General features: G+C 36.7%; 1 long non-coding RNA gene across 1 annotated transcript; it reads right to left on the minus strand.

Moving 5' to 3' along the window:
* Nucleotides 1–3,682: 3,682 nt before the first annotated feature.
* Nucleotides 3,683–82,751, minus strand: LOC122901701. Its single transcript, XR_006383661.1, has 3 exons — nt 82,712–82,751; nt 7,890–8,026; nt 3,683–3,740 (listed from the first exon to the last, which is right to left on the minus strand). It is a non-coding gene; the product is annotated as an uncharacterized LOC122901701 (long non-coding RNA).
* Between the last annotated feature and the right edge of the window lie 61,428 nt (nt 82,752–144,179).

The raw sequence follows: 144,179 nt of genomic DNA on the forward strand, positions 1-144,179 counted from the left end.
ATCAGTGTTTGATTTCATTAATGTGGTTTGGCTATATAAGAAAATGTTTTGTTTTTAGAAAACAATCTAAATGAAGGGGTTGTAGGTGTTTTTTGTACTATTCATCCAATCTGTCTCTGGGTTTGAAATTATTCAAGATAAAATGTTGGAAGACACAGAATTTTCCAATGCTTGGTATTTTGAATCTTTATGACCTGCCTAAATAATGATTCTAAGACTTCTCTCTCTCTCTCTCTTTTTTTTTTTTGATGAAATTTACTACCTAATTCACATTGAACTAACTGAAATGCACATATGGTATCGCTGCTAAATGTTAGTGGCAGCATGGTACAAGGGAAAAAAATGGCCTAGGAAAGAGAATCTAATCCAAGCTCTGCTGTTAATGTATTTTACCAGTTCAGACAAATTACTTCCCATCACTGAGACTCTGTGACCCTATCTGTATAATGGAGAGTTTTCAAGTTGTATCCTTAAGGATTTTCCAAACTGAGTCTTACTGTAACAGACCACCTGCAAATTCTGATAACACTTATATTTTTCAGGAAATAGTTCACATGCACTCTCTCTCTGTGAAGGGCTGGTTAATGAGCAGTATTTTGTCCATATAATGCTGGCTTCTCAGAATTGCTAGGTGATTAATGTACAGGGAAAGGAGTTTTGAGTGTCACAGTGAAAACAAATCATACTGACTGATGATTTTTATTTAATTTGAAGTGCATGGGGCACCTGGGTGGATTGGTCGGTTAAATGTCTGACTCTTGCTTTTAGCTCTGGTCATGGTCTCAGGGTGGTAAGTTTGAGCTCTGGGTCAGGATAAGCACTCAGGGAGGAATCTGTTTGAGAGTCTCTTCTGTGCCCTTCCGCCCCTGTATCGCCTTCTCTTTCTCTCACAAATAAATAAATAAATAAAAGATCAATCAATCAATCAATCAGTCAATCAATCTTTGAAGTGCAGCTGCCTGGCTCACTTATTCTTTCAATTCATGTAGTCTACAAAATCTAGAGTTGTTCTTCAAGGCAGGAAATGCTGGAGGGTGGGGAGTTCACATTTAGGCACTTTTAAGGAGTCACCAACTCTCTCACAGTGTTCAATTAGGAAACCCACCTGATACATATAGGTATGTTTCTATGGAAGGACAGTATAATAAATGGCTTCTAAAAGTAATCATCAGAGATCTAGGTTAAAACAGCATTGAAAACACACATGTAAATTTTACTCTTTCACCAAAATAACAACAACAAAAATATACTATCTCAGGGGCACCTGGGTGGATCAGTGGGTTAAAGCCTCTGCCTTCAGCTCAGGTCATGATCCCAGGGTCCTGGGATCGAGCCCCGCATCGGGCTCTCTGCTCAGCGGGGAACCTGCCTCCCCCCACCCCCGCCTCCCTCACTGCCTACTTGTGATCTCTGTCAAATAAATAAATAAAATCTTTAAAAAAAATACTATCTCAAATATGGGAGAAAAGCAGCTACTAAGGTACTAATTAAAAAATTCAGATTAAGCAGAAACTTTCAGATAACTGCAAGTCATCCAGTCTCAGATTACTCCTCCAATTTTTCACTGGCATCTGAAATTCCACAAGGGTTACTTCATTCTTGGCCACAATGCTAATATTAAGAAGAAATAGAGAATGACTCTTTGTCAGTTTAATCATCAGTAACCTTCATTTCACAGGGCATTTCTTAGGAAACTCAGGGATGAAGAGATAAGAATCAGACAGCATTTGGGAGATGTTGGGATAAATGACAGAAGGTAAAAAAAGCCCAGACAAAGGATGATGGGAGGCAGTGTAGACAAACCAGTCAGTCACAGCTCTGCTGTCTGGAGGCCTTTCTATGTATATAAAAACCTTAAGAGATGCCTGAGGGAAAAGCCAGTCTGAGCAAGAGACAAAGCAAGGTTCTTTAACTAACCCTGGACAACCAAGAAGAGCAGACCAAGAAGAGCAGATTACATGATGAAAGGTATAGGTTGTTTTCTTTTTCCTTCCAAACGTCACCAGCCTGGAATTAGTCAGAAATTTTCTATGACTGTTAGAAATAAATTCCCCCTGTCACAAACAACCTTGATGTACATAAAAGCACAAAATACTGTGGTAGATATGGGTTAAAATATGTCTCCAAGTGGCATAATCTATCTTCCTGTGCTCTAAATATTCTAAATACTCTATCAAAATGTATGTGGCTCCTGGGAGCAAACAGTCCTTCAAAAGTGCCTTTTATCTCCCTTCAGGGGCCAACTGGCCAGATCTTCAGGAACAACACTCACAGAAAAGGAGGACTGATAAGACACAGTATATAGCCTAGTGGCTTCTACTGAAGGACCACATGAATCCGTAATGCATCTTTAAAAAGAGTTTCATCATGATGAACCATGCTTTGCTGATACTTCATAAGCCCAGAATGAACCTATAAATGGATCCTCATGTTAGGTTTCTCTGTGCAGAGATATGCCCTCAGAGCCCACTTCAAATATGCCAACAGCGTACACCCTGCAAATGGCAGACACCCCACCAGCACATCTGTGAGAAAGGATCTTGTTCTGTGTGGGATAGTTGGCTTGCAAACTAGAATCTAGATCATTCACTCTCTCTCTCTGTGCTGGCAGATGTGACTGATCCTTAGAGAGGTATCAGAAACAGGAAGCAGTGGGATAAGCCTTCTGTTGGAGCTGATGAGTAGTTGGACAGCTGATTATATTGGACCTGAGTGGTAACAATTATAGCCTCTCTACCTCTCAGGCTTTTTAATGGGTTTCAGAAAGTCTGAATGCCATGGAAACCTCTCATTTGAAAGCTGCAAGGGGATATGGAAAGTTTATTTTCTACAGTCAGTGATTCAGTGAACTCAATATGGAATTAAAAAAGAGAAGCACTTTGGGGCCTGTACTAATGTGGAATCCATTTAGGCAAAAGTAGTAAAATAGATCAAGTCCTCTTTCGCTGGGGTACCTACTGGCATACTACTTCTTAAAAGAAGGCCAATTAGCAATGAACAGGAAGGAATTTTCAATATCCTTAGAGTTTATTACCATTTTGTCACCCGCAAACAAACACATTTTCTGAGTTTTGATTCATTCGATTAACTTCTTTTACACCATTTTTGTGTAAATGAGTTTCAGTATGTGGCCCGTTAACTCTCAGGATTATAGTTTTATTTATTTATTTTTTATCCCAAGAACATGTTTGACACAAGTTCTGTTCTCTAAATAAATGGAATATTAAACAATAGATTCTGAGACTTACTGGAGATTCACTAGATTTTATTATCTCTGTTCATAGCATTCTTCTGGGCCTACTCCCTGAGAGAATGTAAGTATTTCTTAATAATGTCCATCAGTTTTCATAATAAAATTGCATCTTCCTTTTTACCAAAGAATGTATATAGGGGAATATAAGTCACTTTAAACCTTCTCTGCTCATCTAAGAGAAAAATAAATGGCTTATAAAAGCAATCATCAGAGATCCAGGTTAAAATAGCATTGAAAACACACATCTAAATTTTACTCTTTCACCAAAATAACAACAACAAAAATATACTATCTCAAATATGGGAGAAAAGCAGCTGCTAATGTACTAATTTAAAAAATCAGATTAAGTATATGGTCACTGATAAAGTAGATCTAATACAACCAAATTCCTAAACCAGCCGTAGAGAATAGCTGGAAACAATCTGACTTACCCTGGGGAATCCTCGAAAGTCTTAGAAGCTGGAAACACCAGGGGCTTCTGGTATTCCTGGAAATGAGAATGAAAGGTTGAGAAAAGAATAAAATGAAGGCTATATGGCAAAAACTGATTGAGAATCTTTTAAAACACTACATGCCCTCCTACACTCCACAACATGGAGTAACTGTCCTCCCAACTCCGCCCTAATAGAAGAATGAAAGATTACTCTTCAGAATAGTTTCAAATGGAGGATCTCTGGGCTGGCCATTCTAAGCAAAGTTGTGAGCCAGGGTGACTTACTAAAAAAGGGGCACTAAGTGGAATATAAATAGTGAATCCTGAAGGCTGGAACCCCCACCTTTCTCTATACCCCGAACTCTGGCAGTCAAATCTCTACCCTCTAGTCTGGGGACTGGGAAACCTTTATTTGGGACACCTGATCAGCTCAGAAAGAAATATATACAGATACTGACATCTGGAGCTTGGTGGCTGAAGGTCTGTCAAGACCCACCCTACTGTGAAATCTTCAAGCCCCATTCCCATACTCAGAACATTCAGTCAGTTTTTATTAAGTCACTCTAGAAGCAGAGAAGAATGAATCCATAAACATCTAAGGAAAGTCTATAACAGGAAGGTAGCAATCAAAACAAATAATCAGGGGCACCTGGGTGGCTTGGTGGGTTAAAGCCTCTGTCTTTGGCTCAGGTCATGATCTCAGGGTCCTGGAATCGAGCCCCGCATCCGGCTCTCTGCTCAGCAGGGGGCCTGCTTCCCTTCCTCTCTCTCTGCTTGCCTCTCTGCCTACTTGTGATCTCTCTGTCAAATAAATAAATAAATAAAATCTTTAAAAAACAACAACCAAAAAACCCCCCAAAAAACGCCCCACAAATAATCACAATCCACAAGGGGAAAAAAGTCACTTGGAAGACAATGTCTGTGTGAAAGAAGAAAATAAAAAGAAAGCAACTATTGGGACGCCTGGGTGGCTCAGTTGGTTGGACGACTGCCTTCGGCTCAGGGCGTGATCCTGGAGTCCCGGGATCGAGTCCCACATCAGGCTCCCAGCTCCATGGGGGAGTCTGCTTCGCTCTCTGACCTTCTCCTCGCTCATGCTCTCTCTCACTGTCTCACTCTCTCAAACAGATGAGTGAAATCTTTAAAAAAAAAAAAAAGAAAGCAACTATTATCGATACTTTCTCAAATATAAAAGAAGGCATGATATCCATGATCAGGTCAGGAAATAATAAGAAATAAATAATTAAAGAAAAGTAGTTCTTGGGACGCCTGGGTGGCTCAGTCTGTTAAGTGTCTGCCTTTGGCTCCGATCATGATCCCAGGGTCCTCTGATCAAGTCCTGCATCAGGCTCCTTGCTCAGTGGGGAGCCTGCTTGTCCCTCTGCCTGCCACTCTCCCTGCTTGTGCTCTCCCCACCATCTAACAAATAAATAAAAACTCTTAAAAAAAAAAAGGGGGGTGAGCAAGATCTAACTAAAAAAAAAAAAAAAAAAAAGGAAAAATAAAGAAAAGTAGTTCGTAAAAAAAAATGATGGCAGAAATGAAAGATATCAATGGAGGGGTTAGAAGATTAATTTGTCATAGAAAATAGGGCAAAAGGAAAAAGAGATACAAAGAAGACAAAGAAGGAGGGAAAGTTAAGAAAAAAAAAAAAGGAGCAATCTAGGAGGTTCCACATGTAAAAAATGGCAGCTTACTTGGAAACTTACTGAGAAAACAGAAGAAAGTCACGCATGAAATAATTCAAGGAAACTTCCCAGCATTAAAAAGGAGACTGAAAGTTCCACTGGGTGCCAAACACAATGGATGAAAACAGATTCATGCTAAAATACAACAATGAGAAATTTTAGAACCTTAAAGGAAAAAAAGAAGACTTTAAAACTCTGAATAGAGAGAGAATAAAAATCATAAATCAAAATGAACTATTTGTAGAATAACAGAGAAAATGGAATAACTTCAAAACTCTGGAGGGAAATTATTTCCCAGCTAGAATTCCATGCCTAATCAAACTAACCATCAACAGAGACGCTTTGAAACAAGCACAAATGAAAACAATGAAATGATCTCCAGCACACTCTTTTATGCTCAACCAAAATGAGGAAGCAGATTAAGAAAGCAGTCTACAAGGCACATAGCAGAAGGCAGAGGAATGGCAAGTTGTCTCCTGAGAACCAGGTATGGAGCTGTATTAGTTAATATATGGGACAAGCTCTGTAATAAACTGGTCTAACAAATATAGTGGCTTAAAGAGGCAGAAATCTATTTTTATCTCATGTAACACCCCCAAGGAAAGCAAGGAGGTTGTTGGGACATCTGTGCTTCACACAATCACTCAGGGACCCAGGTTCCTTTCATCTTGTTGCTCATCTGGATTATTGGACTATTCTGCATACTCAAAACTTGAGGATGTATCTATCTACAACGCCTGTGGAGAAAGGATGCACATAAATCCAGAGTAAAAATTAAAGTAGTTTCTACACCGAACTTCCACTCTGGTACCATCAGTGATAACTTAGTCACATGATCACACCTACCAGAAGGGAGCTTATGTAATACAGCTCCTAACTATACAATCGTATCCAGCTTAAATTCTCTCATTACAGAAGACAGAAAAAGTAGATTTTGTGACATAGTACAGTCTCTGCCATAGAGAGCCATCAGCTCAGATTGGATCATGTTTTAAAAACGTGTGGGACCAGAACACTGCAGCTCCCTATATCCATGGCCATCCCTCCCTACAGAGTGAATAGAAAGACAAAATGAAAATCAGCTGAATCACATGCTTTAAAAATAACATCTTTCATAATTCTGATATGTGGCAGGTACTAAATAAGAAAACTATATAGAAGTGTGTTCCTAACATGAACAGTGACATAATAGCTAGAGTCTTTAGGCCCTCCTAAGTGCAATGAAGAAGAAAACATAACTACTCACAGATAAGAGAAATCCCCTCTCACTTAACATACACATATATTTGTATTTGCATAGAATATCTCTGTTAAGGATCTATAAGGAGCAGCTAGCTGTGATTACTTATCAAAAGGAGAACTGGTAATATTTTCACTGTTTTCCTTTTGAATTATATATTATGTACGTTTTTTTTTTTTAAGATTTTATTTATTTATTTGACAGAGAGAGATCACAAGTAGGCAGAGAGGCAGGCAGAGAGAGAAAGAGAGAGGAGGAAGCAGGCTCCCTGCTGAGCAGAGAGCCTGATGCGGGACTCGATCCCAGGACCCTGAGATCATGACCTGAGCCGAAGGCAGCGGCTTAACCCACTGAGCCACCCAGGCGCCCTATTATGTACGTTTATATATGTTTACATCTCATCCAAGAATGAGAGCAGAATTTGTATTCGATCTAAGAATAAAATAAAATACAGTCCCTAAAATAAATAAATAAATAAATAAATAAAAGTACATACACCCTCTCGACCAGCAATGCCAGGAATAAGTTCTAGGAATTTATCCTAAAGATACACCAGTACAACACTTTTTATAGTTAAAAAAGAAAAGAAACCTAAATAGTCAACCGTGGGAGACAGTGTGGAATTAACTAAGCACATCTACACAAGAGAATACAACAAAGCCTCAAAAAGGCATAAATTTTGGAAATTAACAAAAACCAAAATATAAATTGTGATAAGCAACTACATGAATGATTAAATGAATGCAATCTTTGGCTCTGCTTCACAGCCTAATTTAAAAAACATTTAAAATGCATGGCATAACATGAAACTTAAAGCACCTATGAATGTACAGTTGTTCACCTACATCTGTGACTCAATAGCTGCTCAAATCACACTTTTGTTTAAAATAGCAATTGCAATCATACTGTTGACTCAGAAAAGTATTATGGTAAGTCAGCAAAAACACTGGATTTGGTGTTTTTGATTTGGGTCAGTGCTCAGCTCTTTCATTTATTGTCTTATAACCAATGCTGTAACAGACATAAAAGGTCCAAAACTTAGTGCTCAATGAGGTTGCACGGGGAGAAAGGAGGAGAGAAGATACAGCACCACGATTCCTGAGGGGCAATAAAGTTAGTTACCATGGAAATTCAGCTGGGGGTGAGGTGGGGGGATGGGTGGAGGGGAGTCCAGAATCAGAAATAGGGTAGGAATCAGAAATAACAAAGATAAAAATTGGGGTCCAGGGTGAGAAAAGATACAGGCTGATAAAACTAGTGTTGATCCTCTAGTACCTGGTGTTTTCGGTAAGCTCTCTGGACAAGGCAGTCTGGCTCTTTTTCATAAGCTGTCTCCAAGGTGTTGGTTGATGTTTCTGTGATCTAGGCAAAGGTGCTTCATTCCTAGAAGCATCAATTTCCTTATGTGTGATCTGTAAATAAAAAGACATAATCTGAAATGATGGATTTGCAAGGACTCTTACAGATGTAAAATAGTATTAATTTATTTACTACTGTTGTTCAGGGCAACTACATTGAGCTAGAATAAGAGTTAGCAGGACTCAATCCACGGCCATATGCACAGAACAACTGTGGAATCCAGTCTATTGCTGATTGTCAGCATTTTACTGTGATGTCTTCTTTCCTGAGGCTGTGTTTCATGATGTCCTGAAAACTTTCCTAACTCAGGCCTATGTTGAGAGTCCCTTCAAGCTTATTCCTGAAATAAGTTTGTTGCTTATTGTCTGATTTTTCTATCCTAAGCTATTAACTTCACAAGACTAACCCAGAGAATGTGTGACAGATGTAACATCTTAGAATTCTCTTGCAAAAGTTCCTGTGCAATTAGGGAAAAGAATGGTTCTTCAGAATTTTCTGTGGTAGGTGCAACTGTAAAATTATTCCACGATTTAGTTAGAAAATCCATAGTTCACTGGCTCATGCTCTGCTTGCATTCCACCAATGTACATGGTAACTGTTAGCATTCATAATGCCTATTTATTAAATTATCATAGGTCACCTCGTTTTGTTCCTAGTATGATGCAGATGATCTTAAGTAAAAACACATAGCTAAATGTCTGTGGTGTGCAACAAACAGAGTTTAAATATCCTGAATAGAAATCACTGTATTTTCCCAACACCATTTGTTGAAGAGACGTCTTTCTCCTATTGGATATTCTTTCCTATTTTGGGAGATTAAATGACCATTCAGTGGTCAATTTCTGGGCTTTCTATTCTGCTCCATTGATCTATGTGGCCATTTTTGTACCAGTACCATACTTTTTTTTGATCACTACAGCTTTGTAATATAACTTGAAATCCAGAATTGTGATGCCTCCAGCTTTGCTTTTCTTTTTCAAGATTGCTTTGGCTAATCGGCACTTTTGCACTTCCCTACATATTTTAGGATTGTTTGTTCTATCTGTGTGAAAAATGTTATTGGTATTTTGAAAGGGGTTGCATTAAATGTGTAGATCGCCTTGGGTAGTATAGACATTTTAACAATATTGATTCTTGCCATTCATGAACATGGAATGGCTTTCCATTTCTTTGTGTCCTCTTCAATTTTTTCATCAGTGTTCTACAGTTTTCAGCATACGCGCCTTTATCTCTTTGGTTAGGTTTATTCCTAGGTATCTTTTATTGTTTTTGGTAAGTTGTAAATGGGATTGATTCCTTAATTTCTCTTTCTGCTACTTCATTATTGGTGTACAGAAATGCAACCAATTTCTGTACATTAATTTTGTATCCTACTTCACTAAATTTGCTATCTGTTCTAGCAGTTTTTTGGTGAAGTCTTTTGAGTTTTCTATAGAGAGTATCATGTCATCTTCAAATAGTGAAAGTTTAGCTTCTTCCTTGCTGATTTGGATGCTTTTTAATTCTTTTTGTTGTCTGGCTACTATGGCTAGGACTTCCAGTACTATGTTAAATAATAGCCGTGAGAGTGGACTGACTGTAGAGGAAAAGCTCTGTTTCTCCCCACTGAGGATGATATTAGCTGTGGGTTTGGGAAAACTGAGCAGCAACATGCAAAAGAATAAAACTGGAATGCTTTCTTACACCTTCTTACACAACACAAAAATAAATTTAAGATGGATTAAAGACATAAATGGGAGACAGCAAATCATCAAAATCTTAGAGCAGAACACAGGCTGTAACCTTTTTCATGCTGGCTATAGCAACTTCTTTCTAGTATGTCTCCTGAGGCAAGGGAAATAAAAGCAAAAATAAACTATTGGGATTTCATCAAAATAAAAAGCTTCTGCACAGGGAAGGAGACAATCAATAAAATTAAAAGGCAACCTGTGGAATGGGAGAAAATAAATGCAAATGACATATCTGATAATGGGTTAGTATCTAAAAATCTATAAAGAACTTACACAACTCAACATAAAAAATAAACAATCCAGTTTAAAAATGGGCAGAATATGTGAATAAACGTTTTTCCAAAGAAGACATATAAATGGCCAACAGACACATGAAAAGATGCTCAACAACACTTATCATCAGGGAAATACAAATCAAAACTACAATGAGTTATCACTTCACACCTGTCAGAATGGCTAAAATCATCAACAAAAGAAGTAACACGTGTTGGTGAGGATATGGAGAAAAGGGACCACTCTTGCACAGTTAGTAGGAATGCAAACTGGTGCAACGGCTCTGGAAAACAATATGGATATTCCTCAAAACGTTAAAAAGTTACAATCCAGAAACTGCATTACTAGGTATTTACCCAAAGAATACAGTAATATTAATTCAGAGATACATGCATCCTGATGTTTATAGCATGCATTATCTATAATAACCAAACTATGGAAACAGCCAAGTGTCCTTTGACTAATGAATGGATAAAGATGTGGTATGTATATACAATTCTCTCAAAAGAGAATGAAATCTTGCCATTTGCAAGGACATGGATTGAGCTAGAGAGTACTATGTTAAGAAAAATAAGTCAGAGAAAGACAAATGCCATATAATTTCATTCATATGTAAGATTTAAAAAACAGAACGAATGAGCAAAGGAAAAAAGAAGAGAGAGAGTAAGAGAGAGAGAGAGAGGCAAACCAAACAAGTGATAGTTACCAAAGGGGAGATGGGTGGGGGGATGGGTGAAATAGGTGATGGGGATTAAGGAGTGCATTTGTTGTGATGAGCACTGGGTACTGTGTGTAAGTGCTGAATCACTATATTGTAAACCTGAAACATTACACTAACTGGAATTTAAATAAAAACTGAAAAAAAGAAAAGCTGGGGGAAAAAACCAAATCATTGAATTTTGAACAAGCATGTCTTACAGATGATTAACTTGGCAAGAAGTACCTATGCTGGACAAGTATATAGCACCTTATGATGTGTACCTATAATAATCGCTACAATCTGAAAAAATGAACATGTTGAATTAACAGAAATTTAGGTTAGGAAAAAGTAAACATTTTATAGAGCCATAAATTCAGGAGTGAAACACAGAGATTTACCACCATGGCAGAAATGGTTAATTGCTTCCCAATCCCCATTCTCCTTTTCTGTTCATCTATTTGTGCAGTTTGCCACCCAGCTAAAAGTCTGTGTTCTCCAGTCTCCCTGACTGTGTGGCAATTCCTTGCCTCAAATCCCCTATAAAATGTAATGAGGGATGAATAAATACACATGAAAAAAAAAAGTAAGTTAATTATTTGTCGCAATAGCCTGGGAGTATGATAAACCTTGTCTTTCAGCTAAGCGCCTCCCTAACCTAACCTGTGAAGGAGGGGTGATGAGAGTTGACAAAGTAATTAAGTTTGTTTGATCTGAACATATGTGTACGTGGCCATTTCTTATGGTAAATCACAACCAAAAGATGAAAAAAAGCAAACAAATCTGGAAGGACATACATAATTCTAACAATGATCTTCTGCTATTTTAGCACACTTGACAAAAGATAACCATGTTCCTCCGAGACTCAGGAGAAAGAACTAAGAAAGCATGTGGATTTAGAAAAGGATCAGACACACATATTGAGAGAATTGTATCTCTTGTCAATTCTGATCTCGGATCTTATTTCAGACACCAAAATTCTTTTGATTATCTGGGTTCCCCAAATCTCAGCTCAGTGTAAGCTCTTGGCCCTATCCTTTGGGTAATTTATCCCCAAGACTCCTAATTCCTGCTTCAGAACTCCTATAGTTCAAAAAGTCACTGATCTGCTATGCAACTACATGAAATAACGAAGTTGGAGTGTCCTTAAATAATGATATGGCATCTTTTCATGAAGCTGTATATTGTAATAAAAAAATCTGGATCTAGATAACAACAAATCAAATCTTTAGGTGTCAATGTACTGCCATTTTCAATTTTACAAAAGAAGCACAGAAAGATTAAGGGACTTGTCAAAGACCACTTCACTTGTTTGCTAAGAAAAGACCAGAACCAGGTAATCTCTTGTCTCCTAAAAGTTGTTCTTTTCTATACTTAATGGAAGGAGGTCACTTGGGTTCCTACCAAAGGAAAGAATACATTGCAGGAATTTCTTTAATGTTACTTACCACTAAGGGTAGTCATGATGTATCAGTGAGATATTGCCAAAATAATGTGTAACATACTACCCAAAATTCAGGGGCTTAAAACAATAGTCACTATTCTCACAGTTCTGCAGTCAGTTAGGATGGGTCTGCATCAGGTTCTGGTCACTGGGATAGACTAGGCAGCTCTGCTTCACTTCTCTCACCCTTTTCCCAGGACCAGAAAACTAACTGAAGAAATAACATGAGTCCATTGGTAATGGTAATGACCAATGGTAATGACTGAGGCATGAGAGAGCAAGTAGAAACATATGATGCCTTTTTAATGCTTTCCTTGGCCAAAACAAGTTTCATGGTCAATCTCAACATCACTAGGAATAGGAAATTCTACTCCTTCCATCCATGATGGGAGGGGGTAGTGCAAATAATATGGCAAAATACGTGGAGGTATAATCCTCTCGGGAAGAGTTGGCTGGCATTGGGAGCAGGAGTGGGGGTAATGTTAGGTGAAGAGTTGGAATAATAATTAAGTCTACCATAATGTATTGGAAGAAATGGGAGTTTTCACAAAGGCATATTATTTGCAACCAATGCCTATCACAGATGAAGTTGAAAACAAACTGTTTCACAGTTTATAATTCTTTTAAGTGATTATATTTTCTAAAGGAGCCAAATGTATACCAAAGCACAGATTTTTTTTAGGAAACTGATAAAGAAGACAAAGAACTTTACTGATGAAAACTGACTGCCAGCACTGCTTTTAAAAAATATCTTATATGGGGCACCTGGGTGGCTCAGGCAGTTAAGTATCTGACTATTGATTACGGATCGGGTCATGATCTCAGGATTGTGAGACGGAGTAAGATGTCAGACTCTGTGCTGGTTGTGGAGCCTGCTTGAGAGTCTCTTTCCTGCTCCCTTTGCCCCTCTGATCTTCCTTGCTTTAAAAAAATTCTCTTTTAAGTAGCAGATAAATGTTTATTATGTAAACAAAAAAAGAAATATGAAGTGAGTGAAATTGGATGAATACTCGGAGTTTTAAAATGTTGGTTCAATTAACAAAATGTGTTCCTCACCAAGTTATATTTGTGTGTGTGTATAATGGGTGTTTCTTTCATTCTGCATCATCCAGTTAATAATGACTTTTAACCAAGTAATTGTTATAAGATACCAGGCACAAAATCTATTTCCTCATTATTCTTTAAGAAGTCAATGGAGAAAGCTGAGAAAGCTGAGAGGTTTTCTTTTCATTTGTTTTGTATTTGTTTATTTTTATTTTATTTATTTATTTTAAGATTTTATTTATTTATTTGACAGACAGAGATCACAAGCAGGCAGAGAGGCAGGGAGAGAGAGAGGGGGAAGCAGGCTCCCTGATGAGCAGAGCAAGGACCCTGGGATCACGACCTGGGCCAAAGGCAAAGGTTTTAACCCACTGAGCCACCCAGGCGTCCCAATATTACCTGACTTAAATTGACAAGTAGCATACCTGCTTCTACAATCATAGCTTCGTGTTGTACTAGTACTGAGTAAATGTGCTTACTATAAAACTGTCAAGAATCTGAATTTAATTTATTGTTCAGCCTTGCTGGGAAAAGATCTGTGGGCCTTCTCTGGAGTCAACTAGTACTTGATTTATAACTAGTTGTTCAGAACATACTAATACCAGAAAAAAAAAAAAGTCAAGTATGTTTTCCTCATTTGATCAAAAATTTAAAAAAAAAAATTAAAAAATAAAAGTGAGGCCTGCTCTCCTATTCATTGTTAGCTGAAGTAACACATATTAAAGAAATGAATGTTAAATTATTCACTTTTGATACCTCAAAGGTACCAAATTCTTAGCACATCTGATCATAGTGCAGAATACATTTGCAGTCATTCAGGCTTTCTGTTTGGAGATATCACTGAATGTTAAGAATTGACTCAATGAGAAATAACCACTCTTTCAGATTTGATTTATGGAGGTACTCAAATAGGCTAAAGAATATCACAGTGAAGGTCATTTACAAACTCTGCAATGAATCAAAGTTTTGTCTTTTTTTTTTTTTTTTTTTTTTTGCAGCCAGTTTGTTGCTATCACAAGCAGTCTCTTTGGAGCCCAAATCATGGACACTTCAACCACTCCCTTCGAGTAAGGTAACTAAAACTACCCTTCTGTGGCCTGCCTCCATGATGCCTCTGTAGTTTTGACCTGATTACCTTTTCTTCTCAAAGGGGGACATTCTTAAGCATTAAAAAAAAAAAAAAAAAAAGATTTTATTTATTTATGTGAAGGGGGAGGGGGAGAGGGAGAGGGCAAAGCAGGCTCCCTGCTGATAAGGAATCTGACACAGGGCTTGATCTCAGGACCCTGGGATCATGACCTGAGCTGAAGGCAGATGCTTAACCAACTGGACCACCCAGGCACCCCCTCTTAAGCATTTCTGAGGAACAACTAAATATGAATGTAGAGCTTATTAGGAATGTTTACATTTGGTCCAACAATTCTAAAAAATTCCAAAATATATAGACCATTTCTGTTTGTATTCTCTTTTACTACAGGTACTTAATACAATCCTGGAATATTGTGTGTGCTCTGTTAAGATTTGTTGAATAAACTAATGAAACATTACTAATGACAAGACCAAAAAATTTTAGGGGGCACACAAAGGACATGGATTTTCACAAATGGCCCCCTAACGATGATATTACATGAATAAAAATAAAGAGTAGCCTTTTATCTATGATATCAGTAGAAACCATTTTCCTTTGTTGCAGTCAAAATGGGCAAAAAACAATGATTAATCTCCATTAATTGCTCTTAAAAACACCATTTTTTTCCAAATCAATGGAATATTATCCTTACTGCTTAAAGTGGCTTGAATGTTCAACAATACACACATTTTTTGTAGTTGCTCACAAAATCACAATCTCAGTATGTTCTTCATTTTATGGAGAATCAACAGTGGAAAACACAGACTTCAAGACCCCCAACTGCCTCAATGATTACTGACTATAGGATTTATTTTAATCATTACTTCTTTATTTCTAATTTTAGTATAATTGTTTCTAGTCTTTTATCTAGACTTATCTTTATGGAGTGAATAAAATATTTTATAAACAAAAAAGCTATCATTGTTTTTGAAATTTAAATTTACAGTGCAAAATTTTCCCTATGCTATCAAAACCTTTGTAAGTCATATCTTTTTTTTTTTTTTGGCCGGGGGTCAGGAGGCAACATAGAGCCCAATGTGAGACTTAAACTCACAACTCTGAAATCAAGACCCGAGATGAGATCAAGAGACAGGTGCTTAATGGATTGAGCCACCCAGACACTCCTGTAAGTCATTCTAATAGTACCTAATAATCAATTAGTTATATATACTAAATCCTATATGTCTACTCCTTAGTCATTAAGTTTACTCTACTACCTCCATTTTAAATCATTATATACAAGATTGTCATGTGCGTATCTACACATATTATGGTTTTAGGCATTCCAGATTATTTTCTTAGGCTAAATTCAATAAGTAAAATTATTGGGCCAAATAATGAGGAAATTTTGAGATATTTTATTCAGATTTTCCAATCTCTTTTAAAAAACTTGATCACAGAAAGTGCTGCCACTAATTTCACATTTGAGGGATAGCCTCATTTCCATCTCACCAGTGTTTAGCTTGGTCTTATTTTAAAGGATACCTTGTTAATTTGTAAGATGAAAATGACATTATTATTGCTTTAAATCCACAACACTTTCATTACTAGTAAAGTTAATTCACTTGTCTTAATGACTGTTTGTATAAGGACAATGTCCAATGTCTGACTGATTTCTACAGTTAAATACTTACCACATACCACTATTCCCCTGGCAACCAGAACTAGGTAGCACCTATGCCCTTCTCTGGCTGCACCTTTCTCTACAAGGCAAGGAATCCATGGGGCCAAGGGGACATGCTACCTGAAGCTAGCTGTGCCCTCTTGCTACCACAATCTAGGTACCCAGTACCTGAAATTTCCTGTATGGATGGTTCCAATTCTATTTCAGGGGTGGCCTGGGCCCCTTTCATAACTTCCTCCTCCTGAGGGCGTCCATCTGTAGGCTTGCCCTAGACATCAATGTTATGACTCTTCTATATGTTACATATTGAGTATACTGTTTCTAAACTAACTCACAAAATTAATCCCTGGAACTTTTATGTTCAGGTTCAGCAAGCTGCAGGGCCAAGTTATTAAACACACAAGATTTGGAGTTGACATATCTTTTCAAATTTTTGAATCCTAGCTCTGCCATTTACTAGTTTTGAGATGTTAAGCAACCTAATGACTCTAACCTCATGGAGCCTCATATCAGAATATAGATACTTTCTAATATTAGCATTATGGAATTCTTTAGTGTATATAGTGTGTGACATAAAATAATCACTTGATAAATTATAGTCTTCACTGTGAGAAGAAATAATCAAGTATTAGGAAAAAAGATGCATTCTCTACATCTTCTGAGTATGTATTCAGGCAGAAGGTGTGCTGTGATCTTCTTGTATATGTGTATGTATTCACAAATATGATCACAGAGAAACTGGTTAAAACTGAAAATGGAATGTTAAAGATTGACTGAGTTTGGCTTGAAAGGTGAAGTAGTAGTAAAAACATATTCAATCTACATTGTTTGAAATCACAACATGTTGTATTATAAGGAGAATCAAACAGAAAATCAGCAAGTCTTACATTCTTACTATACTCGTAGGAAATTAAATACTCTGAATTACAATTTCCCTATCTATAAAATAGCAAAAATGATATTTCACATGATAGTATAATTTGATATATTTATGTTTACTTATTTTATGTTTATATGAATATGTAGATATAAATTATAAAATGTTATTCATCTTTAATATTAGTAGTAAGAGTAGTATCTCGGGTAGTTATATGTGTTTCTGTGCTAGGTTTACATTCGCTACTCTAGTTAGAATATTTTCACCCAAAAAGTACATATATTCATTTTGGCTTTCATGGTGTCTTGTTGAATTAGCATCAAAAATTAAACGAAAAAAATGGGGCGCCTGGGTGGCTCAGTGGGTTAAGTCTCTGCCTTCAGCTCAGATCAGGATCTCAGGGTCCTGGGATCAAGCCCTGCATTGGGCTCTCTGCTTGGCAGGGATCCTGTTTCCCCCCCCCTCTCTCTTTGCCCGCCTCTCTGACTACTTGTGATCTCTGTCTGTCAAATAAATACATAAAATCTTAAAAAAAAATTAAATGAAAAGTAAACATACTCAATGAGACAAAAAGAAACGAAGTAGATCTAAAACTTTTAACTCTGGGGACATGAGATTGAATTTAACCTAATCCAATTATGGTTAAAAAAACCTTCAGATAAGAAAATGAAAGTGATATACCTCATTATTTGTGTGTGTCAGCAAGAGAAAGAGAGAGAGAGAGGGAGAGAAAGAGAGAGAGAGACAGTAGGCCATGCCTTACAGAAAGAGTGGTAGAAACTCATGATTCATTCATTCTCTGTATATAAAAAAAAAACTCTAAACCTAAGAAACATAAATAGAGTAACAGGTTAAAAACAAATTGTAGAGGGAGAAGGAAGAACTGTCACAACCCTAACTTAATATTAACACTCTAAGTATGGATATTGGTGTCTTATCCTTCAAAAGTGAAGTACAATGGCCCTACTGGGTTCATGTGGTCTTCTCCTTCCCATCATCCTGGCTAGAATTTAAGTTGGAAATCAATGATGGACTATGTTTTTATTTTCTTTCCATTAATCCTAGTTTTTTCTTTTTTTAATAAAAATAACCTTTTCCAAGATATTTGATATTTGGTTACCCTTCATATCTGTCTTGCCTCATCTCATAAAATTCTCTCCTGTTTCTCAAAAGTGCTCTTAATGTTGATCTTTGTGTGACAACCCTTCTGAGATTATATATATATATATATATATATATATATTTATTTATTTATTAATGACTGAAAGTATTTTCATTTTACATCCTCCTCTGAATGGTAATTTAGCTGGACATAAAATTATAGGTCAAAGTTCATTTCCTTTTATACTTTAAAAATATTACTTCATTATCTTCTTTCTTCTAGTATTACTAGTGAAAACTACAAAGTTACAGTTTTTTCCCTGTAGGTACTCTTTTAAAATTATATAGTATTCTATCTTCGTTTCTGATATTCCTAAATTTCTCTACACATTTCAGGTGTGAATTTTTCTTCTTTATATCTTTTCTTGATGCTCTATAAACCCATTTTATCTGAAACTTACTTTTTAATACTGGGAAATTTATTTCCATTATTTCTTCAAATATTTTCTTCACTTCATTTTTACCTTTTTTTTCCCCCTGAACATTCCATTATGTCTTCTATTCCTATCCTTCATATCTCTTTACCTTTTCTTTTTATATTTTAAAACTCTTTATTATTTCCTGATAACTCTGGAGGATCACCCAGTGTGATTTTCCAATTCAACTAAATTTGTCTTTAGGTGCATTCAACAGATAATTCATTTTATATATTAGGTTCCATATTTCAAATAATTTTTTATACCTAATACTTCCACTTGTTTATTCTTTATGACTCTAGCTGTGTTTCACATTGCTAATATCATTCATTATCTCATTAAAGTTAGCATGTTTATTTCATTGGTTCAAGTACTAGTCAGAATAGATTATGATGTAGAAACAAAGGAAATCTCCTAAACTCAGTGGTTTCGTGCAAAGTTCACTACACATCCAGGCAATGCTTTGGGGCAACATATGTAGTATCTCAGGAATCACATGGTTGCAGGTTCCACCATCATATTTTCAAACCATGTGGAGAATGCAATCCATTTGGCCAACACAGTAGGATAAAAGCTCTGGAGAATCTTGTATTGGTAATTAAAAGCATCACTCAGAAATAATAAATCATAACTTTGATTCATAAAAAAAGACCTAGTACTAGTCACATGTTCTGCTTAACTGCAAAGGTGGAAAAGTATAACCCTCTTACTTTCCTGGAAGGAGAGAAGAATATGATATGGATGAACTTTCTAAATCACTAGGTCCCTCTGTTCTAGTACTTCTGCTTCAGGTTACATATACTGTTCTGTTTATTAATTTTCTTTAGGGGTAATTGAACTTAGCTGTAAAGGAAGAGTCACCATCATAACGGTTATTGTGTCAACTTGGTAGGCCATGGTACCCAGATATTTGGTCAAACATTAATCTAGATGTTGCTGTGATAAAATTTAGAATAAATTTAATTTAGATAAATTTAACATTTAAATCAGTAGACTCTAAATAAAGTAGACCACAGTATGAATGAACCTCACCCAAATAGCTGAAGTTCTTGTTAGAAAAACACTGACCTCTATAGGAAGATAGAATTCTGCCAGCAGACTCTCTTTGGGCTAGAATTACAACACTAACTCTTCTCTGGGTCTGTAGGCTACTCTGCAGATTATGGATGTGCCAACCTCCATTATCAAGGGAGCCAATTCCTTAAACCAAATGTCTCTATCTATGAAGTATTTCCTACTGGTTTTGTTTCTTTGGAAAATCCTATTACAGTATAAAGCTTGAGAGTCATGGACTCTCACTAGCAAATGGTTGTGTACTTTTGTACATATGCAAAAGTAAGAAACTTACATGCAATCAGTAACACTGCTGTATCTTTCTACTCCATTTCCATTCCAATATATATGTTTTGCAGCAACTTCTGAGTATGTTTAAGTTATTACTAGCTGTACTTGTGTAAAAATATCTTCTAGGAATAGAACACAATTCATCCTGCATCATGACATCAAACAGGTCATATTGTAATATGAAATAATATGAAATATTGTGAAAACGTTCTACAGTGGCCAGCATTGAGAATATGAAGGAATGCACAAAGCCAGAAAATGATATGTAGAAAATGATTACAATCATCAGATATGGAAAACTGTAAGAGAAGAAGTTGTTTCTCATTGACCCCTACTCAAAATGAAAGTTCTTTCCTTTTAGAAATATGATACAAAATTGAAAATATAAAAAATTTCAAATGCAACATAAAATTTTTCCTTTTAGATACAAATCATGCAAAATAGGATTGACCAGATGTCCTGTGAGCTGCACAAAGCAGAAAAACTATAGAAATATTAAAAATACATCAGTGTGTGAAGCACATGTAAAAATACATCAGTGTGTGAAGCACAGTGATACAGATATCAGTAACAAAAACAGAATTCAATCAATCATAATATAGGAAAATCTAAAATAATCTTTCCCTTTAAAAAAAAAAAAAGATTTATTTATTTATTTGAGAGAGAGAACACTACCAGGGAGAGAGGTAGAGGGAGAAGCATACTATCCACTGAGCTGGGAGCCTGACACAGGGCTTCATCCCAGGACCTGGAGATCATGACCAGAGCCAGAGGCAGATACTTAACCACCTGAGCCACTCAGGCTCCCCTCTTTCCTTTTTTTAAACTGTAATTATCTTTGATAATTTTGGGGGCACCTGGGTGGTTCAGTTGGTTAAGGGTCTGACTCTTGATCTCAGCTCAGTTAAGGGTCTGACTCTTGACGTCAGAATCATGAGTTCAAGCCTTGCACTGGGCTCCATGCTGGGCAATGAACCTACTTTAAAAAAAATAAAATACAATTATTGAAAGATGAAGAGGTGACCAAAAAAAAAAAAGGTAAAGACTTCTCTAAGGATATGTCAGCTAGTAAATAATAAAAGTTATTTTCCTAGATTTAGTGATCTTTGTGATATTTGTCAGGTGGTTAGCATGTATATTTTATTGTGATTTCTTCTATCATCCTAAGCATTCATCTTTGTATCTGATTTTGTATTTGTAATTTTGTTTTTCTTTTTTATAAGATAAAAAATTATATAATTTTCAGGCTTCAGATTTCTGGATTCATCCTTCTCAGAGTTTTGTTCTCTGTCATTCAAATTCCCAGTGGTTAAGCCCCGCAGATTCCCCTGAAATCCCTCTGGTATGAGACCAGAGCAGGGGTCCCACAAAGTTACCCACGATGCTGGGGTTGCTTGTTGTGCCCCTAGGCTCTCTTTTCCCATTGAAGGAACCAACCAGAGTCTCAGTAGAGACCTTTCTGTGTGCTGCTGTGCTGGCTTGGGGAAAGGGCAATGTGCTCCCTTACATAGCTGCTCCTCTTAGCCTTAGGAGGAGGAGCCTCCTCCTCCTCCCTACATAGCTGCCTCCGCCTCCGTGCAAGGGGTGCTGCAGCCCAGCCCCCCTGTGTTCTAGGAATCTCTCAGTAGTATCTTTTCCATGACAAGTTGTTAGTTGTTGTTCTTGTGAGGGGAAGCAAAGTCAGGAACAACCTGTGTCGCCATCTTGATAACATCACTTTCCAGGGGTCTCATTCTCATGTCTGATGAACACATATCTTCTTGGGGGTATCAACTATTCTATCTGGCTAATGTTTATTTATTTTTTAAAAAGATTTATTTATTTATTTATTTGACAGAGAGAAATCACAAGTAGATGGAGAGGCAGGCAGAGAGAGAGAGGGAAGTAGGCTCCCTGCCGAGCAAAGAGCCCAATGCAGGACTCGATCCCAGGACCCTGAGATCATGACCTGAGCCGAAGGCAGCGGCTTAACCCACTGAGCCACCCAGGTGCCCCTGGCTAATGTTTAATGGCACCAGATTAAACACTGATTTGGATCAGTCCAGGTTAGTTTGGGAGGCAGAGATAAGGCTATAGTATCTTGGGCTCCACAGAATCCTTGGTGACTTTTTGGCTAACCCTCCAGCAGGCAGCTACTCTACTCAGAGTTTCTTTAAAGCCTGAGGTGAATCAACAAAAGCGGGTACACTCTATTCCCTATGCTGTAACCTGAATATTTTGGTTGAGAAATAAATCCTGGAGAGCAGCTGGTCAGTTTAAACTAATGTTGGTAACTTTCTGTCCAAGCAGGATTTTTTATGCACTGCTATAATAATCCGCCCACTAGCAACCGCACTGTTAAGCTTCACTGAGCTTCTGGAGAGAGGCAGGTATCTGTAGAAATGCTTGCAGGTCATGACTGTTCCAGGGCAAAGCAAGAAAAAGGCAAGTGAGGCTTAAAAAAACTTTCTCTTCTTAAACTTTAGCATATATCAGAATTATCAGAACAGCTTACAGAACATAGATTTCTGGGTCCTGCTTTAAGTTTTTGACTCAGCAGATCTGGGGTTAGCCACTAATTTGTATTTCTAATATGTTCTGATGTCTAACAATGCTACTGGTCTGAGGACCATACCTGAGAACCACTGTTGTAACCCATTCTTCCATTTGCTGCTGCCTCTGGCTTTGCTCTGCCCCAGGCTGCTATTATTCAACTGTCCTGGGCAAACCACTTCTCAGATGGCCTTCTACCTGGAAGAAGGGCTGGGGAGGGCAAGGGATGGGGTTTCTCCTTTGACAGTTCCTTAAAACCATACTTCCCTTTTGCTTCTATAATCTCCCAGGGCTCATTTTGGAGGACAGAGCCTGAAACCTATTATTTCACCATCTTGGCAAAACCGGAACCCATACCTCTTCTACCCTCCTCCTGTCTTCTTAGTTTAATATTTACCTAAACTCTTGGTGATGAATCACCCTAGTCTTACCAGATTAAAATGAAGTAATATAGAAATGCCTCGTTAAACTGACTATTCTTATTCAATTAAGTAACAACATAAAGTACACCAAGACTTCAAAATTGTCATCTGAAAGCATGTCCAACAGCAGACTGCGTCTATCATAGCAAGTTCCCTCTGGAATAAAACATTAAAAAAAAAGGTCAGCTTGATGAAGAAGGGGGTGGCAAAAGATCATGAAAAGAAAGCAGAGCAGGGCAGAAAGTTTCTAAAACCGGTGATTGTGAGCGCAAAGTTACAGTTATATGAATTTTAGACCAAGACTTTTTAAACTATCCAATGTTTGCCTTAAGTTGGAAATAAAAGTCTTTAGAATCTTGATCATGCAGCAGTATTTTAATTATATATGTAGAGGTTTTTTAATCTATTGCCATTTAAAGAATATGTCTAATAACTTAAAGTAATAGTTTATAGTCAATGACTCACTACAAAGGAAAATGCTGGACATTTTTTAAATGAAGGAAAACAAAGAGGAATAATAGAAGAAAAAATTATATATTATGAAAACTCTATATAGTGAGACTGGGATCTTATCAAAGGCAAGCTATTGATCTTTATTTGAATATCACACACACACACACACACACTCACACACATACAAATAATACATTTCTTGTCTCTAAGTGTCTAATTTGTACTCTGTTTTCCAGAGGAGTCCTTTGATTGCCCTAAGCATGCCAGCTACAGGATGAAGACTAAACTGTAGATTTCTACCTAAACAAAACTAAGAAGAGATCTTTTATTTTTATTTTTTGGAAATGATTTTAAAATGTTAGAAAAAGTTGTATATATGTTATAGAGTATATGAACAATTTTTCATGGAATTACTCTCCTGGTACTTTCTTTCTTCCTACTTTACTGTATCAACAAATAGAACAATAAAGAGCACTCTGAAAAATCCTGCCCTAGCTTATCAAAAAATCTGAAATCAACAATGGCGCAGATTTAAAAGTAGAGTTTTTCTGTTTAAGCTGGGAAAAGTTGAGGATAATTTCGTAGGCCTCAGAGGCAGAGCCACAAACACCGGACTCAGTACCTGAGCCTGGCTGTCTTCGCCCATCCTACTCTCCAGAGGAAGCCCCCTTGCCTGTGATCCAGCTCTCCCTGAAGAATGACAATGAAAGATCAGTGCCAAATTACAGTAATTTAAGACTTTTTAACAATTTTCTATTAGCAGAAAATAATCCACATGCATCTGAGGAGTGGAGTGAGGTTAACAATTCAATCACATTTTCAATCTTTGAAGGAATCTTACTCTCCTGAAATAAACTTTACACACACACACACACACACACACACACACACAGAGTCAATATAGGTTGTTTTTGGAGTGTTAGTGTTCATAGTTCCTAAGGAGAGCATTGTTTAAGTTAGTCCTTTGCTCACTATGTAAATTATTTCACTTTAGTGGTTCAAGGAAAGTGAGCATGGTATAATAATTTGCAAATTCCTTAATGCAGATCTAGCAAAGTAGAATCTCCCATTGCAGTCTTGACTGATGAAACTTTCCTTTGTATGTGTCAGAATTGTTCAGAATTGTTTGTTGAGGTATTTCATTTATCAGGAAATAGTTTTTTTGTTTGTTTTTTTTTTTTTAAATACAAAAAGCCCAAAGAAAGAGCCTCAAATCTATAGCAAGCAGTTTTCCTTCTAAGAACATCAGTATTATTAGGCATATTGTGGCTGAGAACAGTTGATACCCCCAAGAAGATATGTGTTCATCAGACATGAGAACAGCCACAATAGGAGAAAAGACAGCTTTGGAGGCACAGCAGGGTTTGGGGAGCACAAGGGTGCCAGGGACAATCACTGTATTTATGTCACTTGTTTTGCAACTTTCTGTGTCTACCTTCAATTGGCAGGGCTCCGTGTCCTTGGAGGGAATTCTTTGTGGGCTCATTTCAAAGTTTTCTCTGAACATGAAGGCTTCGGCGCCCCATGCTGTCATGAAGAGAGACTGAATAGGCTGCACTTTGACCTGTATAGGTGCAGGAATCAGCAACAACAAAAGCTCTTTGATGTAAACAGCAAACTGTACAATGCTTGCACTTAAGATGCTACATTATCTGAAGTATAGTGTTCTGAATGCTCAAAAACAATTTTGTAACATAAGTAATCTCTTCACTGAGAGAGCAACTCCTATATATACATTTTTTTACCAAGGCAGGGGATGCATGAGTGAAAGGGGCAGAGTGGGCCCAGAGTGTACTCCTCTGCTTCTTCCACTTGAAAAATCTTTAGAGAAAGAGTCTTCTGATGAAACTGCAAATCCGAAGAAAAACATGACTAGTGTTCTATTCCCTCAGGGCGACATATCCATGCATTAGTTAAGATTTCTGAATCCACAGGACTTTTATACAAAGAATTCTCAGTGTCCAACTTCCTAGTGTTGTGAGAAATCAACTGGGAAGATAATTTGTGGCAAAGGACAGAGAATTGAACATAAGAGCTGGTCTCCATCGGCGTGATCTGAGGTTATAATCCCACAAAGAAAAATGACATTATTGAGTTAATTCTTTCTGTTCTTTGAGAATTATCTTCCTTGGCTATGAAATGAGGATTGGCATCATTTTCTTTAAGATCCATTTAAGCTTGACTAGCATCTACGAATTGTTCATTGGAAAGGGCACAAAAGGATCACTGTCACCACGTTACTTTTCCACCTCTGATTTAAGGTTGAGGCACCAGTTTGGTCAGGACAGCAGAACCGAGTCAGGCTGCCTGGGCCTGAACATTGGTACTTCCACCCACCAGCTGCATGACCCTAACACATTCCCCATCTGAAAAATGGTGAGGAAAAGAACTCACCTTATAGCGTGGTTGTGAGGATTAAATGTGTTAATTCAGGTGACGACACTGCAAAGTACCATGAACATGCAAATGGTCATACGGAACACCCCCCCCCCTTTTAAAAATAAAGTTACATTTTACTGTTAGAAATGCATTTACTCTTAAGAAGATCAAAGACACAGGCCCAGCCATTTCCACATTTGGCTCTCACATTGATCCACATGCTTTTAGATTCTCTCAGAAGCCTGTAACTATTTCAGTTTACATGACTGTTCACAATAAAAATCGATTCTGCTCCATGAACTCTTTTCTCATGATTATTGCTTTAGATCTTTGTTTCCATCACCTTCACATTGAAATAACACGCAGAACACTATTGATTTCACCCGTTTTGGTAAAACAAGAGAAATCTTTGATTTTATCAGGCATCCTTCATTTTAAAAACAACTATGATTCAGCAAGGTTTTAATCATTCTTTTTTTCCACCATGCTTCCAAGATTCTTCATACGCTGCCCGTTTTATTTATTTATTTTTTAATTGAAAAGAGAAGAAACCTTTCTATAAAAACTGTTTTTTTTTTTTTCCCATCAAGAAATGGATTGGAACAAAAATGCTGGAGGTCAGGTGAGGGAAAGAGTAAGTCTGTGAGCAAGATGTCTGTCTAATGTGTCTGAGAGTGAGAAGGAGAAGTTGGAAGGAGAACGACAGGCACAGAGAAGGGAACAGATTGAGAAACTAATTTTAAGCAGAATATACTAAAGGGAAATAGAAGACTTGAAAAAAAATAAGGGAGTGGGCACCAAAAAGAAAAAGTCTGATAAAGAGTAAAGAGATAAAAAATTATAGCAATTCATGTATATGACAAATTCAAAGCACATTTGAATAGAAGTGCCAAAAGAAACACCAAAAGAAGGGACTTTTTAAAAAAAGATTTTATTTATTTATTTGACAGAGACACAGCAAGAGAGGGAACACAGCAGAGGGAGTGGGAGAGGGAGAAGCAGGTTTCCCTTGGAGCAGAGAGCCCCACGTGGGGCTCAATACCAGAACCCTGGGATCAATGACCTGAGCCAAAGGCAGATGCTTAACAACTGAGCCACCCAGGCACTCCCAAAAGAAGAGACTTAATGAAAGATTTTCATCGCCTACATGGAACGGAGATTCTTATCCCTAAACTTTATTTATTGATTTTTGGTTGAAGTGTGTCTATTCTCAAATTTTTCTTTTTTTTTTTTTTTTTTTAATTCTCAAATTTAAAACTTATTACCCTCTGGTACCATTTTCTTATTTCTTTTATTATAATTAAAATAATCATGTCTTCCCATCCAAGTACTAACCAGGCCCAACCCTGCTTAGCTTCTGAGATCAGACAAGATCAGGTACATTCAGGGTGGTATGGCTGTAGACTCTTTTGTAATTATTGTTAAGGATAAATAATTCATTAAAATACAAGTATATATTCCATTCTTAAGTATTTTTCCCTCTTCCATACTGAGAAAGTGGACCACCATTCAAATTATCTGTTCAAATTACCTAAAGTTGTGCACTGAGAAAATGTGCTTAGACTTCGAGGGTCTATCAGCATGACACTATATAGATACTCCACATATTTTACCCACTGAACAAAAATAAAAATTATGGAAAAAAAATACTAATCCATGTAAAATCTCCCCTGAGCTGCCAAGAAACTAAGAAATAGGAGTTTTTGGTGACTCTGAAGCTGGGAAGATCCCAGCTGGCCTGAGGACATTGGATCTCATTGTCTCCCAATCCCTGTGACCCTTTCCCAACGCCCCTCAATAAAATGGTTTGACTCCACTCCCTCCAAAAAGAAGACACAGAGGTTAAAAATGAAGAGAAAGAGGGAATTTATAGAGATAAGTGTTTGCCAGTTGTCTTTCACCAGGAAGCAGACTGCTCACCTTGGTGCCCCTGATTTTCTATTTTGCTGCTATTACAGGAATGGTAGACCAAAGACGAATCCTACTTCCTACCAGAAGGGAAACAAGGAGGAGATCCTATGGGAAGCTGGGACTCCAGAGGGCCACACTCTCAGTGCAAAGGTGAATCAGACATAAAAGCACATTGCAGATGAACTCTGCCTATTTTTTATGGACAAAAGGAACAAAAAGAAATGCCCCTTGATAATATGAACAAAAAACTGACCAGAATGGTTTACAATACAAGTGCTGAAGAGGATATCAGTAATGAACTTTTATTAGAGCTGGTTTTAAAAAAAAAAAAATCCATTATCTTGCCAAAATATGGGGAAGGACGTCAAGATTGTTGAGGAGGCAAGAATATGGAAAGAAGGGGCGCCTGGGTGGCTCAGTGGGTTAAAGCTTCTGCCTTCGGCTCAGGTCATGATCCCAGGGTCCTGGGATCAAGCCCCACGTTGGGCTCTCTGTTCCTCAGGGAGCCTGCTTCCTCCCCCCCTCTCTGCCTGCTTGTGATTTCTCTCTCTCTGTCAAATAAATAAAAAATCTTAAAAAAAAAAAGAATATGTAAAGAAAATGTGTCTCTTTTATTGAAAATTGAAGAGACTAAGTTCAGCAGCAGGGTATTGGATGCTTGTATTTGTGTGTGGATAAAACAAAAGGAGACAGGCAGGAAATAAGCATTTCTGGAGGCACCAAAACTAATTTAATGAATAGCCTCAACAAAGACAGAGATTGCAGGTTCTTATTCAGGGGCCCTTTAGAAGCAAGGCTCGCTGAAGGGGCTGGCCATTCAATTTTAAGAGAAAATTTAAAATGATCCTTTCATGATTTCTCTGTGGGAGGCATAGCATCTGAATGCCAGGGAGTCTTTATTCTCTTCTCTTCTAACTTCCCTAAATCTGATACTCAGTAGAAGAAAAATGGCCATAGGGATTCACACATTTATACAGCATCCCTAGAGTATCTGCTCTGAAGCTGACACTCAGATAAGGCAAAACAGAAATGAATGAGATATGCTCTGAGTCTAGGAGGAGCTCAGTAGGGGAAGAAGAATGTAGACTGAAGCTTTAAAGCATAACAGGGAAATTGAAATGCAGCAGAGGTTTGCCAGGGCGAACTATGGTAGAAAAACAGGAGCAGAGCAATTAGCTTTGACAAAGAGCTGGTTGTTTCTCAGCTCAATCAGAGGTAGAAGAGTTTGCTCAGAAGTGGAAGAGTTTGTTCGGTGAATAAGAACAGAATGGTAAGCAGCTGCCTTCGGCTCAGGTCATGATCTCAGCGTCCTGGGATCGAGTCCCACATCGGGCTCCTTGCTCGGCGGGGAGCCTGCTTCTCCCTCTGCCTCTGCCTGCCTCTCTGTCTGCCTGTGCTCGCTCTCTCTCCCCCTCTCTCTGACAAATAAATAAATAAAATCTTAAAAAAAAAAAAAAAAAAAAGAACAGAATGGTATTCCAGGCATGAGACATGGCATGGGACAAGGCACAAAGACATCAAAAGGACTTTGTGTGTTTATGTAAAGATAAAATGTGTTACAGAGTAAATCACCAGCCAAGTTATAGCAAGAGCAGCCACTTTTCCAAACCATGAGCAGCTGTGCCATGCAGTGTGGACTTGTGTAGTTGTGGTCAGATTTTTCTCTATAGCAATGGGTGAGATTGACCAAACTGATTTAGGGATACCAGTAAATGCCTGGGGATTCCTAGATATATCTGCCTGCAAAAAAACCAGATTACCTGTTAATTTGGAAAGGTCAGGAGTGGTACTTGGTGTTGCAATGTTGGGGTGTTGAGAAATTAATTTGCTGTTATTATGGGAAGCTACTTATTAAGGTTTTTTTTCTATATAAAGAAATCTGTTAAATGCCACAAAATAAAAGACATGACCCTTGTCTTAAATTTTCTTACAATCTAGTTGAGAAACTAAGGTGTACATTTACTTACTGAATCATTCAACCAGTATTTTTGACATATCTACTATCAGTCTAGGTGTGGAAGATATAGCAGTGAAGACTGGATCTCTATGGACATGGCATTTGTATTCTACTGGAATCACCAAGAACTTACAGGTCTTGACAAAATTAGATGCAGCAGTTAAAACAGATATGGTGTAAAAGATGTTCCAAACTCAATATTCATCAAGTAATCTGGAGATTTTTTAATATACAGAGCTCTAGACCCCAATCACTAAACATCCTATGCTTTTTAATAAGTCACCTGGAGAGGGTGCCTGGGTGGCTCAGTTAGTTAAGTGTCTGCCTTTGACTCAGGTCCTGATCCCAGAGTCCTGGGATAGAGCCAAGCCCTTTGTTGGGCTCCCTGCTCTGTAAGGAGTCTGCTTCTCTCTCCCTCTGTCTCTCTCCAGCCTGGCTTGTGCTCTCTCAAATAAACAAAAACTTAAAAAAAAAAAAAATTCCCCTGGAGAACCTTGATATGCAGTCAGGCTTAAGTAACAGTAACATAGACTTAGTGGTTCACAAGCCTTCTATGATTAAGGTTCAACTTTTTGGTCATTATAAAAAAATTCTAATCCATGGTACACCAATACTTTTATAAATACAATAAGAGATAAATGACCAGAAACATGAAATGCTTGTTGGACAGCTCAGCAATATCAAATTGTTATAAAAGTTTTTAATTGTTGGGGTGCCTGGGTGGTGCACTCAGTTAAGCATCTGACTTTTGATTTCTGCTCAGGTCATGATCTTAGGGTCATGATCTCAGGGTTGTGAGATCGAGCCCCATGTCGAGTCCCATGTCGGGCTCTGTGTGCAGTAGGGAGTCTGCTTGAGATTCTCTCTCTTGTCTCCCTCTGTCCCTCCCACTTGTGCACTCCCCCTCTCTAAAACATATAAATAAATAAATCTTTAAAAAAAGTTTATAATTGTTTACTCTCAATTCCTGCACTATTCTTATTGTGGTGGACAGGTGACAGTTTCAGGTCAGCAAGAATATTTTGAGTAGCACTGGTCTAAATTATAAGTGGTTTTATAGTTCATAAAGTGACTGCAATGTTGTTTTGTGACCTAGGAAAATAGCATGGATAGAAAGAACAGTTGTCATCAAAATGCAGTACATGCCTATGGAAGGTATTATCTTAGGAGCTGCTGAAATTAACCAAGTGAACACTCCCTTTTGTCTGACTGGCTTCTAAATCAACCAAATAACTGAACGGAGCTCATGTTGGTACAGAGTAATTCACATATATGTAGAAAACAAAACAGATAAGCATTATATATATATATGCTTATATATATATTTATGTATATAAATATATATATATTTATAGAGAGAGAATACATATTTTACCCATGCCTGCATATGTGCACATGTGGGCCTCTGCACTTATGTATCTTTTTCAGTGTACTGTATCTGGGACTAATTATTATTGCTTTTACACAACCATACCAATACCGGACCCTCTTCTACAATACTCTATGTAGATAGTGAAGGATGGGATACAGAAAAGGTAATTTAGTTGATGTATATTGAACCAGATCTATCTATTTATCTTCCTATCTATCTTCTATCCATCTATCTATCTTAGCTTAGTGATGTGTCTTGTCTAACAGGCTGTTCACCTCAAAAATCCCTTGGTAAATCATTTGGACATCTGAATGGCTTATGTAATGAAACAATACACCAACAATGTATTTCATTAGTTTATTCAACAAGCTTTTTGAAAATTCATTTTGTTTGCAGTAAGAACTTAAAAAGAGGTGGGGTGAGGTGAGGATTGACCTCTTTCTGTTTTATTCCCTTTCCCAAATTCTCATTGTCCAAAAGATGACAAACCTAATGTGTAAAATTGACTGTTATTTTTCTTCCTTTAGGTCATTTGATTAAATCCTCCCCAAAAGCATCTTGTTATATAAATTTAAAACTTCTTCTGATTAAATTTAAACTCCATAGAGAATACTCCAATGGAGACATTTAGGTAAGAAAGATAAGCTTAACTCCTATAGAAAATAAAATGGCTTCTGTAAGGTTTTTCATTTACTTTTTCATTTTTTCATTTACTGTATTCAGAGATTGAAAGCAAAATTTCTTGCATGTCAATGGCAAAAGGATTTGGATCTGAATTGTATGATACTGAAATACAGACTATATTTTAAATATTTTCTTTTCGGTTCAGAAAGATGTTCATTCCAGAATCTTCTAATGGCTTACTTTAATGTGTAAATAATTTATATAATAGTATTCACATAGGGTTTAACATTCTTAGAATGACATGACAGAAAACACCGATAGCCTGTCTCAGTGATAACAGTTTAGAAGCCATTGTGGGATATTTATGACCACCAGTCAAGAAGTTAGAGGTATTACTTCTCATAGAAGTGATGGTGGTTTGGGGGAAATAACGAATGTGTTAACACATTGGGAAAGACATGGGTTAGCAATTTATAACCATTGCTTGTGGACTATGATCAGAAGTTGGACACAAAAGCACGACAGATTCAGTGATATGGAAAAACAAGGAAAACCCATGTGGAAAATAACTTCTATCTTTAGGAAACACTATCTAAAGTGTGACTTTCATCAGGTTTCCAGTTGACAAAGAGACCTTTTTAGCCTCTACAAATCAGTGGCTTTTTTTATTACCGTTTTCTTATATCTAACAGTAAAAACACCTTGAATATTTGTATGTTACAAGTTAGGGAACACTCTCGCCTTCACTACTATATGGTTTTGTTCTACTCCTGCATTGCTTCATTACTTTAAAAGACTGAATTTTCATTCATTCTCTTACTAATATAAGTGTCTCAGGGGTGGGGATTGATTTCTGCAGGCAATAAAAATTTCATTCATTTCATAACAGAAGAACTGGTAGTAAATTACATTACCACAGCTGTTCTTGAGATGCCTGTCCATTAAAATAACAGAATTGCAAAGAAACTCCCATTTAATCACAAAAGAATTTTTTTAAGTTACCATTTTGTAGGACTTATTTCATTATTGTGTCATTCAATATGCCCAAGCAACAGGTCCATTTTTCTAAATCCTGAATATATAACCCATTAAAAAATCATAGCAAAGTGTTTTTAAACTAGAAGCAGTAGTCCCTAGGTAATACAAAAAAGAATTAAATGAATGAAGAGTTTAAATTCAAAAATTTAAAAACAATGAACAAACTATCTCATGCTGTCTTCCACAAAAATTTTCTCTAATGTCTCCACACATCATTTCTGAATCATAAGTACTATTATTACAGATAAAAAAGGTCAATATAAGGATTATTCAATGTATAACAAATTTTGACTTACAAGTTATTTTGGTTCTAAATGGAATCTTTGATATGGAATCTGGTTTTAGTGAAACCAGTGAAACAGCCAGATGAGACAGTAGAAACTCCAAATTTCTACCTATGAAGAGGTTAGGGGTTAATAACATGGTTGGAATGGGTCCTTGATGCTGAGCTTGCAAAACACTGTGATTCATCAAGAATTCTTGACTTGCCCACATTAAAGAAGAAATGGATGATCAAAAGTTGGGGGTGGGCATGAGGGAGGTATTAAAGACATAGGTGAGCCCCTGGTAACTGGGGTCAAGAGAATGGAGGTAATGTGGAGGGAAATTGAAAACAAAGAAGGAAAATGAAACAATCACGGTATCCACATACTTCCATTTTAGTTTCACACAAACTAGGAGATACACTTTCAGCTTTATCATTCAAGAGACACTGATCCAGGTAACAGGGGTCTTTATACAAATTAAATTCCTTTCTAAATTTATTAACCATTACTACTTCTCCCCTACAGAGAGAGGAAATCCTCAGGGATCATTTGAAACAACAGTCTTGGATTTGGATTCTCTTTTTCCACTTAGTAGTACATAATTTTGAGCAAGTTCCTTAACCTCTCTCGGGTTCTTTTTCCTCATCTTTAAGTTAGAAATATTAACGATTGTCTCCTAGAATGGTGCCTGGTACATAAGAGGTACTCAGTACATGTGAATGAATGGAGGACTAAATGACTGCTTGCTTAATTTGCATGGGTAATACAAGACCTAAGTAAGAGGATATACAAAATGCCTGACAACTAGTAGGGATATCACAGAGACTGATTTCCTTCCCATTCCACACCTTCCACTACCCACCACTACAGCCTCCCTCCTAGTCTCTAATGGACCAAAGTAAACAAAAAAGCCAGTTGTTTAAGGCAAATCTCTACTTAATTCAGTTCCCAGTGAACTTGCAACTAAGGAATGTTGGAGAAGAGAGTGCTAGGAAATTAAGAGAGTCCTTCCTCTTCCTCCCTAACTATCTCCCCCAAATGGAAGTAGCAAGCACAGCAATGGGCAGAGCTATTTACCTTGCAACCCAGCCTATTCTGATCTCTAGTGATCTCTCATGACGCGCTGACCAGAGGTTTGGACCCAGGCTCCAGCTGCACCAAGACATACTCAGGCATGTGCAGTGACCAGTGACGATGCTGTGACTTTGCTGGTAGGGCCTGGAAATAAGTTACCAGAGGTCAACTCCTTGCTCTAAGCTTCCCTTTTCCAGTCCTTCTCAAGGATGACAGTCCATAGGACCTTCAAGCCCTAAAAATCACATTGAGAGATAACTCATGCATCACCACAACATTTAAAGTCACAGTAATACTCCTGGTCCCATGTGACCATTAGAGGCAGAGAGTTTGCTGAGAAACATAATTCTGTAGGTTCCTGATAAATACTGGTTTTGCTTAAAGTTCTGGGAAAACCTGGTTTTAAATACATAATTTATAAGATATTGACAGTGTCAATATCAGTGTCAAGATATTGACAGCGTCACCAACTTTGTATTTTTTATTGTAGCAAAACTGTAAACTAAGAATGAAAAATATTTTAACATACTAGTAACACATATTCACCTGGAAGACAAGGGATTAAGTTCAAGTAACTGAAACCATAATGCCTTACTCAAAGATACTGTCATTGAAAGATGATACAGAGCAAAAATTGGCAGAAGGCATGCTTACTTTCTTTCATGGAAACTGATTACAAAACACAGTCTAAAACTCCCTTCCACCTGTATAAAATTTACCTCCTATGAAAGTTAGGGTTTAATGCCAGTTCCTCAAAAAAAAAAAAAAAAAGTTCAGCACTAGATTCTTTGCATCTTTGTAAAATCCATGAGCAGTATCTGATGTGGTACTGGCTGCAAGCATATTCTGAGCATATCTCAAAATAATATAAATAGAAGAAAATGTTTCTGCACTGGAATGGCGAAACAGCCAAGTCTGTGCAGAGAAAAATAACTTTCCCCCAAATCAGGGGAACCTCATTAGCAACAAATTAATAGAAAAAGATGGTAGAAAAAGAAGTAAAAAACTGAACCAGGGACCTTCGGATCTTCAGTCTGACGCTCTCCCAACTGAGCTATTCCAGCCTCCCAGAAGTAAAAAACTCGGGGCGGGGGGAAGCCAACTCCATGTTTCTTCTTGAATTCCAATATTCCTTTCCTAACTCTTCTTGTCTATTTTCTTCTTCGTCTTCCATTATGTTATGTGGTTAACTGTGCATAATCTCAGAATAAATCTTAGAACAGGAGGTAAGATGCTAATACTCTCAGAGTCACTTAGGTATAGGTATGATGAAAAGTAAAATGTGAAATATGTACTCCTAAAGTTTGTCTTTTAGACCAGCATTTTAGCCACCGAAATGCTTTCACATCAGACAAACTTCAGTTTTTTTTTTTTTTAAAGATTTTATTTATTTATTTGACAGAGAGAGATTACAAGTAGACAGAGAGGCAGGCAGAGAGAGAGAGAGAGAGAGGGAAGCAGGCTTCCTGCTGAGCAGAGAGCCCCATGTGGGACTCGATCCCAGGACCCTGAGATCATGACCCGAGCCGAAGGCAGCGGCTTAACCCACTGAGCCACCCAGGCGCCCCTAAACTTCAGTTTTAATCACAAATTTTCTCCTTACTAGTTGTGTGGCCTTAAAAAATTTTACTTTAACTTTCTGACTCTTAATTCCCCTTCTGGAAAAGAAATATGGGGATAAAACAGTGTGGGTAAGTTTAAATTTAATAATATCTATCTGGGGTTGTGGAGAAAAAAAATTTTTTTTAACATATAATGTATTATATGTTTAAGGTGTACAGGTCTGTGATTCATCAATCTTACACACTTCACAGCACTCACTATAGCACATACCCTCCCCAATGTCCATCACCCAGCCACCCTCTGGCCTCCCCTTGCCCCATTTGAGCAACTCTCTGTTTCCTGAGATTAAGAGTCTCTTATGGTTTGTTTCCATTTCTGGTTTTGTCTTATTTTTCCCTCCCTTCCCCTATGATCCTCTGTCTTGTTTTGGAGAAAATATTTTTATGTTTCAGCACAGATAGGGCTCTTTTTGAGCAAATTTTACTCAGACTTAGCCTTGGCTAAAAGCCACCCATGGAGATTAATTTACAACTGATTCACATAGTAAGAGAACTCTAGAGTGTGAGACTGAAGCCATCCCCTGAGCTGTAAAGCTGGAGACCCTAGTCTTATCTTTTCCTTGGAACAATTTATTTATACCCAATGGGTTAGAGCAAGAACTCAGGATCCCTTTCATTATGTTTCCAGGGAGGCTTTATCAGGAGGGAGGGAGATAGTATATATAAGAACCACATTTATTTTTCCAGGTTTCCTCCCTAACCTTATGACTTCTTACATATATAAAGTTTTAATTTGGCTCTCACCACATCACCCCAGGTGTAAGAACTGGAAACAAGAGAACCATGAGGTTGTTATTATAAATAATAACATGCTCTGCACCAGAAACTTCACGTATGCATTCAGGATAATGTTAATAAATATGGGTATTTTTCAAACTTCACAAAATATAAATGATCTAAGAGAGTATTTGACATATAGTTCATACTTAATAAATGATAATTTTTAAAAACTGATTTTTAAAGAAGTTTTTTTCAATCACAGAAATTCATCTAAGATGCGTACTTTTTTCCCCAGCCAGGATTTCAATATTAGATTTATAGGAAATTCTCACATTAATAAAGTCTGACAGTCATATGGCCAGATAAATTAGGAGCAATTGCTCATATTACAAATACTTTTCACTTCCTAAAAGAAACTTGGCATGAGTAGAGGTCATTCATAGCAGTTCATAAAATTTCAGCTCTTATTTAAAACGTCCAACATCAATATATTCTCTTTCTAACATCTGAATTTGTAACCTATTTGGAGATAGCCAGTCACAGAAGCTCCAAGAAACGACAGAAACTGTATGGACTACATGTGCTGAGTGATACACTAGTAGTGATGGTTGTGGTAATAAGTAGTAGTAATAATAATTATAGCAAAAGCAACAAAAATTAATATTTATTAGACACCTAATATATGCTAAACCTTGTGTTAGTTTTACATGTTTTCTTTTATGCAGTACTCATTATATGCTTTTCCGTTAAAGGTCCTCTGCTTTGCAAAATGAGGAAAGTGAATTTAATGAGACTAAGTAATCTGTCCAAGATTATACAGCCATTTAGTCAGTCATACAGGGTGCTAAATAGAGTGGTAGTAGGCAAAAGACTTTGGCTTCCCGATATCACCTTCAAAATTAAACTAAACAACTGCAGAAAGACTTGTAATTACTGTAAATTATCAGAAGGAGAAAGGAATCACTCACAATCATAAATGGATTGTCTATGATACTTCTTAGATAAAAGACGCTCTCCAGATAATGGGTTAGTTACGTGGATATGTGCACAAGTTGAGGGTTATATACACACACACACCACATCACATACTTTTATACACAAGTACACATATGTACACATTTACAGGCATAAGTACACATAACACATGCTCAAGTACTTAAACATCTGGATTTTCAAGGGGAAAAAAACCTTTCATGTCTATAAATAAGAGCAGAATCTTACTTCTAATTCTCTCAGGATCTTATTTTAGTTTTTTTAATTTCCCTTCATAGTTCTAAGCATTTTGCCTAGGAACACATGCATGCAACTCTGATATTTGTGAATATATGTGAATAATAACAGCTGCTAAGTGGAAACTTCTGGTGTCAAGTGATAGTACCCCTCATCTGATGCTTTCAAATGATAAAGTGTGTGAGCCCTTCTATTATGGTTGGTTAGATGAAGGGCCTGTCTGAAGCAGGAGATGGGGGTCTGACAGAAACGAATTCCTCTCTAGCATCAAGCTAAGCCAAGATGACTTTATCCGACAGTTTTCCAATTGACAGTTAAATGAGAATAAAGCATTTAAAGAATTAGATTCCAAGAAAGGAGCTGCACGAGGGTCAGAAGATGGAAGAACAGAAAGGCAAAATGTTGAAAGAAGTTGGGAGAAGAATGAGCCTACCTATCTTACTTAGAACCATCCTTTTCAAATGCCACGTTGTTAATTATAGTGTACTCGATCACAGCAGAAAAACAGAGAGGAGCCAAAGACCATTTCATTAGAGTTGCATCTAAACTGATGTTTTGATAAAGTGACGACTTTAAAGTTAGTGGGATATCATGAAAGAACTCTGGTTTTGTACTAATTTATTAGTACATGAGTCATAAAGACTTAGAATCCAACACATGATATGAAAAGCAATCTGAACATGTGTCTTATGCAGGGGCCAAGGGCAGTCCACTCCCAAATGCACCATTTTGGCATACTGATGATTTAAAATGAAAGTTACTTAAGATATAGCCTGTGGAAGGAACCCCTGCCCACCCCCCCCCCCCAAAAACCCTAGGAAATAAATCTCCCATGTGAAAGTTACCCTTCCTGTACCAGGAGGTAAAGGGGCATCCTTCTCACCAGGGAAAGGAAATTTAGAGCCAAGAAGGCTATATATGAGCAACTCTTGTAACTTTTTATTACTTTACTACCACAGTCCAAACTCTGTTTAAAATTCCTTACTAATTGAAGCACCCCCAATTAAGTCTTCTCTGTCCTGTCAATTCCTCACAGATTTACTATGTCTAAACGCATAAAAACCACGCATCTTCATCATTTCATTAGGTCACAATTTCATGATTGGGCTTCTGTATGTGCATAATAAAACTTGTTTTTTTTTTCCTCCTCTTACTCTGTTTTACGTAAATTTAATACTTAGTACACATGGAAGACCTTGAGAGTAGAGAAGAATTTTTCCTCCCCTTCAACTATGTATGTAAAAATACATTTGTGAAGATAATCTTACAAAAAATGGAGAAAAATGTGAGTCTAAAAACTGTTCTCCCAATTCCAGCTCAATTGGAAAAATCTAGTTCTTCAGCCAGTCTTGATAATTGCTTATTTGTCTTGCAATTAATCTCTTCCAAATCGGTTGCTGTAAATATCCCTGACTTAAAAAAAAAACACAAATACTAACTGGAAAGAACCATTCAAGTTATCTCTAATGCATGCCTAATATCTGAAATATTAGCTTGATCCAGGAGAGGAAAGAATGTTCTTCCCCTCAGCAAATCTTAACAAGACTTATTCTTAAGAGGCTAGCCTCTAATCATGAAATGTCTAATATGGCTGGAGATTTTATATATATACATATACACACACATACAAATACATTATTATAATTATCACATAATTGTATCAATATGATAATTATTATATTGATTATATGTTAATATATATAATATAATTCCTTGGATTTCTTGCCATAACTGAGGAGATAGGTACTATGATTCCTCATCACAGGGAGGAAACCTGGACTAACTTAATTGCCCAACATAATTCACTGGAGTAGGGGAACTGGTATTTGACGCTAACACTCTTCCCTCCATTCAAGCCCCTTGGAATCTTGTAATTTCAAATATGACAAAAATGTTCATCTGATAATAAACAGCACCTCAAGCACCCCAGGTTTTCTCACACGAGCCTCTTTTCATAACAGAAAACCCCAGGCACCTGGGAAAGGAAAACATTCCAAAATAACCTCAAGGGCTTGATGCTTATTTAAATAGCAAGATGTTTCAAGAAAAGCGAAAGCTGCCAAGAAGAGTTAGATTTTCTCCAAAGCTCCAAGGTGAAGACAAATACAGCTCTCAGCAGCATTACAGATCATGAAATCCATCAACAATTTCCAGCCTCTGCTGTTTCTTGTTAATACCTTTGTTATGCAGATTGTCCTAATTTGATTGCAGGATTTTTTTCCCCCTGTCGTTGCCAAGAACTACAAACACAATGGGGTACAATAAAGTGGTGTTCTGGGTCTTTTATTGTCATTATTATTCTCATTTGGTTTTGGAAATTAGATTTGACTACTGGCTAAGAGTGGGGCTCTCCATCTTTTCCCAGTAGGTGTGCCAGTCAGAAATCTCCTACCATGTCACTTCCTATTCATCAGCTTTGCAAAGCTGCCCTGGAGGAAGAGCCTTGGAAAGCTGACAGACACCTGTAAAATGCATTAAAATCTCTGAGAATTGTGTTTCTCTGGGACCGAGCCATATTTATTAGGTGACAAACACACCCCTTCTGGCCATACTTTACTGGTAAAGTATGCTCACTAGCCTACCACAACCCTCAATAACTGCCACCGGGCCTTTTATTTTATTTTATTTTTAATATTTTATTTATTTATTTGACAGACAAACAGATCACAAGTAGGCAGAGAGGCAGGCAGAGAGAGGAGGAAGCAGACTCCCCGCAGAGCAAGGAGCCTGATGCGGGGCTCCATCCCAGGATCCTGGGATTGATGAAGTTCTAGAACCTAGGTGAGGTTCGGTGGGCTGAGGTCCGGAGCCGATGACCAAGAAAGAATTCTTGAGACATCTTTGGTGCAAAATGGTGGTTTATTAAAGTCCGGGGACAGGACCCGTGGGCAGGAAGAGCTGCTGCCTCGGATTGTGAGGGATGGCAGGTTATAGACCTTGCAGTTGGGGGAAGGTGAGGGGAAGAGAGATTCTTGGTGGGGTGTTATGATCCTGCTATCATTTACATTCCCTTGTACCTCAGCCTCCTCCAGTTTATGGTGGGGAGGGAGACATTAGGGTTTTAGGAACTGAGAGTTATTTGCCTCTGGAAATTTGTGCTATTGATAAGGTAACCTTCCTGTTTAGATCTCTAGGACATCTGTAGAGCAAGGGAGATTCCTGTTCTGCAGGATTGTGAGTTCTGCAAGTTAACTATTTATCGTTTTATGGCAGTCAGGGGTGCCATATGAGGAATGCTACACATATTACGGAGGGGAGCGGGTGGAGAGGGGGTGCAAGGCACAAGCTTTTGTTCTGTCCCCAGCCAGCCTCCTACTCCCTCATCAGGATCATGAACTGAGCCGAAGGCAGAGGCTTTAACCCACTGAGCCACCCAGGCACCCCTATTTTTTAAAATCTTCTTATTTTAAACAATGTCAGAATTAGCTGAGTGGTCCCTATCCTAAGTGATGTGGGGAACAAAGGCAGAGGAAAAATTATTAAATTTCCTTATTACCTATAGACCATTGACAAGTCCTTGAAACACGCAAAAGGACATTCCTCTAGGACTCAACTGCCTCGATGTTAATACTTTGCTAAGGGCAAAAGGCAATCCTAACCTGACCCCCCCCACCCCCACCCCCACCCCCAGGATCCTGTAAGTCTACTTTAATGTATAAAAATTCCTTTGGAAACCCTTTATCTCTAAACCCCCCAAGATAGGTTTGGCAAGCCCCCAAGTATATGGCCCATAGATATACATCTGAAAGGTCTCATACTAATGTTTTATTAGATAGTAATAAATGACCTTTCCCCAAGAATAACTAGCCCTCTCAAGGTCCTGGAAACCTTGCTTCCAAAATTCTTTAGAGACTAACGCTATCCCTAACTACTGCTACCCCCAACTTGAAAGTATATAATGGGGCACTCCTCCTCGTGACCCCATTGCAGCTCCTTCTGCCCTGTCTCCATATTTTACTAAAATCACCTTTTTGCATCAAAAATGTCTCAAGAATTCGTTTTTGACCATCGGCTTCAAACCTTAACTTCGTCTTTCCTACATCACTAAGGAAAGGCCCAATGCTGGGTACCGGCAAAGCAGTAAGGCATCCTCAAAAGATACACAGCCTACTTTCAAGCCAGGGAACCTAAAATAATTAGAGCTCTGTCCTGAATATTAGCTAAATATTTCATATAAATTACTAAGGCTCTGCTTAATTCCTTCCTATGAAATGGAGCTTATAATACCTCATAGGGTGATTTTAAGTATAAACTGAGATAATGTCTCTAAAGTACTTAGAATAATAATTGTTACTTAGTGCAAATTTAGAATGTGATTGGTTGGTAAGTATATGTTTGTATACAAAATTCAGCAACATTGGCAAATGAAAAAGGATGCCTTTGCCACCAAAATGAAGTATTTTATGGCTGAGTAAGTTTGAGAAGTAAAGGTTTAAACAAGTGAAACATATTTTTTACTGAAGATTTCTAAAAACTTGTATTACGCTAATATGCATTGGACCTACTAGACAAAGCCGTAATAAAAATTAAAAAAAACATGGAGCTTCACAGATGTCAACCAGTCAGCAGAAAAGAGATAACCAAATGTTAAAACAACACTCAGAAAAACTGTCACACAGAGGGTTTCAAGGAAGGTCAGGCCAATTTTCACCTTAATCTGAAAGAGAAACACACCCAAAGTAAGCAGAATAAGCCCTTGAGAAAGAGGACACAACAGATTCAGATTCAGAGAAAAAGTGTTCTCAAGCTAATTGAAGTTGACACCTAGCCCTTCATACTCCCTTAATCCTTTTGGAAAACATCTGGTACAGATATATGACAGAAAAATAAAGATTGAGAATTATCTGGGGTCTGCCACTGAGCACAGGGGCCCACCACTGTGCACTGGAACCCACTTTTCTCAGCATGAAAACCAACTTTTGAGATCTATTGGTGGTGATGCAGTGTGGATTAAATAAGATAGTCTTTTTTAGACACCAAACTATTGGACAGTGTTATAGTAAACAAAAGCTGTGACCACTTAGGTAAGAAACAGGTGAAGATATGGTCAAAATTTACTCAAAAAACTACTGAAATAATAAAATGGGACCTTCTACTCAACATGTGGTTCATGGATCAGAAGTAATAGCATATTAGCATTATCTGAGAACCTGCTAGAGAGTTATCTAGACCTATTGAAAAATGATCTACATTTTAACAAGATATCTAGGTGATCTGGATACACATTAAACTCTGGGAAGTACTAGCATAGTAACTTTATACAAGGAAGCACTGAAAATCTGGTAGAAGATGAGCATAAGGAAATAAAGCTAAAAGTAAAATGGAAATTCAAAAACCCATCCACATAGAATTTTTAAAACTGTCCCTCTCAAATTCCACTCTGAATTAAGGAGGAAATACAAATACAAATTACAGAATATTTAGAAAATGATTAGCACCATCTGAAATACAGGAAAAGTGCCCCCCAACCTCCTGCAAAGCCAACATGTTTAAAGCCCATAAAGAGAAATACAAATGTGAGGTCTGTAAAAAAATTCTAGGTGACCTTAGGGATAGAAGATAACTCCAAAGATCTATTCAAGTTAAGATTAAATAGGTGTCCCCCAGATGACTCTGGGACTGGAGTTATATCTTTTGTAAAATGTTAAATGAAAAATAAACTCTATCCTCAGAAAAGAACAAAGAAAATTTCCTCTACCAGTCTCAATATTGGGTGAAACAACAACAAAATAAATAAAAATGTGAAATAAATACAAAGTAGAAAAAACTCAAAATATATCAGTAATCATTTTGAATATAAATGAACTACCTGCTCATTTAAAATGCAAAGAATGTTGGACTGGATTGTTTATAAAATATCAAAATATATGGGTGTGATTTTAAAATTACATGACTAAAACTTTAAGACCATAAAAATAAGTATCTTAACAACAGGTACCCTCTCACAGAGATTAAGAGATAGAGGGGTGCTATCTTTCTTGATGATTATGTTTTAAAGGGATGGTTCCCAGGTCCTTGAAAAAGACATTTTTGCGTTGTAAAACTGGCAAGAAGCTTAAAAAAATTTATGTCTCAAAGGGGCAGAGAAAGAAATTATAATGACAATATTTCTAAACTAAATGTTCTAGGCAAAGAGATGTCAGGGTCCCAGAGTTAGGAAGAATACTGTCTAAGGTTTAGATGTGCATTAAGGTCTTCCAGGTCAATGGTAAGAAAGTGAGAGCTAGAGTAATAAAAAAAGTCATAAAAACATAGAATACTTAAATGATAGGATTTACACGTTTAATTTAATGATTATATACAAAATATTGCATGGGCCAATTAGAGAATAAACCTTTTCAAGTACTCTTAATATTACGAAAGTTAAGTTTTTTTCCCCTGGGCCATAATGCAAGTCTCAAAACACATCAAAGGAATGGTAAAACATACAACAGATTCTCTGGCTATACATAATTAACTTAGATATCGATAGCAAAATGACAAATAGAAGAACCCAAACATTAAAAATTTCTAAAACACATTTCTAAATAGCTCATGAATTAGAAAGAAGTCATAATAGGAAGTAAAAAGTATTCAGAATGAGATCATAATGACTTTAAATTATGGGAAAGGGCTAAACAATATTTAGAGGGAAATATATCTTTGAATGCTTTCATGATTAAAGAATAAAGGCTTAACATGAATAAAAACATTATCTAAGTTAAGAAATTAGAAATAAATAAAAAATAAAGCAAATAAAGCAGAAGAAAAAAGATAATAGAGTAAAATATAAACTTAATAAAATAGAAAACCAGGGGGTGTCTGGGTGGCTCAGTTGGTTACACATCTGCTTTCAGCTCAGGTCATGATCCCAGAATGCTGGGACTGAGTCCTTCATTGGGCTCTTTGCTCAGTGGGGAGCCTGATTCTCCCTTTGTCTCCCTCTCCCCCTGCTTGTGCTACCTCTCTCTCTGGCAATAAATAAATAAAATCTTAAAAAAAAAAAAAAAAAGAAAACCAATAAGACACAGAAGATAAACAAAGAATAAAGGTTGCTTTTTATTTTAATTTAATTTTTGTCTTTTTAAAAGATTTTGTTTATTTATTTGACAGAGAGAGACACAGCGAGAGAGGAAACACAAACAGGGGGAGTGGAAGAGGGAAAAGCAGACTTCCCACAGAGCAGGGAGCCTGATACAGGGCTCAGGACTTGATCCCCGGACCCAGGGATCATGACCTGAGCCAAAGGCAGAGCTACCCAGGCACCCTTAAAGGTTGCTTTTTTAAAAAGGCATATAAAATGTATAAGAAATCTAGCCAGATTAATAAAAAAGGGACAAAAATCATAAAGAAACAATAAAAAAGAGAAATGATACTGTAGAAACAGACCCTGTAGAAGTCAGAGAGATGTAAAGAGATATTATGACCAACTTTATTCCATTTCAAAATTTAAAATTCCATTTTAAAATTTTGTATAATAGTGTATTCAAATATGTGAAGCAACAGAAACTTTTAATACTTGTGGAAATGTAAACTTATCCAGCCACATTGCCAAATAGTTTTTGTATTAAGCCCATCGAAATTGAACATGTATACCATGTAAACAATTCCCTCACTGGATATAAAGTAAAAATAAAAAATGAAAACATTTGAACTCTTATAAGTATTCTTTTGAGTAAAAGAATACTCACTGGAATACTGTTCCCAAAAGAAAAAAGAAAGAAAAAAAAAAAGGTGTGTGGGGGGATTTAATCCAATTGTTCATTCCCAGTAGAATGGATACATTTTGGTGTACTTGTCAAAAAATGTTTCTTTTTGTCCATTAGGAATGGTATTCATAGTAGCTACAAGAGAAAAAGAATGTGACTTCATCCACAGTTAAATAAGTCAGGGCGGAAAATTTTTTCTTATAACTTCCTAGGTTCTTTGACTGGTGTAATAATTAAAATGATTTAAAACAGATTATTAAGAGAAAAATAAATTTAATTTCACAGGCACAGAAGCCCCATAAAAATATGAGACCCAAAGGCAGTTAGGCAACTGAGACTTGCAAGCCATCCTGAGCTAAGAAATGAAACAGGAGCCCGGGGCTCAAAGGGGAAGAGGGAAAATCATAGGAAGAAAGTAGGGCATTCATTTGGTAGTCTGATATTTGCCCTGCCATGCAGGTATGTCTTTCAGATTAAAAAACTATCTCTGGTAAAAGTTCTCTTTCTGGTCTAGGCCCCCTACCTAAAATATTTTAGGTAGTTAAGAGAGAGGTAGAAGTTTTTGTCTGCTGGATCTTGATTGCCTTCAGCTCACAATAATCCCCATGTAAGAGTAGCATATTTTGGGGTTATTCTGTTCTTATTCAAATGAATACATTCTGGTATTCTCATTCTTCTCTTTCACATACAGCTGTGAAAACAAGTGAACCTCAAATATATAAAACTAAACAAAAGAAGCAAATCTTAGAAAAATACAACATGATTTCATTCATATTATATAAAAACACAGGCAAAATTTACAGTATATTGCTTAAAGATAAACACACAGGTAGTAAAACTATGAAGCAGAAGAGCCTGGGTGGCTCAGTGGGTTAAAGTGACCAACTATTGATTTGGGCTCAGGCATGATCTCTGGGTGGTCAGATTGAACCCCAAGGTTCACTGAGCATGGCATCTGTGTGAGAGTCTCTTCCCCTCTCATTCTGCCCCTCCCCCTAGCATGTGCACTCTCTGAAAAAATAAAATAAAATAAAATAAAATAAAATAAAATAAAAAACAACAACTATCAAGCAAAGCTAGGGAATGAGTAACATGAACTTCAGGACTGTGTATTTTGTTGGGGGAAAGGAAGGAGAAAAGCACCAGAGAGCCTTATTCAGCACCTTTCATGATACCAGTAAAATTCTATTTCTTAACCTGTGCAGTAAGTACATGTGTGTTTATTATTATTACTTACATTTTACATGTATATGTTATATATGTTTAGCATACAGAAAGGAAAATACAGTCTTACATACAAAGAAGAAAATAAAGATATATTAATGCTTTTTAGAGAAAAAAGATTTATGAATCTAAGAAAAGCAGAAAAGAATAAAGATGAAATTATAAATATTTAGAAAGAATAAAACAACATAACCTTATATCTTATAAATAAATAAAATATGTTACAACCTACTCCAGATGAAAAAGGGGGAAGGATCAAGTACACAAATTTTAAAAAAGAGAGCAAGAAAATTACTAAAGAGATAGTTAAGGGTTTTCCTAGATATCACCAAAACTCGAACACAGTTAAAATCCCCACCATCATCCTTCTTATATGTGAGATTCAAAGTATGGACATATTGGAAGATAATGGAGGTGGTCACAAAGTAGTAAATAACTAAACAAAGTCCTTTCCAACAGTGTTAGCTCATGGAACTTGCCAAAGATGCCAAGAAAAGAAAAGCTTACTTAGAAATATAGGTTAAAAAAAAAAATCAAGGCGCTTTCTTGTGGGACTCAAGATGCACTATGCTGGAGGCACACTGAGAAGCCTAGCCAAGCTAGGACCTAGATGTTCTATGCATCTTTGCAATCCTGGGAGGCTGAAAAAGGGGACATCAAAGTTGTGGTGGTGGTTCTTTACTTGCTATGCAAATTCTGAAATAAAGTATTTTTGTGAGCTTTGTCTTCCCAGGTTGACTGACATCATGCTGTCTCTAATGTGATCTCTGACCATAATAAAAGTCAGCATTTAGGTACTTAGATTCATTAGTCAAATTTTATTTTATTATTTTATTTTATTTATTTTTAAAAAAGGTTTTATTTATTTATTTGACAGACAGAGATCACAAGTAGGCAGAGAGGCAGGCAGAGAGAGTGGAGGAAGCAGGCTCCCTACTGAGGAGAGAGCCCGATATGGGACTCGATTCCAGGACCCTGGATCATGACCTGAGCTGAAGGTAGAGGCTTTAACCCACTGAGCCACCCAGGCACCCAGTCAAATTTTATTTTTTATTCATATTATAATACTACTGTTTTCCAAATGGTTTGACATGCTATATGCTAGTACATGAATTCCTTCTGGCTGAACAAGTACAGGGAAATGACAGGGACAGGTTGGCAAAGAACTTTACCTACTGTAAATTGCATTATATTTAATCCAGAGTGACCGACCTATTTACTCCATAGGTTACTAGGGAGACACAGTTCTTTGTCTCTGCTAATGCACTGCAAATGGGTAAGGAAACAGTGAGTTGTTAAAAGCTCTCCAATAACAAAAGGGGACTTGTTTCTAAAGATTTTGTTCTGCTCCATTAGCTCTCTTAGGTGCTGCTTAATTTCTGACTACAAGTATAATGAATTATCAGATGCCCTGCTTTGGGAAGAGTTGTATCTTTTTCTCCTCACAGAGAAAGACTGTGTCAAAGGAACACTTGAGTTGCTTTTTTATAATGAGAGGACACAATGTACTCAGGCCAGCAACTTTTTAAAAGATCCCAACAAAGAATGAATGTGAAACATGCTTCCTGAAGTGTCCTCACATGTTTTAACACAGGTAACGACAGACTGAAAAATCCTTGGAACATTAGAAACAAACCACCTACTCCTTTGCCATTAATTGACTCCCTCAAATTCTTGTGCTGACAATGTGGAATCATTTCTAACTCCCCCCCACCACCTCTCAAAGATTTTCTTAGCAGTTGCTGTCATACTGCATTGCACTTTGGGGCTCAAGATTTTGGAAGAATTTTGCCACTTCTTCATAAGAAGTGGAACTGGAAAGGAAGAACAGACATCCACATAAAAACTATTATGCCTTGCCACTCCATTTCCTAGCTTTTCTCATGAGCAACCTCATAACAGACGGAGAAGATTCTTTTCAACTCCATGCCATTATCATAAATTTCTAAAATAAAACATTATATTCATCCTGACTAATCTAAATATACCATTTCTACCAATTAATTACATAGATTTATTTAATTTTGTATCTTCTGAAATTCACTGGCACTGAAGAGGATATAAAGGTCAGAGGAAATTGGATTCCTTTGAACTCCTCTATTTCTTTTTTTTTTTTTTAATTTTTTTTAAATTTTTTTTTAAATTTTTTTTTTAATTTTTTTTTAATTTTTTTTTCCTAATTTATTTATTTTCAGAAAAACAGTATTCATTATTTTTTCACCACTATTTCTTAATGGAAAAACTGTTGTCGTCGTCGTCTTCTTCTGCTTTTTTTAAGGGCTTTATGTATTTATTTGTCAGAGAGAGAGAGTATACAAGCTGGGATGGGAGAGGAAGGGCTTTGGCAGAGGGAGAAGCAGGACTCCCTGCCAAGCAAGAAGCCCAATGTGGGACTTGATCCCAGGATCCTGGGATCACGACCTGAGCCGAAGGCAGTGGCTTAACTGACTGAGCCACTCAGGTGTCCCAAAATTGTCTTCTTTTAACACACAAAATGAGTTAAAAATAAAAATAAGTGGATATTTCTTTTTATTAAATATATAATTAATCGCTAACCTTTCAATGGAAAGTAGAGTAGAAAAGCGCAGATTAAATGGAGCTTACTTAAAAACAACAACAACAACAACAACAAAATAAAACAAAACCAACACTTACTGTTAAAGTGAAAGGATATGGTACCAAATGTTTTGAATGGTTCTTTCTAAAATACGCAATTCTTTTTTCTTTATCTGTACTAAGGATTTGTGTCCATCTTTCCAACAACCATCTTAGATTTGCTGAAGTGCAAATTGGAAAATTATTAAGACATTTTTGTTCCCTTTAATAACAATGACTTATGGTGAGTGGAAAAAGCCAGGTAAGACTACTGGAAATATAATTTGGGGCATGAGGATGTCAGTCTTTGATAAAAGAAGAACCAGTTTGGCATAAAGTTACTAGTTTCAAATTTAATAAATAGAAAATATTGCTATAGTGTTTGAAGACCTTCTAGTCAAAAAGCTATAGGCAAAAAACCATAAAACTAAGCAGTAACAAAATGGTCTTAGAAAACTTGTTCAAGAATAGCTCTTCTCATTTCTTTAGAAAAACAGACTAGACATAGGTAAATGGGATAATCACATAGGTCAAATATTTTCCCAAATGATCCAAACGAATGTGGTTTGAAGTGGTGGGGTGCAGAACTGATGGCCAAGAAAGAATTACTGAGATGTCTTCAGTGCAAAAAGGTGGTTTTATTATAGCATGGGGACAGGACCCTTGGGCAGAAAGAGCTGAACCATGGTTTTGAGGAGTGACTGATTATATTTTCTATCCTATGGAGGGGAGAGAGTGATATTAGGGTCCTACGAAACTGAGTCTATAGGTTTCTGGGTGCGGGGCAGTTTGTAGGGTGTTAGGTTGTGCTTTGCCCTCAGCTTGCCTTTTGCTCCCTCATCACCAGTCACTGTGATATTTTTCCTTAGAAAACTGGCTAGATATTTTGATGCCCTAAGCAAATATTTTGAAAGAGGTCTTACTTAGCTTTTGATTGCTGTGGAACAAATTATCACCAAGCAAATGCTTTAAAACAATACACATTTGTTAACTCAGTTTCCTTAGGTCAGGAGTCTGGGTATGGCCTAACTGGGTCTCTTAATCTGGGTGCTGTAAGCCTACAATCAAGGTGTTGGCTAGGATGCATTCTCATCTGGAGCTCAGAGTCATAGAATTCAGTTCCTTGTGACTATAAGACTGAAGCCCTCTGTTCTTAGAGACTTAACCACTTCCTTAGGTGGTTCATGACATGGCTGGGCTTCTTTAAGGCCAGCAGGAGAGCTTCTTGCATTTAAAGAGATCAACTGATAAAGCCAGCCTCATTTGCAAAATCCCTCCACCTTTTCCATATACTATAACATAACCACATAACATAACATAACATAACCCATCATATCATCATATACATAGGTTTCATCCATAGTCAAAGGGAGGAGATCCCTATTTATAGGACATGGTCATTTGGGGTTATCTTACTTAGGTCTATGACAGGCCCTTTCCAATAAACTTGCTACTGATTTCTTCCTCAAACACAAGAATTCAAGATACTGCAGTACTCCTTTCTTCTGAGGCCTCCATCCATCTTTTCAGCCACGTAAATCTGTCACAGAGTCACTTCAAATCCTTCTGCTACCCTCCTACTTTCTCTGGTTCCCAACTTGGGTCCCTTAAAAGTTACTGACTCTGGACTTTATCATACACTTCTCTGTTGTTCCTTTTACCTCTTGAAATAATTACCCATCTCTCTTAAACTGCTATCCATTCCAGATAACCATCATCCACTGCTTTCCTACATTAGTATTACTATGTCTGGGCCTCAAGTGTTCATGCAGAGTGGAGTTTGCTAGGTTTGGATGGAGAAAGGTGCACATTCACACTCCACAGTGTTTTATCAGGGCACTATAACTCCAGGAAACCAGAATCCTTGAACCACTTCATAATCTAGATGCGATTATCAATTAGTGTCTGTGGGCTTTCATGTCATTTCAGATATTTTTACATAACAATGAGGTGATTTTTTTTTTCTAACTTATAAATGATGAACTTTAAGGCTACTTTTTGTGAATATTCTTGTGTTTATTGGTGTTTTTTCAAGCAAGAGCTAAATATCTTTTATTTATGAAACCTGCTCACTGTCTTAGTATTTATCTTATTCTATACCAGAAGGAATCATGTTTCCTGTTTCAGAATACATACATATGTAATAAATTATACAAATTTGATAGAGACGTGGAACTCTAAATTCAAGATAATGGTTATGTATAGAGAAAGAGCAGGAAATGGAACAGAAGAATAGAGGACATAGAATTCAGAGGTTATGATTCCCTCTACATAGGGCTTAATATATTATTGAAGTCATATTTTTAAAAACACTTATAGTCTCTGGAAATGATCCTACAGATACATAGCAAGTGAAAAAATGCTTCTTTAAGAAAATCTACTAAAATTAAGAAGAGCAGTAATCTGTGCCATTTGAAGCACAACTCATTCCCTTCTCCCTGCTTCCTTAGCTAATGTGACAGAAACCGCAAGGCAAAGCACACAGGGCTCCCTTTTGCTCAAGCTCCCCATCAAAGACTGCAGTGTCTTTTCAACAGAAGCAGAACATCCATATTTCTCACTGCACCCCATACTACTTGTTGCATAGCTATGTTCCTAGTAAGTGCCACCCACAGTTTGTGGTCTCCCTTTTTTTGCCCAGCCCCCATGTGTGGAAAGAATCTTTACATTTATGTGTTGGGACTCTAAGAATACTGGGGCACTAGCTCTAGCTCATTCATAGGTCTGAGATTCCAGACTAGGAGAAGCAAGCAAAAAAGACTAGAGGGTACCACTCGCACCCACTGCCCAGTAGCTAAAGCAGAAGTCACTCAGGGAAAAGCATACCACTGTTCCCAGACCCAGCTCTAAACCCCTGCCTCAGAGATTTTGCCCAGGGGAAGAGGCAGCCATAAATGAGATCCCTGAGAGAGAAAAGAAGTGACTTTATTTGAAACAAAATGCAAGTTCAGGACTAAGCATACTCAAAAATAATGGAGGCTTTGGTGGAAAGCAATTAAGAGTAGGATGGTAGCTTCATTACAGATATAAATTAATCCAGAGACCAGCTAGCTTATCAGAGGGAACCACAGAAAAGAAAAGCTAAGAAGAGCCATTGTGGGGTCAGAACAAATCTCAGAAACTGGCCTCAAACACTATCTCTGCAAGGGAACCTGAATTTAAGTAGATCAGTGTATGGCACAATTTATACTACAGAACATTACTGAAAACAATGGAGCAATCACCCAGCAATTATTGGAGCTTCACAGATGAGTGCAGTCAGGGAAAGAAGCAGTGAAAGAGCATTGCTAAAACTACTTACTGTAAGCACACCCAATACTAAACCCTCTGAGGAGCAACACCTGAGACTTGAAGTTGGGAAGGGGTCGGAAGGGCGGAAGAGTAGATGAAAATAATCCAACCGGTCATTAAACAAATAAACAAACAAATAACAGTAACAATATCCAAAGAAGAATGAGGGGAACAAGTACCTAGAATCCCTAAAGTGTCCTATTTTTAACCTAAATTATGATACATACATAGCACAGGAAAATGTAACCTATACATAGAGGGGAAAAGCAAGCAATGCAAACTGCCTGCAAGAGCAATCCAAAGTTAGATTGAAATGACAAGCACTTAAAATTAGTCATTATAAATATGTTCAGAGAACTAAAGTAAACCATAATTAACGAAGAGTATGAAGACAATGTCTCATCAAATAGGGAGTAGCAATACAGGGCTAGAAATTTTAAGAAAGAATAGAATGGAAATTTTGGAGCTGAAAAGAACAATAACAATAGTGAAATGAAATATTCACTAGAGGTGCTCAACAGTAGATTTGAATTGGCAGAAGAATGAATTAGCAAATTTTAAGATGAATTGACAGAGATTATGTAATACAAAGAATAGAGCGAAAAGAGAATGAAGAGAAATAGAGTCTCAAAGAAATGTGGGACATCATTAAACTCAACAACATATACAAAATCAAGTATTAGAAATAGATTAGAGAAAAAAGAAGAAAAAATATTTGAAGAAATAATGACTGTAAATGTCTCCAATTTAATGAAAATTTATAAATCTGAGAAGCTCAATGAAATCCAAGTAGAATAAACAGAAAGAGATCAACACAGACACAATTCCTAATAAAAATGCAGACAGCCAAAGATATGAAGAAAATCTTGAAATCAATAAAGGAAAAATGCCTTGTCACTTACAAAGGAACTTCAATGAAATTAATAGTTGATTTCTCATCAGAAACAATGGAGGCCAAAATGACAGTGATATAGCCGAAGTGAGAGTAAAACAGCAAAGTGCTCAAAGGAAAAACTGTCAACCAAGAATCATAAATGCAGAAAAATCTTATTTCAAAAATAAGAGAAAATGAAAAGATTTCAGGTAACTAAAAACTGAAAGAATGTGTGTTGTGGGCAGACCTGTGTTACAAGAAATACTAAAGAAGTTTTTCAGCCTAAAAGCAATAACTCTATAGAGTAATTCAGACATATAAGATAAGAAGACCAAAAGCACTGGTAAAGGTAAGTACATATTTGTAAAAGGCATTTTAGATGCATCTCTTCTCCTTTCTTCTCTAAATTGACCTACAGAGTGGTTGTATAAAGCAATATGTATATAATATTATAAATAAGTCATGGAGATGGAAAGTATGGCGCAGGGAATATAGTCAATAATACTGTAATGATTTTGTATGGTGACAAATGGTACTACACTTATGGTGAGCAATGAGTAACACATAGAATTATGGAATCACTATGTTGTACATCTGAAACTAACATCAGGTTAATACTTCACTGAAGATGAAAAAGAAGTTGTTGTAATGTAGACCTTCTCTTAATCAAAAGAAAATTTTGAGTATAAACACCACTTAATTTACATGATTTTAACTGATTAACTAAATCATAAAGTTACAAGATTTAAAAAATCGAGAATTAAAAACAAGTCCCAAATGTACATAATCATATTGCTGGGCCTATTACATACAGAAATGTAATAAATTTGCCAAAAACAGCACACACACACAAAAAAAGTGAAAATAAAACTGTACTGAATTAAGGAAATGACACTAAATGGTAACTTGAATCCACAAGAGCAAATACAAAACCAGAAATGATAAATAAATAGTTATTGATAAATAAGATATAATAAGTGCTACAAATATACACTTGCTTTCCTTTCTCGCTTACCTTCCCATAAAGATAAAAAATTGTATGCAATAATAATTATAACAATGCATTGTTGAGTTTGTGACACAGAGATGCACACGTATAATCATGATAGGACAAAACAGAGGAAAATGGAGTAGAGCTACAGAGGATGAACATTTCTATCTCATACTGGAATTAAGTTAATATATAAATCTGATGTAGATTCTGCTAAGTTAGGATGTATATGTTAAGCCCTACAGCAAAAAATAAGAAAAAGACTCAACAATAAATTTTTTTAAAGATATTATTAATTTATTTATTTGACACACAGAGAGATATCACAAGTAAGCAGAGAGGCAGGCAGAGAGAGAGGGGGAAGCAGGCTCCCCACTGAGCAGAGAGCCCGATGTGGGGCTGTGATCCCTGAGATCACAACCTGAGCCAAAGGCGGAGGCTTAATCCACTGAGTCACCCACGTGCTCCTCAACAATACATTTTGAAAAATCATTAAATGAATTAAAATGTTACATTAGAAAATGATTAAGCAAAAGAAAGCATTAAAGGAAGAATAGAGAAACAAAAATTACACAAGACATATATAAGACAAAAAGTAACACAACAAATGTAAATCCAACTATAGTAATAATAACATTAAGTGTAAATGGATTAAATAAACCAAGCAAAAAACCCAAGATTGCCAGTTGGATTAAAAAAACAAGGGGTGTCTGGGTGGCTCAGTGTGTTAAGCCTCTACCTTTGGCTCAGGTCATGATCTCAGGGTCCTGAGAACAAGACCCACATGGAGCTCTCTGCTGAGTGGGGAGCCTGCTTCCCCCCCTCTCTTTGCCTGCTGCTCTGCCTACTTGTGGTCTCTCTGTCAAACAAATAAATAAAAATCTTAAAACAACAACAACAACAACAACAAAACTCCGCGGCACCTGGATTAGAGAGAGATTAGAAGGAGAATCTTAACCAGACTTGGCCCTGAGCATGGAGCCTCATGTGGGGCTCAACCCCACAACCCTGAGATCATTACTTGAGCTGAAATTAAGAATCAGTCTCCTTGCCATTTGCAATGACATGGATGGAACTAGAGGGTATCATGCTTAGCAAAATAAGTCAATCAGAGAAAGACAACTATCATATGATCTCCCTGATATGAGGAAGTGGAGATGCAACATGGAGGGGTTAAGGGGGTAGGAGAAGAATAAATGAAACGAGATGGGATTGGGAGGGAGACAAACCATAAGTGACTCTTAATCTCACAAAACAAACTGAGGGTTGCTGGGGGGAGGGGAGGCTGGGAGAAGGAGGTGGGGTTATGGACATGGGGGAGGGTATGTGCTATGGTAAATGCTGTGAAGTGTGTAAACCTGGCAATTCACAGACCTGTACCCCTGGGGATTAAAATATATTATATGTTTATAAAAAAAAAAAAAAAAAAAAGAATCAGTCTCTTAACCAACCGAGCCACCCAGGTGCCCCATCAGTATTTGACTTTAAATAACAGATAGAACAACTGGCAGAAGAACAAGGAAATAAAGACTTCAACAACACTATATACCACCTAGATTTAATGGACATCTACCCAACAATAGCAGCGGAGTATAAAATCTTCCATGGTACATTCTCTGGGATAGGCCACATGCTAAACCATAAAACAAAATTGATAATATTCTCCAAACATAATGAAATAAAATTAGATATCAATCAGAGAGAGAAATTTGGGAAACCCACAAATATATGGAAATTAAACAAAACACTTCAAAATAATCAGTGAATCAAAGAAGAAATTAGAAGTGAATTAGAAAATACTGTGAGATGAATGAAAATGAAGACACAGAACACCAAAACTTATGAAATACAGCTATAAGAGCAGAGCTTAGAGGGAATTTTAGAGCTATAAATGTTTATAATAAAAAATAAAATAATCCCAAATTGATAAAATAATAACTTACCACCTTAACACACTGAAGGGAAAGGACACACTAACCCCAAAGCATACAGAAAGAAGGAAGTAATAAAGATTAGATTGGATATTAAAAAAACCAAAATAAAACCAGAAAAACAATAGAGAATATTCATGAAACAAAAAAATTGGTTCTTTAAAAAAATCAACAAAAATGATAAATCTTTTGGGGTGCCTGTGTGGCTCAGTCAGTTAAACATTTGCTCAGGTCTTGATCCCAGAGTCCTGGGATTGAGCTCCACGTCAGGCTTCCTGCTCAACCCGAAGTCTGCTTTTCCCTCTGCCTCTGCTTGCCACTCTGTCTATTTGTGGTCTCTTTCTCTATCAAATAAATTTAAAAAATCTTAAACAAAACAAAAAAAAATGATAAATCTTTTAAAGAGTACAAACCTCTGGCTCTAAAATGAATAAGTTCTGGAGATCTAATGTACAAGATAGTGATTTTACTTCTAATACTATTGTATATACTTGAAAGTTGCTAGAACAGATCTTAAATGTTCTTACCACAAAAAGGAAAATGATGATTATGTGATGTGATGGAGGTAAAGCTAAAACTATTCTGGTGATCACTTTGTAATATATAAGTGTATCAAATCAATACGTTGTATACCCTAAACTTACACAATGCTATATGTCAGTTATACCTCAATAAAGCTGGAAAAAAGGGGAACACAGGTTTACCTACACTTACCAATGAAAGAAGAGAGAAAACTCAAATTATTAAAATCAGGAATGAAAGATAAGGACATCATTAACAACCTTACAGAAATAAAAATGATTATTAAGGAATACTATGAACAATGTATTCCAATAAATTAGATAATATACTGAAATAAAAGACAAAAACTACCCAAACCGATTCAAGAAGAAGTAGATAAAATGAATAGATTTTTAACAAGCAAAAAGACTGAATTAGTAATAAAGAAAACTACCCACAAAGGAAAGCCCAAGCCCAGATGTCTTCACTGCTGAATTCTGCTTAAGATTTAAAGGGAAATTAATACCAGTTCTTCACAAAATATAAAAAAAGGAAAGAACACTTCCTTATGTATTCTAGGAGGCTCTAATAACACAAACGTGATAAAGACATCATAAGAAACTACACACCAACATCTCTTAAGAATACAGGAGCAAAACTCCTCAACAGAATACCAGCAAACCAAATCTGTCAGTATAAAAAAAGGATTATACACCATGATTGAATACTTTCTCCCTGGTATAAGGAACAAGAGAAGGATGTCTACTTTTACAACCTCTATTCAATATTGTACTAAAGGTTCTAGCACAATTAGGCCAGAAAATGAAATCAATGACATCTAGATTGGAAAAGAAGAAATAAAATGTTATCAGATGATATGATTATGTGTCTAAAATATCCTGAGGAAAATTCTAAGAATTATTGCAACTAATAAATAACTTTAACAAGACTGCAGAACATAATCCCAACATACAAAAAGTTTATTGTAATTCTATATATTTACGATTTATAATCAAAAGTGAAAATTAAGAAAATTATTCCAATTATTATAGTATCAAAGAGAATAAAGCATGTAGGAATAAATTTAACAAAAGAAATATAAAATGTATACTCTGAAAACTATACACCATTGGTGAAATAAAGAAGATCTAAATAAATGGAAAGGCATTCTATGTTCATGGGTCAGAAGATAGTATTTTTCTTTTTTTAAAGATTTTATTTATTTATTTGACAGAGAGAGATCACAGTAGACAGAGAGGCAGGCAGAGAGAGAGGAAGGGAAGCAGGCCCCCTGCTGAGCAGAGAGCCCGATGCGGGACTCGATCCCAGGACCCTGAGATCATGACCTGAGTCGAAGGCAGCGGCTTAACCCACTGAGTCACCCAGGCACCCCAGAAGACAGTATTTTTAAGATAGCTGTGTTCCCAATTTGATCTACAGATTCAATGCAACCTGAGGAGAACTTCCCAAAGGTTATTTATGGTAAATACATGTACCACAAGATACTGTTAGGTATTCAGGGGCGCCTGCGTGGCTCAGTGGGTTAAGCCGCTGCCTTCGGCTCAGGTCATGATCTCGGGGTCCTAGGATCAAGTTCCGCATCGGGCTCTCTGCTCGGCAGGGAGCCTGCTTCCTCCTCTCTCTCTCTCTCTCTGTCTGCCTCTCTGCCTACTTGTGATCTCTGTCTGTCAAATAAATAAATAAAATCTTAAGAAAAAAAAAAGCCCGTCATGGGTTTCTTAAAAAAAAAAAAGAAAGAAAGAAAGAAAAAAAAGATACTGTTAGATATTCAGTGGAAACAAACAAAACACCTCTCTTGTGAAGGATATTTTGAAGAATAACCAAAATTAAACAAGTTTATTTAATACAGAATTTTTCAGTAACTTTAATATGCTCATGGGTACTCTAACTTTGCATTTTCCTAACTTATTAAACTACAGACACCTTTTCGGTGGGGGGGCATGCATTAACATATCAATTCCTGTTAATAGTCTTCAAAACAGATTTTGATAAATGGTGTCCTAAGGGATATTAATTCACTATGTTGGTCTACCTTCCTTTGTCTCCCTAGTTAACACAGTGAAGTAATCAGAAAGAGAGACAGCCAGAAACTCACATCCTTGTGCTTAAGCACACAGATCTTAGCCATTCATTAAACCAAACTTGACTGTATTCATTTATGATTATCTCTCAAAATTACAGAAAAGCTTCACACAAACTGCCCATCTGAAACACACACATACACTCCTTTTCAGGGATGGTGCAAAAGCCTTTCATCACCTTGGAAATCACATTTGCAGATACTAGTGAATGATGAATGGCTTCTCTTATTAGCCCAAGGTTCACAAGATTTCCAAATTGCCTAACCATTCCCAAGGAAGTAATTAATACACTAAAACAAGGATACATCATCAGTCAGCAAAATTCTGGGTATAGGATTTCTACAGGTCAAATGACCTGGGTCATTTAACGAATGAAGAGCAAGGACATAAAAAGAGATGTGAGGGAATATTTAGAGTAAGACAGATTTTAAAAATACCTCTTAAAAATGGACAAAATTGATTACGATGTTTAGAAAGACACTAATGATACACACTTGGGTGAAAATGTTTAAAGTAATAAAAGGAGGGGGCCTCGGTGGCTCAGTTGGTTAAGTGTTGGACTCTTGATTTCAGCTCAGGTCATGATCTCAGGGTCCTGGTATGGAGGCCCACATCGTGCTCTGTGCTCAGCAGGGAATCTGCCTGAGATTTTCTCTTCCTCCCCCTACCCCCCAGCTTGTGGGCTCTCTCAAATAAATAAATTAATTAAAAAAAATAAAGAAATGCAAAGAAATCATTACTATGAGAATCAGAAGAGCAGTTAACTTTTACAAAGGAAAGAAGGGGTTGTGACTGAGATAGGGAAAGTGGCGAGCTTCTGGACTGGCTGGTAAAACTCTATTTCTTGAGCTTTGTGATGGTTTACCTTTTAATAATTCATGATGATATAATGATTCTTTATTCTGCATGTAACAAATCATGTGTTATATTCATTGTGTTACAGGTAGTTTTCTTTCTTTTTTCTCACAGGTAGTTTTCTTACTCTGTGCTTTATTTTATAAATAAGAATGTTTTTATTTTATTTATTTATGTTTTATTTATATATATTTATTAATGTTTTAGTATTTGTTATATTTATTTTATATGTAATATATATTATTTTATAAGTAATAATGTTTTTATTAAAAAGGAATATATATATCCCTATTCTATTTCTGTAGAAAATTAACTATCAGAAAAGGGGTAGATCTCATCATGCTTTTTCCTGATACTCCATAATTAACTACATTAAGGCACATAACATTTCCAGATTCACCAAAAGATGTGCATATACCCCTCTCAACACTGCTTTCTTGCTTTTATTCTTCACAAACAGAACTAAAGTATTCATATACTTTGCTTTTTAAAATTTTTTTTAAGTAGTTCTTTATGGAAGTCATAAAAATTTATTACAAGGTTATTCATTTTTTTCAGTGCAATAAGACATTCATAATATGTTTCTCATGAGGTAGGCTACTCAATTTTACCTTGTAAAATAATTAAATTGAATTTCTGACACTGTGAATAATTAAGTACTAGGATATGGAAGGACAAGTGATTCAACAGTTAATTGGAATGACTTAAAGTATCACCAACATTGAAAAATGTGTTGCAAAATATTAAAAAATAAAGACATTTTTATTATACCTACTATAGTAAAATGTGACTTGATCTAAATATTACCATACACTCAAAAATTCCAAAGTTTAAGTTCTGTTAAGTCCAACTGAACACAAGGCTTAAGACTGTTCAGGAACCAAAGAGAAATACATAACATATGCAAAACTGTGCAACACATAATTACCAATCTTCGTGCTAGTTCTAAGATATATATGATGGACTGGTTGACATTATGATTAAGTATTTACCACCTAAATTCAGCCTAAAGTCTCTATTATCCCCACCAGTATGCAGGTTAAAATCAGACAATGTGAAAGTCATTCCTTTCTACTGGAAATTTTTAATGACTACTGGAACTCTTTAAAAATGAATACTATTCTGGGGCGCCTGAGTGGCTCAGTGGGTTAAGCCTCTGCCTTCGGCTCAGGTCATGATCCCAGGGTCCTGGGATCGAGCCCCGCATCGGGCTCTCTGCTTGGCAGGGAGCCTGCTTTCTCCTCTCTCTCTCTCTCTCTGCCTGCCTTTCTGCCTACTTGTGATCTCTCTGTCAAATAAATAAAATCTTTAAAAAAAAATGAATACTATTCTGAGAAGAGTAACACACTAACCTGTTGAGATTACACTATATATCAGCTATAAAATTTAACCTTCTAGTCATCAGCAAACAAGATGCAAAGGACAGACAGGAACAGAGGGAGGGGAAGGAAAGAGTTATTATAAAGGAACATAGTCTGGAGCATGGAACACTGTGCTAGGATTACCCAAGCTAGGTGCTTTGAAGAAAGCCCTGACCCAGGAACACAATTGTATGACTGAAAGAGTCCCCATTCATAATGTAATCTATGTAACTGGTATCTGTTGGAAAAACTCTCTCTATATTAAAATGTTAACATGTCTTTTGAGATGCAACACTGGAGTCATGCTCTGGAAGGTAAATTTGGAAAGGATTACATTGTGCTAGTTTGGTAAAGGGAAGCAGAGAAGGTAAAGAGAGGAAGTTGAAAACACAAACTTTCTCCCTTTGCCTGTGTCACAAGGCAACAGTGCACCTCTTTCTGTCCCTTTCCATTTTCATACGTACACTCTCAAGTAGTATCTGCAATTATGGGCTTAGTTTCATAAAAAATAAATATTGTTTCTTTTTTTTTTTTTAAAGATTTTATTTATTGATTTGACAGAGAGATACAAGTAGGCAGAGAGGCAGACAGAGAGAGAGGGAAGCAGGCTCCCTGCCGAGCAGAGAGCCCGATGTGGGACTCGATCCCAGGACCCTGAGATCATGACCTGAGCCGAAGGCAGCGGTTAACCCACTGAGCCACCCAGGCGCCCCTAAATATTGTTTCTTACTCTTAGAAAAACATTTAGGAATCCAGAGGTCTGGAGTGTTTAAGCAAAAATAAAATCTTCAGAACTCAATGGTTGACTGAAGCATGTATACAAAAGAAAAGATAATCACATAGGTATCAGCTTTTGGCTTGGAGATATGGCTTGCAGAAGGCTAATACTCCCACTGAATTGGAAAACTGAACATAATACAAAAATGAACTATTTGGAAGAATGGACTAATAATGAACCAGCCAGGACATGAGGGTCTACACTGCAGGAAGATGAGAAGCAAGTTGATATTAGTACAGTTTCCTTAATGCCACTTTTCCTCTTGGGGGACTCAGCAGTACTCAAAAATATGCATCAGGCTTACAAAACAAATGGTGAGAGAGAGGTCATCAGAGTTTAAGCAAACTCAGGGACAGAGAGACAGAACTGGAGGTTTGAGGCTGCTAAGGGATGCAGGATGTGAGTCAGGATGTAAGACAGACAATATTCCTGGGATGTAAGGACACAAGAGTGTAGCCAATATCAAGTACCATTTGCCCTCTTAAGCATTTTTTGACTAAGCTGTGTAGGGCATAAGGCTAATAAGGAGCGTTAAAAGCAGCTAAAATATACGGTGAAAATATTGACAAACTCAAAGTATTAGAGATATAAAAGTTGGAATTCATGGCTTATAGAAGCAAAGGTCCTTGGGAACACCTCAGGCACTTAGTTGGAACTTAAAGGGCTTCAGCCTGGGAGTCAGAGAAGAAACAGGAAGACCCAAACAAAGACTGGTAAAGAACTTCAAGTTGGCTCAGGTTCTTAGAGTTGAGATTACATACCCCTCTGCTACTAGCAGGAGGACAGAGGTCATTTCCAAGGAGGAAAAAAACACCATCCAGAGCCCACATTTACTCAAACTTAAAACCAAGTGCACTAAGAAGCAGGACCAAGAAAAAAAAAAAAGACAATAGAAAAATATGCACAGTTAGCTTAAAAAATATTTTCTATATTGAGCTATATTTTCTTGTAAGTAAAATTGCTAGTTTACATGGTTGAATTCAGTAGTTACAGTTCCATAACAGTCTGCCATTCAGAACTAGTTTGGGAAGAAGATTCCTTCTAATGGGTAGATAATGTATACAGTACTTAACACTGTCTCCATGGCCCTCTCCATCCTCCCTTGGGGTGGTTGTGCCTAACAGATCTAACAGGGTCCTTGTGTATTTGAATATTGAGTGGCCCAGGAGGTGCATTTTTTTTACATCAATAAAACATACTGAACTTTGGGGAGGGGGGAGAAAGAAAAGTATACACAGTTGACTCAACTATCGAAGTTATGAGTTACTGACTTTAGGATCATTATGATTATTATATTAAACATTTTTTAAAAGATTTTATTTCTTTATTTGAGAGGAAAGAGAGAGAGAGAGAGAGCGAGCATGAACAGGGGGAGAGGGAGAGGGAGAAGCAGACACTGTCAAAAGACCTGAGCGGAAGGCAGATGCTTAATCGACTGACCCACCCAGGTGCCACAAAGATTATTAATGTATTCAAGAAAATATATTACAAGAAAAAAGTTTAAAACAGAAACTGCAGAACAGAAAAACATGACTAAAGGACTAAAATTTAGAACTTAATTTAATTGATTAAGTGGCACAAGAAACTCAAGAGAGAAAATTTTATGATCTGGGAGACAGGTAGTAGAAAGTAACAAAATTCATGCATAAGATAAAAGAAAGGCAAAAATAGAGTATTAAAGACATGTAGGATATGATACAAGCTTAAAAAAAAAAAAGATTTATTTATTCCAGAGAGAGAGAGAGAGAGAGAGAGAGAATGTGAGAGCAGGCAGAGGCGCAGAGGGAGAGGAAGAGAATCTCAAGAAGATTTCCTGCTGAGTGAGCATGGAGCGTGGCTCGATCCCATAATCCTCAGATTATGAACTGAGCCAAAATCAAGAGTTGGATGCTTATCTGACTGAACCACCCAGAATACAGGATATAAATGTTTAATAATATATAATTGAAGTCCAGCTAGAGAGGAATGAAAGAATGGAGCAAAAGCAGTTAAGTGAAGAGTCTGTCAGAGATTTTCCCCAAAATGCAAACAGACATCAAGTTAGAGCTTTAAGAAGCCATATGACCCCATGCAGTAGCTTAAAAACAATAAAGGAAACCCACCTAGTACCTCACAAGAAACTAGTGAACACTAAAAATAAAAGTCAGTCTTAAAATCAACCACAGAATGAAAGACTTATTTCCTTCAACAGGAATGATGGAAGCCACAGGATGTGGCAGGAACTCTAAAGTTCTGAAAGAGAATAAACTGCCAACTTAGATTTCTGTACAAATCAGAAATATCTTTTAAAAGTGGAGGTGAAATGAAGGCATTTCTAGACAGAAAAAAAAAATAGAGAATTTGTCAACAGCAGAAATATACTAAAAGCGATACTAAAGGGAGCTCCTCAGGATGAAAAAAAAACTTGTCCTGATCCAAGAGAAATATAAAACTGTAGTTAGAAATGAAGACCAAAAAGAATGGGCAATAATGTGCATAAATCTAAATGAATACTGATCACACAAAACAGTAAAAATATTTGGTAGGATTAAAAAAAATATAGAACTAAAATGTCATACAATAATAATTTTTAAAAAGTAGGAGCAGTAAAAGGTTATAGTGAGATTTGAGGCTCTAATATAATGTAGGATGTGGTAAAAGTATTAATTTCTATTAGAGTTAAGTTAAAGATTAACTGTTTATATTAGATTCTAATGTTAAGGATCCATGTTGTAAACTTGAGTATAAAAAAAAAAGAAAGAATACAAGTAAAGCAAAATAATATTTTATTTTTATTATTATTTTTAAAGATTTTATTTATTTATTTGACAGAGAGGTCACAAGCAGGCAGAGAGGCAGGCAGAGAGAGAGGGGGAAGCAGGCTCCCCGCTGAGCAGAGAGCCCGATGTGGGGCTTGATCCCAGGACCCTGGGATCATGATCTGAGCTGAAGGCAGAGGCTTTAACCCACTGAGTCACCCAGGGGCCCCCAAAATAATATTTTAAAATAATGTATAACAAGAGTGGAAAATTAAGAAAAAATGCAATAAAAGCAGTGTCCAAAAGGAATCAGAAAAGGAACATGTAAAGGTGGGAGAGCAGAAATCAAATTATTAGGCAACAGACATACAGAAACATGCCAGGAATTACAGCAATTGTAAGTGGTCTAAAAGTTCTGATTAACAGATTTTTCAGGTCAGCCTGAAAATAAACTGTGTGTTACTTAAAAAGAACAACAACAAAAATAGTATAAAGGCAAAAGAGGAAAATATACATATCACAAACATTAGCTTAAGATGCCAAAAGAAAGCTGTCATAGCATTTGTAAAAATAAGGAAGCAAAAGGCATTTCTAGAAATAAAAAGAACCATTTCATAATGATAACAGGGCCAAACCACTGGGAAGATGTAATAATTATAAATTTCAAAACACATAAGATAAATTGTACTATAGTAAAACCTGACAGAATTAAAATCAGAAATAGACAAATACACAGACTGGAAAAGGAAATTTTAAGATATTTCACTCACAAAGTGATAGAACAAGACAAACACTGGTAAAGATAAAATCAGTTTGAATAATAGCACTAACAAATTCGACCTTCGTAATGACATATATGAAACACTACAGTTGATAATAAAGGAATAGACATCCTTTACAAGTGCATTTGGAAAGATTGCCAATACTGATAAAATGCTGGGCCACAGGAAAAATGTCAGTTTTAAAGAGTTGAAATAATTTGGAGTGTTTCCTGACCACTCTGGTATTAAGCCAAAATTAACATAAAAAAATAAAATCTATGTACTTCTACATTTAAAAAAAAAAAAATTCTAAACCATATTTCAGAACTATCATTAAGTCAATGAGAAAATCCCAACAAAAGTCAACAATACTTTGAATGATGATGAAAATACTTCACATTACCTTTTGTGGAGTGCAGCTAATACTGTGGTTAGAAAAAAGAAATATGAAACCAAATGTATGGAGGAGGAAAATGCCTAAAAATCAATGATTTAAGAATCCTATATGAATAAGTCTGAAAGGAAATTTTACCCAAAGAAATTAAAAGGAAGGAGATAATAATGAGAAGAGCAGAGATGAATAAAACAGAAAAAAAAAGCACCAAAGAAGAAAAGTCAACAAAATCACAAGCTGTTTTTTTGGAAAAGACTAATGAAATTCGTATTACTAGTAACACATCAAAAGAGAACAAAAGAACACAAAATATTACCAAAATAAGGAATGAAAAAGAGGGCATCATTATAGATCCTATAAAGATTAAAAGGATCATAAGAAGACATTTATCTTTAACTTTATCCATAAACTTTAAAAATTTACATGAAAAGGACAAATTGCTTAAAAAGCACAACTTATCATTGCTTCTCGGCCTTTTGGCTAAGATCAAGGGTAAAAAGTATAACTTATTAAGCCCTAATACAAGAAGTTATAGAAAAACTAAGTTGTCTAATATTTGCTTTAAAAGTTGAAACTATAATAAAAAATGAAACCTCTACGGATGTTGTTTAGTGATTTCACTGCTAACAATATTCCAAATATTTAAAAACAGTAGTGTTCTTCAGGGAACTGAAAAGAAAGAAATTCTTCCCAACTTGTTTTATGAAGTAAGGATAATCTTGTTATAAAAACCTGTCCAAGGACATCCTAAGAAAAGAAAACTAAAGGTCATCAGTCTTAAGAACATAAATACAAACATTAGAAAAAAGACATCAAACCCAGGAACAAATTATTTTAAAAAGTATATCGCAGGGGCGCCTGGGTGGCTCAGTGGGTTAAGCCGCTGCCTTCAGCTCAGGTCATGATCTCAGGGTCCTGGAATTAAGCCCCGCATCGGGCTCTCTGCTCAGCAGGGAGACTACTTCCCTTCCTCTCTCTCTGTCTGCTTCTCTGCATACTTGTGATCTCTGTCTGTCAAATAAGTAAATAAAATCTTAAAAAATAAAAAAGTACATCACAATCAAGCAGGGTTCATTCTAGAAGTGCCAAGTTGGTTTAACATTAAAAAAAAAAAAAAAAAAAAAAGCCAGGGTGCCTGGGTGTTGTAGTCATTTAAGTGTCCAACTCTTGGTTTTGGCTCAGGCGCTCAGGTTGTGATCACACGGTTGTGAAATCAAGCCCTATGTCAGGTTCTTCCTGCTTGCGACTTCTCTATCTCTCTCTCTCTCCCACTGCCCCTCCCCTGCTCTTTCTTTCTCTCTCTCTCAAATAAATAAATAAATCTTTTATTTTATTTTTTTATTTAATCTTTTTAAAAATTCATTTATTTGAGAGAGAGAGAGAATGAGAAGGGGGAGTGTCAGAGGGAGAAGCAGACTCCCTGCCGAGCAGGGAGCCCAGTGCCAGACTTGATCCTGGGACTCCAGGATCATGACCTGAGCCCAAGGCAGTCACTTAATCAACTGAGCCACCCAGGCACCCCAATAAATAAATAAATAAATAAATAAAACCCCCAACCAATGTAATTTATCACCTTAACAGAATAGAGAAAAAATACGTGATTAATTAAAAATATGGAAAAAAATTTATAAAATTAAATACCTATTCATGACTAAACAAATATAAAAATTTCTTACCAAACTACAAGTAATATGATAATTTATTTTTAAGATTTTATTTATGTATTTGACACAGAGAGAGAGAGAGATCACAAGTAGGTAGAGTCAGGCAGAGAGAGAGGTGGAAGCAGGCTCCCCGCTGAGCAGAGAGTCCAATGCGGGTCTCGATCCCAGGACCCTGAGATCATGACCTGAGCTTAAGGCAGAGGCTTAACCCACTGAGCCACCCAGGCACCCCAAAATGATCACAATAATAATAAAATGATAATAATAATACAATAAAATGATAATTTTCTAATAAGTAGTACCAACATAAAATCTACAGAGGACAACAATGGTGATATATTAAAAGCTTTCTCACCGAAAGTAGAAATGAGATTACAATGCTTGATGATATCACCACTTCCATTAAAAATTGTGCTGGATGGGATGCCTGGGTGGCTCAGTTGGATAAGCCCCTGCCTTCAGCTCAGGTCATGATCCCGGGGTCTTGAGATCGAGTCCAGCATCGGGCTCTTTGCTCGGCAGGAGTAGACATAATTCATAAATTATATATTTTCTAATTGGAAAACCCAAAGGATTTATGATCTGGAACTGACAGGTGAACTCAGCAAGTACACTGGATGCAAGGCTAATATAAAATACTGATTTTTAAAACAATTAGAAAATAAAAATTTAGGGCGCCTGGGTGGCTCAGTGGGCTAAGCCTCTGCCTTTGGCTCAGGTCATAATCTCAGGGTCCTGGGATCTAGCCCCACATCAGACTCTCGGCTCAGTGGGGAGCCTGCTTCCCCCTCTCTCTATGCCTGCCTCTCTGCCTATTTGTGATCTCTCTCTGTGTCAAATAAATAAATAAAATCTTAAAAAAAAAGAAAATAAAAATTTAAAAGATACACTATTTAATTAAAATTCTTAATTACTTAAGAATAAACTTAACAAAGGATTTATAAAACCTCTGCTGAGAAAATTCAGTGAAGACCTAAGTAGAATATTATGTATTCTATGTATATATGACCATGTATTAGAGAACTTAATATCATAAATATACCATTTCTGCATAAACTGATCTACAAATTCAATGAAATTTCAATCAAATATCCCAACAGGTAATTTTATGTACATTGATAAGAAAATTCTAAGATTTAAGTAGAAATGCATAAAACAAAATTAGCCAATAGTTACTTATTTATAATTTAAAAATTTTAAAATTTGAGTACAGTTGATAGACAATGTTACCACATGTACAAACATAGTGATTCACCTTCTCTATGCTTTATCCTATCCTGACTACAAGAATCCAACCATCTGTCACCATACAACCCTCTTACAATATCAGTGACTGTTCCATAAGCCTTATATTTCTATGACTTACTCATTTCATAATAGGAAGCCTGTATCTCCTACTTCCCTTCATCCATTTTGCCCATCCCCCCACTTCCCTCCCATCTGGCAACCATCAGTTTGTTCTCTGTATTTACATTTTTGATTCTGCTTTTGTTTCTTTGTTTATTCATTTGCTTTGTTTTTTAGATTAAACACATGAGTGAAATCATATGGTTTTTGTCTTTCTCAGTCTGACTTATTTCACTTAGTATTATAGTCTCTAGGACAACTTGTCCCAAATGGCAAACGCTCATTCTTTTTTTATGGCTATGTAAAAATAAAAATAGCCCATATTTAAAAGAAAATACTCTACATCGAGCATCATTTTAAGATTACATGACATTATGTTTATATAGTTTTATAATATAATATAAATAATATAAATATAAATATATTTATATTATTTTTATAATTTATATTAAAATATAAATTATATAAATATAATATAAATAATAATTTTTTTTACAACAATGGCAGGTTTAATTCCTTGCCTAACACAGGAACATAGGCATAACTAAAATCTCAAGGCTAGGGGCACCTGGGTGGCTCAGGGGGTTAAGCCTCTGCCTTTGGCTCAGGTCATGATCTCAGGGTCCTGGGATTGAGCCCCACATCGGGCTCTCTGCTCAGCGGGGAGTCCGCTTCCCCCTCTTTCTCTCTACCTGCCTCTCTGCCTACTTATGATCTCTGTCAAATAAATAAATAAAATCTTAAAAAAAAAATCTCAAGGCTATGGTTGAAAGAATCCAGAAGGCCTAATCTATGGGTTTACTTATTCAGATTCTGTTAATTCATTTTAGGAATCATACAGAGTACAAGCAAAGGAACATAAAATCTTTAAGGTTTCATAAAACAACCAAGGAACTTGTATATAGTCATTAAGTTTGTTTGGACTTTGGCTTTGCCACTTAAGGGCTGGATGACTTGAGCAAGTAATTCAATCCTACAGGAGCAAGTAATTCAGTCCTACAGGGTCACAACAGTAAATATCAGACTTATTATTCCTCCCTAGAAGGATTGTTGTGAAGTTAAAAAGATAGGATTTTTTTTAAATATAGAAGATACCCATGCTGACAAATAGAAGACAGTCAATGTTACTTACATTTCCTCCTACTTCGGATCAATACACTGACCTTGCTGTAATTGTTGAAAATCATCAACTAAATATCGATGCATTCTGCAGGCAGAATGGCAATTAAAATCAGTTTCAAGTTGGATGGAAAAAAGTGAAAAAAAAAAAGGAGAGGAATACAGCAACAACAACAAAAAATTGGTTTCCTTTATTGCAAATTCTGCCAAGTAGTTTTTGAATTTTTAGGGAAAGAGGAATCTGTGTGCCTTAAAGTTTTATCAATTTTGCTTGGGAGTCTGGGTTTGTACATACATCTTTGGATCTCAGATGCTGAGTTTCATTGTTGAGAGAAAATGAAACCTTGAACCAAAGGGCAAAAGTGTTTTATTTTAGTGCCACCACCCATCAATTGATGGTGGCTGTCTGGAGCACGTATGGAGAAGACATATGAAAGAGAGACTGAACTCACCAAAAAAAGAAGTTACATCTGCTATAAGTGTGGGAGGTAGGAATATTGCTGAGAATCTACTCTATACCCATGGTATATAGCATTTCAGAATATGAGAAATCTTTATTTTTTTAAAGGTTTTATTTATTTATGAGAGAGAGAGAAAGAGAGAGTGCACAAGCAGGGGGATGGCAGAGGGAGAGGGAGAAATAGGCTATCCACTGAGCAGGGAGCCTGAAGCAGGATTCAATCCCAGGACTTATGACCTGAGGTGAAGGCAGGTGCTTAACCAACTGAGCCACCCAGGAGCCCTGAGAAGTCTTTTTACCATAAAAAAATGTTTTCAAGCTTTCAAGTTTCCCCATGATAGGAAGTACTTTGCATGTTCATTAAACACCAAAAGAAATGATGACCAGAAGTGTGTTTCTATAGCCTATATGCTGTAAAATATCATCTGTGTAGTATTTTTCAAAACCAGGAAAACCTGTGGATTTTTAATGAATCAAAAATAAAGCGAGGAGATTTTAAAAAGTACAAAGCACTATTATGTACAATGGTTTTTTAAATATGATATACCCATGCAGACTTATTCACTTAACAATACTATGATTTAGGTTTATTTCACAATGAAAGAGTTGGTTTCCTCTAATAGAAAATGGACAGAATGGACATCACTAGGGGTGTATAATTGATTGCAAAGTGTAAGTATAAATTCCTATCTTCCTTCTTTTCACCAAACAAATAAATGGTTCCCTCTCATTTGGTCCAAGACATTTAGACCCTGAAAGTGTTGATACTGCAACACCAGACTTTCAGGAAATTGACGCGGCACATTGTATCAAACCACACAAAATCAGGGCACAGATCAAGAGGTCCCAAATGCTAACCTATAGAATCATGCTGCATTAACAAGGTCATATGCATCTCGACCAGTAAGTTCCAGAGAATAAAGCAAATTAAGTCAGTATGGATAATTGATGCTTCTTTCAGTACTATGACTTATAAATATCTTGGCTCCATAGTAAAATGATGAATCTAATACATTTCTTCATATATTGTAGGAGTTATTGTGTTAATACATTAGTTTAACTTTCAGTTACTCAGATGTATCCATGAAATATCTTTTTTCCTGTTAGTTGGCAATTTGAGGTAGAATTTTTCAAAAACATTCCTCAATATCGTCATTCCTTGCACACCAGCCCGATCTGAACTTAAACAGAAAAGAATACTGCCAAAGCTAATAAACCATAACTACGGAGACATTAGCCAATGAACATTTCAGAAGTTCATGTTAAGCACCCACAAATCCTCTGGTTTTGGAGCGTAGGTAGAAAAAAGTCCATGTCTTTGCTCTTATTATTATTTTTTTAATCATTCTATTCTTTGCCTGTGCAATGAGGCCCAGGCAAAGATCTGACAAAATTCCTTATCCAGCTATAATTTCATCTTCATACACTTTATTTTAGTATCAGCTTAGACTTAACCTCCCCATTTCATTTCCTTGTTGCTGTTTTAAATGCATCACTGTGCAGTTTCCGGACCTCAGTGCAAGACTTCTGATTTTAAGATTATTAGGCAGGAGTTTATTTTTCTTAGAGTGGTAAATCATTTATAGTGTTAAGACACATCAGAGTTGAATAAGTTAATGCACCTGAGAACTTTCAGGTATACCAACTTCCTAACTATATGTAAGGCACTGTTCACGATGCAAAGGATGTACATAGATATGATGCAGTTCCTGCCCTGGGAAGCCTTCTGTATGCCTGTCAAATGATATCATTAAATTCAACAATGACTCATTGGCCATTTATTACGAATAGGACATTTTACAAGACTGCATGAGATACTCTGTCCTTGCTCTCAAGATGAATAGGATCTTCCCCCCACCCAACAGTTTGAGATTTCTAGTGAAGTAAAAATATACATAGAGTATTACTAGTGTTTGTGGTTCTAAGTGAGTACACTAAGGTACATTCTTGTCTCATCTTCTCAAATGGAAACTTTTTTTAAGGCAATGACTCTGGGATGCTCATTTTTTAAATATTTCTAATACCAAGTGTAATCCATAGAGATATATATTTAAGGACTATATATGTGGAAAACAGACATGAAAATTTTTTTCAATAAAGTGTGATAAGTGCTACAATAGAGGTATTATCAGGTACCAAAGAAGAATAAAGGACTAATAACTCACCTGGAAAGAGCAATAGATGCCAGTTGAATAAAAGAATAAAAATGTTGAAGTGAAGTTGCTTGAAATTTAGGAGGTTAAATTATTACTTTTCATGACACATTATAAAATAGCCTGGATATTCAAGTGCCATTGCTTTCTGGAGCTAAGATTATTATTTTTATCTGTACTTACTATAATGTATTAATACTTGTATTTTGTGTGTAAGCCTGATGATTCGCAGACCTGTACCCCTGGGGCAAATAATACATTATATATTAATTTAAAAATACTTGTATTTTGTTTCTCTTCAACCACAGCAATGATCATTTGTCTTCAAATCGAAGAAAGCATAAAGTGATCCATGGAACCAAAGACATGATCTCTTTTAGTCATTCTTTTGAATTGAACTTGAAGAATTTTGTGTTGGTGGAATTGCCTTAGATAGAAATGTTCTGAGAATTTGAATCAGGCATCAGTGGGGCTATCAAAGAGGGCTAATGGAGGGTGGGTTACCCAGTAAATATGTACTATCTATTATGTGCCAAGCACTCTAGTAGATCCTGGTGAAAAAGAGAGAGTAATAATTGGTTCTGCCAGAAGGAGCTCATAATAAATAGCCATATGAATAAGCAGGGAAAGAAAAAGCTTCAGATCTGGGCTATCTTTTGGTTTGTGGTCATGTAATCACGCACTTTCTATTGTAAACTAGTGGTTCCCAAACTGTGGACCCTAAACCAGAATCATTAGTTTCATCAGCAAACCTGTTAAAATAGAAATTTTTAGGCCCCAGTTCAGATTTATGGGTCCTAAACCATGGGGTGGGCCCCAGCAATCTGTGTTTTAACAAATCCTGTAAATGATAATGCACACTCATGTTTGAGAACCAGTCACGTAACCCAGCTCCTTGCCCTTTCACCCCAGACACCAGGACTACAACCATGACTAAAAACATGTCTTTCTACTCATCATGTAAATTAAGAAACTAGTGACTTGGTTATGCCCATTAAACCTGAGCCTTGTAATTTACCATTTATTAGTCACTTAAACACCAATATTTCTTCTCGCCAATTTATGGTCTTCGTATAGTTTCCATGGCAGCCTCCCCCGCCCCCTTTTCTGTAATACTAGTCACAGTGTTTTATACCAGGTGAAAATATAAAAGAAAGCACTTTTAAAATCCTCAGAGATCTCTTGTATATTCTTTACTTACAAATTTAGCTTCAGTCTAAAGGAGTTATGACCATAGTACAAAATTCTGGCTTCCTGTAGACTGGTAAATGTCAACATGAAGCGGAAGCAGACATAAAGAGTACAGAGTCAACTAAATCTAAGACTGTTCTCTCCTCCAAAGTAAGGACTATTTAGAGATGCCGTTCTATCCACCATCAGTCATGGTGGCAGCACCTCTGATTACTCAAACCACTTTAAAGAAGAAAAGTGGCACCCCATTACAACTAATCAGACTACAGTTTATTTTTTGAAGTCTATTAGGGTGTTTTATGAAATGGATGTGCCTATTGTCATTAGATCCACCCCACATGTCTGTCTAGCATCAATACCTGTCTTACAGGACAGGTACAAGCAAGAGGTACGATAGGAACCTCTGTGCATTTGCCGATTTCTCTTGTCACAATAACTTTCTCTCTGATTTCCTTTGAGGAAGAAGTGAAAAACAAATGCTGGGAATACATTAAACAGGAGATGCCCCGATGAAACCTCATCAACTCTACCCAGAAGTTCAGAGGTGAACAGAAAGGTAAAAAACTTGGGATTGGAGACTTTGTCTTTTCTCTCTAGTCTCCTTCCTTGACATTAATTCATCAGCCACTTGGAACTCTCAGCCAGGAAGGCAAGAACAAAATAAACTAGCCTCAATAGGAATTTCACTCTATAAATACATGTAAGTAAGCAAAATTTAAACACAAAGTTTATTACAACACCTCTACTTAGGAATTCTTTGTGTTTTGGGTTATTTTGTTGCCTTTCCTAACTTCCTATTTTGTGTGACTTATCATCCCTCTATATCCAGTCCAAGAATTAAACATTTTGTAGGATATACCTGTGGCAGATGAGTTTGTTGGCTACTCAATGGGCCACACTTCTCTATAAACAAACCTTTATTTAAAAAGTAGTCTCAGGAGAAAGTCCCCACCCACAGTTCATGAGGATGAATCATAATTGGTCTATGTTAGTCATGGAGATTTCATTTGATTTGCTGGTAATTGCTTTGGACTCAGCACAAGAAATGGACTGTCCATTTCTGACTAATGACATTCAAGAGAGAGGGTTTGAGGAAGAGCTTCCTTTCTGAGAAGACAAAACACTGTCTTCTTTGTTAGGATACTGGTGTCAGGCTATCTCCATGAGATGACAAGGGTAAGAAATAAAGGGAACAGCTAAGGATAGAAGAATGGAAGGATAACAAAACCCTGGGGGTTTTGGTAGTACATTTAAGCAGCTGAACCCATACCTTCAACTACCCACACTTGACTTCTTGCTTGGGGAGCAAGACAAACCCCTGTTTGTTGAAGACATCATTGGCTATGTTTCCAGTTATATGCAACTTAACGTGTTTCTGGCAGTATGAAGCATATATTTCAAAAATATTTCAAGGCTGACTTCATTTGAAGTCCAAAAGCAATAGCCACATTGCCAGGGTATATGCCTTATGGAATTGGGCAACATCTTTCTACTACCCAGAGAAAGTGAAGTGTGAGCCTTCTCTTAGAACCCAAAAATAGAGTTCTAGGTAGTTTTTGTTCTAAGTATCTTTGCCACAAGCATTTTGCCACATACGTTTTTGCCGTATAACTAAATGATTATAAGGTGGTTTTGCTATAAAAGAGAAAATCATGAAAAGTAAAAGAAGGATATAATGAAATATGAAACACGAATAACAAAATTAAAAAGACACTACTGCTGTATATAAAATATTCAAATACATTTAAAAGGTGTGTAGGTTGGACAGCACTGCTCAAGTAACTCATTTTACCTTGCAGCTTTTATCTAAGTACTTGTCTTCAATGAAGTCTTTCATTAATAGTATTATACAGTTTTTTACTTGTTAATTTATTTCCTTGTTTAGCATCATATTTTTCTTTTTTCACAAAATTTCTTCCTTCATTAAGAGAGATATCTCCAAATACTAGGGTGCATATTTATAAGTGACCTTTATATTGCTTTCTAAAAGCCTTTTATACTGTTGTTTGTTCTTGGCATGTTGTTACATGTCTGTTGATAGAGGTTCCAAAGATGTACTGGAAATACGGGCTCAAAACTGTGTGCCACTGTATGAACCACTATGAAGGCCAAGATTTATATAATATAAAAATGGGAGCACCATATCAATGTAGAAATGAAAATGAACAGTCAACTGGTTATTTTTTAATGACAAAATTGCCTTATGGCCAATTAATCATGTGGTGAAAGTTCTTGTGGCAAAGGTACTTGAGGTAAAAATTATGGGAAAAAATGGTTCCATTTTAAAAGAATGTGGATATTCATTAACCATGAGGTAAAAACTAATTTCCATTTCACTCAGTCCCCGTGAGGATTTTTAAACTTTTCAGTGTGGTAAACTCACACATCACTGCAGAGGTTTGTTATTCATTTTATTCTACAACTTTGGAATTGTCCTAACTTTGTCTCCCAGCTCTTATTTCAGTAATTTTAATTTCTAAGATCTTCTTTCTCTTTGTTTTTATCTCTTCCTTTATTTATTTATTTAACCTTGGTTCTTCCCAGATCTAGAGTGTTTTACAAAGTTATTTTCTCTCTGTTTACTAAAGCATTCTTGTTTCTCCCATGGTGAGGTTTTAAGCTCAGAGAGTTGGTGCTCCTTCTCCTCTTTTGTTAATAACCTTGGGTATATATATTTTTTCTTTTTTTTTTTTTTTTTTTTAGTTTATTTTCAGCATAACAGTATTCATTATTTTTGCACCACACCCGGTGCTCCATGCAATCAGTGCCCTCTATAATACCCACCACTTGGTACCCCGACCTCCCACCCCCTGCCCCTTCAAAACCCTCAGATTGTTTTTCAGAGTCCATAGTCTCTCATGGTTCACCTCCCCTTCCAATTTCCCCCAACTCCTTTCTCCTCTCTAACTACCCTTGTCCTCCATGCTATTTCTTATGCTCCACAAATAAGTGAAACCATATGATAATTGTCTCTCTCTGCTTGACTTATTTCACTCAGCATAATCTCTTCCAGTCCCATCCATGTTGCTACAAAAGTTTGGTATTTGTCCTTTCTGATGGAGGCAAAATACTCCATAGTGTATATGGACCACATCTTCCTTATCCATTTGTCTGTTGTAGGGCATCTTGGTTCTTTCCACAGTTTGGCGACTATGGGCATTGCTGCTATAAACAGTGGGGTACAGATGGCCCTTCTTTTCACTACATTTGTATCTTTGGGGTAAATACCCAGGAGTGCAATTGCAGGGCCATAGGGAAGTTCTATTTTTAATTTCTTGAGGAATCTCCACACTGTTCTCCAAAGAGACTGCACCAACTTGCATTCCCACCAACAGTGTAAGAGGGTTCCCTTTTCTCCACATTCCCTCCAACACATGTTGTTGCCTGTCTTCCTAATTTTGGCCATTCTAACTGGTGTAAGGTGATATCTCAATGTGGTTTTAATTTGAATCTCCCTGAGGGCTAGTGATGATGAACATTTTTTCATGTGTCTGATAGCCATTTGTATGTCTTCATTGGAGAAGTGTCTGTTCATATCTTCTGCCCATTTTTTGATATGATTGTCTGTTTTGTGTGTGTTGAGTTTGAGGAGTTCATTATAGATCCTGGATATCAACCTTTTGTCTGTACTGTCATTTGCAAATATCTTCTCCCATTCCGTGGGTTGCCTCTTTGTTTTCTTGACTGTTTCCTTTGCTGTGCAGAAGCTTTTGATTTTGATGAAGTCCCAGAAGTTTATTTGTTTCCTTTGCCTTTAGAGACATATCTTGAAAGAAGTTGCTGTGGCTGATATCGAAGAGATTACTGCCTATGTTCTTCTCTAGGATTCTGATGGATTCCTGTCTCATGTTGAGGTCTTTTATCCATTTGAGTTTATCTTTGTGTACGGTGTAAGAGAATGGTTGAGTTTCATTCTTCTACATATAGCTGCCCAGTTTTCCCAGCACCATTTATTGAAGAGACTGTCTTTTTTCCACTGTATATTTTTTCCCGTTTTGTCGAAGATTATTTGCCCATAGAGTTGAGGGTCCATATCTGGGCTCTCTACTCTGTTCCACTGGTCTATGTGTCTGTTTTTATGTCAGTACCATGCTGTCTTGGTGATCACAGCTTTGTAGTAAAGTTTGAAATCAGGTAATGTGATGCCCCCCGTTTTATTTTTGTTTTTCAACATTTCCTTAGCGATTTGGGGTCTCTTCTGATTCCATACAAATTTTTGGATTATTTGCTCCAGCTCTTTGAAGAATACCAGTGGAATTTTGATTGGAATGGCATTAAAAGTATAGATTGCTCTAGACAGTATAGACATTTTAACAATGTTTATTTTTCCAATCCAAGAGCTTGGAATGGTCTTCCATCTTTTTGTGTCTTCTTCAATTTCTTTCATGAGTGTTCTGTAGTTCCTCGAATACAGATCCTTTACCTCTTTGGTTAGGTTTATTCCCAGGTATCTTATGGTTCTTGGTGCTATAGTAAATGGAATCGATTCTCTAATTTCCCTTTCTGTATTTTCATTGTTAGTGTATAAGGAATTCTACCAAACTTTCAAAGAAAAAATAACACCTATTCTCCTGAAGCTCTTTCAAAAAATTGAAGCAGAAGGAAAACTTCCAGACTCTTTCTATGAAGCCAGCATTACCCTGATCCCCAAACCAGGCAAAGACCCTACCAAAAAGGAGAATTTCAGACCAATATCACTGATGAATATGGATGCTAAGGTTCTCAACAAGATCCTAGCAAACAGGATCCAACAGCACATTAAAAAGAATATCCACCATGACCAGGTGGGATTCATTCCTGGGCTACAAGGATGGTTCAACATTGGCAAATCAGTCAATGTGATAGAACAAATTAATTTGAGAAGAGAGAAGAACCACATAGTCCTCTCAATCGATGAAGAAAAAGCATTTGACAAAATCCAACATCCGTTCCTGATTAAAACGCTTCAAAGTATAGGGATAGAGGGAACATTCCTGAACTTCATAAAATCTATCTATGAAAGACCCACAGCAAATATCGTCCTCAATGGGAAAAAGCTTGCAGCCCTCCCACTGAGATCAGGAACACGACAAGGATGCCCACTCTCACCACTCTTGTTCAACATAGTATTAGAAGTCCTAGCAACAGCAATCAGACAACAAAGAGAAATAAAAGGTATCCACATTGGCAATGAAGAAGTCAAACTCTCTCTCTTCGCAGATGACATGATTCTTTATATGGAAAACCCAAAAGACTCCACCCCCAAACTACTAGAACTCATACAGCAATTCAGCAACATGGCAGGGTACAAAGTTAATGTACAGAAATCATTGGGTATATATTTTTATTTAAGAATGAGTGACTACAAGTTCTAGAGTAGCTAAAACAGGTTTTTCTGCTGCTTACTAAGATATTTTTTATTCTTCATTGCTCTTTCCCTATGAGAATTATAACAAGTTCAAAGCATGTACATGTCCACTGGAAGGTTGAATTTAGGGTTTTAGCTGTCAGAGGGCAGGCCCTTTAAAAGCCTGAAGGAAGAGGTCTTTATTATGAAGCATCTACACTAAGTGGTAGAAGCCTAAGCACTCTACAGGCAGTTCATTTCATTTCTTTAGAGCACAATTCTCTCTTTCTTTGCTTTAGGGTAAACACTGTGTACCAGTCACTCTGCACGTGGAGACTGGGGAGGAAGGGGCAAAGATATTTGAATTTATCCCACACAAACAAAAACATCATGTTAACCCCATACCTCACCTTTGCCTTCCACGCTCCTACTGCTTCTGACCCCAGAATCTGCCCATTGAACACTGACTCCTGTTTCCTCCAGCTCTTCAGAGTGTACTCTGGGCTGTGAATCCACCACTAATTTTTATCAGTCCAGAGCAATCTCCCATTCACTTTCCATCTCTGAGAAGTCTGCTGAAATCCCTCAGTATCTGGAACATCCCCCTCCATTTCTCTTCACTATACTATGAGTTTACTCTTTCTTTTACTTCTAGATTCTCTTTTAGTGGAGCCTCAGGCAAGATAGATAGAAGGGATGTCTATTATCAGCCCACAATTTCTCCCATAATTCCATTATTTTAAGTGTCATTCATTTCTCCTATCTTCTTACTTTACTTTCTTACTGGAAGTTCCCTCCAGAAGCCCTGCTCCAACCCTGAACTGTAGGATTCCTCTATCCTCTTCCTTCTGCTCTATTCTCCTGCTTCTTTATTACAGAAGCTCAAAATAATCACTTTTGCACACTTTCTTCTGAAGTTGGGAAGAAATATTCAGAGGAAGAAACTAAGAATGAAGCGTTAAAGCCAGAGTACTCTTTAGTCATCGGGGAAAAGACAAAGGCTGATAACACTCATGTAGTATTAATTTTTACCCTATTACACCTATTTTCTTTCCTGTCTTCCTTCATTAGTTTATAAGATCCTTGAAATACGTGTATAAATTGCAAACCTGGAGTACTGAAGATAAATAATATACACACAAGGAGAAAATGAATTATATAGTGTTTACCTGATACAACTATGAAATTACTTCTGAGGGGTAAAGCAATTGATGTGATGGGACATAGATTTCATACAGCCGAGCCAGGGCAATGATTAGCTGAGAGGGATACCAAAAGCTCTCAAAACACATGCTTATTTATTTTGTTTGTTTGTTTGTTTCAGCTTTTCATACATAGATCAGATTGCCGCTGGCTTGAAGTTATAAAGTAGGTTGAAGATTTCAAAATTTAAAGGAATCTCCTATAGTTTTAAACTTTTCAAGGAAGAGAATAGAAAGACCTGAAATACTATGCAGAGGACTAGAATGCAGAGGGTTCGGGTGACTGAGAAGATCTGTAGCCTTCATTCTGAAGGTCTAAAATAATATCTAGGAAAGCCACAGTATGGCTAGCCATCCTGAGGCTATACAGTGAACATGGAAGACTCTGGAACCTTCAGCCTATAATTGAACAGGAGGAATCATTTTTCTCTGTGTTAGACAACTCTCTTGTTTCCATCTACCCTAAACACTCAAGAAGCTGCACAACGGAAACAAGTGAGTGAGAGTTTCTGGAGTGAACCTCTTTGATACTGCCCATGGGCATTCACTGTTGTATTGTGTTACTTGTGGGCAGAGGGAAGATGAAAGGAATAAAATCATTATCGTAAAGCTCATAGTGGCAGGCAAATCAGCACCTGCAGTCACCCCTTGTTTAAGTTCCATGAGCAATGCACTCTCTCAAACACTGACACAAGTGTGAATGTCTCTGTGGTGCAGCAAAGTCACACTTCTATCTAGCAAATTTAACAAAGGTCAGATAAATTCACAGTTATGATTAGCAATATAGATAGGTAATGCCTACTAGATGAGGCTACTTTAGAAAACTTTGCCTTTTCCTTTTAGAAAAAATTTTTTAAAAACAAGTTAATATCTTTTTCAAAACAATCACTAGTTCATCAAATTTATATATAACCACAGCATAGGGATAAACACTTATTGTTAAAAAATTTACTGAAGATCTAATTGGTACCTTTCATAGTAGATATAAACACATGGACTTTCTGACTGGGGGATACTGAGCTCATTTTCTGTAGCCAAAAGGATTACTACAGGTCATTCGGGTCAGATTGTCCTGGAGATTTAGGTTTAAGAATGACTAAAATCTTTCTCTAAGTAGAATTTTGTATATTATCATGTTACCTTAAGTTTCACCAAATTTTCTTTTCACCTTTTACCGAGTCACCAAAGTCCTCAAATTCCCATTAGAGAGAGAAATCTAGTGATTTATTCTTAACCCGTTTTTTTACTAAATTATTTCCAACAGTGCCACATAGCAAGAGTTACACATCAGAGAGTCAACAATGAAAGAAATGTGCATGTTTAAGAACAATCTATCTAAAGTACACAAAGACATCTTAAAATTCAACAATAAGGAAACAGAATCTAACAGATTTAACAGAAATCTCACCAAAAAAGACATATGGGTAGCAAAACAAAACAAAAAAACAAACACATGGAAAGATGCTCAGTGTCATGAGTCATTAGAGAAATGCAAATGCAAATGAAATACCACTACCCGCTATTATAATGGCTGAAACCCAGAACACTAAAACACCATATCCTGGCAAGGACGTGAAGCAACAGGAACTCTCATTCATTGCTGGTGAGAATTCAAAATCATATAGCCACTGTGGAAGACAGTTTGGTGGTCTCTTGCAAAACTAAGCACACTGAGGGGTGTCTGGGTGGCTCAGCTGGTTAAGCATCTGACTTTGGCTCAGGTCATGAATTCAGGATCCTGGGACCGAGCCCTGTGTTGGGCTCTCCTACCACTCCCCTGCTTGTGCTCTCTTTCTCTCTGACAAATAAATAAATACAATCTTTAAAAAAAGGAAAGACATGGTGGAACCTTAAATTAATATTACTAAGTGAAAGAAGCCAATCTGAAAAGGGTACATATTACATACTCTATGTTTCTAACTATATGATGTTCTGGAAAAGGTAAAACTATGGAAATGGTAAAAAGATCAGTTAATTTCAGAGGTTAGTGTGATATGAAGGATGAATAGGTGGAGCAAAGGGTTTTTAAGGTAGTGAACATACTATTTATGATAATATTATGATAGATATATGTCATTATAAGTTTTGTGCAGGGGCACCTGGGTGGCTTGGTGGGGTAAGCCTCTGCCTTTGGCTCGGGTCATAATTTCAGGGTTCTGGGATCGAGCCCTGCCTTGGGCTCTCTGCTCAGCAGGGAGCCTGCTTCCCCCTCTCTCTCTGCCTGCTGCTCTGCCTACTTGTGATCTCTCTCTGTCAAATAAATAAATAAAATCTTAAAAAAAAAAAAAAGGTTTTGTCCAAACCCACAGAATGTACAACAACAGTGAACTCGATTGTAAATGATGGACTAATGTAAATGATGGACTCTGGGTGATAATGATGTGTCATGTAGGTTGATCAACTGTAACAACTGTACTACTTTGATAGGGAATGTTGATAATGAGGAAGGCTGAGCATGTGTGGGAATAGGGGGCATATGGTAAATCTCTGTACCTTCTATCATTTTGTTATGAACCTAAAAAGGCTCTAGAGAATAAAATCTACTAAAAAAAAATCAAATAATTTGTTCACCATGACAACTGAATAGCTTCCAAATGTGAAAAATAAAGCTGCTCCTGAAATTAGGATAGAATGATTCAAATTCTCTTACAAATACATCATTTTAATATTCTGAAGATTAATGGATTATTGCATCAAGCCTCTAGAAACAGAAATCTGCCAATGGCCAAGAAAAAGACATCTTGTTCTATTCTTATTCTGGGCAATAACTGGTCCTCCATGGTAGTAAAAAAATAAAGGACAGGAAACTAAACAGCAAACAGCAGGAGTTCTTCCAATTCTGGGCAAACCTACCTGGGTCCCCAGCATGGTGAGCTTCAACCCATTCTCCAGTCTACAGCTCTTCTAGGAAGATGGCCCTAAGTGGAAAATAAAAAAGAAAGGCAATTACATGGTGTATTACTTACATAGACTTTGAAATAATGCTAGAACCCTCAGAAGTTTCTCTTGATTGGCTTTTGGGTAGTAACACTCTTTTTAAATGACATTTAAGTTCTTTCCCTTTTGGGTTCACCACTGTTGTGTTGTGTCTTTTTTTTTTTTTTTTTTTTTTAACACCTGTCAAACTCCTCCCCATATACTTAAAAATTTGTGAAGATAGATCTTATGTTAAATATTTTATCACAATCAAATATATTAATAAATAGGGTGGGAGGAAACTTTTGGAGGTGATAGACTTGTTTATGGCATTGATTGTGGTGACTGTTTCACGATATGCACTTATGTCTAAACTCATCAAGTTATATACATATTAAATACATAGAGTTTTGTAGATCGTAAAATTTTTTAAAAATCTCAAAACAGGGGCGCCTGGGTGGCTCAGTGGGTTGAGCCGCTGCCTTCGGCTTGGGTCATGATCTCTGGGTCCTGGGATTGAGTCCCACGAACGGCTCTCGGCTCAGCGGGGGGCCTGCTTCCCTACCTCTCTCTCTGCCTGCTTCTCTGCCTACTTGTAATCTCTGTCTGTCAAATAAATAAATAAAATCTAAAAAAAAAAATCTCAAAACAAGGGGCGCCTGGGTGGCTCAGTGGGTTAAGCCACTGCCTTCGGCTCAGGTCATGATCTCAGAGTCCTGGGATCGAGCCCCGCCTGCTTCCTCCTCTCTCTCTGCCTGCCTCTCTGCCTGCTTGTGATCTCTCTCTGTCAAATAAATAAATAAAATCTTTAAAAAAAAAATCTCAAAACAAAACAGAAACTCCTCCCCAAACCACATTTAATTCTGTTTCTCATTACCATTTATATTGTTTGCAAACAGTTTCTCATTTTTTTCTTAAAGATTTATTTATTTGAGAGAGGGTATGTGCTCATGTGTGTGCATGTGTGCATGTGTGCATGAGTGGGGGCAGAGGCAGAGGAGAGAAACTCAAGCAGAGTTCCTGCTGAGTGCAAAGCCCAACAGAGGCCTTGATCTCAGGATCCTGAGATCATGACCTGACCTGAAACCAAGTCAGATGCCCAAGTGACTAAGCCATCAGGTGCCCCTAGTTTTTCACTTTTATCTCATTATTTTAATATATACTCCATTGGGAGTGGTACATTCTAAATTTTCATTTTTTTTTTTTTACGATTTTTTAGTTATTTATTTGACAGAGAGAGAGATCACAAGTAGGCAGAGAGGCAAGCAGACCCTGAGATCATGACTTGAGCTGAAGGCAGAGGCTTAACCCACTGAGCCACCCAGGTGCCCCTAAATTTCAGTCTTTATTGAGAGGCCTGAATACTACTTGACTAAACTACAGTGTTTTAAATGACCTCAATTTTGTTACTGCATTACAGCAAAGCATTCCACTGTTCTGACTATATTCATTCATACCTTACTCTCTCTTTCTTCTTCCCTCCCTCCGTGGCCCTAATATTGCTCCTTCCTTCTTCAAAATATATTCCTCCCTGCCTTTTTAAAGAGGATTCTCCTTTTGATCAATCTAATCTAACTCAACTTTTTTTATGTCAGCTTTATAGAAGTGTAATTTACATGTAACATTCAACAATATTAAGTGTACACTGAAATAAGTTTTTATAAGTGTATAGAATGGTAACTGCCATTACAATCATGATATGGAATATTTCCATCACTCTAACAAGTTCCTTCATGCCCCTCTGTGGTCAATCCTTTCTCCTCACCCAAAGCAGTAAAAAGTACTAATCATTCTTTTACTAGACTTAATCTTTTCTGAAAGTTTATATAAATGGAATCGTATAGTGTGTAGTTTTCATGTATGGGTTCCTTCACTTAGCATAATACTTTCAAGATTCACCCATGGTGGGACGCCTGAGGGGCTCAGTAAATTAAGTGGCTGCCTTTAGCTCACGTCATGATCCCAGGGTCCTAGGACTGAGTCACACATAGGGTTCCTTGCTCAGCAGGGAGCTTGCTTCTGCCTCTGCCTGCTGTTCTCCCTGCCTGTGCCCACTCTCTTGTTCTCTCTCTGACAAATAAATAAAATCTTTTTTTTTGTTAAGATTTTATTATCTACTTCACAGAGAGAGAGAGAGAGAGAGAGAGACAGTGAGAGAAAGAGCACAACAACTGAGCCACCCAGGTTCCCCAATAAATAAAAACCTTAAAACAGAAAGATTCACTCATGTTGCTGTATCAAGTGTTAGTCTTTTTTAAGTTGCTCTGTAGTACTACATTGTATGAATATATCAAGTATCTTTTGTAAGGGCCTGCCCCTCCCAGAGGAACTTGCTTGTGGACCCTGGATGTAGGGGTGGGGCAGGCCAGGTGGAGATGTCCAATCAGTGCAGCATGTGTATATCCACTAGGGTAAATTGAGATCCGATTGGCCACCTGTATAGGGGTGGGGCTCAACCAACCGCATAAAAGTTGCTGTGCGAGGCTAGCAGGGAGAGGAGAGCTGTGACGGGAGCAGAAGGAAGAGTTGGTGGGAGCGGAAGAGTCCACAGGAGCGGAGGAGCTGTAACAGCTCTTGTAAGAGCTATAACCACCGCCAGCGGTTCCACCACTGGGGGTCCCTGCGCAGGCAGTCTCCAGCCTCTGGCGGTCCCGCCTCCCGGCGGCCCCAAGCCGCCACCTGCAGCCTCCAGCCGCCTGCAGCCTCCAGCTGCCTGCGGTCCCGCCTCTGGTGGCCCCAAGCCGCCGCCTGCAGCTTCCAGCAGCCCCGAGCTGCCCAGACACCAGTGGTCCAGCAGTCCAGCGGTCAGCAGTCCCCACGCCTGCAGCCCCTAGACGCCAGTGGTCCTGAGACGCCAGCGGTCCAGCGGTCAGCGGTCCCAACGCCTGCAGCCCCTGGATGCCAGCGGTCCCAAGACGCCAGCGGCCCTGAGATGTCAATGGCCCCTAGCTGCCAGCAGCCTCGCCGCAAAATGCCTTGCCACCCCGAGCCACGAGTGGCCTTGTTTGCAGCGGTGGCTTCCTCTCCGTGGCAGCCTTGTCAAAGTGGCATCGTGGAGAGCAGAGTCTGTATCATCCGGGTTGTCCTCCTTGTCATCGTCGCTGTCATCGTTGCCTCTTCGTCGTCGGGAGCGGCCTCATCCGGGAAGTGGTCTTGTCCAGAATGGCCTCTTCTTGGGAGTGGCCTTGTCCGGGGAGCAACCTCATCGAGCAGCGGCCTTGTCTTGGGAGTGGCGTCTTCTTGGGAGCGGCTCCAATCATGGAGCGGCCTCATCTGCGGAGCAGCCTCATCTAGAGCAGCCTCATCCAGAGCGGCCTTCTTGGGAGTGACCTTGTCGGGATCATCGTCATCGCCTTTTCGTAAGAGATAGCCCTGACCGGTCAGTTTGATTCTTGATGCTTGGCACGAAATAAAGTTTTGCTTGACCTTCGCTTTGTATCAGTCTCGTTCCTTTGATCACGGACCCTAACATCTTTATCATTCACCAGTCAATGGCATTTGGATTATATCCAGTTTTGGGCTGTTATTAATAAAGCTGCTAAAACATTCTGAGTACCAGTCTTTGTGAGGAGATGTTTTGATTTTTCTTAGGTAAATAACAAGGGGAAGAAATGCTGAGTCATATGGTAAATATATGTTTAACATTTGAACAAACTGTCAAACTTCTCTAAGTATCTCCAGTGATCCTTCTTCAAGTATAATTTTGCACTTTGACTAGCAATGTATGAGAGTTTTAGTTGTTCCATATCTTTGCCAACATTTGGGATTGTCAGTCCTTTTAATGTTGACCAGTGGGTATGCAGTGGCAACTCAAAGTGGATTTAAATCTACTATTTTGCTATTTGCTTTTTATTTACCTATTACCTCAAATGACCTGTGATCAAGGCAATGGCTTATGATGACTCTAGAGACTTTACTCACTCAGTGGGAACTCACTTTATCTCATCAACCACCATCCTAAAGTGGATCTAAAGAACCTGATTGCACATGGTCACCTTAAAGAAGAGATGGCTAGAGTTTGCATTAAGAAAAGAGTAAGAATTAGTGGAGTGGGGGTTAAGGGAAGCACAGATGTGAAAACCAAGCTGCAAATTCAACTGTTTGTTTTTAAATCTGTAACATAGTCTTGAAGCTATTTCCTTTTAAGAAAACTATGTGGCCAGGAAAAGGAAAAAAAAAACAATTTATTATTCTATTTTCCAGTATATTCTTTATTGATGTGATGAATTTTTATTAAGGGCAGGTGAAAAGGAAATAATCTTTACATAAAATAAAACAAAGAATAGTGTCCTGATTCTTGGTAAGTATAGTGTAAATTCAGAGATTAAATTTAGAGGGTAACTGAACATGAAGAACCTCTGAGTTGTACCTGGAAGCAGAACAGCAGAAACACACAGAAATTTAGTATGAAAAAGAGAGTGGTGGATGGAGACATGGTCCCTCCTCCTGCTGAGATAGATGAATCAGGGAAAACATCACCTAAGGGCTTGGGAGTGAAGCTCATGAAGCATAGCAAATGAAAAGAGAAAAAAAGGAAACTGAGTCTGAAAGAGGATGGGGATCTGTACTTTCTGCAAAGCAGGAGACAGTTTTCTGACACTGATCATAACACATCTATGACTACCTTTCTAAATAATTCAGTTGTAGGCGCATTTATGAATAAAATCCATTTAGAGAACAACATGGAGAAGTTAAATGGCCATATTTATATTCTTAGAGGGTGGGGAAAATGTGTTATTTTATCTGAGTGTTTATAGTGAAAAGATCAAAGAAAATCAAGTCACTGGGATTGGAAAATTTCTTGGCAGGGAAAGAACTCAGCACGGGTGAATTCCTTTTACTCTATTTTCTTTGTGATTTTTCTTTTTTAAGCAATCTCAGTGCCCAGTGTGGGGCTTGAACTCATGACCCCAAGATTAAGAGTTACATGTTCCACCAACTGAGCCAGCCACGTGCCCCCTTTTTCTTTTCTTTCTGCCCTCTATTCTGACTCCCATCACCCCATCTCTCTTTTTTCTTTCAAGGTACATTGCACTGGTCCTCAGGAGTATGTAAGTGAGGCAAATATAGAATCAGTTAAATTCAATTAAAGTATGTGTCTCATATATGTTAAAATAAGGCAATTTATGTAAAATAGTCAATCATTTCCTCTGCTTTTGCTTTTTGACAGACTCCTCTGGAGATATGTAAATTATTGATTCCATCTGGTTTATTGCCATCAGGGCTGCTTGAGTATTTATTTTCTGAAGGCAGGTGTAAATAAAGCTAGGTTACTTTCCAGAAAGGCTGGAAAGTAAGGTTATAAACCTGAAGTGTAACTCTCCTCTTCCAGATGTCACCCCAGACGTAGAAATTCACACAGAGAAACATACCACCTTTTAAGGTCTGCTAAAGTGAGGAGCTCAGGGAAAAATTACCAAGTTCTAACCGTAATCAATTACTCTAAAATACACTTTTGAATGGCAAAGAAAAGTTGAGGGTCTTACATTTTTTTTGGATTTTTCTTTCTTTCCTGGAGCAGGGTAAGTGGACGTATGTCTGATAATGTTCCTTCCATATAAAGTGGTTTAAATTACTCTGAGGCAGGATTGACTTTGAGGTATATTTCTTCTCAGACTGCTCTCCTCATTTTCTTTCTCTACTTACTTTTTGCTCCCATCTATCTTCTGACATGAAGCTTATCTGATTAAATACATCATTTCTAAACTCAGTGGAAAATGATGAGGAGGAAAAATCTTTTCTGCATTCCTCTTAAGTTTACAGTTCTAAATTAGCCCTAAATACACTCTAAATCAACTCTAAATAAAAGAATTGCGGACAAGACTCAAATCCTATGCACTTCCCAGGCAAGTGGCAGCTCTCTGCTATAAAAAGATAATGTACAATTTATGAATTAATGGTTTACTCATCACTTATTGAATTAGTGGACTATAAATCATATTTAGACACTGAAGTTGAAAATAATATTGAGATGTGGAAATAATCATCTCTGTTAGTACATTAAGGCATATCATAGTTTCTACCTTGCCAATACATACAAAACAAATACAAAAACAAAACAAAAAAACCCCAAGTTTGTGCTAGGCAATGGTCCAGGCAAAATAAGCTCTGATGATGATGATGATGATGATTGGCTGAGTAGCAAGCACAAAATAGATAATGTACTAAGTAAAATATCAAAGATTGTCAGATGTGCCATAATAATCTAGAGAAAAAAAGTAAATCCTTTTACTTGTGTTAAGGCTCTAAGATTTCCCAGTTAGTTATTAGTCGTAATTCTCTAGGACTTTATTCTGGGATATTAAGTTCCTATTCTCAGGTAGTCTCTACATGTTCTGGCAACAAACGGTCTTGGTTCCTGTTTGAACTATAGAATCATCCTGATAAACTGACCTGTTAGGAAAAAAAATTCCAACAGAGCCAAAATGAGAAAAGGCAAATGCAAATGTAAACATGTATTTGCATGTTTTGGTGTAGTGTAAAAGGCCAGAGATTTAGAACTGGGTTCTGGTATCAGTCTATGCCATGAAAGTAAGTTACCACAAATGTGGTCCTGAGAAAGCCTACTAACTCTTATGGGTCCAGTTTGCTCATCTGAAAAATGAGATTGTTGTGGGACTGCTTGGAGGATAAATAATAGAAGGTATGCAGAGAACCTGTAGAGTGGATCCTCAAGTAATAATACATGATGGCTCTCTCCTTCCATTCCATTTACATTTTGAGTCTCTAGGACAAAAGGATAGTTAGTCTTTAAGGAGATGCAAAATCTTTTCCTCTCTTCTCTGAAAGCACTTAGCAGAGGAAGGTGCTCAGAAAAAATGAGCTCCTTGTCAAATGTTTATTTGCCTCACCAGACTGTAGGTATCCACTGGGCATAACCCTTCTCATATATTCCTGACTCCATCCACAAAGCAACTGGGAAGCAGACAAATTCTGACTTCCTCATTTCTCATTCTGGAAGCAGTGAGTCAGGAGGAAATAAATAGTGGTGTGCATAAGTATTTGCAAATCTGGGATAAACAACACCCATTTCTGGGGTAGATAAACATTTCATCTAACTGATGCAGATATATGTATTACAAAGGATGAAATTTTAGAATTTGTACCCTCTTGTTTCCTGATTATATTTCTTGTGTTGACCAAACCAGGCAGTCACTGTTATAATTGTGGTGAAGATAGGGCTTATAAAAAAATGATGTTCTTTTAATTTTTTGAGGTTGAACTTGAATGAATTTGTTTATCATACTTTCTGAAGTAACAAAGCTAAGATAAACAAAAGAAATAGAATTTTCCACCTCTTATTAAAAAAATTTATATGCTGTATAACTCTATACAGTTAAGTATCATCAGCCTCACATACTCTGCTTTATTTGGGTTATTCATCAATGGATATGTGAATAAAAGTCTATTTTAAGGTACACTGTTCAAAGTATATTTTAAAAGGGATAATACTTCTGAAAATATTAAACCAATGTATTTTTTATTCACCATAAATCCACTTCTCTATGACTCCCCACCCATTAGATGAGTAATATTCATTACTTGAGATATTTCCTAGAACAAATAAGTCATTATTCAACTTTGAGCTTCAAAATTAAATATTCCTGAGTTCACAGCTAGATGACAGTCCTGTGAACCAAGCTTTGCTGGGAGTAATATGTTTTCTAAATTTCAAAATCTTCCTTTTACACTGAAAAAGCGAAAAAGAGAGTTGGAGCCTGGGTTTTTAGAATCGGCCTCAGTGCACAGAGAAGGAAGGCTGTCAGGGAAGGCTCTGACACACAGTAAGAATCCGACCTACTGTGGAGAGGGTTTGTAGAGCTCTGGAGGGGGTGTAATTAGGGTCACTCTGCCAGAATCCTTCAGATGAAGTCATATTCCTACCACCCGGGCTGAAGAAAAAGGGAGAAAGAGTAAGATAGTAGTAAGTGAAAAGCAGTGAGAGCATGTACTTCTTTACCACTTGGGCTAATGCCAGAGAATGTTTCAGAGGTATCTTGCAGTCACTGGAAAGGAGAGTACAGCAGACTCTGTCTGTTTGACATGTTTATACAGAGGTGGCCCTCACATACCAGCCTCCATGTGGCATGGAAGAGATTTAGACCTAAAGGCTCTTTGGGTGGACTGACAGTGGGGGAAGACGGGGGATTTGGCAGGTAGTTAAAAATTAAGAAGCAACTTGCCTTTTAGGGGCTTGAGGGGAGAAGAAAACTGGAGGGCAGATGGAAAGTGCACTGAGTCTCAGAGGCATAGCCATTCAAACACACACTAAATTGCTACACCCCAATCAAAGCTGGTGAGAGCTACCCTGAGGTCTAGGTAGTTCCTCCCCTACCATCACAATGTTACCTGAACTTGACCTTGGGAGAAGGGGAAAACAAAGGAAAAGGTGCCTTGAAAGACTACTACGCTCCTCCTAATAAAAAGTATTTTAAATTAGGGATGCCTGGGTGGCTCAGTCGGTTAAGCAGCCAACTCTTGATTTCAGGTCAGATAGGTCAGGATCTCAGGGTCCTTGGACTGAGCCTGGCAGGGGGTTCTTCCCCCAGCGTGGAGTTAGCTTGAAGATCGTCTCCCCTCCCTCTGCCTCTCCCTGTGTGTGTGAGCTTCTCTTTCTTTCTCAAATAAATCTTTAAAAAAGGTGGGGTTCTCTTAAAAAAACCTGAGTAATCTTGAATGGGCTATTTCGTGGTAGCAGTTGTTAAATGTTTACTACTTATGGAAATGGAAATGGGGGCTACCAAGCAAGACAAGGTGGGAAATACAAATTAATTTCCTGTATATCTTAATTGTACCCTGTGCTACTTTTTGGAGGGCCAACTAAGAAATTTTGGTTTGTCCAAATCTCAGTGCTTGAACTATTTGAATTAATAACTAGAAACACCACTTGCTTAGTCACATTACAAGGTTATATAGAGTGTCAGAGTTTGCAGAAGTAAAAATAGTCTTTAATTAACCATAAAATGCTATTGAGTATTGTTCTATACATTCATTTTATTTATTTTATTATTATTTTTAAAAGGTTTTACTTCTAAGTAATCTCTGTACCCAATAAGTGGCTTAAACTCACAACTCTGAGATCCAGCAAAAGGGTCCTTAAAACAAATCAATTTGGCAAAAGCAAAACATATATCTCTTTCAAAACTAACACTATTAACCTAAAATGAGCATTTGTATTTAATTCGTCAGATCTTGAATGAACTGCACTAAGCATTCTCAAAAGTACAACATAATGACTATAGCTAACACTGCTGTATGGCATGTAGGGGTTGTTAAGAGAATAAATCATAAGAGTTCTCATCACTAGAAAAAACTTTTTCCCTTTCTTTCTTTTCTTTTTATTGCATTCTTTTCCCCCCATTTTATTCATTCACTTATTCATTCAGCAACATCTTGATTTAACTATGTTAAATATTACATCTTCTCTTAAAATTTTTATTTATTTATATATTTTTATAAACATATAATGTATTATTAGCCCTAGGGGTACAGGTCTGTGAATCGCCAGGTTTACACACTTCACAGCACTCACCATAGCACATACCCTCCCCAATGTCTATAACCCCACTACCCTCTCCCTACCCCCCTCCCCACCGGCAATCATCAGTTTGTTTTGCAAGATTAAGAGTCTCTTATGGTTTGTCTCCCTCCTGACCCATTTTGTTTCATTTATTCTTTTCCTACCCCCCAGACTTCCCATGTTGCTTCTCGACTTCCTTATATCAGGGAGATCATATGATAGTTGTCTTTCTCCCACTGATGTATTTCGCTAAGCATAATACCCTCTAGTTCTATATACGTCGTTGCAAATGGCAAGATTTCATTTCTTTTGATGGCTGCATAGTATTCCATTGTATATATATACCACCTCTTCGTTATCCATTCATCTGTTGATGGACATCTAGGTTCTTTCCATAGTTTGGCTATCGTGGACATTGCTGCTATAAATATTCGGGTGCACGTGCCCCTTCAGATCACTATGTTTGTATCTTTAGGGTAAATACCCAGTAGTGCAATTGCTGGGTCATAGGGGAGCTCTAGTTTCAACTTTTTGAGGAACCTCCATGCTGTTTTCCAGAGTGGTTGCACCAGCTTACATTCCCACCAACAGTGCAGGAGGGTTCCCCTTTCTCCGCATCCTCGCCAGCATCTGTAATTTCCTGACTTGTTAATTTTAGCCATTATTACTGGTGTGAGGTGGTATCTCATTGTGGTTTTGATTTGTATTTCCTTGATGGTGAGTGATGTGGAGCACTTTTTCATGTGTCTGCTGACCATCTGGATGTCTTCTTTGCAGAAATGTCTGTTCATGTCCTCTGCCTCTTTTTATTGTATTCTTATGAGAAAATGGATGTTGGCAGAACTTACTGTAATCATTTTACAATATTTGTAAATCAAACCATCATGCTGCATAACTTATACAGTGATGTATGTCAACTCTTTCTCAATAAACTGGAAAAAAGTAACCCACAAAACCAGTAATTTAAAATAAGTTCCCCCCAAAACAGACCCTGAGGTAAGGATTTGAGTGCAAGTGGTTTATTAGGGAGCTGATCCTATTAAGAGTACAGAGGAGTGGTAAAGGGAAATAGGTGATGGAAGGAAATTAACATAGAGTAAGACGATGTGCAGGAGACCACTGAGGGAAACTGAGGCTCATCCACCGGGAGCCTCTGAGTGAAGAGATCATTCCACAGAGTTAAAACATGTGAAGGATGAGGCAGTCAGTATTTATTATCCAACTGCCTCTCTCATTATCTGAGGACTACCCTTGGGGCATCAACTTGCCCCATGCAGGAGCCAAATATGCCAAAGAAAGCCCTCTAGAGAAAAGTTAAAAAAAAAAAAAAGAAAGAAAAAAAAAAGAAGCTATCAGTGTGTACATAGGAAAAGGAGAGCTAACACTGTTAATTAGGCATCTGGGCAACTTAAAAGAAGAAAAGAGTGAATCAGGCACTTCTGGAAGCAACAACAACCATCTGATTATTAAATGAAGATGAACACAGGAAGGCATAGTGTTCTGGCAGTGTTTATACAAAATGAAACCTTGCAATATATAACCTTATCAGAAATTTGCTTAGCTTGTAGATTTAAGCTACCATTTTGTCTAATTATTCTTTGACATTTCACTCAACTAAGTAGATATATGAGAAGGTTGCAAAAGACAGAAAAGATTTTTAAAAAATTGAATATGGGAATTCAAAGTAAACTATGAAAGCTAAAATCCTTTTCTCTATATTCCTGCTAAAATGAAGGTCTAGGTAGACCAGTTATATTTAAGAAATGAGAAGAAATCAACTTTTGAAAATCTTCGGTTTCTTAGGTACTTGAAATTGTGGCACTGGGAAACTATGGGTTGTACAGCTTTAGAATTAGAACTCAAATTGTGGTTAATTAATGATTTAAGAAACATACCTCTCCCCTCAGATAATTAAAATTAAATATATAACTATGCTTGAACACCAGTTAAAGGAAGCTGCTTAATTAATCACCAAAGAGAGGTAATAAATTTGGAACAAGGAGTTCTTGAGAATGTCTTGAGGGGAAAAGGCTATGTGTGTGTGATTCCTTTTCTTCTTCTTTTTTAACTTAAAAAAAAAAGTTTCAGCACTGACTTCTGGTTACAACATTATCTGTGGAGACAAAATAGGTGTGGCTGATTTATTTCAACCTTAATTTACTTCAAATCTTTGATTTATTTCAAAGCTTTATTTCAATAAAGTAAGGCCTGGAATTTATAAAATGTAATACTTTAGATGGTGCCCAGTTGAAAGAACGATGAGATATATTCTGAAGAGATATTCAAGAAACATGCCCACATGCCCTTCCCAGTAGACTGACCCAGACATTTAGGAGACAGTGATGAACAAAACAGAGAGACTGAGCATGATTAAAGCCTTAGAAACCAGACAAGTTCTGGACACTGTGCTAAAATCATATGCACAGTTCCTTATATGGAAAAGTAGCACTTAGTTACTACAAGGGGACAAATACAGAAAAATCTGAGTCAATCAAGTGCCTTAAAATCTGCTAATGCTAACATTCACTTAGAATAATCAGGCTAAATACTTGGGCTAGTAAACATCTACAAACATCAAATACCTTTTTTAATGCAGATACTTTCAAAATGTTTGAGTAGTTTTTACAAACCTACATTACTTAGAAAAATGTTACAAAATAAAACAGTAAGTCATCTCTAAAACTGCCCCACATATTGTTGTATCTCTTCAATACAGCGTATTTAGCATATACTAAGCCATATATAAAACAACTAATGGGGACCAAGGATATTAGTAAGTAAGTCAGTAGAATGAGGGAAGAAGAAGAGCAGAAGACCAAAAGGGTTTTCTTACTGGGATAAGTATATAGATGGATTTTATGGTACAGAGATCATGACTATGACTCCTGATACTCTCAAGTTATAGCAACAAACAGATCCAAAGTTTATTCTCTACTCAAAATAAAAACATTTAAAATTAATAGGAGTTACTAATTGCAAAAAAATTTCAAACAACAAATGTTTATTTAAAAAAAATTCTAGTACAATTAATATTAGTTTCAGTTACTGGATTACATGGTATTTCTACTCTTAATTTTTTGAGGAACTTCCACGTGGTTTTCCACAGTGACCCATACTAGTGTGCATTCCCACCAACAATGTATGAATGTTCCTTTTTCTCCACACTCTTGCCAACACTAATTTTTTATGTTGTTAATTTTAGCCATTCTGACAGATGGGAGATAATATCTTGTTGTGGTTTCGCTTTGCAATTCTTTGATGATTAGTGATGTTGAGCTTCTTTTCATGTCTGTTGCCCATCTGGATGTCTTCTTTGGAGAAATGTCTGTTAAGGCTCCTGTCCATTTTTTAATTGGATGATTTGTGGTTTTTTGGTGTCAGGTTGTATAAGTTCTTTATATATTTTGGATATTAACCCCTTACTTCATATATCATTTGAAAATATCTTCTTAATAGGAGTTATTTTTTTAAAAGATGTATTTATTTGAGAGAGAGAGAGAGAGAGAATGAGTATATAGGGGGAGGGGCAGACAGAGAGGGAGAGAGAGAGAATCTCAAGCAGACTCTCCATTGAACAGGGAGCCTAAGTTGGGGCTCAGTCTCACAACCCTGAGATCATAACCTGAGCCGAAATCAAGGGTCAGACACTTAACTTACTGAGCCACCCAGGTTCCCTTAGATAAACAAATTATATATATTTTAAAAAATTACTTATTGTAGTATTTGATACATAGTAGATATCCAAAAATTTTACTTTTATTTAAGCAAGTTATTCACATTTCTATGAAAAGAGAGTAGAGTATGGAAAAACATAAATATCTGATATTAGATTCCATTTTTCATGAAATAAAGAGAGTTTCTGTTAAATTTGGGTAGGTAAAGGAAGTCTACCAGATTTGTGTTTTGACTTATGGGACCTTGTGAGGAAAACTGTTGTATCTAGAACTATCATATCAAACCTTACATTAGCTTGGGCTCCACAAAAATATGTTATCATGTGTTCTTGATGGAATGCTTTGACCATAAATGAAACTTTTATAAAGTTTCAGTTTGCAAAGTATCTAGCTTTAAAAACAGACAACTAACAATCTCAAGTTTTGTGGATTATTTGATATGCCTCAAATTTATAACAATGGTTCAGAGATATTATGATTCTTATCCATCAAAATAAGCCTTAATATAAAAGAGATTTCCCGAGAAATTACCCATTCATTCATTGCCGGATATGTGTTAATCTAAATAAAGCTTCTAGGATAAAGTGCTAAATGTGAAAGGAATAGTTTCTGTTTGCAATAAATAAGAGTTTCTGTTTGCCATAATCTTTAATTATTTTGAGCAGATATATAATGAACAGATAAAACAAGAACAAAATTTGTTTCTTTTTTTTTTTTTAAAGATTTTATTTATTTATTTGAGAGAGAGAGAGTGTGAGAGAGAGCATGAGCGAGGAGAAGGTCAGAGAGCAAAGCAGACTCCCCATGGAGCTGGGAGCCTGATGTGGGACTCGATCCCGGGACTCCAGGATCACGCCCTGAGCCGAAGGCAGTCGTCCAACCAACTGCGCCACCCAGGCGTCCCCAAAATTTGTTTCTTGTTTTGAGATAGTAATGAATATTATGAAGGATGATGTGGTAGATACTATTGGAGGTTAGAGTTAGGTATATAATTCAAGAAGTTTCTCAGATGAAAATCATGATCAATTGTATCATTAGAAACTTAAAGAACTTAATGAAATTATCAGGATTCTGAGAAATTATTGGAAAAGAAGAGATAAAACAAGAGCCAGCAGAACTGAAGAAAGAAGCAGAGAATAAAATAAATTGAAGTCCTCATGGAAATAAATAATTCTCAAAATACAGTTGAGATTCATAATGGATAGAATGAGAAAAGTGAACAAAATATTCAAAATAGAAGTTCAAGATTATTAGATAACTGATGGAGGTGGATGATCCAGTATAGGTACAACTGGAGACTCTCATGAGGGTAACTAAATTATTAGACCAAAGCTTTTAGAAATCAAAATACACAGCAATTAAAGTTTCCATAATAAAAGAAATATTTAGGGTTTAAAAGGATTTACTATATCTTAGGAATATCATCACAGAACCATGAACACTTTATGGAATTGTTGACCATACTATACACCTGAAACTGATTATACCCTGCATGTAATTAAAAAAAAAATTCTAGAATTTAAATGGAAATACAATTGTTAAAGATTAGCTAAGGTAACCTCGAAAAGGAACAAAACTAAAGAAATTATTCAACCAAGACCTATTGCATTATATTGTTCAGCCATAATAAAATACTCTCCTACTAGTTTAGGAATAAGAAAATAGACCAAAGAGACAGAACATAGAGTCCAAACAGGGATTATACAAATATGATCACTATATCTATGACACTACAGAGCAGAGGCTAAGAGATGGTACTCTCAGTAAATTGTACTGGGTCAACTGGATGATCATATTGGAAAAAAAATAAAATTGTGATCTCTAACAGCATGCTCAATCATTAATTCTATATGAATTGCATATCTAAAAATGAAAGGTAAAATAATAAAGTTTCTAAAAGAAAACATGGTTGAACATACTCATGATCTTAGAATAAGAAAATATTTTAAAAATAGGATATAAAAACTGCTAACCATAAGGAAAACATTTGATAAATTGATTATATTAATATTAAAAAAATATGTTCATAAAAATACTATTAAGAGAATAAAAAGGAAAACCATATGTTGGGGAGAATAAATTTGCAACAGATAGATTTGATAAAATGCTTCTATCCAAAATATAAAAATAAATAATTTTAATTAGTAAGAAAACAAAGCCTAAAGTAAAAAGGTACTCTATTTCTTTAGCCATCAAGAAAAGACAAATTAAAACCACAAAGACAAAAAAAAAACCCACAAAGACAATATCATAAAATGCCCATCACCAAAATGACTAAAATGAAGAATAAGTAAGTTAAAGAGATAATACCAAGTGTTTGTTATCATTGGGAACATCGATAAATCTCCTTCACTAGCTACATAAGTAAAATTGGAAGCGCTTGGGAATACTAATTCGTAGCATCTACTTAAGTTGAACATATGTGTCTACCTTACAATTAAACAACTCAACTCCTAAATATGCAAATATATATGAACCAAAATAATGTATAAAAATGTTTATAACCACACTATTCAAAATAGTTGTCAATTACCCAAATGATGATTAACCAGTGAATGACTCCCATTGGCAAAGCCACAAAATGAAATACTGTAACAATGAGTATGAATGACCTACAATCCTTTCTGCAAAGTATGGATGTACCTCATAATTATATAAGGAGCAAAACTAAGCAGATACAAATAAGAATATATTGTATAACTCCAAAAGATAAAGAATATCTTCAAATCAACATGAAAAGGCAGACAACCCAATATAAAAGATGAATAAAAACTAGCACAGGCAATTCAAAAAAGAAAATACCCAAACAGTCATCAGGGAAATGCAAATTAAACAACCAGAATGGTAAAAAAGAAAATGACAGAAAATACCCCAAATTAGCAAATCATGAGGAGGAACTAGAATTCTATGCAGAGGCTAGTAGGAAATTGTAATAGTTGTAAATTGGTACAACTATTGTTGGATTGTATCTACCAAAGTTAACCTATGTAGATACATCCTGTGATCCTGCAACTTTATCCCTTGGTATATATCCTCCAGAAATACAAACAAAAGATATATGCTAGCATGTTGATGGTAGCACTGTTCGTAACAATGCTTACCTAGAAATGTTCATAATACCAAAATGTCCATCAATCGGAAAACAGAAACTTTAATTACAGTATTGCATAAAATACCATACAGTAGAACAATGAGAATGAATTACATCTACACGTAATATAGATGAATTTCACAAACATAATATGGATAAAAGGATTCAAGTACAAAAGAGTACATGTTGTATAAATCCATTTATAAAAAGTTAAAAAGAGGTGAAACTAATCTATGCTGTTGCACTCAGAATGGCGATTACCCTTGATGGGAGGGAGAGAAGGTAGGGTAGAGATTTAAAGGGGCACAAAGATTTCAGGCAGTGTTCTGCTATTTAATCAGAATATACTTAGATGGGTATACTCTCTTTGTGAGAATTCATTAAGCTGTACACTTATAATTTTTATACATTTTTATTATTTTTGTGCTTAAATAAATGGTTTGTATAAAAATACAGTGGAAGAATTAAACAACTATAGTACAGGAAAGGGGAAAAGTGGACTTAAAGGATTTTGGGGTCCTTTGATTTTAAAAAGGGTTAAATTACTAACAAATATGACAGTCAAGATTGTATGTTTTATTCTCCAAAACCAAAACATTAGATGAACAATGGTGAATTAAAAAATTACTAAACAAACTTACATGGTCACACCTACACTTAAAGAATGAGATTTGCCCACAAGGAGGATCTCTTAAGAAACTGGGATGCAGCAAGACAGTTCTGAGAGGAAAATATATAGCAATACCAGCCTTCCTCAGGAAGCAAGAAAATTCTCAAATACACAACCCAACCTTATACTTAAAGGAACTGGAAAAAGAATAATAAACAAAGCCTAAGTCTAGCAGAAGAAGGGAAGTAGTAAAGATTAGAGCAAAAATCAGTGATAGAGAAAACAAAAAACCAGTAGAACATATCAATTTGAAAGAATTAACAAGATTGATAAACCCCTAGCTACATTGATCAAAAAGAAAAGAGAAGGGACCCAAACTGCAAACTGGTGCAGCCACTGTGGAAACAGTATGGAGGTTCCTCAAAAAGTTGAAAATAGAACTACCCTACAATCCAGCAATTGCACTACTAGGTGTTTACCCAAAGGATATAAAAAAAATTGATTTGAAGGGGCATATGCATCCTGATGTTTATAGCAGCATTATCAAAAACAGTCAAATTATGAAAAGAACCCAAATGTCCATTAATTGATGGTCAATAATAATACCATTGATGATGATAAAGAACATGTGGTATATATACACAACGGACTATTACTCAGCCATCAAAAAGAATGAAGTCTTTCCATTCACAGTGAAGTGAAATAAGTCAGTCAGAGAAAGAGAACTACCATATGATTTCACTCCAATGTCGAATTTAAGAAGTGTAACAGATGAACATTGGGGGGAAAAAAGGAAGAGCCAAACCTCAGACTTATGTACAGAGAACAAACTGAACGTTGCTGAAGGGAAGGAGGGTGGGGGGTTGAGCTAGATGGGTGATGGGTATTAAGAAGGGCACTCGTTGTAATGAGCACTGGAAGTTGCATGTAAGTGATGAATCGCTAAATTCTACTCCCCAAAGTAACATTACATTGTATGCTAACTAGCTGGAATTTAAATACAAACTTGAAATAAAGGAAGAAAAAAAAGTTTGCTATAAGATGATTTTATAATTTTCAGATTTACCAAAAGAGGTAGTTTCTACACATTTAATTACATAAATGTTCCTATCATACTGTCAGATAGTGAACTAGATATTTAATGTATGCTCATATATAAACTGATCTTCACAAGGGCTCTGAAAATTAGGAATCATCATAATAGCCTTAAAGACAAGGAAACTGAGTTTCATTGAATTTAAATTTGTTGCTCAAGATCAAAGAGCTGGCAGTTGGCAGAGTGAAGACTCAGACCTAAGGTTGTTTGTATCCAATATGTTCACCTTTTTATGCTACATCATGTTAATCCCCATAGTTCCTCAGCACAGACAGTTACATCACTCATGGTAGAAATTAATACATCAGTGACATACTAGTGAAAGAAATCTGAAAGATGGAGTCGGGGATGGTGGTGAAAGAAATGGTTCTGTGCCCTTCAAATAACTGCCAAGGCATGCAGAAAGCTGGTCCCATTGAGGAGTTAAAATAGATAGCCTGGGGAACTAAATTAGAAGGGGGTATATGAATCAAGTGCAGTTAGATTTGGAGGAAGGTGCATTTATTATTCTGTATACCTTGGCATGTGTGATTGATGCCAATTTGGGAAGTAAAAAGTGCTGACAAACAAGTGAGTCACTTTATTAATGTGCTATAAAAGGATAAATGAGGCTTGAGAAACTTTCTTTGCCCTAGACTCAGCACATTGGGAAGGCTGGCAAAGGTAAACACCTCCTTGAGATGATCCATTGCACCTCCTACTCAGTTTTTCATATGTAGTGTTCCCTTCAGATTTCTTAGAGGTATTAATTCTCTATGTTCACAATTTGAAAATACTTGGTCTCACTTTGACACATTTCAAAATACTTGGCTAAGTTATTATATTTATTTACCTACCCCTCAGGCACTGGACTAATCCCTTATCCAAAGTTAGCTCTCCTGAAAGGTATACCTTTTAGATATCTTTCTCAGATGTCTGCTTTTCTAGAGAAAATGCATGAAAAATTGGTATATTTTACGAGGAACAAATAAATGCTGTCACAATGGGAATCACAAGCCCTTGGAAAGTTAATGAGCCTCTCTGACCTCCCCCAATATCTTGTGCCTGTAAAGCTTGTGCCTGTAAAGCTTTGCAACACTATAAATTCATTTCTATGTTCTTAGGTTTTTTTTTTTTTTTCCAAGAGTCCTTTCTCAAAATGCAAATGCCAAAAATCATTACTAAATGCATCTGGAAAAAGCCAGGAAAAAGGCAAAGAAGTGATACGATCTCTAAAAGGAACTCAAAGCCAATCCATACATTTTCCTGGATCAAAAATGAGTGTCTTCTTATGCTTCTGATAATAGTTATTATACTCTTCCAACTTTCTCAGATCCCTAGTCAGCTTTTCCTTTTTTTTGAAAATAAACTTGTTCCTGCAGGCCATGAGAAATGGTACTCATTGATATGAACTGTTCCAGAGAGAAGTAGGTATTGAAGTCACACATGGGAAAATAAACTGTGAAAATCTCATCTTGCTGTGCTATTTAGGACCTCAGGGTAACTTTGCACATATTAGAAAAAAGATGCACTCTCTAGGTGGAGGAAGCATGGTTTAGTACACAGAGAAAGAGCTGGATTTCAGCCCTTATTCCCATCCTTCCCAGGAGCTATTGTGCCCTACATATAGAAACTGCACAACCATCCACAAGGTTATCTAGGACTATTGCCTTGGTTTACCAAAGACTATACACAGGCTCTGACTAGGCTTTATCTAGCTATATTAACTAACATCAATTAACATTAAATTCTAAGTGCAAATTTCTGAAAAGTTAATACTTGTTTGATGTTTCCCTACAAGGTATCTTGAAATTCACTGAGAAAATGGATTTTTTTTGTTATTATGTAAGCATTTTTGTTTTCATCTGCCTCCACTATACCTTTTATATGAATACAAATGCACATCTACACATACCCAGACACACCTACACCCACTCATCCAGCCACACTCACACCCACATGCACCCAGACACATGTTCACCCAGCCACACACTAGTGCACATGCATATGCAACCACATGCACCCAGAAGTACAGCACATACTTGTATCCATACACATTTACCCACACTTCTAGCCATACAAGCACACGCTCTGCTCACCTACATGCCCATAAACATATCCACACGTACTTACATATAACCACGTAGGAATTCCTCCTCCAGTCACTGATGCCCTTTTCCAATCACAGGTCCTGCATAGTCACACAAGGAACTCTTCACAAAACACGTTTCCTTTCTCACAAAGCTATTTCCTTCAAAACCATCCTTATGCCTGAGAAACACAACCGTGCAAGTCCTGCATAGTTTTCTGACTTTTAATATCCCTTATGCTTCATCTTCTATTTGTTCAACCAAAGAATTTGAATGCCTTTATAAACCTCTGAAAATAGCAAACAGTATGTGAAAATGTTTAAAAAAAATTAAACATTCAGCAATCAATTTTGCCTAAGCATTCACAGCACTGACCAACCAATTTCTTTACAAACTTTATCATTATTTTGAATAATTTTGCTGAGGTATAAAGGAGGCTAATAAATGATATTTCTTTTCCTGGTCAGATAAAAGCCAGTTGAGAGCAAGAATGTTAGTCAGAGTCTACAATAGATGAAACTAAGTTGGAGGAAATGGTTTTGGAGAACAAAGAGCTTCCTAAAACATTCTTGTCCAGAATTAGACTTACCTATCACTCACAGGCAGCACAGAACAATGACAATCCTTCCTCCACATACCTAGAAGTACACCAGATCTCTCTTGAGAAAGACAAACCTCAGGGAAAAGAAGTAGGCTAAGCATGTCTTGTTTCTTGTCCCAAACTCACCAATGAGGGTAGTCCATTCTCCTTTCATTAAGAGAAGCAAGGTGGGGTGGGCACCTGGGTTGCTCAGTTGGTTAAACATCTGCTCTTAATCTCAGCTTAAGTCTTGATCCTGGGGTTGTGAGTTTAAGCTCTGCATTGGGCTCCACACTGGTATGGAGTCTACTTAAAAAAAAAAAAAAGAAAGAAAGAAAAGAAAAAAGAAAAAGCAAAAGCCAGGGGCAGTGAGGGGAAAGATGTCCCTCTACATGGAGAGAGATATCAAGAGTGGGGAATAAGGGTTTCCTCAGAATACTTCTCGGCTTCTCACTCATCTTTACCTCTATATGCTTAACAGATGAACTTAGACATGACCAGAGGTGGGAACATTGGCTAAAGGGAGGAGAACTGCAGTCTGTTACATTGTCTACTCTCACTTTTGTAAGACTATTTGACCATTTGTTCATCCTCCTTGGACCACTATTGAATACTACAAATCTTGATCCCAAAAGACACTGCAATGTGCTAGAACCACAAATTAATTAAATGAACCCCAGAGCTACTCATGATTTAAGGCTGAAAATTGACTTACTATTCTATCTCTTATCCCAAACTATTTCCAGTCTTGCTGTCTAACATAGCTTATCAGCTATCTGGCAATAAGATGAAAAGCCATCATAAAGATAAGTCAGTAATAATATAATGAATTGAGAAGCCCCAAATTTAAACATAATCCACTTCTTGGAAGAAATTAGAATTCAACAGTTCAAGTCCCAAGTAAACTGAAGTCCTAAATTCTTATGTTATTATCTAAGAGACCATTATGGATTAACATTTTCCATATCCCCACAAAAAAACTAAACTCCTCCTCAAAATCTTATACTGCTCAACTTCTGCCAGAGGAGTTATTGGACAGAATCAGAAATTCCTTGAACAGCTAACACCTGCTGTCACCTTCTGGTATGAGTTGTTCCCTTAGCGCCCTAGTTCTTGAATTAGGTTACAACAATCTTCTAATGTGTCTGGGTTCCCCTCCCTCTATAAAATGACAGAACAGCAACTAACTAAAAAAAGAAAAAAAGATATTCCCTAGTGATTAATAAATCATTCCACACACAATTATGTTTTCACTACCTGGTTATTCTTTTTAGCCAAAGTCTGTGCCAGAAATTCAGTGGCTTCTGAGAAAAGGAAGGAGACAGAGATCGTAGTTTTGAATTCATTAGGGTATAGGTAATTATGGTAATGGCCTAGAGTTTATGATTCACAAACTTAAATTCAACTGAGAAAAATCCTCCATTAAAACAATTACATATGGAGGGGTTCCTGGGTGGCTCAGTTGATCAAGTGTCCAACTCTTGATCTCAGTTCAGGTCTTGATCTCAGGATCGTGGGTTTGGGTCTACATTGGGCTCCCTCCCTAACTGTGGAAGGAGCCTACTTAAAAAATTAAACAAACAATTACATATGGCAATATTAACTACCCAAGACCAGGTCAGGATTGTACTCAGTGGCAGTTGGTGGGGGGGTTCTTCTTGAGATTCTCTCCCTCCCCCTCTACTCCTCTCCCTAAGGTTGCTCTCTTTCTAAAATAAATAGATAAATCTTAAAAACAAAAAACAACACAACTTCCAGTGTCTGCCTACTGCTGATGAAAATTTTACATTCCTTAGTAAAATTTTTAATACTATATCTTCAAACTAACTTCTTAATTGTATTTAGCACTCAAATTTATAATCTCATATATTTTAGACAGCTTCTTCAACAGAGGATTCAGCTTTCAGGATAATGTGAATAGTGATCATAATCTCAGTTAAAAAAATCTACAAATGCTAAGATTTATAAATCCTCCTACATACTACATATGGGACTGACAGAATCCAGCCATCCACATAGAGAAGCCTTCAAGATTCTGTTCTTTAACACTCAGGCCAAATGAGAAGCTTATTTTAGTTGTTAGGGTAAATTATAAAGCAGCAATGGGGAATTTCTAAATTAGTGATCCAATGTTCTTCCACCATGAAATATCCCGACTGCACTTACTTCATAAGAACTTCCAAGTGAGGTATTAAAAAATAACTTCCTTCAGTCTGTTTATCAGATTTTCTACAACCATACACTATTTAAGATGATGGGAACTTATTGTCAGCAACAGAGAACTAAGACCCCTCCCATGTAATTCAGTCACTCAACTTATATTTTTTTAAAAGATTTTATTTATTTATTTGACAGAGAGAGATGACAAGTAGGCAGAGAGGCAGGCAGAGTGAGAGGGGGGAAGCAGGCTCCCTGCTGAGCAGAGAGCCTGATTTGGGGCTTGATCCCAGGACCCTGGGATCATGACCAAAGCCGAAGGCAGAGGCTTTAATCCACTGAGCCACCCAGGCGCCCCTCAACATTATTTAATAAGGATCTAATATAGGCAAGGGATACTATCTTTTCATACGTGTATCTCAAACAAATAGCATCCTGCACAGAATGACTAATAAATAAATGCCAGTTATTGCCAAGCATTGGGAACATAAGATCAATTACTCATGGACCCTGCCCACAGTGACCTTCAAATCTTTGGGAGAGACAGTGAAATGAGCACCAAATGGAAATGCAAGTATTGTAGTGTGAGAGCCAGGGGTAAGGGAAAACACATTCTGAGAATCCAGTAAGGGTTCAAAGAGAAGGTTTCATTTGAGCAATGCCATCATTTTTTACTGTAAGTGAACAGGGGGAAAGCACAGCAGAGTGAAAAATGAGTATAGCCAGTGTAAGGAGATAGAGAATTACCTGAAATGATTGGGGAATGGAAAATACCACGGAATTCTAGATCAGAATTGAGGGGAATATGGAAAATTGGGCTGGAGAGATAACTTGTGGTCTTATCATAAAAAGCCTTGAATATCAAGTTAAAAGTTTTTGAACTGATTTCTTGGGGGCAGCTGAATGAATACTGTGGCAAAACAGAATAACCTAATACATTTTAGGAAGATAATTCTTATGGAAATAATGAGGATGAATAATTTAAAAAAAGTTATCTCACAGAAGGCTAAACTTCCCTAATGATAATATGTTCACTGTTTATTCCCTAAAGGGTAGCTGGATATTACATTGCACTCTCCCAAAAGGTTTCAGAATGGCTGTGTAGGAGTTATTAGATAGTGCATTCTTAGCACACAGTCCTCTCTGGCATGTAATCTGGTTGCCTTTGAGTAAGATATTTTTATATGTTTATAATAGCCAGATGATTTTACTTCTATTCAACAAGTTTATGAATCATTTAAAACAATGAAGGACTAAGAAATCATAAACTTATTTGGGTGGAGGAAAGAGTTCAAAGATAATGTTTAGTATTCCATCAACAGTTTTCTCACTGATGTGTCATTTATACATTCAGCAATGTTATCTCAAGGCCAAAGTCATCTCTTGTGGGTTAATAAGTATAAGTGTCTGCTATCCTTGGCAGCCCTGGTCTCTTGCTACATTTTGAAGCTATTTTCATGCTTTCCAGCCCAATATCCTGCCATTGCAGTGAAGAAGGTCCCTTCCTGATTACAGTTATGCAATGAGAGTTAATTATTAGAACTGCTTTCTGCTCCAAAGGTCAAAAGCTGAAACTATTTCACTTTGATACCCCCCAGACATACAATGAGAGCAGGTATTCAAATTTGGCTTTAGGATCAAGGCATAAAAATGTTTTATTATGTAACAACCAAAATACTACAAACAAATCTCAAAAGGTGGAATTTATGAACAAAAGCTATATTTCATATTCAACATATCTGTTGGCAGAGAAAAGAAAGTGCTAGTAGTAAGAGCACTTCCTCATAGTTTCCTAGCAGTGGAAATCATAAATCAGAGGAAGCATTAATTATGCTCCAGCTCCATGAAAGTATAGGTCAAGACTCCACAAAGACATAGCAAACCTGAAGCCTCAAATCCCATTAATCTTTTCCACCTTCACAACCTTTCTAATAAGTATAATGTCAAAAGGAACACAGTATTGCATAAAACCACATATGATATGACTGAGAAAGTACTATAAGCCAATTCAAAGCCTCTCAATCAGTGTGGCATTTACCTTAGTACAGAGGTTAAGGGAGAGTAATTAATTTCTTAATCATTTGCAAAATGACATGCACTGGGATGGAAGAAATTTTGGCAACATTTCAGTAAAGGACACATTACGAAAGGCTGTTTCAATGCCTTGCCCTCTAAAGGAACAAGACTGCCATTTTAACATCACATATGTTTATTATAATCACATGCAGTTCTATCCTTTTTTTTTTTTTGCAATTTTATTCTTATGTATTTAAATCAAAGTATTCCTTAGCCTTTCCATTTAAAATTATGGAAATTATGGAACAATATGTATAAATTTATACTAGTAAGTTAGAAAAAACTAAAAAGAATCATACATTTTATTGACTAAATGGTAAAGAGAAATAAATTCAGTCACAAGAATATACTTCTCATTCCTGATAGTGAACCACACTTTTCTCAGTAACTGACAAATCAAGGAAAAAACTTAAGAATCCAACAAACTGAATACTATAAAAAAAATGGATTGAGTGGATATATAAAGAATCTTTTAAACAGAAACTATAGAATAAACATTTTTTTCCAAGCACGCATAAAACACAGAAAAAAAATACCAGATGCTGGGTCAAAAGGCCTATCTCAACAATTTCAAAGGACTGAAACTGTACATATTTCATACATATGCTCTCTGACCATCATACAATTCGGCTAGGAATAAAAAAACAAATAAAAAAATGTATTTTAAAAGAAAGAAAAGTCCATATATTTGGCAATTAAAAATGAAAAGATTTCAAAATAACCTATGAATCAAAGAATGAAAATGAAAAAATATTTTGAATCAAATGGTAACTAAGGCATAAAAAGAATCGTATATATCAAAACTTATGTAGATAAGGCAGTACATTTACATACTAAAATGCATACTAGAAAAGAAAATTCAAATTCAGTGAGCTAAGCATCCATTTCAATGCAAAGGAAACAGAATAGAGGATTAAATCTTGATAAAGTATGAGGAAGAAAACAATGAATAGAGATTAATGAAATACTTTCTTCTTTGATAGGATTGGTGAGTGATAAATCATTGTTCAGGCCATTATGAAAAAAAAAGAAATAACTGAAATAAGATGTCTTTACCAGCGAACTGAAAAAAATTTTAAGGTAGAAATAACATCAATCTTAAAAACACTTTTTGACCGCTATCTAATAACGAGATTGAATCAGTGATCAAAAACCTCCCAAAAAACAAGAGCCCAGGACCTGACGGATTCCCTGGGGAATTCTACCAAACCTTCCAAGAAGAAATAACACCTATTCTCCTGAAGCTGTTTCAAAAAATTGAAGCAGAAGGAAAACTTCCAGACTCTTTCTATGAAGCCAGCATTACCCTGATCCCCAAACCAGGCAAGGACCCTACCAAAAAGGAGAATTTCAGACCAATATCACTGATGAATATGGATGCTAAGATTCTCAACAAGATCCTAGCCAACAGGATCCAACAGCACATTAAAAAGATTATACACCATGATCAGGTGGGATTCATCCCTGGGCTACAAGGATGGTTCAACATTCGCAAATCAATCAATGTGATACAACAAATTAATATGAGAAGAGAGAAGAACCACATGGTCCTCTCAATTGATGCAGAAAAAGCATTTGACAAAATCCAGCATCCGTTCCTGATTAAAACGCTCCAAAGTATAGGGATAGAGGGAACATTCCTGAACCTCATCAAATCTATCTATGAAAGACCCACAGCAAATATCATCCTCAATGGGAAAAAGCTTGCAGCCTTCCCATTGAGATCAGGAACAAGACAAGGATGCCCACTTTCACCACTCTTGTTCAACATAGTATTAGAAGTCCTAGCAACAGCAATCAGACAACAGAGAGAAATAAAAGGTATCCAAATTGGTAATGAAGAAGTCAAACTCTCTCTCTTCGCAGATGACATGATTCTTTATATGGAAAACCCAAAAGACTCCACCCCCAAACTACTAGAACTCATACAGCAATTCAGCAACGTGGCAGGATACAAAGTCAATGTGCAGAAATCAGTGGCTTTCTTATACACTAACAATGAAAATACAGAAAGGGAAATTAGAGAATTGATTCCATTTACTATAGCACCAAGAACCATAAGATACCTTGGAATAAACCTAACTAAAGAGGTAAAGGATCTGTACTTGAGGAACTATAGAACACTCATGAAAGAAATTGAAGAAGACACAAAAAGATGGAAGACCATTCCATGCTCTTGGATCGGAAGAATAAACATTGTTAAAATGTCTATACTGCCTAGAGCAATCTATACTTTTAATGCCATTCCGATCAAAATTCCACCGGCATTCTTCAAAGAGCTGGAGCAAATAATCCTAAAATTTGTATGGAATCAGAAGAGACCCCGAATCGCTAAGGAAATATTGAAAAACAAAAATAAAGCTGGCGGCATCACCTTACCTGATTTCAAGCTTTATTACAAAGCTGTGATCGCCAAGACAGCATGGTACTGGCATAAAAACAGACATATAGACCAGTGGAACAGAGTAGAGAGCCCTGATATGGACCCTCAACTCTACGGTCAATTAATCTTTGACAAAACAGGAAAAAATATACAGTGGAAAAAAGACAGTCTCTTCAATAAATGGTGCTGGGAAAACTGGACAGCTATATGTAGAAGAATGAAACTCGACCATTCTCTTACACCGTACACAAAGATCAACTCAAAATGGATAAAAGACCTCAATGTGAGGCAGGAATCCATCAGAATCTTAGAGGAGAACATAGGCAGTAATCTCTTTGATATCAGCCACAGCAACTTCTTTCAAGATACGCCTCCAAAGGCAAAGGAAACAAAAGCGAAAATAAACTTCTGGGACTTCATCAAAATCAAAAGCTTCTGCACAGCAAAGGAAACAGTCAAAAAAACAAAGAGGCAACCCACGGAATGGGAGAAGATATTTGCAAATGACAGTACAGACAAAAGGTTGATATCCAGGATCTATAATGAACTCCTCAAACTCAACCCACACGAAACAGACAAACACATCAAAAAATGGGCAGAAGAGATGAACAGACACTTCTCCAATCAAGACATACAAATGGCTATCAGACACATGAAAAAATGCTCATCATCACTAGCCCTCAGGGAGATTCAAATTAAAACCACATTGAGATATCACCTTACACCAGTTAGAATGGCCAAAATTAACAAAACAGGAAACAACATGTGTTGGAGAGGATGTGGAGAAAGGGGAACCCTCTTACACTGTTGGTGGGAATGCAAGTTGGTGCAGCCTCTTTGGAGAACAGTGTGGAGATTCCTCAAGAAATTAAAAATAGAGCTTCCCTATGACCCTGCAATTGCACTCCTGGGTATTTACCCCAAAGATACAGATGTCGTGAAAAGAAGGGCCATCTGTACCCCAATGTTTATAGCAGCAATGGCCACAGTCGCCAAACTATGGAAAGAACCAAGATGCCCTTCAACGGATGAATGGATAAGGAAGATGTGGTCCATATACACTATGGAGTATTATGCCTCCATCAGAAAGGACCAATACCCAACTTTTGTAGCAACATGGACGGGACTGGAAGAGATTATGCTGAGTGAAATAAGTCAAGCAGAGAGAGTCAATTATCATATGGTTTCACTTATTTGTGGAGCATAACAAATAGCATGGAAGACAAGGGGCGTTAGAGAGGAGTAGGGAATTTGGGTAAATTGGAAGGGGAGGTGAACCATGAGAGACTATGGACTCTGAAATACAGTCTGAGGGGTTTGAAGTGGCGGGGGGGTGGGAGGTTGGGGTACCAGGTGGTGGGTATTATAGAGGGCACGGCTTGCATGGAGCACTGGGTGTGGTGAAAAAATAATGAATACTGTTTTTCTGAAAAGAAATAAATTGAAAAAAAATAAATAAAATAATAAAAAAACCCAAACACTTTTTGAGAGAAGAGAAAAATATTTAAAATCACTAACTACTTAGTAAGGACAGCATATCATTTCAAAAAGACAAGAAATAACAAGTGTTGGTAAAGATGTAGAGAAAAGGGAACACTTCTTTTCTTTTTTAATTTAAATTCTACTAATTAACAAATAGTATATTATTAGTTTCAGAGGTAGAGGTCAGTGATTCATCATGTAACACCAGTGCTCATTACATCACGTGCCCCCTTTAATGCATGTCACCCAGTTACCCCATCTCCCCAGCCACCTCCCCACCAGCAACCTTCAGTTTATTTCCTATAATTAAGAGTCTCTTCTGGTTTGTCTCCCTCTTTGATTTTGTCTTGTTTTATTTTTCTCTTCTATTCCCTATGCTCCTCTCTTTGTTTCTTAAATTCCACACATGAATGAAATCATATAATTGCCTTTCTCTGATTGACGTATTTCGCTTAGCATAATACCCTCTGGTTCCATTCACGTCATAGCAAATGGCAAGACTTCATTCTTTTTTAATGGCTGATAGTATTCCATTGTATATAAATACCACATCTTCTGTATCCATTCATCTGTCAATGGACATCTGTGCTCTTTCCACAGTTTGGCTATTGTGGACATAGCTGGTATAAACATTGGGGTGCAGGTACCCAGCAAAGGGAACTCATGTGCACTATTAGTGGTAATGTAAGCTGGCACAACCATTGTGGAAAAAAAGTATACAGATTTCCCCAAAAATTAAAAAGAGAAATATTGTATTATCCAGCAATTCCATGACTGGGTATTTACCCAAAGAAAATGAGAACATTAATTTGAAAAGATATATGCAGCCCTATGTTTAATGCAGCATTATTTACAGTAGCCAAGGTATGGAAGCAACCCAGTTTTCACTCACAGATAAATGGATAAAAAAGATGTGTTTATAACTATAAAAAAGAATGAGATCTTGCCACTTGGGGCATTTTGGATGGGCCTAGAGGGTATTATGCAAAGTGAAATAAGTCAGACAGAAAAAGACAACATATGATCTCACTTATAAAAACAAAAACAAAAAACCAAAACAAAACAAATGAATGAACAAACAAAATGCAGACTCTTAAATATAGACAAAAAATTGGTGGTTGCCAGAAGGGGAGGCTGTGGGGAGATGTGAGAAACAGAGAAAGGAGATTAAGAGGTACAAAATACCAGTTATAAAATAAGTAAGTTACAGAGATGAAAAGTACAGCACAGGGAATATAGTCAGTAATACTGCAATAATGTGTAGGAGGACAGATGGTGACTACATTTATTGAGATGAGCACTGAGTAATGAAGAGAATTGACAAATCAATGTTGCACACTTAAAATGAACATAATAACATGGTGTGTTAATTTTACCTCAGTAAAAAGAAATATACTACACACACAAAAATAAGGCTAGCATAAAGGTAATTGTAAGATAGGAAATCTCAAGCTAATTTCACTTCTGAATGTGAATGCAAAAACTGAATCCAGAAGTAAATGAAAATATCAACCCATGTCCATACTCGACATATTTTGTTGCTTTTTCAGATCCACCCCACTTGGTACAATGGAAGAATAACCTACAAGGGTTGCATTCATGAAGTTTCTCTTCCATTAAGAAGCTTTCATCTGGATTTGGCCACTGATGAGCACTAGTTACAGACTGGAAGAAAGAAGGAGACTAAGGGTGGCTTATGAATTCCTCCAGTTTCTATCAGGTATCCCTCTCTATGCAGCTCTCTCTTTTTTTTTTAATTAATTAATTTTTAAAAAAAAATAAACATATAATGTATTTTTATCCCCAGGGGCACAGGTCTGTGAATCGCCAGGTTTACACATTTCATTGCACTCACCATAGCACATACCCTCCCCAATGTCCATAACCCCACCCCCCTCACCCAACCCGTCTCCCCCCAGCAACCCTTAGTTTGTTTTGTGAGATTAAGAGTCACTTGTGATTTGTCTCCCTCCCAATCACATCTTGTTTCATTTATTCTTCTCCTACCCTCTTAAGCCTCCATGTTGCATCTCCACTTCCTCATATCAGGGAGATCATATGATAGTTGTCTTTCTCTGATTGACTTATTTCACTAAGCATAATACCTCTAGTTCCATCAACATCATCACAAATGGCAAGATTTCATTTCTTTTGGTGGCTGCAAAGTATTCCATTGTATATATATATACCACCTCTTCTTTATCCTTTCATCTGTTGATGGACATCTAGGTTCTTTCCATAGTTTGGTTATTGTAGACATTGGTGCTATAAACATTCGGGTGCACGTGCCCCTTCGGATAACTATATTTGTATCTTTAGGGTAAATACCCAGTAATGCAATTGCTGGGTCATAGGGTAGTTCTATTTTCAACATTTTGAGGAACCTCCATGCTGTTTTCCAGAGTGGTTGCACCAGCTTGCATTCCCACCAACAGTGTAGGAGGGCAACTCTCTTTTTTCCAACTTCCAACTTCTCTTTTTCTTTCTGTAACTAATCTCAACACTCATGCTTGCAGGCATAGGGACAGTAACAGTGTTTTGCTACTAAACTTCTTGTGTGTTTTTTCCTAGTCTATATCTTTTTAAACCACCCTTTTACTTAACTATCTTCAAGATACTCCATTTCACTAAGTCATTGCTTTCCTGACAGGATCCTATGACAAAGTAGGGTTTATTCAAAGAATGCAAGGTTGACTTACTGACCCCAAGTCAATCATTTTGCTCATTCACATGACCAGAACCAAGAAAAAAAATATATTATCACTGTAGAGATGCAGAAGAAACATTTTCTCAACATCCATTCTAATGTATCATATATTCTAATATTAGCCATTCAGCAATCTAAAAAATATAGGAAACTTTTTAATCAGATAAAGGATACTTACTAGAAGATCCACATAAAAAAACTCATTCACAATAGTGAATGTTGAAAGCTTTCCCTCTGAGAATGGGAATTAGACAAGGGTACCTGATGTTGTCATTGTTCATCATTGTACTGGTGGGCCCAGTAGGTTAATAAGGCATGAAAAAATAAAATGAAAAATAATTAGGAAGGAAGAGATAAAACTGTTTACATTTATAGGCCATGTGATTGTGCATGTAGAACTAAAAAAAAGTGGCTAAATTATTAAAATTAGTAAATAAGTTATTATAAAGTATTATATATCATAAATTATAAATTATTATTATTAGTAGTAGTAAATAAATTATTAGAATTAAGTGGCTTTAGGACTAATGTCAATTTACAAAATCAAGTGCATCTCTGTCAGCAACAAACATTAGAAAAAAATTTTTAAATTAATCCATTCAAAATAGCTGCAATAATTTGAATATCAAGGAGTAAAACTAAGGAAAAATGCAAGATTTCTATATAGGAAGTTATCAAATTGAAGAATTTCTGAGGCTTTAATAATAATTGAAAAAATAGAATTAGCAAGTCTATAATATTATAAGTCAAAATTATATGGACATTTGTTTTATGATAGCTGTGAGAAAATTATGGTCTTGTCCATACAGAAAGTTTAGGTAACGACCATTCAGAAAAAAATGTTTAACATATTTCCTTTGTTACTTCATTCATCAAATTAAATTTCAAGAAAATTAAAGATGTAAATTTTTATTTATTTTTTAATGAGGTATAACTGAATTATAACATTATATCAGCTTCAAGTGTACATCAAAATGATTTGATATTTGTATATATTGTGTAATGATCACCACATTAAGTCTAGTTAACATACCTCATTATACCTAGTTACAAAATTAATGATCTATTCTCCTAGAAACTTTCATATGTGTAATATAGTACTATTAACTATAATTACCATGCTGTACATTACATCCCCAGGACTTATTAATACCTACATTTTAAAATAAAAGTTACTGGAGATAAAGATACTCAACTGCATGTATAACCTTGGGTGAAAGAAAGCCTTCTTTTTAAAAAATATAATTTAAATATAATTTTAATTTAATTTAATTTTAAATATAAAATTATATTTAAATTTTAAATTTAAATTTTAAATTAAAATTAAATTAAATTAAAATATAATTTTATCTATCTATCATCTATCTATCTGTCATATATGTTTCTATGTATCTACCTACTTACTCACCTACCTATGCACCTATCTGTCTGTCTATCCATCTACCTATCCATTTATCTAACTATGTATTTATTTAAGTAATCTCTATGCCCAACATGAGGTTTGAATTCATGCCCTCTGACATCAAGAGTCACATGTTCTACTGACTGAGCCAGCCAGGTGCCCCAAAAGAAAGCTTTCTTAAAGATCTTCAAAAAGCAAAAGCCAGAAAAATAAAAAGCCAGAAATGAGAGTAACACATTTAAATACAATAAATTTTAAAAATTCTGAATAGAAAAAAGCAAATGACTTGAGAAATGCAAATGACTTGAGAAATGCAAATGACATAGGGAGAAAGTATTTTTAATATATAAAGTAGGCAACACTAGACACACTCAGACTGGGCCAATGAATTTTGATACATGTCCCCGATACTTCACAACCACAAAGAAGCTTCAAGGAGCCAGAATCCTGAAAATCAGGGACTCATAAGCTATGCCTGCTCCCAGGTATCATCACTATCTACCTGCAGCAAAGTGTATAGTAGTCAAAATCTACATTAATAGCAAAGTCTTCAGAGTAAATATGTAAACCAAAGGAGTGTTTCTTAAAGATTTTTATTTATTTATTTGACACAGAGAGAGAGATCACAATTAGGCAGAGATGCAGCCACAGAGAGAGGGGGAAGCAGACTCTCTGCCAAGCAGAGAGCCCGATGAGGGCTCAATCCCAGGACACTGAGATCATGACCTGAGCCGAAGTCAGAGGCCCAACCTACTGAGCCCCCAGGTGCCCCTGTTTCTTTTTTTAAACTGCAGTCTAGAATTTCCTAAGAATTTTCATGTATTCAGAAGCAAACATGAAAGGCTGGTAAGGGGTTGAGGAGGTTGGAACTGTCAAACCCAAAATATATGAAAATTAACATTACAATGAACTAGTTATAGCAGAGAAAAAAAAGAATGAAACTTTGGATAAGTAAAATTAATATCCTTTAAAAATCTTCTTTACTGGGGTGTCTGGATGGCTCAGTGAGTTAAAGCCTCTGCTTTCAGCTCGGGTCATGATCCCAGAGTCCTGGGATCAGCCCCGCATCGGGCTTCTGCTTGGCGGGGAGCCTGCTTCCCTTCCTCTCTCTCTGCCTGCCTCTCTGCCTACTTGGGATCTCTGTCAAATAACCCCTGGGTGGCTCGGTGGGTTGGGCCGCTGCCTTCGGCTCGGGTCATGATCTCAGGGTCCTGGGATCGAGTCCCGCATCGGGCTCTCTGCTCAGCGGGGAGCCTGCTTCCTCCTCTCTCTCTCTCTGCCTGCCTCTCTGCCTACTTGTGATCTCTCTCTGTCAAATAAATAAATAAAATCTTTTAAAAAAATAAATAAATAAATAAATAAAATAAAAAATCTTCTTTACTCATAATAAGAAATGTGTATCTTGGAAATCAACTTTTTGGGGACACATGGGTGGCTCAGTTGGTTGAGTGACCAACTCTTGATTTTGGCTCAGGTCATGATCTCAGGGGTCCTGGGACTGAGCCATGCATCCAGCTCTCCACTCAGCAGGGAATCCACTTGAGGATTCTGTCTCCCTCTCCCCCTGCTCATACTCTCCTTTCTTCTAAAATAAATAAATAGATACATATTTTAAAAAAACCCTATTTTGGTGCTTAGACCTTAAATATAAAATATATAATCCTTAATAATATTTAACATATTCTCTTCCACATAAATATTTCATATTTTATATCATTTAAATAATATTTTAATATATGTAAAATATTTAATGTATGTAAATATACACAAATATAAGCTCACAAATAAATGCTCAAATTTAAAAACACATAATAATGGCTTAAAAATAAGAAACCTAGATAAAATATGAATTAGTGAGGTGCCAGATTGATCCAAAAACCCTCAAAGAATGCAAAATGGTAAAAAAATGGTAGAAAAGGTAGACTGGCATAGATAGGTACAAATAATCCCATTATATCACTGTTGTAATAGCAAAACACTGAAGATATTCAAAATGCCCTTTATTTGTTGAATGGTTAGATAATTTATGACATGTTCACTATTTTTAAAATAGTACATCCTAATTTTATTTTTCTCCGTATTTCATGTATTCTATTAAAATATGGTGTTTCCATTTTTATCAGTTCATATATCACAAGAGGTACATTCAGTTGTAACAACTGTTAAGTAAGCAGTGGCTTAAGAAAATTAGGGTTTTTGTTGTTCCAACTTACTGAGGTATGACTAACAAATAAAAATACATATATGTAAGATGTACACCATGAAGTGCTGATATTCATATACATTGTGAAGTCATTACCACAATCAAGCTAATTAACATTAGTATCACTTCATATAGTTACTTATGTGTGTGTCTGTAAACACTTGAGATCAACTCTTAGCAAATTTCAAATATACATTAACTATAGTCACTAAACTATGTGTCATAGGTCTCCAGAAGTCACCTTACAGTTGAAAGTTTGTACCCTTCGACTGAGATCTCTCCTTTTTCTTCATCCTTAACCTCTGGTAACCACCATGCTACATTTTGTTACTTAGGAGTTTAACTTTTTTCGATTTCACATGTAAGTGACATCATAGAGTATTTGTCTTTCTCTGTTGGACTTAAGTGTAACATTACATCCTCATGACTCATTCATTTTTATAACTGGGAATTTATACCTTTTGACCCCCTTCCCTCTTTTGGCCCCTTCATGGTATAGACAACCACCAATCTGTTTTTCATATTCACAAGCTCAGTTTTTGTTTTTTGTTCTTTTTTTTTTTTTAAGTTTCCACATATAAATAAAAGATCATACAGTATTTGTCTTTTTCAGACACATTTTACTTAGTGTAATGCCTTCAAATTTCATCCATGTTATCAGAAATGACATTTTCTTCCTTTTATGCATGAATAATATTCCATTTTTATATATACTACATTTCTTTATCCATTCATCGACTGATGAACATTTAGATTGTTGCCATATACTGGCTATTATAAAATAATGGTGTGATGAACAGAAGAGTGCACAGAACTTTTTGAATTTGTGCTTTTAATTTGGATAAATACTCAGAATTGCTGAATCATATGGTAGTTCTATTTTTAAAAATTTTTGAAGCAACTCAATACTGTTTTCCAGAGTGGCTATACGAATTTACATTCCCACCAACAGTGCACAGGGTTTCCTTTACTTCTTATCTTTGTCAACACTTATTATTTTGTGGGTTTTTTTTTCTTTTTTTGGATAAAAGTCATTCTAACAGGTATGAGGTGGTATCTCACTGGGATTTTGACTTGAATTTCCCTAATGATTAGTGATATTTAGCATCTTTCCACGTACTTGTTGGTCATCTGTATTACTTCTTTGAAAATCCTCTAATGATTTTTTAAGTGTATTATGATGATGATGATGATGATGATTTGCTACTGACTTAGGTGGGTTCCTTATATATTTTGGATATCAACCTTTATCAGATACATGATTTGCAAATATCTTTTCCTATTCAGTAAGTTGTCTTTTCATTTTGTTAATAGTTTCCTTTGCTGTGCAGAAGATTTTAGTTTGCTGGAGTCCCACCTGTATACTTTTGCTTTTGTTGCCTGTGCTTTTGGTGACAATTCCAAAATATCACTGACAAGACCAATGTTAAAAAGCTTTTTCCCCATGTTTTCCTCTAGTCATTTTATGGTTTCAGGTCTTGTGTAATTACTCTATTTTGAGTTGACTTCTGTGTATGATGTAAGATAAGGACTCAATTTCATTCTCAGCAAATGAGACTCAGCAATATCACTGTTGTAATAGCAAAACACTGAAGATATTCAAAATGCCCTTTATTTGTTGAATGGTTAGATAATGTAAGCAAGGAATGTCAAGAGCAAAATGTTGGTGATTTGCATAAACTTGCTCTCAGGGTGAAATCATAGCCCAGCCATTTTGTCCATATTTTAAGGCAACATGAAAGAGGAAAAGGATAAAGAAGTAGAAGCAGGACCTGTACTGAGAAAACAAAATTCCTCTGAAACCCCTGTAATCTCATTGGCAGGGAGTGTGTTAATGGCTATGTAAACTGTAAAGGACTGGTAAATTTAGCTGATTTTGTTGCTGCAGCTGGGCACACTGCTGCTCTCAAAACTGGGATTCTATCAGAAGGAAAAGGATATTGGATATTAAGTTAGGTTTCTATCAGTCGCTACAAACTATTAAAAAAAAGAATGATAATGATCTATACAAATAAATACAATACACTGCTTTCACAAAAATATGTATATCACTGTATATAAAATGAAAAAAAAAACCCTCAAACTGTATTTTTGTTTTTATTTTGAGTTTCCATGAGTACTTATGAAGGCGAATACACAAAGGTATTGCAACCAGGGAAAAAACCATTAAATAATCTATAAAATATAAAAGTTGGTTATAGCTAGTTGAGTGACGCTAATTTTTAAATATTAAGTGCTTCTATTTTCCCCCATTTTTCTACACTCAGCATGTTTATTTTGGTAATCAAGAAAAAAAGCAGCAAATAGATCCTGTAAAGGCTGGCATTAGCTAACAGAAGTTTTATATATCTTGGAGAAGTGGGTAGTCAGAATAATTTCTGAGGACAAAATACTCTGTGGTGGAAAATATATTTCCCACAGGATTCTTCCATTGTTTGCTTGTCTTATTTCGTTTATTTGTTTGTTTTATCAATTTTGAACATCAAAACTATTTCATGGTCAAAGTATTTATACATAAAGAATTTTTGAAACACCTGTTTACTTCCTGCTTAATGAATTCACATTGATTGCCAGTATGCCAGTCTGATTATCATCTCCCCAAGCACAGGAAGATAGCATTCTTTTCTGGAGAAAGGCAATATGTTATCTAAAGCGAATCCTTCTTACAAACATTTTAAATTAATATTTTAATTAAATTAATCTTTAATAGTTTATCACAGATGCCAATCTGAACTTTTATAATGTGGATATTCTCTTTCTCTCTCTCTCCTTTTTTTCAAAATTTTACCCTGCAGTTTAATTACCAAAGAAGCAGAGACATGACCCTAGGATAGGAGATGAAATCTAATCATCCATTTCCTCCCAAGATTCATCTTCTAGGATGTATCATTTTCTTCCGGCCCTTTATTTTCAGTCCTGCTTGTTTGATCTTCAGACTACTTATTTCTTATTCTTCAATAAATCAGAGACAAGAAAGTATATGAACTGAGGCTTAGGGAATTATATCAAACATTTGGTGCTTTGGAGCTACCATCAAATTCTTACCATCTCCTCGACAGGGTGATTTACCTCAAAGCAGTGAACGGTGGGGAGAATTGATTTCTTTATCTGTGATAATGCCAGTTCATATTTATTTCACTGGATTGCTATAAAAAATAAGTGAAAAACTGGGGCGCCTGGGTGGCTCAGTGGGTTAAAGCCTCTGCCTTTGGCTCCGGTCATGATCCCAGGGTCCGGGGATCGAGCCCCGCATCAGGCTTTCTGCTCAGCAGGGAGCCTGCTTCCTCCTCTCTCTCTGCCTCTCTCTCTGCCTGTCTCTCTGCCTCCTTGTGATCTCTGTCTGTCAAATAAATAAATAAAATCTTTAAAAAAAATAAGTGAAAAATTTAAATTAAAAGAATTTTGGAATCTTAAAGAACATAAATCTGAAAGGAAAAAAAAACCTCTTCTTTCCTAATAGTCTTGGTCTATAAGATACAGAGCCAATCTTGCTTCTAAAATATGCACGAATTTTAGGGACGCCTGGGTGGCGCAGTTGGTTGGACGACTGCCTTCGGCTCAGGGCGTGATCCTGGAGTCCCGGGATCGAGTCCCACATCGGGCTCCCAGCTCCATGGGGAGTCTGCTTCGCTCTCTGACCTTCTCCTCGCTCATGCTCTCTCTCACTGTCTCTCTCTCTCAAATAAATAAATAAAATCTTTAAAAAAAAATAAAATATGCACGAATTTTAAATAATATTTTGAATTTCTTAAGGCTATGTCACATTTTAAAGCATTTCCTATCTTCTGGGTCATAAACTTTCACAAATTTAAAGAATCATCAGTTAGAAATACACATTACTGATTTAGGAAAATAATTTTCATTCCTAGTGAGAAGGAGATTCCTCTCTGCTGGTTAGGATCTTACTGAAAATTCTGACTCTCAAAAGAGGCATTCAACTTTAAGCAGCACATTTCAAGATGAAGAATATTGGTAAGGGGTAAAATGGAATAACTGGAAATTTAGTCCCCTGATTTTTCTAATACCCATTTTTTTTTAATTTATTTTTTTTCAGCATTCCAAAATTTGTTGTTTATGCACCACACCCAGTGCTTTCTTTAAAGGAGACATGTGCAGGGTGTTTTTTCCCAACATTTCTGGTTAAGGAACTTCCAGGACCTTAAGCTTGTGGCAAAACACACGTCTGCTGTATTTGGCTTTTAAGTGAGGCCAAAGGCAATGAAAAAAAGATTTGTATATAGTTCTAGGTATGTTATTAGAATCTCTCCATTTATTCACTCTTTTATTGACTTACTTGAAGTAGGCTCCCTGCCCAATGTGGGGCTTAAATTCACAACCTGAAATCAAGAACTTAGATCCTAAGAGTCAGTTGCTCCACTGACTAGGCTACCCAGGTGCCCCCCAACCCTTTGTTATTGTGAATGGAAAGCAAATTCAACTCTTATTTTACCAAATTACAAGAAAAAATTAATGAATTCACCTTCAATTATAGCAATGAGAACTTTTTGAAAACATAAATCATAGAAGCTTTGTCTTAAAAATGTTTGTGTTATCAAAGAGAAATTATGTGATCAAGATATGGTTACCTCCACTGAAAGAAAAAAAAATTCCTTATCAAAGACTCAGGAAGTTCCACCTTCAGATATGGCATACCTCTGCTTAGGACGTCTTCCTTCCCCTCAGAAAATGCAAATTGTATGATACTTTTCTGTATTATCTAAGGTTCTTTATTCTTTTTTAAAATTCTATTTTTTTAAGATTTTTTTTTTTTGACAGAGATCACAAGTAGGCAGAGAGGCAGGTAAAGAGAGAGATGGGGAAGCAGGCTCCCTGCTGAGCAGAGAGCCCAATATGGGGCCTGATCCCAGGACCCTGGGATCATGACCTGAGCTGAAGGCAGAGGCATAACCCACTGAGCCACCCAGGCACCACTTAAATTCTGTTTTTAATTCCAGTGTAATAAACATAGTGTTATATTCATTCTACGTGTACAATACAGTGATTCAACACTTCCATATATTACTCAGTTATCATCAAGATGAGTGTACTCTTAATCCTCTTCAAATATTTCACCTACCCTCCCACCCTCCTCCCCTGTGACAACCATCTGTTTTTCTTCTAGTTTCTTGGTTTCTCATTCTCTTCTTTTTTTTGCTTGTTTTGCTTCTTAAATTCCACATATGAGTGAAATTATACGGTATTTGTCTTTCTCTGGCTGGCCTATTTTGCTTAACATTTTAATCTCTAGATCCATCCATGTTGTTGCAAATGGCAAGATTTCATCCTTTTTGATGGCTGAATAATATTCCATGGTATGTACAGAATCACGTCTTCTTTATTCATTCATCTATAGATGGACACTTAAGATTGCTTCCATAATTTGGCTATTGTAAATGATGCTGTTGTGATCCCAGGGGTGCACGTGTCCCTTCGAATTAGTGTTTTTGTATTCTTTGGGTAAATATCCATTAGTGTCATTATTGGAGCACAGGGTCGTTCTATTTTTAACTTTCTAAGGAATCTTCATACTGTTCCCGCAGTGGCTGCACCATTTTGCATTCTCACCAACAGTGCACAAGGGTTCCTTTTTTTCCACATCGTCACCAACGCTATTGTTTCTTGTCTTTTTGATTTTAGCCATTCTGACAGGTATGATGTGAATTTCCTTGTGGTTTTGAATTGCATTTCCCTGATGATGAGTGATTTTGAGCATCTTTTCATGTGTCTCTTGGCCATCTGTATTTTTTTTTAATTTTATTAATTATTTATTTGACAGAGAGAGAGATCATAAGTAGGCAGGGGTAGGCAGAGAGGCAGGCAGAGAGAGAGGAAGGGAAGCAGGCTCCCTGCTGAGCAGAGAGCCCTATGCGGGGCTCAACCCCAGGACCCTGAGATCATGACCCAAGCTGAAGGCAGAGGCTCAACCCACTGAGGCACCCAGGTGCCCCTGTCTTTTTCTTGTTTTAAAGTATTTTTTAAAAAAGATTTTATGTTTTTGAGAGGAAGAGCATGGGAGAGTGCACACAGGAACAGGAGAAGAGCAGAGTGAGTGGGAGGGACTAGCAGACTCCAAGCCAAGTATGGAAGTCCTACCTGGGCCCTGATTCCACAACCCTGAGATTATGACCCAAAGCTGAAATCAAGGGCTGCATGCCTAACCAAATGAGCCACCCAGGAGAAGACGTCTGTATGTCTTCTTTGGAAAAAGGTCAATTCATGCCTTCTGCCCAACTTTTAATTGGATTATTTGTTTTTTGTGTGTTGAGCTGTATCATTTCCTTAAACATTTTGGATACTAACCCTTTATCAGATATGTCATTTGCAAATATCTTCTCCCATTCAGGGAGTTTTGTTATGTTGATTGTTTCCTTTGCTGTACAGAAGCTTTATTTAGTGAAGTCTTAGTAGTTTATTTTTGCTTTTGCTTCCCTTTCCTCAGGAGACATACCTAGAAAGATGCTATTATGGCAGATGTCAGAGATACACTGCCTGTGCTCTCTTCTACGATTTTTATGGTGTCAGGTCTCATAGTTAGGTGCTTAATCTGTTCTGAGTTTATTTTTAGTGTATGGTGTAAGAAAGTGGTCCAGTTTCATTCTTTTGCATGTAGCTGTTGAGTTTTCCTAACACCAGTTGTCTAAGAGACTTTCCCACTGGATGTTGTTTCCTGCTTTGTCAAAGATTAACTGACAATAATTTGGGGTTTGTTTCTGGGTTTTCTAATCTGTTCCATTGATCTATGTTTCTATTTTGGTGCCAGAAGAATACTGTTTTGATTACTACAGCTTTGTAATATAACTTGAAGTCTGGACTTGTGATACCTGTAGTTGTATTTTTCTTTTTTAAGACTGCTTTCACTATTTGGGGTCTTTTGTGGTTCCATACAAATATTAGGATTATTTGTTTTAGTTCTGTGAAAAATTCTGTTGGTATTTTGAGAGGGATTGCATTAAATGTGTAGGTTTCTTGGGCCATATAGATATTTTAACAATATCTATTCTTTCAAGCCATGAGCATGGAACGTCTTTCCATTTCTTTGTTTTGCTTTCAATTTCTTTCATCATTGTTTTAAAGTTTTCAGAGTATAGGTCTTTAACCTCTTCAGTTTAATTTATTCTTAGATATTCTATTATTTTTGGTACAATTGTAAATGGAATTGTTTTCTTAATTTCTCTTCCTCTTGTTTCATTATAAGAGTATAGAAATTCAATGGATTTCTGTATATTGATTTCGTATCTTGTGACCTTATTGAATTCATTGATCAGTTCCAGTGGTTTTTTTGGTGGAGTCTTTTAAGGTTTTCTATATATAGTATCATGTCATCAAAAAGTGTAAGTTTTACTTCTTCCTTACCCATTTGGATGTAAGGCTCTTTATTCTTAAGCCCTATATATATTGGATCTTGTGATCTAGGATAGCATATCTTTCAGGTAGAGCCACTCTACCAAGAAGAAAAACAGAATTTCAATTTTTTCCCAATATAGGTAAGAAGTAATGCTTCCACAACCAAGATTTCCTGAATCAAAGTAAGCAAGAAGAATATCAGAAAAAAGGGAGAGGCATCAATTTTATGTGTTATACATAATTAATATAACATTCACCCTATACCAAATTATACATTTTTATGATGTTTCATTTTTCTCTTCCAAAAAACAGGATCATAATTCAAGTCTCTTTCATAAAATTTTATAGTAAATGACCAATGTGTTAGAAAATGTAGGAATCACAGACACATTTGTCAGTTTCCTTTTTTTTTTTTAAGATTTTTATTTATTTATTTGACACAGAGAGAGAGAGATCACAAGTACGCAGCGAGAGAGAGGAAGCAGGCTCCCCGCCGAGCAGAGAGCCCGATGTGGGACTCAATCCAGGACCCTGCCGAAGGCAGCAGCAGCTTAACCCACTGAGCCACCTAGGTGCTCCTCAGTTTCCTTTCTTTACCCCTCCCTGATAATGGTTTCTTTCTTTTTAGTGCATTTCCTCTCTCTAGCTAAATATCTGCTATCCACTCTTAAATTATCTTTAATAATAATTGAAATGTTAAATGAAACTTTTGCATCTAAAAGCAAAATAGCTCTTCTAGCAAAGAAAATAGCTCTTCTAAGCAAAGAAAAACAAGAGAAATAAACAGGATTCACGAATAACATACCCACATTATTCCAACACTTCAGAATCTTTAAAAATATAATTCATTAACTCAATGCCAAGCACCTTTTGTTCTTCCCTGCTTTATATAGATACTCTCTCAAATCTCAGCATTCTTGTGTTTGACTTACTAAAAAAGAAAAGTGAAAGGAAACCACCATGTAGAAAAATTAACAGGTTCATAAAAGGAAGTGTTTATATTAGATTGAGAAGAGAGAGATTATTCATAAAGACACACATTCATAATGTACAATACAAAGTTATGCCAAATTTCTAGTTATTTCATCACTGCCTGGTTATTAAAGACTAAAAAATAAAAATTCATGATGTGTATGGAAAATGCTAAAGTTAGAATATAGACTTTTATTTCTGACTCTTGACTTTAGTAATGTAGAAATCAGGTGTTCATTTTATTCAGAATCTAAAAGTTTGTTGGGTGTGTTAGGACTTCTGAAGCAGAGGTAAGGACAGTAATGAAAAAAAGTCTTTTCATTGTGTGTGCATGTGTTCTAAATTCTATGAAGAGTACAGGCAATACATTGTAGTGATTAACAGCACAAGCCTGGAGATCAGACAGTTTGTATTGAACTCCAGTTGTCTCATCTTCCTGCTGTGTCACATTGAGCAAATTATTTAACATCTGAAAGGCCAAGTTTTTAAATCTGTAAAATGGATACGCTAATTAGCCCTAGTTCATATAGTACTGTATCAGTAGGCATTTGGTTTTGCTTTATAGTTTCATTAACTATTTTCTGGAATAAGAATCCCTGAACATAGAGTCATTATTTAAATATATCAAATATAACAGGGCAGATGTTTTGAGTTCCTAACAGTAAAAGTATTTCTAATGCCATCATTATCTCAAGCCTCACAAAATTGTTCCTCCTCAGCAATCTGATGACTTCCCCTCAAATTTTACAGAGAATACAGAAGACATCAGAAAGAAATTTCATCATCTTCTCACCACTGAATTAAAAAAAAACCCTTTCTGCATTAACACCCATTCCTCATCTTCCATCTTGTCTCAATAAGAGATATGACCACACATATCTCTCCAGAGAAAGACCCTTCACCTCGGCTCTTGATCAAATTCCCTCTCACCTTACTAAGGTCTATACAATGTCAATAATTCCAGTACTCTCCTGTATAATTAATCTCTTCCCCTCTATGTATCATTTCCAGTGGAATACAAACATGCTCTAGTATCATGTTAAAATTAAACAAAAGTCTTGATGCTACATTTCACTTACCTATTTACGAAAGAACAACTATTTATAAGTGAACCTCTTAAAAATGTCACCTTTCTGTTTTCTCACTTTCATCTAACTTGCCAATTTGAGCCACTGCAATATTGGCTCCTTACCCAACAATGTACTGACGGTGCTTTTGTCAGGGTCATTAGTGAGTTTCATGTTGCCAAATTCAATGGTAACTCTTATTTCTACTCCAACATTCAGACTCATTTCACATGTTTGACTCCTCTCTCTTTCAAACTGTATCACATCTTGACTTCAGAGACATTGTGTTCTCTTACCTCAGCCTCCTTTCTCTTTCTCTAATACCTGACCTCTAAATATCAGAGTGTCTCAGAGCTTGCCCTCTACTCTCTTCTATATATACAACCTCCAAGACCAGTTCACCCATTCTCAGTCCTTCAGTTACCACATTTAGGCTAACCTATTCCAAATTCATATTAAACTTCAACCTCTTCCTTGAGCTCCAGACTTATATCCAAGAGCAAATGTGAAATCCCCACCTGGATATCTCAAAGATTTTTCATTTCTCATCCTCCATCTAAGATGGAACCTTTAATACACTTTCCCATAGCAGTCTGGCCACCCAGACTTCTTCATCACACAAGTAGCACCATGGTCTTCATAGTATCTCAAACCAAGAAAATATAATGACTATCATTAACAACTCCCTTTTTTTCTGGTAGAAACCAGAAAATTCTGGTATTCTATGTATCAACAAGCTTTGTTGGTTTTGCATCTTAAGCATTTCTGCAATTCATATCAACAAAAATTCTGTCAATTTTTTACCATGTCAATTCAACTTTTTCAAAGGTGTTCTGCTTTTTCCGTTGAGGATGATGGAGTAAAGTCTCTTTTTATGGTACTCTCAACTCCATGAAACCAACTAAAAACATCCAAAAGAATGCAAAGAGAAAGATCTTAATTTTCAAATAAATTACAAAGTGGGGTATGTTTGCCAAAGTAGAAAATCTAGACTAAAACAAGGGAGGATATTAGGAATAGACAGGTATAGGCTTAAGTTATGAACAAGAAACACTTGCCTTAAAGCTAATGATTCTGTCCTAAATGAGCAACAAGATTTGGAAGGACAAAAGGACTAACAAAGGTAATAGGGATTGTAAACTTGACAGAGACACAGGGAAAGTAAAATAGAATGGATGGCCATGCTGATACATTATTTTTCAGATCTATAACCTGGAGTATTCATGGATAGATAAAATGGAGTCAAGGCAAGAGCACACATGGTTACTGAACATCACCTGGTCTCAGCAGCTGAGCTGTGACATAAAGGACTTGATATGTGTAAAAACTGCTAGAACATTGAAAGCTGAGATCAGAGGTACCCCAAGACAAAGGAAATCACAGGTTTTCTAAGAACGTTTTTAGATGAGAAACCTAAACCTACAGTGTTCTAACTCACATCAACTCTACCTCTACTCAGTTTCCCCAACTATATTCTTTGAATAACTTGATCCATTAAGAGCAGAAGAACCAGAAATTTTAAAGTATGTATATACACTCCAAAAAAAGCAGAGAGGGAAAATAAAAAGCAGATAGGCAAAGAAAATACACTGCAAGAACAAATGCTCAACAGATTAGGAGCTCTCAAATAAGTCTCCATGACCTCAAATAAATTCAGGCGACATTACCTGTCCACAAAAGAAAAGCTCACAAGAAAGGCAAATAAATTGCTAAGACAGCAAAAGATAAAAGGAGCCAGCTGAATTCTGGAATAACATAAGGGAAAAAAGTGAAAAAAACCTATATTACGAACAACTGAAAATAGGATAAAGATGACTTAAAATCACATTCAGGTACATGTTGAGAGGATAGATGAAATTATAAATAAAGAGTAATGGAAAATAATAAATGTATAGAAATTATTATTAAGAAAATGGTAGACTGAAGGTTGAAGATCTAACACTTATATACTTAGTGCCTGTGAGGCAGAATGTTACTTATTTATCTATTTATTTAGAGAGCATGAACAGGAAGGGAGGGGCAGGGGGAGAGGGAGAGAGAGACTCCCAAGCGGTCTCCATGCTCAGCAGGGCAGAGACCCAGGCGAGGCTTGATCCATGAACCTGCCTGAGATAATGACCTGAGCCGAAATCAAGAGGCAGACGCATAACTGACTGAGCCACCCCGGTGCCCCTAGTGCAACAAAATTTATAAAGAATGGAACGAAAACCATGCAAAGACCAAATGAACATTTTAAAATTTCAAATTATAGAAAGGTTTTAATCTGCATATCTAAAGAACATTCTACTTCCCAGACGTCTTAGAAAAAATGTGTTTAAAGAATAAGCCACTAAGATATAACACGGTTTGAACTTAGCTAAGGAAAGAATTTACCTGAACAAAGAAGTATATGGTCATCCAAGCAGAAAAGGGAGTGATGTATACAGGGAAAAGTCAGGTTGCTTTAGACTTCTCTGTAACTACTCCTTGAGCTAGGAGTTAAGGAAGACATATCTACAAGAGTATAAGAAAACAGTGTCATGCAATCATCTAAAATGGCCAAATTATCCTTCAAGCATAATAGCAACTGACATACATTACCAAACATACAAGAACTTGGCATACAAAAAATTCTCAGGAGAATATGGAAATACCTAAAAAAAAAAAATCCAAACAAATACTGAATCAAAATACTGGAATAAGGAATGCATGAAAACAAGATTGATATCAGATTTCTCACTGACAGTGCCAAATCCAAGAAGATAAAGAAGTAATAGCTCAAAAGTCCTGAGAACCATGAACTCTGAACCTCTGCACAAATAAACTAACATGTTTGCGAGGGCAAAATCTCAACAATTTAAGACAACTAAAGAATTCAGTTTACTATCAGACTTCTTCTGAAAGAGTTCCCTTATTATGTATTTCAGCAAAAAAGAAAAAAGAAGAATTCATAAGGAAAAAGTGGGATCTAAATAATAATGTTGAACAAATAAAGCAGTAAAACATATTGCTAATTCTCTTATTTGTTTTAAGGGAAGGGAAATGACAGCGATGAATTCTAGGCAATGTTAGTAAAATACAAGTAGAAATATGTGTATCAGTAGGCTTCTACTAGGTAAGATTGTGTTACAAACAGCCTCAAACTTCTCAGCACTTCACAAAAACAGTTCTTTTCCCCTCTACTCAGTTTCATGTGGTCTACAGATTGCTCTAAATTTGGACTTCCATTGAAAGATCTCCAAGACATAATGTTAAATGGCCAAAAAGCAAAATACAGCAAAATATGTATATTATGCTGAACAATTATGTATAACAGTGCTGTACTCAAAATACAGTCTGTTGACTAGCCTTGTTAGTTCATCATGAGGTTAAATACAAAGAAGTGACTGGGAGTTGGGAAGGGGCAGTTTAATAATCTGTCAGGGTTTCAAGTCTGAAATGGAAAATCCATGTTATGCAACCCTGCACAGAGTCCCTTGTACAAAGTCTAGTCAATTAAAAGAAGTTAATCCTATTTGAGAAAGGAGGGCATAGACGCTGTGCATTCTCTAACTGATGAGGTTGCAACTTGGTCTTGGTTCAAAAATTTGACTTTCCTGGGTGAAATCTGAAATGGTTGCTGCATATAGAAAGCAAAGAGAGACGGAAAAGAAAGAGTCAGACCACTACAATCTAGAGGGGTCAGTTTTAATAAGCAAGGGAATGAGGATGCTTGGGTGGCTCAGTAGGTTGAGCAACTAACTTTTGACTTTGGCTCAGGTCATGATCTCAGGATCATGAAATGGAGCTTGGAGTTGGGCTCCGTGGTCAGTGGGGAGTATGCTTGAGATTCCCTCTGCCTCCCTCTGTCCCTCTCCCTGCTTGAACACTCCTCTTTCTTTTTCTCTCTCAAATAAATAAGCAAATCTTAATAATAATAATAAAAAAAGGGAACTTACATACAGGGCTTATCTTAGGTGGACGCAGGAGGAGGACCTTTCCATACCCCTGCCAGAAATCTTAAAAGGTTTATATGGAAGACTTCACTGAGTTCTGTCATATATATCATCCAGATGGTCTCAATAACACATTGCTCTCTCAAGGCTACCTCCTTGAAACAGGTCCTATTGTGGGGACGGTGGGCAGAATGTACCTTCCAAAGACGGGGGAGGGGATGAGGAGACTTTGATTGCTGGATCTACCTTGTAGGTCAATCAGTAGTCATGTCCTCTCAATGACCTCCTCCTCCAACACTTGGGTCCCACTGGCTCATAGGAGCCCTGAGATGGCAGCAACTCTGAAGGGGACTGTTCTTGCTCAAGAATGATTATTTGGTTTGCACTCTAGGAACCCTGGTCTTGGGCCCTTCCATGATACTCCCCTGGCTAAGGCTGAGAACATCCCCTCTTTGGAGCTTTAGCTTTGTCCGAGGAACACATAACACCAGGAGGCCCAGTGTCATGGCCCACAGAAACAGAAGACCATGCCCCTTAGTGCCTTTTCTTTTTAACTAAGTAAACTCTGGAATTTATTACAACATAATGGAGGAGTGATGCCTCAAATTTTACTAATGTCGGAGATACAGCCAACCTTGGCACATGGATGTTAAATCAAGATTTAATTTCATTTAGACAAATACAAAATGTGCTGTATCGTACACTACCAGTGTCGTGGAAAGACTGGCTGACTTTCTTCTTGTTAGGCATGACACTTAGCAAATTAAGTGTCTTAAGCCCTATGAGATAATCAATACCATTAATCCCATTTTATAGATGAATAAACTGATGCTTGGAGAGAGCTGTCCAAAAATTTGCACCTAGATTTTGGCAGAGGTAGTACAATACAATTCAACAACTATCCTATCAATTTTGGGGAATTGGTGTGGTAGAATAGGGAAAAAATGGGCTTTGAGATCAGAAAATGGCTTTCAGAGATTAAATTCTGCTTCTGCTAGTACTACTACTCCTACCTAAAATATCAATTTCTACTCTCCTTTCCATTCCTCCCCTCTCTGCTGTTGTATAAACCTAGAAAGAGAAGAGCAATAAAAACTCACACATATTTGGAGGTCGCAGTCAGAATTCACATGTATTTTTGTCATAACAAATACTATGAATGGGATTTGGAAATGAGAGGAAAATATCTTAAATATCAGCTTCAGATTGCTCACTTACGAAAATCAAGGTTTACCTTACCTTTTATGAGTGGGCAATTCTCAGTAAGTCTTGGATCCAGTAATCTTCCAGTAAGAACACCTGTCAAAGTTTCTGGCTTATTGGAAGCATGTATTTAGTGGCTTCAGGTAATTTGCTCATGCTTGAGAACCATAAAGACCAATGGAAGAAACTTGGGCTCTGGAGTTGAACAGAACAGAGCTGCGATCCTAGTCTTTCCCCTTACTAGCTATATAACTGTGCAAAAGTTCTTCACCACCAGGGGCTTCATTGGCTTCATTGTATCTTCACAGAATGACGTGAGAATAAAGTCAGATAAAACATGTAAAGCACCCTATAGAATACTCAATATAAAAACTTAATATATAAACTTGGTAGCTCAATAAGTGGTTATTATTTTTATTTTTGTTTGCTTTTCTCATCTGTTAAATCTAGAGGCTTCATTAACTCGAAGAGAGAGCTAAGATATATAATTTTCCCCCCAAATTTATTTACTTGAGAGAGAGCGAGAAAGAGCGGGGGTGGGGCAGAGGGAAAAAAGAATCTCAAGCAGACTCTCTGCTAAACATGAAGCCTGATGCAGGGCTCAATCCCACGACTCTGAGATCGTGACTTGGGATGGAATCAAGAGTCATTGCTTAACTAAGTGAACCACCCAGGTTCCCCAGGGAGAGGAGAGATATATTTTTTTTTTTTTCCCAATTTATTTATTTTCAGAAAAACAGTATTCATTATTTTTTCACCACACCCAGTGCTCCATGCAAGCTGTGCCCTCTATAATACCCACCACCTGGTACCCCAACCTCCCACCCCCCCGCCACTTCAAACCCCTCAGACTGTTTTTCAGAGTCCATAGTCGGAGAGATATATTTTTAAAGATCTATAGGTGCTGCAGAAAAAGCTTTCTTGATTAATATGGCAGTTTTCTTATTTATTCCTATAAAGCAACCTTTTGTGGTTTGTTTTTTTCTAAAGATCTTATTTATTTTGAGACTGAGGGGGAGAGGCAGACCCCACACTAAGCAGGGAACCTGATGCAGGGCTCTATCCCAGGACCCTGAGATTATGACCTGAACTGAAGGCGGACGCTTAACTGACTAAGCCACCCAGGCACCCCCCACCCCCATTTTGTGTGCTTTAGTTCAATACCTATTTCCTGGACATTGACGGGTCCTATGCTAGGCTGTAGGAATTTAAAATGGCTACAAGTCAACCTTACTTTCAAAGAGAGGACTCCTGAGTAGAAAGGAACTTGGTCTGATAATAAATTCCTTAAATACACACAGGTTCTTCTTCACCTTTTAACTCCTATGGCACCTAAGCACACTGTCTGCACTGAGCTTAGGAATGTTCTGAATTTAACTGAATTTCTGCCCGAATCCCATTTCCCCATAGGTTAAGTCCAAATTTCTCCCACAGTATCCCATAGTCCTTTATCTGTGGCATGCAAAGATGCCTGGAATAGTTCCAGAGATGTTTTTTATTATTTTCCTCAATTAAGCTACTGTCATTTTTCTAGATTTAAATGTGCCATCTATGTCTCTACAGAACCCATCATCCATTAAATCCTTTTATACTCCTGAGAATTCATCTCTGTATAGAAGAAAATAATAAAAATAAAAAAGGAAAGGTTAAAAGCATGAGAAGGTGAAGGAAGAAGAGAATTGCAATAATGAGATACGGAAAACATATTCTTGGAAGAATTATCAATGAGGACATAATTATTATGCATTAACAGCTGATAGCTAGCATTAGTGCAAGGAAGCTGTCTGTATTCTCTAAGTACTTCAGACAATGTAGTATTCATTTATAAATTCTTGACAGCTCTTTAGATAAAGTGTGTATAGTAATTTTCCAGCAATCCATTATCTGCCTGAATGTGCTTTAATTTTAGAGTTAGAATATATTTGAAATAATTTCCCCAAGTCCTAAACATACTTCCTTTTAAATAAATGACCTACATTTAAAGGATCATTAAAAGAATTAAAATGAGTCAAAAAGTTTCTGTTTTCCTTCTTTGGTTCTCCTCTGTTCTATCTATGGGTGTCTGAACAGTGCTTCTGGCTTGATCAATTGAATCTGTGTAATTGTTTTGAAAAACACATTCAGCCCTCAGGAAGGATTGTCTGCCATCATCCTGCCCAAGCTGAGGCTGTGTGAATGTGCTGAGAAATTCTGACGAGGAAATGGTACAGCCCTGGACTAATAATTAATGAAAGGTACCAAATGAAAGCACCCCAGCAGACAATACAGAGAGACAGCTTATCATATACACTCAAAGTTGAACTCTCAAGGTTTTTCAAAGAATCTATAAACAACTGATATAGGTTTTCTGTTTTTCTGAGATGACCCCAGGCAGCCTGCTCAAGGGCTGGGTGTTCAAAGTAGCCTCTTCACTAGCTGCCAGGGAATCTGTTTTATTACCATCCTGAGGGATCCTACAAAATGCTAAAATAAACCTCACTGGTCCTAGACTACTTGCAGGGTTTTTTCCTCTATTCATTTTTTTATAAATCCCATGTGGGTTTTTGTTTTTTTGTTTTTGAAGATAATATACTGGTTATCTCCTTTACCTATGATAAACTACTGTTCTATTTGCAGCTAACTAAAATAGCTGAATTGTTCTTTGAAACTCCCAATACAAGTAAGCAGCTCCATTAAAAGGGTACCAGCTTTCTCAAGAGCCATAAAATAGTAACAAAGGATCAAGGACTGACAAAAAAGATTAGGCTACAAAAAACTATGAAGCAAGTTAATTAAGACTCATCCTTTCACTTTCTAGTTTTACTTGGTTGAAAGTAAACTCCAGGGCGCCTGGGTGGCTCAGTGGGTTAAGCCTCTGCCTTCAGCTCAGTTCATGTTCTCAGGGTCCTGGGATAGAGCCCTGTACTGGGCTCTCTGCTAAGCAGGGAGCCTGCTTCCCCTCTCTGTCTCTGCCTGCCTCTATGCCTACTTGTGACCTCTCTCTCCAACAAATAAATAAATAAAATCTTAAAAAAAAAAAAAAAAAAAAAGGAAAGAAAATAAACTCCACTAAAAGACAAAATGAAAAATAGTAGCAAGTTGGTAGGATAGGGTCATCTTAAGTGCAATATGCCCCTGGGAATCTTCTAATGTTCAACTAAGCATCTAAACTTACAGGACTATTGGGGCGCCTGGGTGGCTCAGTGGGTTAAAGCCTCTGCCTTCAGCTCAGTTCATGTTCTCAGGGTCCTGGGATAGAGCCCCACACCAGGCTCTCTGCTCAGTGGGAAGCCTGCTTCCTCCTCTCTCTCTGCCTGCCTCTCTGCATACTTACAATCTCTGTCTGATAAATAAATAAAATCTTAAAAAAAAACCAAAAAACCTTACAGGACTATCATCGGCCTTGTTGGCCTTAGTCACCTCTGGAAGAGAGAGGATGGAACCACAGCTTGCCAGCAAGAAGAGTAACACCAGGCTTCTTTGGAAGTAGTCTTCACAGCAGTCCACACAACCAACCAGCCACTGTCCACTTTTCTCCCTCACCTCATCCCTGTGAAAGAAAAATGACACTGGTCACTTGTTAAAAATAATAGCATGGAAGACTTTATTCAAGACTATAACTGAAGGAATAGAAAATGAACTCAATGCTCCTGAAATAAAAGATGGGAAGATTAAAAACAAAAAAAAATTCGAGTGTATGGAGAACTGGGTGTGGTACAAAAACAATGAATACTGTTATGCTGAAAATAAATTTAAAAAAATTAAAAAATAATTCGAGTGTAGTTGACACACAAGGTTACATGAGTTTCAGGTGTACAACATAGTGATTTGACAAGTTTATACATTATGTTATGCCACAACTGTACCACCTGCTTGTGCTATACTATGCTGTTATAATATCATTGACTATACCGCTTATCATGTGCATTTTACTTCTGTGACTTATTCATTCTATAACTGGAAGCCTGTAACTCCCATTCTTCTTTACCCATTTTGTCCATTCAGATCCCCTCCCCTCTGGCAGCCATCGTGTATTTCTAGGTCTGATGCTGGTTTTGTTTATTTATTCATTTGTTTTCATAGAGTCTACATATGAATGAAATCATATGGTATTTTTCTTTCTCTGTCTGACTTGTTTCACTTAGAGTAATGCTGTCTAGGCCCACCATGTGGTCACAAATGACAGGACCTCATCTTTTTGGCTGTGTAATATGTCATTGCATATATATTCCACATCTTCTTTATCCATACATCTGCTGATGGACACTTAGGTTGCTTCCACATCCTGGCTACTGTAAATGATGCTGCAGTAAACATAGGGGTGCACATATCTTTTTGAATTAGTATTTTCATTTTCTTTGGGAAAATACTTAATAGTAGAATTATTGGATCATTAGATATTTCTATTTTTAATTTTTTAAGGAAGTGCCATACTGATTTTCATAGTACCTATCCCAGTTTACATCCCCAGCAACAGTGCACAAGAGTTCCCTTTTCAAAGGTGAGAATATCTTTAACCACCAGGGTGGTCTTAAGCAGGGACATTAGTCTATGATTAGGCCATATTATTTGTTCTCTGTTTGCTAACTGTCACTTATAGCCCCTGGAAGTTAGACTCCTACCCTTGCAAGGGTCAGGGGTCCTATCTTTCTTAGTGATTACATTTCAAAGGAAAGCTCCCAGGTCCTAGAGAAAGATGGTCCTAGGTTATAGAAGATTTACATCTCAGAGGTAGAGGAAGAATTTACAATTCTAAGTTCTCTAAAAAGAGGGAAGTCAGGGCTTATAGTCAGAAAGAAACATGAACAAAGTTTAGTCAGCTGAGAGGAGTATTAAGGCCATCTTGGTCACCCTGGTTGACAGTTCAAGTACAAGAGAATGAACTACACTGGCTTAAAAGTTGCTGCCCCACAGGATCCTGGATTTCTAAATTCTATAGGTCCCTACAAGGAACACATCCAACTATAAGAGTCATCATATTCAGGGAGGCCCACAGTCGTGGCTCCCTATCAGATCTCTAATTTTTCCAGTCCAGATATAATTTACCAATGATTCCTAAAAACACAACTGATATTTTATCTTTATTGGGAGGAAAAAATCAGAAACTTAACTGGGAATTAAAATCTTATGTAGAAGAATGGGCTTTTGTTATCCTTCACTATTATAAAAATGCTGTATTTTACTTATTTTCTTTTTCTCCAAAAACACTCTTTCTGATCTTCTAATAACATGAACATGCATAAGAACATACACAATTATGAAAATATATCTACATATCCAATCTGTCATCCTGTTCTCTACCATTCAAAATTGGCTAAAATCCCTTCTTAGTGAAAGCTCTCTTTTATAATTCTATAAGTTAAATTACTATGTGACACATGCTGCTGGTTATGAATATATCTTTAGCTCTCTCAGTTTCTAGTTTTCTATTTCATAGTTTTTAAATTTCTAATTCATTTGTTCTACCTTGGAAAGCAATCCTGCATAGGCACAACTATTTGTGTATTGATTAGAGACTTCATCTATTCAATCAATGTTCATCCAGCTTATTCCCACAGTGGCTGAACTGTCTATTTCATGCATTATGTAATATATGTCCCTTGTGTTGTGGGGGTTGGTGGTTGGAGTACCATGGATCTAATTTCTTTCCAACACAATCTGACAAAAATTATCATAAGAGACATATATTGGAATAATAAAATAGAAAATGAAAACCAAGGAAAAATAGATCCAAATGTGTTAGATGTAAGGTTTAATGTAATTGCTATAACTATGCCTCAGATTTAATTGAGTCTCCTAGGAGTTAGCAAAAAAAAAGTAAATGTAGTGTCACAATGTACATTAAAATAAGCTGAAATAAATTTTTTTAAAAGATTTTATTTATTTATTTGAGAGAGAGACAGTGAGAGAGAGCATGAGCGAGGAGAAGGTCAGAGAGCGAAGCAGACTCCCTATGGAGCTGGGAGCCCAATGTGGGACTCGATCCTGGGACTCCAGGATCATGACCTGAGCCGAAGGCAGTCATCCAACCAACTGAGCCACCCAGGCGTCCCTGAAATAAATTTTTTTTTACTGGGAAAGTAAAGTTTGGTTTCTTTAATTTTTTTTCTCTTAATAAATCCTAAAATAAATTTTTTGCCAGGAATTTTATATAGGGAATGCTGTTGCAAAAACTGTTAATATACATTTTATAAAATACCTGCCTGAGAAGTAAAGATACCATTGTTGTTTCTTAAAACAGTCTTGAATAAAATCTTGAGCAATATGTGAATGAACAAGTTATTAAAAGTACTTCTATAGGGGCACCTGGGTGGCTCAGTTGTTAAGCTTCTGTCTTTGGTTCAGGTCATGATCCCGGGGTTCTGGGATTGAGCCCTGCATCAGGCTCAGCAGGAATCTGCTTCTTCCTCTCTCACTCCCCCTGCTTATGTTCCCTCTCTCACTGTCTCTCTCGCTCTCTCCGTCAAATAAATAAATAAAACCTTTTAAAAAATAAAAAAAATAAATACTTCTATAAAGAGCAAAGGCATATGGTTCTCATGTATAGTTGGCTCATGTCTAAACTAAGCACTGAATATGATCAAGAGTAACCAAGAGGTGACGAATGGTATCTCCCTTTCAAGAGCCTTTCCCAAATGGAATCCATGTCACCCAGATGAAGAGCAGGTGACATATTGTACATACATATGTTTTAGTAATGTGATGAGTATAGTGAAGTTGCTAATTGCTGCTTGAGTGAAAATCTGTATACTCTGGAGATCAAGAGAACGGACTGTAGAGTTCACATGGTTTTGCTCTTTTAAATAAAATCAGAGGGATGGGGTAACTTGGTAATGGGCATTAAGAAGGGCACATGATGTGATGAGCACTGGGTGTTATACTCAATTGATGAATCATTGAACACTACATCTGAGACTAATGATGTACTAAATGTTGGCTAATGGAATTTAAAACAAACAAACAAACAAACAAACAAATGTTGTTGCTGTTCTCCCACAGAAGAACCCCTGTATGGAGGTGCAACCCAGAAGTAAGTGCATGCACGACCAAGATGTTTCTTTAGGAAAAGCTTTGGCCTCATTCAGCATTTGATCTAGCAAGTGTTCAGATGAGTTCCTAGGGACCAGCCTCACAGATCAGGGGACATGCTTGAACCAACAAATGTTTTAATATAGGGTATCACCAGTCAAAACCCTGAAGATTGGGGCAAGTGTCAACTCGTCTGCACTGATACATGTTTTTGATCTCCATGATTTCTAGAGAATTAATTAGCTACAAATATACTTAATTCTCTGATCAGAAAACTAGTTTCATTGCAAAGTAGAACTACTAATCACTGGCTTTTCATATTTTGAAGAAAATGTGTAAAAGGAAATGTGTGTTTAATTCATATTGTGGGATTGTTTGTGGCAGTAAGTGGATGGCACGGCTACTTATCTTTTGAGTTTACTCCTGGCTCATGATGGTAAACAATAATGCCAGTGTATAGCAGTGAATGTTCTCTCTTTATGGATTGAGAGCATAGGTCCAGTTCACTGAAAAGGAGTATCAAACAATAAAGTTATAAAATAAAATTAATGGGTGAAAATAGTGCTGAGGGTCATTCGTCCTTGCCCTAGTTCTTGTGGTATTATAAAAATATATATTTTACAACATGCAACAATATTCAGGGATATATATTAAGGCCACAAATCTTATCCTTTTTATAGTTAATACTACCAGCAGAGCTGAACTGAACAAAAAAAATTAACTTCCTCCTTATATAAGCTACTCATTTGGAATACAAAGAAATCATTTTGTATTAAAACACAGATCACAATCATTCAGAAGAAAAGCTGATTTTGTCTGGTAGACTGTGGAAAAATAAATCAAGGAATAATGTGAGGAAAAAAGATCTAGATTAGTCACCACTGATCTCCCTCTACAGTGAATTTAATTTACTCAGCAGTATAATTCTTAGTAACTCTTTGAAAAGATCTACTTTTGTCAAAAGCAGTTTTACATTTTATTAACTTAGTTACCTAACTAAAAGAGAATAATAAAAATTATCTTGTAGGTAAAACAGAGGAAAAACACATACGGGATTTAAGTGGCTTGCCCATATAAAAGAGGGGGCATTTTTCCTTTCAATTATGTGGAGCTTCCATCTGTCAGTGAAGTTGTTGTTTGTTTGCTACATTGATATTCTGACTTCTAAGTTTTTGAAAGCCCCCTATTATTAACTAGTCATTCTGCATTAAATCAGCCTGCTGCAAGAATAGGACTTATAATGATGAAGTTTGTAATCTAGTAAAATAAAAGAACAAATCCCCAACCCAAAATTATTAGGAGGATGAGTGTTACATATAGGGAAGTTCCAGGCACTCTGGGAACAGGAAGTGTGCTCCTTAACAAAGTTGACATGTAGGGTGAGCTGAGATGTGAAGGATAAGCAGAAGTTACCCAATTGTTTCATTCTGTAGTCTAAATTTATGTGAAGGGACCTAATCTAAGAAAACAAATTAAGTATTTCCAGTTGTCAGTTTATGTTTCTAAGTGTCCCAACCTAAATAGATGCCTTAACATAAACAATAAAGGATTAGGATCAGTGGTTTTTTGTTCAGGGTGTAGTTCTCCTGAGGGTTCTGAGCACTACTTGTTTTCTATTTAGTCTTAACCTTAGCTCTTTGTCTACAAAAAAGCTTCAGGTGTCACTTGTGATTACTGAGGACTTTTTGTGTCATCTCTTCCCTACAACCTATTCTTCAACAAGAAAGGTCAACACAGAAATTCACACCTTCACTTTCAAAGAGCAGTTCTTAACCCAGGACAGAATTCAGGGAATGCATAACTTGGGTGGGGAAAAGTTATTTCTATACTTTAATCTTTATTTTACTTTGCTAACTTCTAACTAAAATGCAGCATTTCCTTCATTATGAATATAAGCAACAAATCACAGAAGTATCAGCAGTATCTGTGACTTTATACAGACCAACAGAAACAAAAATATTTTTGTATTACATACACAGGATACTTTGTATAATATTTTATACTTGTTATAGATACTTCAAGTACTGATTTTTATCACCACCACTTAGAAATTACAAGGGCTATTAGTCTTGCCACTAGATCATTTCTTATGATCTTTCTACCTACAGCTACTCATAATGCACGCCTGGACAACTACTTGGCATCTAGTGTTGGTTCTATCACCAAGTGGTGGCAAGTTCTTCTAATGGTGACAGAGCACCCATGCTGATATCTTCAACTGTTCATTCATCAATACCTACATGGAAATAATAAGTCACCTTCACTGTTTAAGTTCTGTAAGCCTGAATGTTTCAAACGAGATTTCTTAACTTTCTGTAAAGATACTCCTGTTTGTTATGTGGCATAGGAGGGTGTGAATAGCACCCACTCTAGGATATATCTTTTTAAAATAAATTTTAACTAACTTGCCTAGTTTCTAAATATACTGCCTTGCTATTCAAAGTGTTAATGAAAATTCATAATTAATATTTTGATAACAAATGGGTTTCCTTTGTAATCTTAGGTACATTAGTTTATAGGTCATATCAAACTAGCTAAGGAAGAAAAAAAAAAAAAGGTTAAGAATCCCTGCTTTAGGGGTGCCTGGGTGGCTTAGGCATTAAGCGGCTGTCTTCAGCTCAGGTCATGATCCCAGAGTACTGGGACTGGGTCCTGCATTGGGCTCCCTGCTCAGTAGGAAGTCTGCTTCTCCCTCCCCCACTGCCCCTGCTTGTGTTCCGTCTCTCGCTGTGTCTTTCTCTGTTAAATAAATAAATAACCTAAAAAAAAAAAGAATCCCTGCTTTAGAGTAATGCTCACCTAGTTACACTGTAATTACAGTGCTGAAAGGAATCTTCGCAGCTTCTAGAAGGAGAGCAATAGACTTATACTGGTAAACTTGTAAGCTCCTGTAAAGAGTATTTACCGTATCTACCCAAAGTGACCTCTTCTAACTTTTACCCAGATGTATTTCTGACATACAGATATACTATCATCAACTTGGGTTTTTAAAAACACTTCTATTAAAGTGTACACAAAAATGTGTACAAATCATAAAATATAAATTATCACAAACTAAACATGCCATAAACTACCATCCAGGTCAGGAAAGGGAACATTCTTGTACTCCAGAATTCCTCTCATGCCTCTTCCCAATGATTCTTCCTCCTCCAAGGTTACCATTCTCTGGACTTCTGATATGGTTAAGTTAGTTTTGCCTGTTAGTGAACTTTATATAAATGAAAACAGCTATAAGATTCAGCCATGTTTATGTCCACTCATTTTCTTTGCAGCAGTAACATTCTACTGCATGAGTATGCCCTGTTTCATTTATCCATTCTACTGTGGATGTACAATTGTACTGTTTCCAACTTGGGGCCTTTAGAAATAATGCTCCTCTGAACATTATCATTCATGTCTTCTGGCACACATGGAAACAGCTAATTAAGCAGTATGCAAAAGCTGAATTTTAGTAGACGAATCAGTTTTCTCAAGTTGTTGTACCAATTTAAGTGACTATCAGCAATGTACAAAAGTTACAGTGGGGGGCGCCTGGGTGGCTTAGTGGGTTAAGCCGCTGCCTTCGGCTCAGGTCATGATCTCAGGGTCCTGGGATCGAGTCCCGCATCAGGCTCTCTGCTCAGCAGGGATCCTGCTTCCTCCTCCTCTCTCTCTGCCTGCCTCTCTGCCTACTTGTGATCTCTCTCTGTCAAATAAATAAATAAAATCTTAAAAAAAAAAAAAAAGTTACAGTGGTTCCATATCTTCATCAATCTTTGATGATAGTTTGTACTAATCCATTATTTTTAGCTCTTTTGAGGTGTATCTCTTTGCTGTTTTAAGAATATTTTGTCCATAAGTTCTATGACAGAAATTAATATGGCAATTTTCTGAAAAACATGTTTCCATTTCAAACAGCCAACATAGACAAGTTTTTCATTAAATACATGCATGATGACATAAAAATTAATAAAATTTCTTCTCTTCTATTTGTATAAATGAAGAAAAGGAAAGTAAATTAGTGGGTTTCTGTTACTTTCAGTAAGGACTTAATGATAATCCAGACCCACATGACACCTGATCCTCAGGATCTCACAGTCAGATGGAGGAAGTAGATGAATGCACAGGTGTTGATAAAGCAGAGTGACAAGAATTTATGGAAAAAATGTAAAATGGCACTGATCCTGTTTTAGGGGGTCTGGGAACTGAGTCTGAGCTTAGTCATAAATGGTAAGTAACCTCTAAACAGGTGATCAAGAGGGGATTATGGAATTACAGAGAAAGGAATTGCTAATAAAAGGGGCCACCACCACCACAAATTCACTGAATATCTGAAGAGCATCTAAGGTCAAAAGTTCTAGAGAAATGGCAAGGGGGACACTATGGGCAGCACAGCACAGCACAGCACATTCAATGAATGTGTTCATGGACACACCACTTTCCATTGTTTCTGCACCCTCATCATGCTGGTATCCCTGGATCCCCTGGTGTCACAGGCCAGCATGCATAATAAACAGCTCAGAGGGTGACAGGCCTGTAGAGACATTGGAGTAGGCAATGAAGTAGGATAAAGCAGGTACTTCCCTCATGGGCCAAAAACCAATCTGAATGAAAACACCTCAGAGGATTCTAGGGTGATTTTCTGACAATTCCAAGGAACTCCTTTTCTTCTTCATCTCCACCCAAAGGACTCTTATTTTAACACCTATAACTTGAAAATTAGATACAACTTCAGGAAAAGAGGAAAAATGTCTAAACTGAGATATAGTTTCTGTCACCCAGTAGACTGGAAGTTTAAATTAGATGCTAAGTGGTTATAAGCATGGTTATTACTTTTTAGAAGTTTTATTTATTTAAGTAATCTCTAC

Source organism: Neovison vison, chromosome 1 (genome assembly GCF_020171115.1).
Source record: "Neovison vison isolate M4711 chromosome 1, ASM_NN_V1, whole genome shotgun sequence".
Taxonomy (NCBI): domain Eukaryota; kingdom Metazoa; phylum Chordata; class Mammalia; order Carnivora; family Mustelidae; genus Neogale; species Neogale vison.